This window comes from Salarias fasciatus, chromosome 9 (assembly GCF_902148845.1).
Source record: "Salarias fasciatus chromosome 9, fSalaFa1.1, whole genome shotgun sequence".
Lineage (NCBI taxonomy): Eukaryota > Metazoa > Chordata > Actinopteri > Blenniiformes > Blenniidae > Salarias > Salarias fasciatus.
Genome location: NC_043753.1, coordinates 11728187 through 11872365, shown reverse-complemented (window position 1 = coordinate 11872365; position 144179 = coordinate 11728187). Strand labels below are relative to the sequence as shown.

Here is a 144179-nt window from a genome sequence, read left to right as displayed (position 1 = left end):
CTTTCTGTGCTGCTATAAGTTTTCGAGAATCTGGTAAGGAGAGGAGGGAAAGAGAATAATAAAGAGGGCTCCAAAAGAGTGCAACACATAGCGAGTGAGTTCAGGGTTACAGACAAACTGCTTTCATTATTTCTATTTGTTTTAGTAAAACGGCGTGATCGTGTGACCTTTGCAGCGTCCGACCCAGCTCCATCATTTTTACTCATTATGGAAGAGCCGATAAGATCGGGGCTGACACCTGTCTCCTCAGGGAGCGATTAAACAATGAATGAATCCTCTGAAACTTTGTAAACTTATATCTCTGCTCTGGTAAGTGAAGAGTAAAACTGAGCCACAGAATGGAACAATGACGGCAGCGCTAATAAGGCTTCAGGGCATTTCAAGAACCCATAAAGGCTACCATTAGCCTTAATAGTCAGGGCTTCACTTGAGACTAAAGCAGTCCTGTATGGCTTTAAAAAAACAGTTTGGCATTTACTCGGGCCTTGTCTTTTTAAGTGGGGAACAATAGTGACTGTTATGCATATTATACATAAGGAAGTGTATACAGAAAAATCTGAAAATCATCAGAGCATAACAGTATTACCGCAAATCCGGTGAGTACCGGTAGTTGGTAAATGAGAGCAATGTAAAACTGAAAAAAAAAAAAATAAATAAATAAATAAAGGTTTCCTGGTGTATTGTTCTTTTCGAGTTTGATTCCTGCTATGCCCCTTTAAAGATATTTTCAACCCACTTCATTAATTCAAGCACGACAGTTAATTAGGCAATAGATTTTTTTATTAGAGACTTTCATGTGGCTGCAGTGCGATGCACAAATTTTCTGCTCTCGCTGGTGAATTTCAATCAGCCACGGCGCAGCTGTTATAACACAATTGGCATATTGTCAGGCGGCATTGTACTGCGTGAAATGTACACCGATTTCTCTGAAACAAACCACTTGGCTCCTCCGCACACGGTCTTACAGAGTGATCAGTGGAAGATGTGGACGATAAGAAGGAAAACGCCGGAACATTTGCCTCAGCTGTACGTTGCGGCGTGACGCGTTTGTCTGCGTGTATTCCCACGACTGGCAGTTCATTGCGGTTGATTATGGAAGGAATGCAGGCGTTTTCAATGAGACGCGGCATCGGGGAAACTGGGATATCGATCACTGAAACCTGGCAGGCTGCGGAAGTCACGTGTTGAGCGGTTCGTGGTGTTTTTTTCCCAAAGACGAGCAGCACGAAGGTGACAAGTCCGCCACAGCGAGGAAATGAGTTTTGTCTCGTCGTGTAATGCCAAATGGAGATCGGTTTGAATCTTTCTGTCAACTCCTCTGTTTATAGTATTTGATTATATTTGTGTAAAGGGAGAGTTCAGCGTTCAACAGAAATATGCTTCTGTTTGCTCTCTTGCTCGGAGTTGGATCAGGCAATCTCCTCTCTGTCAACATGACGCCCAGCATGACGAGGATGCAAGTTGAAACAAGTCGCCTGGTTTTGTCCAGCTGCCACAAAATACTTTCGAATAAACTAATTAGCATGCAACTTCTTCTTCAGTGAAAGTGCAAAAAATGTCAATTTATATATATTTTTTTATTGTGATGGCCAAGGGACTCGCGTAAAGAAATGTTTCTGGATGGATTTAATGTAATTTTTTTGTTCTCGTGTCCGAGTGAGCTGGGCTGCTTCCTTTGTTCACAGTCTCTATGCTGCAGTCACTTCGCTGTAACTTCTAGCTTAAAAAAATTCTATTATAATGATAAATATGTCATTACTTTAAAGGCCTGACCTTTCTGTTGAGTTTGCATGTTTTCCCTGTGCATGCCTGGATGTGATGTAGATACCCAAGTTTCCCCCTGCAATCCTAAAACGAGATGAACGGATGTTTTTAAATTAGTGACTAAATGACTTTGAGCCTTTGTTGACCTTTGATGTGACCTGCCTTTGCCAATAATCAGCTCAGATGGGCTTCACCGCCCTCCAAGTTTAATGAAGAGTACAGAAGATGGATGGATGGGTTTATTGGTCTTAAACATTATAGACCGACAGTGATTAAATATTTAGTTTCTTTAAAACCTCCTGCTGTAAACAGACAGTAGGACTATCATGGTTATTACCACATTTTAACTTTAAATGAAAGCCTATAAAATCCTCATTAGAGTCGGTGGCACTGGAAGTGAACACGTCAGTATTTGCTGCAATGTCACATTTCGTTGATTACTGTAAGAGATTGTGAAAAATAGATTTGCTGGTTTTGCCGCCTGCTCCAGAGTGATATCGGGACTCCACACTCTCCTTCACCGCCTTGTCCGGCTCTTTGTTACAGTCAATCAATGTCCTCCGAATGTGGTCTTTGTCTCTTTTGATGGCTCCTTCAAATTAAAACTAAGGAGAGGAAGCGGTGTTCCTGTCTCCTCCAAACGGCCCCATGGAGCTCCCACCCTGTGAGGGGCGCAGGAGGCCACGCCACCGCCCTCCTCCAGGCGCCCGAGCACCAGCTTGAAATACATTACCTTTCACATTAGAGCCTAATAAGATCCAGCGGCAGCAGCTTCTGCACCCTGCCGGTATCTTTCATGTGCCCAATTACTGACAGATCCCAAAATCATATTCACCTTTTACCATCTTTAATTAGTCCTTTATCAGGACTGCCTTTCTTGGATGTCGTCTCGGGGTTGAATACACTCCTGTCAGCATGCTGTGAGACGACTGCATTAATCAGGAGTTGATATATCCCCCAAAGACGCCTAAGCATTTGCGATCAGCCTCTCATACCGGACTCCAGGAGTTTCTGTCACTGTGGGTTACCGACACTCGGCCCTGTTATTGTGGGTAAAGGAGCAGGGGGAACCGTGGAGGGGGATGGAGGAAGGCGCAGCATCTGCAGCGAAAACAAGCAAAATAAAGAACAGTGGAATAACTTAATGTCAAAGTCAGGGGAATATCGTGAGGTGTGCAAAATATTACATTATGTTTACAGAATATACTCAATTGTTTGGCGCTCATAAAGCCAAGACCATCCAAAAATCTACCTTTGCTACATTTTTGACATGTCAGGAAAATGCAGTATTGAGAAAAATATCATTTATAATTCTCCTTGAGTTGTTTACTGCGCATAGCGCAACACTCAGCCAAAGTGGATTTGAAGCAAGTGGGAACAAGAACATGCGATGGGTCTGACATGTTTTTAATTTGACATTAACGTCTTCCTGGTGGAGCCAAACAGGTTTGCCATTAGACATTCATTATATTGATCTCGCGGCAGCGTGGAGTCTCGTAGGAAAATGAGGTTTCTCTCCTTTTTGTCTGTCAGCTAATTATTGAAAACAAGATTTGCTTCTGATTAAGGGCGCAGATCGTTGTCGCAGCAGACACATTGACATGCACAAAACACCTGAGGTTAGTGGAGGAAAGTGGGTGGATGTGGTTAGGGCAAGGTCTTTCCTTCTTAAGCCTATTAAAGAAACAGATGCCAGATCTTACAAGGTTTGCTGCAGCAAGATGGATTAAATGGCACCATATGCCTGGATTGCGTTTTTGCCCATTTTGAGCGCTGAATTTGTGCAAAGATTGATGTAATACTTGCGTTTGTACTCCCAGTTCAAACCCAGTGTCTTTGCTCTCGGGGCTTTTATGGAAGTGATGGGAAAATGGGAAATTCTCTTGTCGTTGATTTTACCAACTGAAAGCCTGATTTAGAACCATAACAACATACAAATAGATGTTGCTTCTGGTTTTTGGACATTTTGTGGGTGATTTGCTGAAAATAACACCATGAGTGTGACAATAAACTAGAGTATTGAAAGGAAGCTTTTTTTTGTACATCGGGGGGTGCAAGAATCAAAATTTCAAATTAACGGATAAATCCTAAAACATGCTTAATGAGTGGATGGATGTGCTCTTCCTGAGTCAGTTCCACGTACGTTTGTTTGACAGTGATGCTACAACATGTGACCTTTTCCTGCTTCCAACAATAACCAATGTCTTTATCGAGGAGGAAGCTCACAAAGACAGAAGACGGAAAGACAACGGAGGGCATACAGGAGCAGCTGTGATCAGAACATCGCTTGACATGACTGGCCGAGATAGCTGGAGTTCATAACAAAGGAATCATTCTTGGACATAAGGAAAACATTAGCTGCCCATGAACTCCTCTGTGTGTTGGTGTGATGGATGTCCGCAGCCTTATAGATTCCCCAATCTCATATCAGCTGATGCCGTGTATGATAAATCAGTAATAGGGGGATTTGATGCTGGTTTGCCCTGTGGAGGTTGTCTTCCCCTTTGACCCTACGCCGTAAACGCGTCTCATCCCCGGAGGAAGAAAGTAATTGCTCATTCTGTAGATACAGCCCCATGTGACCAAGTGACTGCTTAATTATTTACGCGTCTTCTTGGTGGCTCTCCCCGACGAATCACAGAGTTATATTGAAATATGGAAGGCAGCCTGCTAAACTCCCATCTCTCCTCATCTGAAATGTCTTTGAAACTGCTCGGAATTGATTTTCTTTTTTTTTTTCTATTTTAAGGCAGAGAGAGGGTAAAGTGTGCTAAACAAGAATGCATATTTTAGTTACATGTTGCAGTCGGCGGCGGGGCAATCCTGTGTGATGTAGTGATGCTACTTGCCGTAACCGCAGGTAGAATGCCAGGGTGCACAGTGTGGAGCTGTGAAGTAATTGATCTGCATTGCTGTCTATTCTGGGATTCGCTGCAATATTTCTGGATCACACACTATTGTACAAACCCTTGATCAACATGCTGAATCATTACATGTAATTTTCCAGCCGTGTCATAAATCACAACGGGATTGAAGGGGCAGGTAACGTTTTGGTTTTCTCTCTCCTTTTGTTCCCCTGTACTGCGTTCCTTAAATTTAACTCTTCGTCATTTTCTCTCTCATTGTTATTCAAGTGCATCCTGTTAAAAAAAAAAAAAAAATGGGCGGAACAATATTGGCTACATAAGTCAGGCTTTTGACTTGCTACGCATAACTTATTTTAGAAAGCATAAAAAATAGATTTGGGTTACAATATAGTTGCAGACGTGCCCATCCCACCCCCCTAAAAGAGGAGAAAATCAATAAAACTGATAATAAATTGTGTAGGCGAGCTTTGTCTTTCTTTCCCTCTGTGTGTCTCGGTGAGGCACCCTGGCACAGCACTCCTAGATGGCTTTGTGGGAAAAATGAATAATGCATTTTCCATTTACATTCATCCTCATCCTACAGTGTGTTAGGGGCATTAGGAGATGGTGGGATGCACAAATACAGAGGTTAGAAATTAGGTGATTCCAGCAGGACTGCCTTGAAAATGCAGTGTTTTTATCGGCCTATTTTCCTCTTTTGGCACTAATTCAATCTGCGTGAAGGTGGGGATGATTTCAGATACGGGCGAACGTTGTCATGCGGTGCCATTCAGGCAGCTAACGAGCGAGGCAGTGTGAGGTAGAGAGGAGAGGTGAGTGTGAGAGACAATCCTCTCAGTGTTTGTCAAAGTGGCCTAATCAGGTCAGTTACTCATCTCTGACGTCACTTAATCTCACACTTGAGCGTCCCTGCCGCAGACTGATGACACTTTATGGGCCATTTCTCACTGATAATATTTACCCGGGTGCATTGTTAAATGCATTATGTCATCCTGTAATATTAAATCACATCCTGCTTCATCATAAACTAAGTTTGTACCCAAATGTCGGGGGAGATAGGACTCAAAAACAAAGTCTGAAGTGTGAGCCGAGTGTCTGTGCGCATGAATACGATGGACAGATAAGGAAACTGAGTCTAAGCCAGAAGTCGTATTCTTGGGTGTGTCTTTAAAAGCTTGCTTCATTTCATTTTTTTTTTTTTTTTTTATATCCTGGTTGCTGAGCTAAGCTGTTTGACCAAAGCATCGTGGGAACTGTCAGCAGATGAAATCAGGTGGTCATCTCACTGAGAGGGAAGCCGAACCGACCAGAACCCGCTTTAAGCGCCGAAAACTTTTGTTCTCATCAACACAAACGCCTTTAATAATCCCGCGCGTTAACGACTTCATCTTCTTGCAAAAAATAAGACCGTATTTTTTTCTCTCTCACCTTTTTTTTTTTTTTTTTTTTTTTGTGCAGTCGTGGCAGATTTTTTTTCTAAACTGAATTATGTAGCAATTTGCAGTGTCTTTGATGTGATAAATTTGAAGCCCTGCTGAAATACACACAGACTTGAGGGTCTGCGAGCAACCATCAGCACTGTTGTGCGAGGCTGCCCCTTTCCCTTCCCGGAAAAAAAAAAAAAGAAAAAAAAAAAAAACAGAAAGATGAGGCTGTAGCTGTTGGGCTTTTCTGCATAAAACAGCTTCATTCAGAGTCCGGGGGCTTCTTGATTGGGGCCGATTATACCGCTGTGGCTGGAAAAATGATGACTATTCAGGAGGAGAGAAGGATGCTGACTGGTAGTAACCTCAGGAAAAGGACAGTGAAATGAAGGCTGGGAAACTGTGTGCATACACGTGTGTGCTCTGAAGAGGGGGGGGTCAGATCCACTCTAATGAAAGATCTAAATTAAGAACATTTATCTGGAATGATGCTCCCTCTGTGAAACCTGGAATACAAGTCACATGTGCCCTTTTTTCTTTTTTTTTACTTTTAGTGAGCTTGTTCTCCACTATGGCAATCACTTTTTCTCATTTTTGAGCTTTTAGAGAAGTATTGCAAGGATGCTGGTCTGTTGTAATTTATTTTCTCCTCACTTGCTTTCATTCGGCCTGGAAAACGCATAAGGTTCTGTGGTGTTTGTGGATCAATAGTGTTGCTCCATTGGTGAGTTCCTTGGTATGGGCGACACAGCTTCGCAGTTATTTGGAATTGAATTAGGGGGGTTGGGGAGGGAGGCAGAGATGATGAAGAGTATCAATCATTCTGTCTCTTGAGTGAAGTTATTTGTGGGTCGACAGAATCTGCAATAATGAAAGTTCACTTGTTCACCACTGAGGGGTTTGTGGGTAAATTTACTTTCCCCATGACACCAGACCTGGAACAAAGGGAGCAAACCCTCAATAGAGGAAGCAATGTCAATACAATCTCAGTGATTTTTTTTTTATTTATTTTATTTTTTTACTAGTGCTTGTCCTCGCAGCGTTTGTTATGACATAAGCCTTGAGGGGGTTTCCTCTGAGCGACGTTGCTGGGGCCAAACACAGATGGCTGTGTCCATTCAGTTTTATCACCTCTATTAAGAGAACTATAGCCGTTCTCATGGGGTTTTTTTTTCTCATACCAAACGGATGTCCGACACTCTGTGAAGGTATCACTCTGTCCCCCTTTTTACAGCCTGTTCATGCCTACTTTCACAATCCAAACACAAAAATAAAAGGCGCCATTACCTCGCTATTTCCCCTTCATAAACAAATCGTCTGTACCCTCTTCTTTGCCTTTTATTCTGCGGGAGAGTGATCGCCCCAGCCCTACAGGAGACGTTTGATAGCATTACAGTGGAACTGCCCTCTCTGCCGTCTGAGTTTTAGAGTGCGCGGCAGCGATGGAGAATAGTTTAAGTGAGATTGATTGAACCCAGCTGGTCTGGATTCCTAGTGTGTCAGAGTCATTTATGCAGGGATTGGCTCATAACCTGTCAATCAGATGGATGAATGGACAAGGCGGTGTGGCAGAGGGTGGGATTGAGAAAGCAGGGGACGTCAAATACAGGGGAAGTCGACTCGGATGACTGAGGGTTGCTGCGAGTGCAGAATCAGCCTGAGTCTGTGGCAGGAAGCAAGTTGCTCCTGTTTAACCGGTGTGTCGTCCGTGCAGCGTAGGGAACCAAATGTTTGGCGACTTACGCTGATGAACTGCTCAGGCAGAATTATGCGACACGAGAACTGCTTAAACATCTATTTAATACATTTAGCGTGGGCAAACAGATGTGACTCATTTTATGAGCTAAAAAAAAAAGTTTTGAAAAGAAAAGGCAAACTCTGATGTGACTGTCATCGTTCATGTTTCTAAAACTATTAAACTTTAGTGAGTGAAGTAACTTTCTCTCATATACAGTGCATCCGTTTTGTGTCTGAGTTAATGTCTCTTTTGACTTCACCGATTCAGTTTTAGATGGTTATGGAGTTGCGGCACTTCATTATAGTCGTTATATCATCTTTTATGAGTTGTGCATGGTTTTATGTTGAGAGTATTAATCTGTTTCTCCAAACCTGAAAAAAAAAGTGTTCAGTAAATGGCATACAAAACTCAATTTTGGAGGTTTTCGCTTTATTAAACAAGTATTTGCTATATCACTATATGCATTATAGTGTTTTTCGGCAATCTGTCTGGAGTGTGACCGAGTTCTCACCTTGAGTTTACTATAGGCTCCAGCTTCTCAGTATGCTCTTCTGGATAAAGCGGTTAAGAAAATGGATGATGACAACAAAGTCTTTGTGTGGTTTGCTTGAACTTGAGCCAAGTGTATAGAGCCAGTAAGAAAGCATGCAGCAGTCACGATACGTCTCCAGGAGATTAATCGGTCAAACAATGAATCGAAATATTAGTCAGTTTAACCAACACGTAGGTGCTCAGTTTTCCTTTTTTTAGAGGGTGGTCAACCAGTCTTGATTCAGATTTTGGTTCAATGTGAAAGAGAGCCATTTAAAATATACATATACAAGCATTGCCACTTTGAAAGACTTTTAATAGAATTTTTTGCATGAATATGATAATAATATTGATATAAAGGTCATTCATCATGTTTAATGAAGAAAAAATGTTCTACAGAATGTGCAGTGATACTCCTTTTTACATTTTAAGCAGCACAGATGGAGGCTGAAGATGTGTACATTTTTTTGTACATGGAACAATATTTATTCTCTTAAATCCAGTGGTATCTTTGCAGAGCTGCATCGAGCCTGTAAACCATACAGTAATGTCAAAAAAGCACTTTCCGTGATGATGTGCAAATTTCGAAAAACATGAAAGGGTTGACTTATCATTTTTTATACCTTTGAATAAGGTCTGTGTGATAAGACATAAATACAAATAATCAAGGGACAAACGTAGTCTGGCATTCATTCCTCTGCAACAACATTCAAAGCATTTTGAAGAAGGCCAGTGCGGCGAAAATATATTCTGCCAGAAACGTTGTTGTGTGAATTTGTGTCTGCGCCAGTTCAGCCGCAAATTAAAGAGGTTGATTTTCACAGCATACATTATTTCCACACGCATTATTGCCAGTAATTGCACAGCCACCCAACTTCATTATTCCATAGGAAGAGGAATATCAGAAACAACAGCCTGTTCTCGATACTCTCTTTACATAAGAGGTTACAGTAATGACACTATGGGTCTTGTGAACATTTGCATACTGATGGAGAACACCATCCCGACACTCTCCTGGATAACTAATAACATGCTTTATTTGAATATCAAGAGAATTTGGAGTGAGGGATGGGAAATTACACGAAATGATTTCCCAACATCCCTTTGTTTCCATTTGTACTTTCTTCCTTTCCCTTAGCTTCTAAATCATAAAATCAAACATATGGCAGTCCATTACCACAAAGCTATGCATGCGGCACACTTTGATGTGCGAAAGTCTTCAAACCGCTCCGTATCTGTGTTTTCCGTGAAGCATTTAGGAGTCCTGCTCATAGATATGATCCCTCCGTCTCTGTGTTTGTGTTTGTGTGATGCACCTTAATGACTGTCAAGTCTCATTCCCTAATTTGTGCGAGCTGATCAAGTCGGATCGGCACGTCTTCACAGTGAATAACTCGAGTATGAGCCGATAAATGAGGTGTCTGACTGTCCGGGGCTCCGGCGTTATCTGGGAGCTGCTCCGTGCAGCCGACTGCTGTGTAGGTGGTGGAGGCAGGTGACAAGAAGATCGGGAGGAGGGAAAGGAAGGAAGAAGAGGGCTCGGAGGGGAGAGAAGGAGCGACAGAATGACAGACACAAAGGCGGAGGGTGGAGAAAACAAGAGGGGAAAAAAAAGCAGAGGGTAGGGGTGGGAGCTTATGGGTACTTGGTCTGTCAGGCCTGTCATGTGTGTTAGCTGCTTCGTGGTTCTTTTTTTTTTTTTTTTTCCTTCCCCCTCATCAAGGGTGGTGTTGTGTCTGTGATGGTGCCACACCCCTGTCAGAGGGGAGCTCAGCTGGGTTTGGAGCTAATTAGGTGAACTTTGCTCCTCGCTGGTTTGAATCAAAACTACACAAACTCGTGGTGATGGGAGGCGACAGGCAGCATCAGGTGGGTTTCAGGGACGGAGGCACAGGTGAAGTGAGGAGCGGCGAGAAGCAACACCACCAATCACAAGTCATTTAAATGAAAACACCACAGTCTCTTGATGAATAATAAAGAACCATTTGCTGTGACTTGTTATATAGCTGTTCTCCCCCCCCCCCCCCTCTCTCTCTCTCTCTCTGCTATTTTGCAGGATTTTAATAAAGCACAGGACACAAACTGCCGTCTAATGCTTCAGCAATGCAGTTTCATTCGGTATGAAAATATTCTGAGGACCTGGCAGATTTCCAGCGTCGTCTGTGTTACTGTGTAGCTGTCAGATAGATTAGAATTCATGAGCAAGGAGATGTTCCACACTTTGCCTATCCCTTCCTTATCACAGAATAGCATATTAAGAAGAATGAAATTTGCAGGATTCCTGAAAAAAAAAAAAAAAGAAAAGAAAAAGAAATGACCATCTGGCTGACAATTTCAATTATATTTATGACTGACTGGGTTTTACAATCATTCTTCATTTGTTGTGTGCATGACATGGAAAAAAATGGTGCCAGTTTATACTTATTGTGTTTTCAATAATTACAATGTAATTGCATCATTTAGGGTGTGTAGTTCTGTGTGAAATTCAAAAAGAAATTAAGCGACCTCAGTTTCAAAGCATAAACACATGTTGCAAACCAGGCATGTATCAATCATTTAAATTATACTGGAAAAGTTTAGCTGTCCATCTTCTATTCTCATTCATCCAAGTCAGGGTCACCGGGCAAACACAGAGGGGCAGACAGTCATCCAAACTCATATTCACAACTACACTATTTAAAGTCACTGATTAGCTTCAAGTGTATGTGTTTGAACTTTGGGAGAAACCAAACAGGATTAGCAAAACAGAAAGGCCAAACATCTCAACAGAAAAGGTTAAATTCCCCATGATTTGATCAGAATTCAAGAGACACTCTGGGAAATGATTGTTACCAAAACAGCACAATGAGTCAAGTGTTAGTATAACTGTGGCGTGCACATACAGCATTTTAAAGCTTTTCCCGCATCCTTGTTCCATTAATTGGATTATCTTCTTTCATCAGCTCTTAAAACAGTGTGTTTTATTACTTATACATGATAAAAGTTTTACATTCCTCCTCCTAGTCAAAGATCATAAAGTTTCAAAATATTCACCAGATAGTTATGTTGTTAACACTCATCACCGAAACCCACAATTCTTCACTTTTTACTTTTGTTACACTACAACTCAGAACTATAGTTTCAGTTCTTCCTTGAATCTAATTAAGTAAATTTGTTAAACGCACAGGCCTTCTATTTTTGCCAGGATTTTTTTTTTTTTTCCTCCAGTATTCCGGTTTGTAATTTGATATCCTCTGAATCTCATCCATAGCAAAACTTTTCTCTTTCCCTCTTCCGTTGAGGATTAAGTTTCCAACTTCTTTACAAGCTATTTTCCTGCCTGTGCAACACATTTTCCAACGAAGCAATTCCAACAGTTTCTCATCATGACAATCTGACTGTAGTTACGCGCGATCGCCCTTTAAAATGAGTATAAAGACAAATGTGCATCAAAAGTAGTAATATATATATATAAGAGGTCCTGCAGTGCTCCTCGATTTTCTCAAAAAGCCAAGAGTATAAAATAAGGTTTACAGTGGAGGAGCAGCTGGTAAAGAAACACCATCCTTCATGAAGATAAAGCATGTTGTTCTTTCCCGTCTGCAAATCTTTGACCCACGGTTTGGTCCCCTTGTTCACTAATATACTTGTAAACTGACAACCTTAAATTTCCTCTGTGAACTCTGGAGAAAAGCAGAGATGCTGCGGACTGAATGCTCCTCAGCCTGCTAATTGTGAAACTCTTCCTTGGTAAAGAAAACTGAATACTGAAAGGTTCTTTAGAGCACTCAACTGTTGGAATAAATGTGGTTTAAGAAGACTCTTTCGACACAATGCCGCGCTGTATTAATAGCCGCAGCGTGTCACTTTATCATGCGCAAAGAAAGAAATATATGTGGGTAAGTGCAATAGGTTCACGTCATATCTATGATGCATTTCCTTTTTTCATATTTTTACATAGCTAGCTCCCCGAGTGTGCGCCAGATTATGTGACAGATATTAGAGGTGGCGAGAGAGGTGGAAAAATAGAAGAAAAAAAAAAAAGAAAACAGCAAGAAGTAGGGAAAAAAAAGATGCTATTCGAGAAACAGGGAAACATGAATCACGAATGGTTGTTGCTGTAGGTATGAAAGACCTGCTAAAACAAGCAAAATAGTATATTCATACAGGCTAATTAGAAAGGAAAGTAGAGTCGTAAAGGAGAAAAAAAGAAGAGAGGAAACTAGAAGCAGGAGTCTGAGGCTACAGTGTCTTCCCCCAACAGCCCTTGTAGAAGCCAATCACCAGAGAAGCCAATAATCAAATACAGGTAATTGAGTGCAGTGTAAACTAGTCAGCCCTCCTCAAGAGGTTCTTTGTGTTTGAGGAGACCCACTGACCTCCTTCCTCGCTCCCACCTCTCCCGCGAGTGTGCGCCGGCCGTGGCGGCGCGGATGTGTGTGCTTGAAGTGCATCGCTGGGAGGTTGGCAGAGCTTTGAGATACACTCAAGTGGAGAGTGAGCGGGGCGATTCAGGGGCACGCCTGACGCAAGCAGTGGGGCCTGAGTGGCGGGGGTGGGGGAGGGCGCCGAGCTTACAGATGGACTCAGCAGGGAGCGTGTGTGAGTGGAGGGAGAGCCGAGGACTCTGAAGCACGACTTGAGTGAGGCTCAAAAGGTAGGGTACCCACTCGCTGGCTGCAGTGCGAGTAGCCAATGTTGCAAAATAAAGTTTTAGTGAGCAGGCAGTGTGCCACACCAGAGTGTGTTAATGTGTAGGTGTATGTGTTCAAACAGAAAGCGGAATTTAAAATCGACACTTTGTTGTTTTTCAGGGAATTATTAAATTGCTTTGTGAAACAGGTCGAGCATATATAATATAAAAACCCCCTAAACCACAAATTGTTTTGTTTAGTATGGAATTAACAAACAGGACATAATGTGTTAATTAGAGAGTTTCAGATTTGCTGGTAGGCATGCCTGGTTACCTTCGGACTGAGCCAGACTCGCTATTTTTTTATGCAAAGTTAAGCTAACCATCTCCTGGCTGCACCTTTATATGAAGCTGCACTGCAGCACAGCCAAATTGTGATTGGCCCCAATGAAAATACTTGCCCCTCTGCCTTCTGCTCCACAAACAAATGCATGCAACTGTCGGTTTTCCAGACAACTGCAAAAACAAAAAGTTCCCAAATTACCACAGGGGGCAACTCTCATCCTTTAAAGCAGCCTTTTCATTGGCACCATGGACAGCAGCTCCACTTCAGCTGCTGTCCATGGTGCTGATCAAAGAACTGGCTGAAGCACTAAAAAGCATCAACGCCCATCTAACAGTCTACCCTGGACTCAAACCCGCACAAAAAACACTGCCTAGAAATCAACACAAAGCCAGCTGGAAGGTAGTTACTTCTAAGACTGTGTGGAAAAGTGCTGAAGACCCTACACATACTGTACCATGAAAATAATGGAGTTTAAAAAAAAAAAAAATCAATCTCCTGTATAAGTTCAACTTTTTGGCTGTGGTAGCACACATTGTCAGCATGAAAGCATTTTCTTATGAAATTTTTAAAAAGTGAGAGGGGTTCCTCAGTAGAGTAGTGGTAAGCACTCTAGGTTTATAGCGAGGAGATACCTGGTTTGAGTCTCGGGCTTTGGAGTATTTCGGAGCGACTTTAACCGTCAGGAGGTGTGAATGTGGGCTGTATGATTGTCTGTCTCTCTCGGCTTCAGCTCCCCCATGACACTGAGCTGGATAAAGAATTCTTAATGGGCTATACAAAGTATCCTAATTTATAGTGTTTGCAATGTATCAGATTAAAGCTTGATTATATTCCTGAGAAACAAACAAATGCAATGTTTTTGTGAACTGAATTCAATTCAACACAAACATTACAGCACAAGCAAAACGTTAAGTTAGCTGATATCATTTCATGCTCATGTTTATAAACCATTTGTATGCTGTACTGATGCAGATTCAAGGTAGTATTATTATTCTGTCCCATATTTCTTCGGCTGTGTTTATTCCGCTTGGCTTGTGTGCATTGACATATCAACATAACAATTAATTACCAGTACTCACTGGGTAGCATTAGTGTCGAGAAGTGGAAACGTCACGCTCTGACATTGTTATCCCGTTGCCACGCCGTCCATAAACAGGTAAACATGCAAGCAATATTTGCATGTAATGTCAGTGACATCTGTCTGTTTTCCTGCTTGGAAGATACCAATGAATGGCTCGGGGCGAGGTCCTCGTCCTTTCTGCCAGTAATGGTATAAGACAGCAGCAGCACAGCTTGCTCACTGGCTCTAATCTGTAGCAGCCTCTGCAAATAGATGGCAAAAAAAAAAGAAGTGATGTGAGGTTAAAGATGTTTGCACAAAAGCACAGGATCTTTATATTGATCACTAAATGTTATTCGAGCGAGTTAGGAGGTTAATTCGTACACAGATTATTTTGTACTTATTGTTCAGAGTTATTGCGAACCTTTGATGTCTGTGATTTCCATGTTTGGGAGGGTTACATTGAAATTGTAATCTCAACATCAGATCTCAGCAGGCAGGTTACTGACCGGTCAGCAGGCTAATAAAACTTTAGCTTCTCTGTGAATTCAGGTGTGTATCATACCTGTAGATGTTTCTTCAGGTTTGATGATGAGTCCCTGGATCCTGGGAGCATTTTCACAGCTGGGAGGCAGACTTTACATTGTACAGAGAGGTTATGGGCCTCATCTGACTTAAATCCAAAATGATGTCAAAGTTTTCAGCCAAAGAATGAGTTTCTCTCCCTGGAGCAGCCAGGACTCCAGCAGCAGGTGGTAAAGTCCATGGCATTGCAGGTTGTTTCAATCACGGTCAAACATATAACAGTAGAGTGGGAGGCTTCTCCAAGATAGCGTTGATGTGGCATCTATTCGTAATATATATACAGTGTCTATTGTTTATAGATCTACGGTGGTGTTGTGGTTTGTGCCATAAAATGCTGTAAAGTGCCGTAAAAGTGTCACACTGTCTGTATAGGGTGTTTCTGTCTGTTGTAATTCTGGTATATTCCGTCTGATTTTCAAAAGTCATCCCGCCAAGTAATCTGTTTTTATCAGGTATACCTGTAAAGAGATTACATATTTTTTTTATGTAATGTAATGGATTACAGTTACACTTTTTGTATCCTAATTACATAACGCCATTACATGTAATTCGTTACGATTTCATACCCGACCCTCTCAAAAATGGATAAGTTGAGATTTTACTTCAGGAAACATAATGCACCTGTGAAAAAAATCCCAATCAGTAACCGAAAAAGGAAACAAAAAACATTGACCCGAAGCAGTAATGAGAGAGATTCAGGGCATTTGAGAAAGATTTCTCAATTCCTAATCTTATTCTCCCTTCTCACTTGGTTTGAATGCTGCATATTTATCTCATTTTAATTCTGGATATGAATGGGTTGTTGATTAAGGCATAAAAAATGGTTTGAAATTGCAGAGGAACAAAATGAAAATGAGAGGGTATGAGTTGACCAATCCTTGCTTATTTTTATTCTCTCACACTGTTAACACACTCCACCCCTACAGAATCTGTGGAAAGTTTTAATATCACCAAATAGCCTCATGTTTTTAGGCGACAGAAAATCAGCGCACCCAGGGAGAACAACTCTGTTTAAGGGGTCATGACACTACAACACCATATACATGTCCTGATAAAGGTTTGCATAAATAAAAACATATGAAAGCCTGATATTTTGCTCATAGACTGATCTATTAATGTGAATATAAAAAAATTTTGAACATGGAAAATGAGGATTGTATGACAGATTGTGTAAAATACTTGGAGTTCATACTAACTGATTTATGTACAACATAATTTACTGCAGTTGACAGTGTTTTTTTTTTGTTACATCTGCTTTTCTCATATTTGGAAAACAGATGTGCAACAATCAATATTATATTAATTGTCTTTTCCAATGGAATAAAGCCTATTAAATCCCTTCTATTGCTTTACAGGCAAGTTGTTGCATTATTGGCTTTATTACTTTCTGAACGGCCAAAATCATGATGTTCTTGTTTGGTAAACCACTTCAGTCTTCAGCAGAGACGCTGCTTTCATTTCCCCACCTGTCTCCCTACAACTTTTGTTTGTGGGATTTATGGAAAGATTTTTTTCCCAATAAATCCTGACAGATGGTTCTTTTTGTTTAGTTTTATTTTTCTTTTTCTTTTTACCAAATTCAATTCAACTCTAATATGTTTGATAACTTTCTCCACTAACATGTCAATATACACATTTTGATGCTTGTGGAGGCCGAGCGCTCCATACAATCACCGGTGACCACAAACAGATAAACATAGAAGACTTTGCAGACGATCATTCCCACGTAAAAATGGCTTAATGCAGTTGGAAGCTGTTTGCACGTGATATCACTCACATTTTTACGCCTCGTAAATCGCCTGCAAACACACACACCAGCTGAAAGCCCAGTCTATTTGCGTGAGTGTGACATTTAGCACGCTTTATGTGGAATCCCTGCAAAAACAGGCCCACAACTTCTCGACTCAACTCCTCTGCTAAACTTCCATCTCTTCTGCGCAATCCGAACTTACCCAGTTACATGTTTACATGCAGACTGGCTAAAGCGGCGGCTTGTCTCCCTTCCCGGATGATCAAAGCTGAGCTGGCCAGCGTGGCTCTGCCATGATCACCACAGTCAAACAGAGGCAAATGGCAGAGCCAGAGAAGGGAGGGAAGAGCTAATTGAAAGCCAAACACTCCACAGCCCTCTGGGTTCAGGCTTTTTTTCCCCCTTCTTCTTCTTCTTTTTTTTTTTTTTTTTTTTATTTTGTACATGGAGCGTGCCAAGTGCTCTGTATTTATGGGGAAAAATCAGATTCTACAAATGACATGGAGTCCCCTCCAAAAGCACTGGAGCCGCCTCGTGCCGCGCGGCGCGTGGGGTTGAATGCAGCAGGAACAGCTTGGCGGCTCCCCGAGGAACAGACCTGCCGACTATCTGCAGCTGTGCTGAGAATTGTCATTTTTAAATATTCACATATTTAATCAGCTGAAAGGGCTCTCACAAAGCGCGCGCACACACACACACACACACACACACACACACACGTTTTAAGGATGAGCTGTAGGGTTTGCTTGCAAGAAAAAATATTTATCCTGGAATTAGATTTTTATGATCGTGGGATTTATTAGATGTTGAGAACTATTACAAATGCGTTGATCTATATCTGAGAGCAAACAGATGAAAGATGTTTAAATCTGATTAGAGAAACTTGTGAACGCTCGTATTTCTGTCTTGTTCTGTAACCAGTTCCCAGTAATAATTACCCTCGTAGAGCAAATTTGGATCCGTCTCCCTTTGTGGGGTTACCTCAGCAGTTAGTGTGGAATGACCCTGCTGTGTTCATGAATCATTAGCAGGGACCATTTGAATTTCAAATACAACACCCCCGTCCCTCAAGTTGTTAATCTGCGTCCGCACCGTGTTTTTTTTTTTCCCAGGTTTATAAATGAGCGTGCCCTTGAATGGACGCAAAATCGAGATAACAAATGTCGAAATCTCATGAAATTTAAAAAAAAAAAAAAAAAAGAAGTCAAGTCTTGCAAATGGGATCTGACACATTTCAAAAAGGAGCTCGCCTCACCTCAAGCAAAACAAAATATTTGCTGAAGTAGACAGGACAAACCGTGTCAAAAACAAGGGGAAATTAACACATAATACCTGACCCTGTTTTCATTGTTTTAAGGCGGGGTGTTAAATGGAACTGATTGTCTGACAAAAAGTATCATCACCAAGACAAGACTGCAGTTTGCACCCATGAGAATAAATATGCACGCTAATGATGTGAAACTGCCAAATGTTTCTGATACTGCGGTGAGACTCCGAGGCAACATCAATTAGCTGTGTGCATTGCTTTGACCTGTCACCGGGATATCTGAGCACCTTTTATCATCGCGCACAGAGCAGAGTGTGACTGGCATCATCTTTAATCATCTATTGTTGTTGTTGTTTTTGTTGTCGTCTGTTTTTTTTTTTGTTTCGAGTTTTTTTTTTTTTTTTGGGGGGGGGGAGGGTGTTAGGGTAAAAATATGTGCCTACACCATGCAGGGTCCCCAGACAGCCATGTTGTTTACTGCCGATTAACAAAGGGAAAAGGGAAGTCAAGACTGTGACACCAGGCAACGTGAACGAGGTGCCACAATACCACAGCAGGTACACAGGAAGAATTCCAAAACAGCCAGTGTGGAAGACAGAGCGGCGGGGGGAAATACGGAGGGAAAGAGAGGGAGACAGAGACGAAGAGACTGACAGAGCATGCTATCACTTTTCACTGACAAATCCGTCCGAAGTCAGAACAGCAAGCGCCTGCCGTGTACTTCAACATGGAGCAAAATTATCAGGAAGAAAGACGCCAGCCTGCCTCATGTTTTACACATATCTAATAACATATTACTGCTTCGGTTATGTTAGAAATTGACTTTTTCAGGTGTTTTTGCAGAGACTAAGAAATAATTTAATCATCTCTAAAGACAATTTCGATTGCTTTTTACCCGCAGCAACACGAACCACGTCAGTTCTAATCCAAAACGTCAACCGCACCTGTATTTAGTCTTGACAGGGATCTCCTCCCTGAACAATAGTTTCAAACCTTACCACCAAGGCGGGTTTGCACCGTCACGATCAGCACAGATCTTTGCTTGCTGCTGTCAACCAGTCAGAGGGAGGATCTGTTTACATTTACACAGTCCTGGTTTTCCAAAAAAGTTGAAATCCAATTCAGAAATGTACAGCTCCCTGACCTGGCATGAAGGGTCAATTATAGATTACAAGTTAAAAGTTTAATTGTATATCCTGATAGGTTAACAATACTAATGATTCTTTAGGCTAGTTCAGAAAATTTTGACTTCTTCCAAACATGACATATCACCTGTTTCGAATTGTATCTGTTCATGTTCCATCTTCTTTTTCACTTGAAATTCATTCAACAGGTTGATTCATGTTAATCACTTGTTCGTCACAGACGATGATCATTCAACATGGGAAATTCTGACGCTTTACAAATGCATAAATGTCACATTGTTTTCATGACAAGAGCTGGAGGGTGTTTATTCACAGCGAACAGCGCAGTTAACAACGCGGAGAACAGTTCAGCATGACTTACACAGCTGCTGCTGTACTGCTCACTGCTCGCGCCTGTTTCCACGCAGCTCTGCAGATACGAGCAAAGCGAACAGCTTCAGCAGAGAAGATAACGTGTGTGCATTAAGCAGAGTTTAAAAGGTGAAAAACAGAGGGCAGTGTCTTTGTTTTTGCACATTTCTATGAGGAAAACTGACTGATTTCATGGTAGATCATTAAAAAGAAATAGGAACAGGAAGAAGAATAATTTATTAAGTACAGTCTGATCAATATGAGAAAAATGTCATTGTTATGAAACCGAGCTCAAAGTGAGGGTTGACTTTTTTTTTTTTTTTTTGTTTCACACAAATAATTGGCAGTGAGAGTCACTAATTTACCTCAGATGCAACTGAACCTCTTTAATGCTACTTGCAGTGAGCCGCATTGGTGCTTGTGGCCCCCTGCTAAAGGTGTGACTAGAAACATGTTTCACACAAGTAAACAACACAGCTTGACCACGCGAAAGCCTTCCGCTGACCCCGACATATGTGCGGTGACTGTGCAACAATCGGGAGGGACGCTAACGAGAAGCGACGCGACGACTGGCAGAGGAAAGATGACACATCTCGCCGACATTACTGTGGGCAACATCACTTCTACATTTTGTCTAATAACCTAAAAATATACTTTAAACAGGATGGGGGAGTCTGCCAAGGGATCAAACAGGCACAAGTGGCGCGCCAGCTGGTACCGTGGAGAATACCTTGGATTCCTGCGGCACAGAGACTGACGTAGCTCTGCACGGGTCAAAGGATTAGCAAGGTTGGTAGTGACAAAGATGAGTAACGGGAAGTAGAAGGAAGGTGCATTTAGCTGCTTCTTTTCCTTTAAGAAATGAAATATCCTTAGTAAAAGAAAAACCCCGCATTTTCTCTGAGATGAAAAGCATTATGGAGTGAGGATTAGGTGTGTTAAAGGTTATTTTACCATTCAAGGAAAAGTGCACAAGTAGCAAATGTCCATTCTAAGGTTGTCAAAACATATTTTTCTACTTCCCTGGAAATACTTTGTCCTAATTTAGCATTTCTACTGTATAAGCAAATACCATCCTCTTGTCTGAGTCATGACTCAGTGAGCGCACATATAACAACAGCGTGACATTCTACATCTTTTCCCATAATTAGGTTACTATCGCCTGTCCTGGAGGGGCCTCGTGTCAGCCGGATGAATACGGCCTATTATTTCCCTCTCCAGCTCTGCGCTCGCTGGATGTCTCTCGCCACACCTGACCAAATAGGAGCCCGGCTCCGTGCACATCACTCCCCCCAGGAAGCTCTGACACAGAGACACAGTCAGGTGGGTGAGACTTTTCTCCGCTATAAATTAAATCGTGGATGAAATTCATACTGTGTCACCAGAGCTGATCCAAATTAGGCTTCTGGATTAACCAAATTGCCCGAATTATTATTTTTTATTATTTCACAGTGTTCCCATTATTTTTTTTAAATCAAAATTTCCATCTTGAACTTTAATATAAAAAGTTACTGCGCAAAGTTTTCTGAGTTTTTCGTGAGCCAGGATTCTGACATGCAGTCAAGTTTCTCTATTTCGGGGTCTGAATAACACAAAGATTTGCAACCCGCCTCGTGTGTGTGTGTTGCTGAACCTCAGAAAATTACATATACAAATACGTTTTTATTATTATGACTTTTTCTCCCAGCTAAAATGGGCTCATAATTAAGGGTCATAATTAATAAGGATGGACCACTCAAATGTCGGTTGACCAGACTATACGATGACATGATGTGGTTCACCTGCGCCTCAGTGTGTGATCGCAGTCACCTGGCGCTCTGGGTTCATCAGGATCTGCCTGCCTGTGTTCTGTTTGCCAGATCGTCTTGTCTCCATGTCATGTCTGCAGTGTTTTGTGTCTTGTGGTTCATCTTTAGCAATGATCACTCTTAGAATATATGGGACTATTAACACAATTTAAAAACCTGTCATGTCTGACTGGAGCATTTTCCTTTTTTCTCGTGTTTTCATCTAAGGAAAAGACATTTACTGCAGCAGTAATTTTCCACACTTGGTATCATGAGGTCGTGTTTTGATTTGCTGAGTGAAGCAGCAGTGGCAGCGCTTCACCGCAGCGAACAAAGACCCCGTCCTTTGGGTGGAGACTCTTGTTGTGGTCCGAGTGCTGTTGAAGTGTCCCTGAGCAAGACTATGAATCTCTCTGCCAGCACCGCCGTGTCGCTGACCCGGCGTTCTGCCCTGTTGTTGTAAGGAAGCAGGCGAACCACGAGCGGCACGTCCCTGTGGGAGAACCAGAGGAGACCGAGGACGGCTGTAACATTGTCAGTTTGACCAGTCGGGGGAGAGCGGTGGCCGTGTGATCAATATTTTACATGCCTCCTTTCAAGTGGAGCTTGAAGGCAGAAGTTTTATGCCTGTGTGTGCCACAGAGTCCCCCAAAAATAAAAATAAATAAATAAAAAAAAACCTGCAGTGAGATGAAATACATGTGTGATTTTGAAGTAGAGAAAAAGAATGTATTTTTTTGGGATCATGTGGGGACGTTTTACTCTATTTGTCTTTACGTAACTGATGAACATGATTTATACCAGTTTATAGATTTGAAGCCTTTGCTTTCTGTGGGCTTGTGTGCTTTATTCTATTGCATTTTATTTGAATAAAAAGTGTTTGTTGAATAAAATATGACTGATTAATTGAATCAGTTAATTATGCTAAAATGTGCTGTTTGAACATTTGCAATAAGTCTGACTGATTCAGTCTAAGAAGGTACAAATGAACTTTATTAACACATCGACTACACCATGTATTGTGAAAACTAAATGTATTGGGAAAAACAGTTGTTCAAAAGGTCTGCAACAGAGTTGAGGATGTCAACATACGGCAACCTCCCGTTTCTTTTTCCAACACATCAGCTTCGTATAAGGCCACACCTCATCCGACAGAGTGAAAGATTTATTGGACGACTCAGTGAAGGATGTGGGTGAAATTCACAATGTGTGCTGAGTGGATTGGTTGGAAAAGGGAAGGGGGGGATGGGGTAATTGGGGGGGGGGGGCAGCATTGGGTGAAAGGAGATCTAAAAGCACAGAGTTGGCAAGACGTTGGATGGATGAGTGTGTGGACCTTCACCGCGCGCCCCTGTGTCCATCATGCAAGACAAAAGGAGGCGGGAATAAATGGACCCACCCACTTATTGTTGACATTTTTCTGTTGTTTTTTTTTTTTTCTCCTACCTACACTGTAAAAAAATGACTGGAAATTCACAAGAATCGACTCTCTCTTTCAAAGAACTAACATTTTACTGTGGATTTTAATGTCAACATTTCCATAAAAAACCAGAGCATGAGACTTAATTGATCTTTTGACTGTTTAGAAAATCGCTGCGCATTTCCCTAAAACAAAGAGGAAAAACTTTATAATGGTAAAATGAAGTACAGGAAATATTACCTACTGCCTCTGTGTGTGTGTGTGTGTGTGTGTGTGTGTGTGTGTGTGTGTGTGTGTGTGTGTGTGTGCGTGTGTGTGTGCTATATTAATATGACCTCTCCCAGAGATTTCCGGGTGCGTCGTCGCACAGTTGGCAGTGACATAGGTGTTAATTACAAAATCCAATTCATCCATACTCACCACACTGAGCAAATTAATCCAAATTAAGACTGATTACATATTGATTGTCTTTGGAATGTGGAGATTAGCTCTATTACGATACTTTAAAAATACACACACATGCACACACCCATACAGGAAGAACAAGTAAACTCAACACAGGAAGCCTTGAATTAAATTGATTTTTTTTCTTTTCAAAAGAAAAAAAATCCTGCTAATTTCTCTAATGATAACAGGAAGTCTTCAATTCAGTCATTGTTGGTGCACCTCGATCGCATCAAACATCCTTAAATTCTGCAGTTTCATTAAAGACATCTGTGTCCACTGTAACACTGAATCGTCCTCAAATGAATGAAATTAAACATTTTGAGCCAGTTTGGAAAATGGAACCAGCAGAAAGTACAGATATCTGAGTTCCAATGCAAAATAAAAACTTTTCAGAAAACTAAAAGTTCAAACACACATCCCTGGAAAATAACTTGCTTCCTGTGCTAATATTGTTTGTTATACATTTTTGAGAAAGAGAGAAAAAAAAAAAAGAACAATGAAAACACTCTTGTTGAAGTGGCAGGCAAAAGGCACTTTGAAACTCTAAACTTTTGCGAGTCCTTTTATATTTTTGAAAGCTCAATTTGAATAATAACTTGAAAAGTGCCTTTTCATTGTTGGCATTCATGGTTTCCATTCACTGTGATGACGACGGAAAAAGAAACCTCCGGAAAGGTGACGCACCTTCAGTCATTCCTTCTTTGCATGGGTTATATGCTCTGGTTGCAACTGTAATCAAACTTATCTTGAAGACGAGCCCTCAATATTAGAAAATACATAAAAACAGAGGGATAATATAAAGATTCAAGGCTAGACCAAGGAATTTAAGCAGCTTGTCCTCCATTTGCTCTATTTGGCTTCATCTTGCAAGAGATAGTGATCAGCTCAGTGATGTAGGTAGAATTTATTTATTTATTTTCACCTTTTATTTATTTATATGTAGTTTTAAATACCACCCACGTCTGCTCCACATTCCTCTTGTCTCCTCACTCGTTAAGATCCAGGCACTGCAGCGCCGGAGCTGACAGTCTCTTACCTTTGTGATTCATAGATCCAAAAGCCTTACATACTGCATATTTACTCCTCTAAATGTGGGTTTACAGACATTTCAGCACCGGCAGAAGATTTTTTTTTTTTTTTTTTTTTTTTTTTTTGATATAATGTGCATCCTTGCAAGGTGCAAACCATTTCTAAAATGCACCAAAACACATGCACCGACAAGAAATTAGTAACACGAGTTCCAATCCTTTCCAAGTGGGGGATTTGAAATGCAGCTCTTTACCAGGCTTGGCCATCAAAAGGCATTTTCTCTGCATTTTGAACATAATTTTTTGTCCTTTAAAGCATTTTTTTGAGTAATTGAAGAGATAAATGAGATAATGCAATTAGCACAAAACTGTTGGGAACATCCTGTTTCCTTTAAAAAAAAACAAAATCGTATTTAATTGTCAGTCTGCTTGAATTCCTGTGCAGGTAATGAATAATCATGACCACTCATCGTACCTGCAAGATGAATCACTTTCAAGGAGTCTTGGTTGATTTATTTAAACCACAGACGCCGGGAATTATGATTAAACATTTGTGTTGTTGTTTCGCCTTTGTAATGTGTGAATCAGAGTGAAACATCGCCGGTGCTCCCTTGGATCAAATTGTGTTTAGCTGTGCTGAATTACAGGGACCTTGGTAGGGGCTACGGAGGAGATGAGTCTGCACTGCAGCTTCCAAAAGGCTTCCCTCTGCAACACATATTTATTTAGAATATCCCGGCAACGCGGTGGCAAAGCTGTAAGGTCTAACTCCTCAAACAAATCTGCCGATTTCAACACAAATGATAGTTTTGCGAGGAAGAAAAAGAGGAGCAGGAAATGAGGAAGCGGCTCAGTCAGATAAAGACTGTTGTTGTAGGTAAACATGTGATTTTGTGCCTGTAAAATCTCAGGAAAACTGTGATGTTGCTTTCACTTTGTGCTCAGAAACAGATGACTTACTTTAAGAAGAGGGCACAGCAGAATGACTTGCTGAACAAGGACACCTATAGGTCACATCTGATAATACAGACACCATGAAAGGATGCTCCTTTTTTCAGTAGGATGTACAGTATGTTTGTAATAGCAAACTCATCTTTCTGCTGTACTCTGTCTAATTACAGATTATATCTGAAACAAACCAAAGTCACAGAAAAGACATGTTTGGTTTGCATTGTTGCTGATGGGTCACGACCTGCTGTCCCTTCGACTCCGGCCCCCAGCTTGAATGGTCGAAGCGATTTCCACGTCCTTCAGTATAATCTTACATGAAGTGGAGAGGAAAGTGAGGATGGCGAACATTAACCTTACTTAAGCTGCTGTTTTTCTGGAGGGGATTTAGGAGGATTTTTTTTTTTTTTTACTACTTAAAACTGAATGGCACACTTCAGTAGGAGGAGCGGACATGCATGGGCAAAAGCTGCTTAGTCAAAATGACACAGTAAATTGAAAAAATGTTTTTTTTTTGACGTCTCTCATGGAATTAGGTTGTATAAACACAGCACGAGCGTCAAGTGTGCACTTCGTCAAGGGATGCATCACAAAACACTCCTGAATCTGCGGCGAATGTGGGTTTTTTTTCCGTCTCTCCGTGTGTCAGTTTATTTTGTCCTCCACTCCTTTTTACTCGCAAATTGCATCACACGCGCGACAAAGACCACTTGATGTCTCTGAAGACTCTCATTCAAACAGGAAACACTGAGGCGCCCTTTTCAGGAACACTCATTTTCCTCATCACGCTCAATCAGTACTTGTAGTGGTTTTGATTTTGATTGAAGAGGCTGCTTTGACCTTTGAGACCTGAGGGGGAAAAAAAGATGAAGGGCTTCCAAAGATTACAATATTAGAGGCTGCTAAGTATTGACTATCGACTCTGTGCTATTGTGTCCCAGGTATGCAGTCATGTCTTTTGTCAGATTGTATGTTGTACTGCAATTAAAGAGTTCCTGAAAGCCTGAAAATAACACAAAATTAGACGAAAACTGTTTTTTTTTTTTTTTTAATGCAGTTATGCACACAGGTAGCAAATAATGCTTCCTATCAAACCTCACTCGAGGCGTTTTCTTTTCATTGACATTAAACAAACTGCCAAGTCTTTAGAACACTTGACAGTCTGCAAGATGAATAAATAAAGGAACATATTCTTTTATCCGAACACATCCCTGTAGATTTGTCTAATGACAGGCGTGGATATTTAACCTTCTTCCTCAAACAGAATTATTTCAGTTGTGCTTGAGCCTCCTCCCTGAGTTCATCACTATTGCATGGCCCATGGCCACTTTTACTCATCACGACTGCATTACATTATTTACAAACTGCAAACAATTGAAGGAGCGCGGTATTACAGGACTGGGAGACACCCATTAAAAACCTAATCCTGAATTATGAATGAGTACTTCATTTACTGCGCCGTTTTCCATTAAGCGCCTTTATCTTGTGAAGTGGCGTTTAAGGAAGTTGCCCCCTTTCCGACCTGCTGTTTGTTTCTGGAGGAAGGGAAGTCGACAGATTCAGGACAACAATTGTCTTTTTGACTTGTTTCGGGCAGACACTGAGCAAGAACCTACATCGCGGTGAAGGATTGAAGGATTTCAGGCAGTGCGTACATGGCCGCGGGGCTCCCGATGAAGACGAGATGGACAGGCTGACAGAGAGACAGACTCAATAAATGGCCGGCCGGAGACAACGTCAGTAAGATTAGCTGATACAACCACTGAGGAGACTGAGTTAGCCCAATTGAAATGGCCTGCATCACTGGGTAATAGATGGCTCTCCTTCCGCAGAGCTCCAAGATTTATATTGTAAACGGAAACCACATGCTAGCCCTTGGAAAAATTACTGCATAGTTCTCTTGTGGCAGCTGACTGATTAATAACCGAGCACGAGATGTGAATAAACTGAAGGCAGCTGCAGGAATAAACTCTTGCTGTCTATGTGGTGGGGGGGCTCTGTCCAATATTTCTCACAATTCCTTCAGTTTGGATGTAATGTTAAAAGACTTCCCTCCAGGCCCACTTTCAAGCCAGCAACCTCTGTGTGCTGGTTCAGATTTACATCAGTATTAGAGATAGTGCCTATTCCTCTGATCTCCTCCATCAGAGGGGAACGACTGTGTGTACAGAGGTACAGAGGATAAACACTATATTTTTAAGAGTTGCTGCTCTGAAATCACCCCCCCCCCCCAAAAAAGCACATCATTTATCCACTTACTTCCTGTCATACAGACAGTTGATTTTATTCATATATATATATATATATATATATATATATATATATATATATATATATATATATATATATATATGGTCACCACAGTTTTACTGATCCTACTGTGATATGGAGGTATATGGGATTTAAGATGTGGAGATCAGAGTTGACTCAGCTCCTCTGGTTAACCAATCTCGCCCTACTAGCAGGGAATTAAGGACAAAACACTTGGGGGACTGCCAATCTCTGTAGGCTGCATCCACGAGCTGTTAAGTTATGTCACTCCAGATCAGTGCCGTAGACCTTTTGATGAACTAACAGACCGCCCACGCCTTCTCCAGTGTCATGCTGCCAGGAATAGAAGAGAGAAAAAGAGAGAGGAAGCAAGGAAAAAAAAAAAAAAAAAAAAGACCCACAGGATCATATGATATCAAGTTGGGTAAATATTTGAAGCTTTCAAAAAGAAATTAGATGTCCCCCTTTGGAAATGGTTGATGTAAGTTTTTAGAGTCATCTTATGTTTTATAAAGCTGGTGCCAGAGCACCAAGAGTGTCCTGTGGGAAACTGCAAATCACCTGCGATGCTTTAGGAGGGGAGGAAAAAGGAAAAAAAAAAACGAAAAACTTTCCACTTCAATAGATTACAGAACTGAGGAGAAAGCCGAGGCTGCCATAACAAATCAGATTCTCACCTAAATCAGGCATTTACTATTTCCAGAGATCCAGCTTTTAATGTACTCCTCGGTTGTTATGCATGGCACCAGAGATAATGTAATCGAGTTTTAAGGTTAACAAGGTTGTTAAAATGTCAAACCTTTAGGGTTGTAAATGTCAGCGTGATGATGGTGCATCAAAGTGTAATGAATGTAAAAAGTCTGAATTTAAAGTATGTGCGCATAAACAATTAAGAAGCTCATAAACACGTTGAGGCAGTATACAATCCAGAGAGAATGTTTCATTGCTCGGATAACATTAAAAACATGTTTGGAAATCACTGAAAACATCGTTTCAGTTTTTCTGGAAAACAAGTTAATTCTGCTTTCGTTTTTTTCCGTTATAAATATTACTTAGAGATGTTAAACAGCACAATTAGCATATATCTCAGTGATTAGTTCCCATCAGCTGCCTCAAAGCTGTGACTGTGAGGAAGGAATGTTTGAGACAAAATAATGCATCCCAGTTTTCCACCATATCAAAGAGGACAAATTATGACTCTGACTTAATTGTCTGGTAAATTCTATCGAAACAAACGAGCATAATTCCAAAAAAAAAAAAAAAAAAAAATGAGAGGGATTTGTTGGCATGTTTTTAATTCGATTGCGTCATGAGCGAAGCTCGGTTGGAAAGTTACAAAGCAGATGCTGTGTGTACCAGAGGTGTGCTGGACCGAGCTCATTATAACAGCAGAAAGCCCTGAGCGAACTGGAGCCACCACATTAGGATGGGGGGGGGGGGGGGGGGGGGGGGGGGGGGGTGTGAACATTGGGGGGGGGGGGGGGGGTGAACATGGGGGTGGGATGTGAGCGGGAGGAGGCTGCAGAGGAGGGCGGGGTCCCGCTGAGCCAGGCGCGCACGGATGGTGGAGGAGGGTGGGCTGCTAATTGCCGTGCAACATCTCAGCTGAGGGAGCGCGAAGCACTTGTGGGACAGTGGCGGTTCAAAGAGTTTCGGAGTGCGACTGCAATTCAATCAAAGTACAAAACGATGGCCGCCTGGCCCTTGACCAAAAACAGATTGGAGGCAGGTATGTCATTAATTACACATTGTTCAATTTCTTCCAGCAGTGCACTTTTTGTCCTGGGTAAATTTTCCATTCAGCGTGTGCCAAACTAATTTTAAAACCAGCACTGTGCACTCTTAACACGCCGGGCTTCATCTCTAAAGCTCCTCTGTTTCAGATACAGTGTGGATCCCACAGAGACCCGCGAGCAGCGGGGTGGGGGATCCTGTTGTGGAGGCGCGCTCTATACCGCTCGGTTGGCCGCGCTTCCCTACACCTACAGGGGAACTCCATTCCTCGTTAAACGACAAACCGCCACCTGTTCTCATTTCATCTCTCCCGTCCTCGCTGTGCCTCTTGGACCGCTGGTGAAGGGCAGACACCCAGGTACTCCGTGAGGAATGGAGGCAAGTTTCCCATTCAAAACATTCCCCATCCATTTCCTGACGCCTGCCACCTGTTCACACACCCCGCCTGCACCCCAACCCTGAATCCCTCCCCCACCGCCACATGCGCACACCGAGCCCCCCCGCGTGAAGGATGGGCAGATTGTTGGAGGGAATGAAAGTGGATTGTCGGTGTCACAGGGGGGCCAGGGAGGGAAGGAGGTGGGTGGAGGTGGGTAGAGGTGGGTACTCCGTGTTACTCGATGGCCCCCAAGTTCCAGATGTCACTCTTTTTAATGGCATAATTACGGGCCGTCTTATGACTCCCCTTGGCCTTGGCTCTGCACTGAAGATACGCACGCACACACACACTAAGTTCTGCCAGTTATTGTTATTCAATTCTTGTGCGCATACGTTATTTGTAATTATAAAGCTGTCTTTCTGAAGGAAAGTTTGTAGGTAGCTGATTTACATTTCACCTGCCGTCAAATAATATAGCAGAGAACAACAGAAAAATGAGAAATAAGATTATATTTTAATGAAAATGTAAAGCGTGAAGGGCTCTCACAAAACAAATTATTTTCTGGACAGATTATCAATCAAATATCAAAGTGGCCAGATCCTTCTCCGCTGCCACCCCGGAGCTGTGGCCATCTGGAACAGCCATTTTCTGGTCATTAACCACACTCTCTCCTCAAAATCGTCTGAGTTCCCGTTCCTCTGAGCCGAGCCGGTAGCTCAGCGCACGCAGTCCAAACCACTTTTTGCTTGTTAAATTTTCATTTTTGCTTGTTGTGGGGTAAATGTTGCTTTAGGAAATGGACCGCGATGAAAGGCGGTTTTGATCTGGGGGCGCGCGGCACAACGGCGTGAGAGGCACAAGGTGGTCGCTACCAAGCTGAACTTCAACAAACAGGCCCTCCACGAGTACACGGGGAAACTGTGACGAATGATCACAATGAATACCGCGATGAGCAGTTGTTTCTGTGGGGACCTGCTAATGATGAAGGCAGTCCCGTCTCTAACGGGGCTAATTGGGGCTTCAGAGGCATCTAATGTATGATAGATGGGGAAGGAGAGGGTCTCAGTGGTATATGGCTCTGCTGGCATGAGATCACAAGCATTAATAGAGCTGAACCTTTCACTCTGGGCCGAAAGACATCTGTTGCCAGCAGGTAACCTCGGCTTTATCATTACTAGCTAGACCCACCGATGTTTTCCTGGCACGACAATTTAAAGCGATATATATGTTTGCCGGCTAATTCAAGCTGTCAACATCATCCCTGTTTGTAGGTGAAAAATGGCTGCACCACGCAGCGCAGCAGATGGCGGGAATGTATCATCAATCTGAGACAGACGACACGTGATGGATGGATTCTCCAGAGTAAACACTTTCAAACTAAGAACCACACTGAGAAGAAATTTGCTCACAAACGAGCACTTTTTGTGATGACATTATGCGCCGCAGCAAACGCAAACACAGTCAAGTTTTGGGTTTTCAAAAATTCAATTTCCGAAAAAATAAAGTGCAAGAATTCTTTAGGATTGTTTAGCCTTAATGTATTGAGTGTTATATGTGAAAAGACAAAGCTAAAATCGTGTGAAGACGGGATACCTGTCCGGGGTGTTTTCACTGGGATCCACACCAGCACCAGAACAGGATGAGACGGTATAAAAGATGAATGGAAGGATGGACGTTCTGTTAGACTTCCCCCCTGTGAGTATGTCGAATCTGATCTACATTCCAAAGACACGCATGAACTGGCTTTCGATGACCAATGATTAAAGAAAATACGTTTTGACAGAGTCAATCTTTTGATTTCCTCTGCGGGGATAACATCACATTCATTTCTCTTTGAATATTTAAAAGATGGATTTAAAAGCGATCTTAATGCACTTCTCATGTTCAAATGGCGAGACAATCAAAACGACTGCATACATCCGTTTTTGTCACGCTCGGGCTCACAGGGGGGATGGAGCCAATCCCAGCTGGCTGTGGGCGAAGGGACGGCGTGGCTTGGACAGGCTTCCGGTCAGTCACAGGGAAAAACACATTTAAATCAATTTATTCTCACCAATTAACCTCAGAGCGGCTGGAGAAGACCCCTGCATGCACATCAAGAACATGTAAACTGCACAGAAAGGAATCTAACACCTGGACTCAGACTGGAAAATTGAAATAGTGCTAGCCACTACACCTTCATGTTATTAATTATATATCAATGACAATTGATGGGTAGATTCTTTTTAATTCTGTCTGTTGGCTCAGATTACATTATACTAGATAAAACTGCTCATTTCCTGCTATTATTTGAAGGGAAAAAAAAGACATGGTGTGATGGAATATACAGATATTTTCATTATTATGTCAAGATTTTTTTATATATATAATTTAAATGTTTCCTGAGACAGTAACAGATGACAAGTGACAGCCGTCCTTTGGAAGAACCACAGTGCGGCACTCTGGGAAACAGGGAACATCCCGGGCAGAAGATAGCAAGGTGAGTCGTGCGAATATTGCATCTGCAGATAAATCCAAAACTGCGGAGATGCCTTGTCACATCAAGACAAGTCGCACTCTCCAGGCAAAGTATATCCCCCTCCCGCTAGATCCTGCATATAAACATTTCCAAAATCTGCAAATTAAAAAAAAAAAGGAAAAAACTAACAGTAGAAGGCAGACATGTCCTTTTATGATGGAGGCATCTCTATATGACATGCGACCACCAGCGAGTGCCATGAATAAATCATCCTGAACCGGGCAGAGAGGGAGAGTAAACAGTTGTGTATCTTCACCTCAGATGCCTGGAGAGGGCTGTCAGACACAGCAGTTAACAAAGTCTACCTCCTCATCATCATGCGAGCCGTGTTCCTGCAGATCCAAGTCCAAACCTGACACCACCACCACCACCCCCACCTCCCATCTTCTCCCCGCTCCCTCTGCAACGCGCCGTTCCTCCAGAGTAGACATAAAGTAAAGTTAAAGCCGGGCTGGTAGCATGGCTCGCTAATCTCTCCCAAGAGTCTCCCATTCACTCCCTTGTATTTAAAGACCGGCTGGATTGTCTTTGTAAATTAGGCAACCGGAGCTCTGGAGATTAGCCGCCAATTTGTGCCCACTGTGGAAGGAATCTCCCTCTAATCTTTCAACCTATTAACACATTAGCGAGCATGATCCAGCTCTTATCGAGTGCATCTTCTGATCTGAGCTGATTTATTACAAACTAACCGTGCAAGATGCTCAAAGGTCTGCTCCAGTTGTCTTGGAATCCTGAGTTCAGGTATTTGTTTATTTATTTATGCATGCATGCAGGGGTGGGAAACTTTAAATCCACAGGATAGTGATTAAAATCACTTCACCAGGCCTCAGAAAACATTACATTCCTCTTTTTTTTTTAAATTTACACCTGGCTCACAGTAATGCAGTGTTTAATACGGCTGACTTGTAAAAGTCCTTCAATGGGAACCTTCCTATGTGACGTTTGCACATTCTTCCTGTGCATGTGTGAGTTTTCTCCAGGTACTCCAGCTTGCAAACCAAAAAAGAAAATTGCCTGCATTTATACATATTTTCTACATTCTTATCTAATTTTTTTTTCCTGTGTATTGCTCTTTCATCTGATAACCACTCAGGTTGGCATATAACCATTTCAAGGCATTTATTTGTTTTTACCATTTTATCTGATAAGCCAATAAAATAGTTTTTTTTCATGAAGGCAACAATTGTTTTTGAATGCCTGACACTTTAGTATTTCCAAGTGTTGAGACGACAAAAAAAATCTGATTTTGTCTTGATATCAAATGCTTTAATGTTGTTTTTATGGCTTTTGTTGGACCATTAACTCATTCATGATCTAATAAATACAGCTGAACTGAAATTTGACTTTTTTTTAATTCATATTTAAATAATAAAAAAAAAAATGGTTTCTTGAAGAAAAGCTTTCCTGATTCAAAAACGAAGGTTCTTTTCCAAAGACCAGGGAGGTATTTTGTTATTTACCTGACGGTTTCGGCAGCTGTCAGCTGTCCTGATTGTCCAGATCATAACACATTTTAGTTCAGGGGTCACTTACAGCCCAATTACATCTTGAGTGCAACAGATCGGTAAAATAGCGCCATAATAACCTTTAAATTTAAACTTTCTCTATTTTCTTGGTCGTTTTTCAGGCTGAATCTAAACCTCTTGCGGGCCAGTTTTGCTCCACATGCCTTATATTTGACACCCCTGGCCTAGACGGATTGCAGCACTCATGCAATGAGACTTGAGTGTATGAAGACAGTGAACATGTTTTTTTAGAATATAGTTTTATTTATAATTTATAGTTGGCAGATACAAAAAACTCTTGAACTGTATCCAAAATGTGCAATAAATCACTGTTGATTTTTTTTTTTCCAAAAGAAAAATACAAAAAGACCATCTACTTTGGAAAGTTGACAACCAATGTAAACTGGAGTGAACTGGTGACTCTACAGAGGGATTCACTAACTCGCTACGGCTTCTCTTCTTCCAACAGACGACAGCTGTTAACAAATCTGCTCCGCTCTCCCGAGGTGATAACCAAAGTGTTGTTTTTTTATGTGTACATACGTCTACATTGGTGACATTCTATTTCCCCATTGTTCAATACAAGAAAGGCAATCATATCCATAAGCAGCACAAATGTGTAGAAACACATCAAACGAAATATAAACAATTGTACCAAGATGTTCATGTGAGAGAGGGTAAACAAAAAAACAAAAAACAAAAAAAAGGTGGGGTTGGGGGGGGTCATATGTCCAAACAAAATGCTGTAAACAATTACCTTCACTCACCGAGATGCACAAAATAAAACAAAAAAACAAACAAACCCAACAGTTGTAGCTTGTTAAGTGCTGAAGAGCTCTCATTAACCAACAAGCATCAACCTCTGGAATCAGACATTGAAGGCAAGAATGCTTAATAATAATAATAATAAACTAATGTTCAGAGAAATCACAGCAGCATACCAAATGAAACTGGCTCCTGCTTGTCAAAAAATGTGATAATTGCAAATTAAAATGGAAAAACACTTAAAGAACATTGTATTAAAAAAAAAAGAGACTAACATTGTACTTTCACATTTTAACTGAAACACATACACGCACAAAAAGAAAATATTAAATTTACATCCACATTCTTGCAGTGATCCCATTCCTTGATGAGCAATAGCATAGGCTTTGAAATGATGCTGGTGCCTTTACCCTTTGTATCCCACAGATATGACAAAAAGTTCACTTTAACAGTTATATGATCACGTACAGACTAACATGTGACTTTTGTTGGGTTTTTTTTTTTCAAAGGGAGGAAAAAACAAAACAAAACAACACCATCTGAGGGACCACTCTTGGCAGGAGAGGATCCAAGCATGTCAAATGAGAAATGTTCAAGTGCAAATAATGTGACAATGTAGTTTTTGTGTTTCCCATGCTTTCTGAAACTGGTCTGCAGGCGGATTAAAACGGACACCTCAAACAAGCGTACATTCCTTTCTGTACAGTCCTATCCCCCAGATGGCAAATGTCACAAAACGAGAGGGAAGAAACAAAACATAACTCGAGGATTCATAAAAGGAAAAAAAAAAAAAAAAACATTTCTTCTACACAGAATGTCCAGCCAATGTTTGTGACAGAAAAGACATCTCTCTACACAGCCGAACACACAACCTAAATCCTTCATTCCTATACAACTCAAAGCCTTAAAATGCTAAAGTCTTTAAACATGCAAGACCACTCAAAGTTCCTATCTACTTTCTGCTGTGCTAGATTTCATGGTAACTTCCTCAGACACCGACGCTTCCAGCTAACTAAAACTAGAACTACGCGCTAACGACCTACCAGAGTTGTCCGAGAGACCACTTCTCCGAATACTTTTATAAGGACACTGATGTCAAAAAAAAGATGCTCATTCATAATGTGGAAACACGATTCCCTGTCAAGTATCCATATAAAGCACTTGCGTAGCATACTGTGTGCTCTTCCCTTTACTCCGGCACAAACAGCCCAGTAGAGAGATAATCTGTGTGTGTGTGTGTGTGTGAGGGGGGGGGCAGTGTGACGAAGCAAATGGAAACATTTTGTTTTCATTTTCTTATCGTCTTCCTAAAACCCATCGAACACTAATGATGCGGCGCAGCAGTGACTGAACTTCTGTCGCACGCTGAAACCCTGGCATCGCTCCCAACGTGGCAAGAAGGACTTAACCTTGGCTCTCCCAAATCCGTTTACCGGAGCTCGCACCATTTTTGGGATTCCTCTGATCCGAGTCCAGCTCGTTGCTGGCGTTAGGAGACGAAGAAACAGCCATTCCTGCACACAGATTCAGGTCAATTGACTGCAGATCTATTTAGTTTCCTGTTTCAGGGTAACTTGGGGCAATTTTATTTTGCGTGGAACCTACTTTAAGTTAATGTAAGTGTGCATTTAACAACCTTTTTACTCAAGAGTCGTGCTTTAACAACACATCCAGTCTCATCCTCTTAACTGTGACATCTTCTCTCCTTTGGAGTAACTCGACCATCTTAAAGCCTTTTTACTACATGCACATACAAGCGTTACAGATAGTGACAAAGATGTTAGGCCTGAGCTGCGGTGCAGATTTATTTAACATTCCTAATGCAGAAAAATTGACTTTTTTTTTTTATATTAACATTGTTTGAAAAAGGTTTATACATTAACTTGAGGCCATTTCTACAAACAGCACAACATTAAAATCCAGCATTATCAGTACCTTTAGTCTGTAAAATGGCTACATGCAGCCGTAGAATTTAAAGCTACTTCTGTGTCCTAACTGTGTGATTTCTGACAGACTGGCACATCTGGATCCTTCAGTGATTAAACAATGTTATTAATGATGATTTTAAAATGACTGACCTGGGATCTTTTGCTCGCGGTTGGAAAACTGTAGTTTGTTAAAAACATTCATCCTGATGCAGAAAAGTTTCACTACATGTCAACAGAGGAATCTCCTGATTGGTTTAGACACTGCCTCTGTAATTCATTCGATTAAAAAAATCTGCAATTCATGGATCATCAATGCAATGAAGTTATACATTCAATTGTGGGTGCGGAATAAAGTTAGGTGTCCGATCAGGCTGAAAGAAACAAAAAAGAAAAAAAAAAGGATCGAAATGGGCCAGTCTGCAGAGATCCTAAAATCTGACGTAGCAACATCCATCTTCAGATCGTCTGACATGTACAATTAAGTGGATTAAATGCAATGAATTCTCAATATCAGAGAGATAACTTTCCCACAGGCTCAACTTTAATATGAATCTAAATGTAATCCGCTCTAGCTGTATAGCATTTGCAACCACACATCACAAGTGCCGTTTGTCAGCACTCTTAACATCACTTGGCTGTATAGCTTTGAATTCTGGATAAGATTATGTGGCGGTTGATATTTCTGGAAGTAGAGCTCCCTAAAACCAGCGAAACACCCCAGAACAGTGGAATGGAGGACTGAACAGTGACAGGATCACCTGGACACAAACCAAAGAGCCACGTGAACCGACCATCTCAAAACTGTGGTTGTCTGTAAACCTTGTTTAAATCTCTTAACTGAACACAAAAGTGCAAATTGCTACCGCTGTCCTGTCTGTGTCCTCAGTAGTGCTTCTCCTGCAGGTAATCTTTCATTTTGTTGGGTAAGGGCAGTTTTTGGATCAGGTCTATCCTTGTGTATTGCCTAATGACAAAGCGGCAAAGGTACTGCAGGGAGCGCACTTGCATAAACCGAGACACCGGGTTAGTTAGTCTGACAGGGTAGGTTGCAGACCCTGGTAAGCGAGACCTGGAATAGCAAAAAGCTCCATTCTCCGAGTCCTTAATAGAGTGTTCGATTAGGTCGACGATGGACGTGTGTCCCTCCACGTCGGGCTGTTCGTAGAAGCTGAAGCGTCCGTTGGAGTGCTCGATGCGGGTGTGGAGGGTTTTGCCCTGTGACCTGAAACTCAGGCTGAGCAGGTACCTGTCGTCTGAGCTGTCTCTAACCAGAAAGGAGCCGTCGGCCAGGTTGACCAGCTTCTCCTCCGCCTCCCAGCGCGTGATGGGGCCCCAGTACCAGCCCTGCCTCGCCAGCTTCTTCAGCTCCTCGGTCAGGCTGGTCACCACCATGGGCCCGCTGCTCTGGACCGAGTCGTACACCCGACTCACCCCGGGAGCCGAGTTTGGGTCGAAGTTGAGATGGTGCCGGACCCGCTCGGCTACCTGGCTGTCCGCAGAGCTGAAGCCCGAGAAAGTCCTGGGAATACGGCCGCTGCTCGTCGACGGTGGCAGGAGTGGAGAGAGGGGGGGCGGGACCTCCACTCTGGAGCTTTGCAGCATCACGCCAGCAGAACCGAGAAGAATACTACTAACTGAGGTTTCCATAAAGAGATCTGGAGGCAGGCCACTGACCAGTTCGTGATCCTCCTGTCCCTGGTCTGTGTGGAGGGATGCACTGTCGGCCTCCGTCACCACCTCCATAGGAGAGGAGCTGTCCAGGCAGAAGGAGTGAGACCCTTCTGGGTACATTCCCTCATCTAAAGGCATTGTGTACTGGATGTAGTCCTGGGGCGTCAACCCCAGCACCACAGGCACGTCATTATCATCAATATTTAGATGCAGCTCGCCGTTTTGGGGCTGCTGGAGATTTTTTAAGGACTCTGCTTGGTCCTGAAAGAGCCCTTCCATCTGGAAATCGTGAAATTCCTTCCGGACACCGTTTAGGTTCGGACTTGGGCTCGAAGAGTGAACCATGGCTTTAACTTTTACCTCCATCTTGATGCACGCCTCGTCCGAGTTGACTGACCGCAGAGGCCACGGGGAGGGGCTGTAGTGGTGACTCCGTAAGGATGCAGATCGGAGGGGTCTCTGGGCTTTCACCTCATTGAAGCTGATAGGCACCGAAGAGGAGGAGAAGGTGTCGTCGTCATCCACCGAGCCGATGGCCGAGGAGCCGCCTTTCACTTTGGCCTTCTGCTTGTTGGCAGACAGTCTCCTCTTTAGCGATCCCATAATGCCCTCACTTTTTGAACGGCCCTTGTTCTGGTCCCCCTTGTCCTCTTCTCCAGCGAGGTCACAGGCAGAAAGCTCTTTGGTGTAGCAGCCCCCAAAAAGTGACTCGTCCTTAGAAAACTCTGCCGTCACCGAGGGCTGCTGGAGCATGACGAAGTCACCCTCCTCCTTGCCCTTTATGCTGAGGGACTTACGGATGGTCTTAAGGCTTATCTTCTTCATTCTGACAGGCCCTCCGAAGCGGGGGCATGGGATGGCTCTCCTGGTGTCCCAATGAAAGTACTATCCACAATGTCCTCCCATCAGGCCACACAACGCAAGTCATGCAGACAGATGTGACATCAAACCCTGCAAGAAGAAAAACAAAAATATCTTTATGTTGTGTAATGGGAGGGGGGAAAAAAAGCATCACAGTTTAATTCAAAGTGGAAAAAAATGATCATATAGTCAGACATAAACGACATTATGACAAAATATGTGCTTGCAAATATAAAAATGGACTGTATCATTCGCGAGTCTTAGACCAAGTTTACGCCGCGTTTCTTGTGAAAAAAACACTGTTTTTCTGTTTTCACATTTAAACAGCAGTGTTTAAAAAAAATGTTCATTTACACAGAAATGGCATAAATGTTAGTTGTCATATAACCACACACACAAAATGCAATTTTGCATTTTCTCACTTTGTACTATCACGTCTGTGCACATATTCGAAATATTTATTTGCACATTCTCAATTATTCTTTTAAAGCATTTGTGACAAAATCCATGCATATATCTGAGCATTCGTACAATGCAACTCATATATTCCACTCAAAATGCATGTTATGGAGCAATGCAAGATAACAGTAACAGCCTTATTATTTGTCAATAAACCTGCAGAGCAGTCTGGACATCCAGTATCTTGAAACATGTGCTAAATAAAGCAGCCTGATAATCAAGACAGCTGCAATCTGATTACTCACCATTATGTGCAGGGAAATGGTGACTCAGTTGGATGGGTCAAGCTCCACTTCCACCACCTTTCATGTGATGCTACAGAAAAAAAAAACAACAAAGTCAAGTCGTTTTAAAAGAATGACTCACCATGCAATACACAATGCTTATCATAAACTCCTTTAATAGCCTGCAACGATGAGTGTTTGTAAAATCGAAGTTGACCAGCTTTGTCCTGACCTGTAAAGGCCCGCGGACACAACAGCATGCCTTTAGCTTAGCCATTAGCTTTCCACTTCTACAACTTTAACTGCAGCACTTCACAACAAAACACTGCAGTCAACACAGAAATAGTAGATTCGCTTAAAATAACACGCGTAAAAGTCAAGTTACACGCCATTATCACTGTCAAATACAACAGTCAGAGTTGTGTTTGCCCCAGTAAAATGTAGCTAACAGCCAGGTTGCATGTTAGCATTCCTACTTTAAACGCCAATTTTAACGCGTAGCCTTGTATAAATACGCCACAATTATGCCTCTCACCTCGTCACTTCTCTGCTTACTAGTGCCAAAAAACTAAAGCAAAGGCTTATTTTCAGAATGAAAGAGTCGCTCCTGGACGATTGTTGGCTAATGTTAGTTCGGCTAATGCTATCTGTATACCTGAGCCAGCTAGCTTTGTTCTGAGGAAAACATGCCCGTTACCTTCTTGATCGTCCGCCTCGGAGCAAAAAGCCACAGTATGCGGCGCTTCTGTGGCCGCAGGTTGGACTTATTCACACAAGCGGGCTGTAATGACAGAAAAAGGTGACATCTCTGAGTCTGGGCTGGCTAACTGTGTGTAGCTCTCGGCCTCTTCCTTTCTTCCTTTGTTGCCTGTTGAATTGTGGGAGCAGATCGAGACGCAGCGAATCAGGCGCAGCAGCAACTTTCACATCCATAGAGCGGACACGCAAAAACCGGGGAAAATAGGAGAAAAACCAGGGGGAAAAAATGCAGATTATTACAAGAAAGGGAAGAAAATTCATAAAAAGCTGATATGTGTACATATTTAACATGTCTGCCATCCATCCAATGTAAAAAAAAAATAATAATAATAATTTAATTGATAGTTTTTTTTTCTTTATTTTACCACACCTGTTAGGGTTACAATCATCTTTTCAATGATTTGCAATATTTTTAAAACCGTACTACCTAAAAATAAAAAAAGACACGTTCCTCTTTTATTACCCCCACCCCCCAATAAAAAAATTGGTGGTAATATTGGAAAAAACGCAAAATTGGTATTCAAAAGTAGAAAAATGTGGTTGGGCAGCTCCCACAAAATTCATTCAGCTTACATAAGTTGGATTTGAGGGTGCTGCTTCAATTAACAATTCAACACATCATCACGAATGGATAAGACAAATCAGAATTTTAAAAATGTAAAGTTTTACTGAAGCAGTAGAATGAGACCAAATAGAATAACAAAATTAATTCATTTTGAAATAAGTGAATGAAGAATAAAACACAATAAATTAGAACAGAATACAATAGTGGAAAAAAAAACATTCCAAAAGGTGATTTCATTGATCAGGAGTTGAATAAAAACGTTTAAAATGCAGAGTCCACGCTTGTGGAGCCTTTTTGTGTGGATTTTGTTCTTCCGGGATGCCTCTAGCCATCAGCATGACTTCTGCTCCATCCTCATCATCTCTCTGTTCGATAATGTTTCATAAAATTTAGATGGATAGATGGCTGTATGCTTCACCTCATTGTGTACAAATGTCAGTGTGTGTGACTGGAATTGTACAGAAAAACAACACTCTTGAACAAGAAAGGTTTCTGCGCAGATTCCGTCATGGTTTTGAAAATAAACAGGAACATAAACTTTCAGTGCCACATGACATCTCTGAATTATGTATTTAACATCTTTATAAGTGACTGAAGATTACTTTCATAATTGGATGCGTCGCTCTATAAAGCAACAGTTGGAAAATTGACAATGCAAGAATTTATAATAAAAATAAAAACATGGCTTAGGAAGATTTCGCTTTAAATAAATTGCAACCTAATAAGGGTGTTTTATAATTGTCTTACATCACGGTTACATGTCTTACAGTCTTTAATCCAAGTGGTCATGCTTCGATGGTTTCTTGTTGGGAAAAGGTTAATTGACACAATGCTTTGCTTAACTCACTTCTGTGGACTAACAGTGATTGCACCGAGTAAATTTTACTGGAACTGATACAGATTCAAATTCAAAAGTAAGATTAACAAACCAGAGAACACATGCTTGCTTTGGTTTGCTTGTGATTTTCATCATACAGTATATAAAGCTCTATCTGTGTATAAATCAACCCTCTATTCTCCACTACAGAAGTCACATAACAGCAGAAATATCAACCACTATTTCTCCCCCTCTAATGCAGGCTGTGCTTAGCCTTTATGCAGAAAGGTCTTTCTAATTTGTATTCGGGAAACATCAAGTTGGCTTGCAAAGTATTTGCAAGTATTTGATACCGCAGCTAAAACTTGAACTCTGAAATGATACATTGGTTGCCTAATTAGTGTCAGTATTGTTTTAAAGTAGATTGTGTTTACCACTGCCAGGCTAATTTGGTCCATATACTGAACATTAGATTGTGTTTTTTTTTTGTTTTTTTTTTTTTTTTTTTTCCACACTGTCAAGTGTATGGCAGTCCTTCCCCAACCTGCTTAGGGCAGCTGCGTGCAGACAGGCTCTATGCAAAGACGCTAATTACCAGACCCTATTAGGGTTGATCAGGCTGCCTTCACTTGATGTGTTAGCGGAGGCAGGGGGAGGGAGGGAGGGAGGGAGGACTGGCAGTGGGGGAGGAAAGAAAAGGGTGGCAGCACTTAGATATAACACCAAGGACACCGGGAAACGAGGATGCAGTGTTTTCACAAGCTAAATTAGACCTGACAAACAAAGTTTAAGTGTGGTTGAGATTTGTTGCCAGACAGTAAAAACAAGTAAATATTCAGCAGTGGGAATAACCCAGCCTGTTTAGTACAGACAGGGTAAACAGATCAAATAGTTACTAATAGCAGGCTGTTTGGAATTTGCATAAATCTTGCTCTCGTAGCTTGATGGGAGCTGAGTAACTGCACAATGTTATTAAACAAGCATGCAGCACAACATATGAGTGCCTGAGGACCATCCCTCTCCGCTCCCTCTCCATATCAATATTGCCCAAAGAATTTGAATTTATGTAAAAGCACGAATCAAAATATTGAATCACAAGTCAAGCCAGAACATTGTACACATGGCGCCGGCCAGCCACGCCGCTTAATGAGACACCCCCTTCGTGTGGCGCGGGGGGGCCACGCTCCTTGTGTTTCATCTTAATTTCAAATGAACGCTGTATCAGCCATAAATTATTTGCACAACATGTCTGCAACTCGCCTCATTTTGACTCGGGCCTTTTGACTTGACTCCTCTGCCGACGGGGGATTTTGCGGGGCCCCTCAGTGCCCACCTTCATATCCTCAACACTTGCAGCGGAGCGGAAGACGGGTACAGCAGGCATGTCAGACAGAGACAGGGCCAGCGGGACCACTTGAGGTTTTGTTTCAGGAGCGACTGTGGAATAACACAAAACACAATCCGAATTCTAGAGAGAACGATCCCCACTGCAAAGCTTCTGCACTTCTAAATCCATCTATGCGTTCACTTTTTCCCCTTCCTACAAGTTGTATAAGGTCTTGAAAGATTTGCATTAATTACCATTACACCAGCTGTGTCCATATACAATGTAATGACTCAGCTTTAGAGCTCCGTCCAAACAGCTGCCTGCTTAAAACAATGAATAAATTGTCCATGCTTGCACTCGTTCCTTGGGTCTCTTGTACCATCACCCTTCATTTCACATTATTAATTCTGCTTGTAACTCTTTTTATTTTGTTGCCATATGGGGTGGCGAATTCTGGACAATTACAATAATGATATGGTTAATTAGGTGAGCTGACCTTGTATTATGCATGAGAAGCTAACATTTCACACGACTGCGTGCTCCTGTGAAACATTTGACAGCACACACATGGCTTTTAATGCAAAAATATTAGGTGGAGGCCAGAGGGTGAAACAGAGAAAGTGGAGGATTTTTTTTCCTTCTTGCTGAATGAAATTTTTTTCTTCGAGCTTAAAAGTAATTTAAATTTTGTTCAATCTTAAAAAGACATACAATGAATTAAAGGGAAACGTTTGCTTATCTACACAATCCCAGCAGACACTGAGGACAAAACAAAACAAAAACAAGCATTGGAGACATGGGAAGAACATGCAAACTCTTACTCAAAAATGCTAACCGCTGTATTTTTATGTTATGTCTTTTTTGTAAGTTTAACTATTACCTTTAAACAAAGACAGGTTTTGTTTATTTTTTTTTTATAAAGAAATTTAGAATGCTGTAGTGTGTGATCATTTCAGAACAGTGAGAAACTGGAATTTATAGGCTCTGGTGATTATACGCTTCATGTTATTAAGATACTGTATATTTTTTGCATCTAATTAATGCCAAGGTGAAAATATGCTTCCTTTAGGCTATATGCATTACCACGGTTTATCCACACATTGGGATGTATTGTTTTTTAGTGCATCTGCCTTTTAAATTGCCATGATCCTCCCAGAGTTCAGACTAGCGTTCATTAACAGCCCGAGATGGTTTCTTAAAAACAAGAAGCCTGACAAAAAATAAATTACTTATAATGAGCAATCACTCACAATTTATGCTAAAAATCTTTATATTGCTTCAAATCTCATCAGCAAAGTTGAATATTGAAAAAGTCAATGCTTAAAACATGGAGTCAGGACAGCATGGTGGGGCAGGAGTTAACACTCAGCGAGAAAATTTTCAGATTGAGTCCAGCTTTTGGGGTCTTTGAGGAGTTTGCATGTTTTCGCATGTTTTGCATGTTTAGTTATTCTGGCTTTCTATAATGAATCAATTTAGATGAAATGGTGACTCCTGTGTGATGAACTGATAGCTTTGGGTTTACCCCGCTTTCATCCATATCCAGCTGGGATTTGCTCCAGAACCCTGCAGCCCTAACATTTGGACAGAATGGTGTAGAAGATGAATGAATGAATGGACATTTAGAAAATAAAACACACACACATTAGTTTTTGCACTTGAGGGAAAAACACGTTTTTGCGACATTGCAAGAATACACTCTTGAATCACACTCAGCCCATGTTTTCATTTATTTACACTCCACTGCTTGTCCGCAGCTGAAGTTACCAAACAATTCAAGAAACATGCCGGCTGTCAAACAGTGAACTGATTTACTCGTTGTCAGTAAACTGCGTTGCCACTGAAAATCCCTGGTCTGACCCAGGGCGATGCATTTCCCGTTCAGGTAAAGAATACCTCCTCAGCTGTTTGAATGTCTCAACTCTCTCTCTTTCTCTCTCGCTCTGTGTATTTTTGTTGTACAGCTGTAGGATGTCAAAAAAAAAAAAAAAAAAAAAAGCATTCATGGAAACTCAGTCCTGTATACTGTATCAGACACTGAGAGAACTGGAATAAATTTTTAACCTCCACAGGTCAATGGACCCTCTGGCAGGTCCATCAATATGACTCATGTTGAGCGGACAAGCTCTGTTCCAACCCACAAACCTTTATTTGGAATTCTGGTCCAGATGCATAGCTTTCCAAACATAACAAACATGTCCTACAACATCGACAACATGTGGGTAAGAGAAGAGCGCCGCTCTCAAATTAAGGGCAAAATCAATGCAAATGTGATTCAAGCTAGATTGGAATATTGAACTTATCTTGTAATTTATGAGGTGTATTAAACCTCAACAAAAAAAAAAGGGTTCAAGATGTAAATCAAACAGGATACAATTAGTTGCAGAACTGTCAGAATTATATTGACGTAAAAGATAACATTGTTAATGATTTGTTAGTAAAAGTGAGACGTTTAAAAATGGTAATATGCATGGTAATAGGTGCACATTCACACGTCTAAAAAGAGAAGGTTCGATCCATGTTTACTGTGTTTGATTATTTGTGTTTCCTTAAAACTGATTCCTGTAAATGTTTGGGATGTAAGGCGACAAATAGCTGGAGATTTCATGTGTTTTTTGTTTTTAGATTTGCGTTTCATTGCAACCTGTTTTTGTTAGCTTTTTAGATTTCTAATCCTGGAAATCAGGTTGTACATTTCTGTGTGGCTGACACTTACGTGAGCGTGAGGAATAAATTCTGTTCATCTGGGATAAATGAAGGGATGACGTCGATAAGTACCTGACTGATCTTAAAATAAAACAATCATGGATTATGAATTTCCCCGACACACTTAAAGTGTCATGGTGGTAGAAAAACATGTAGAATGATTCTAAATTAATTATGGCCTTAAATCCCCGTGGAGTCCTGAAAAGCTGGTTGATGATATTATTATTATATCAAATTATGATTTGCTAAGTTTGTTAATTATCACCCTGTCGGTGGATCATATCCATGTCACGTCTGAAGTGTGAGATCTCGTGCAAGTGGATTAATTTACACACAGAGGGTGAAAGTTGTGTTGGGAGGCAATGCACATCAACTTTGATTTTTGAAAACATCAATGTTTGAGAAGATTAATCTAATGACAGGATAATGTGGCTGCTGTCAAAACTTTATTCAATATGCCAGCGAGCCAGAAGCCGTCAGTGATTCTGAAACAGGCTTTCAAACCCCGATGACACTTGAGAGAGAAACTGCTTCAGCTTGTTTGCATAACATTTTGAAAGCAGATGAGAGACGTGGGACAATAAATGGCACATCAGCTGAGTCACATGGAGAGAAAAAAAATAGGCAGAGGCTAGATTTCTTGCAAATATTAACTAAAGGTCTGTGGCAAATAGAACTGAAAGGTTTTGAAGGCTATGTCATATGAGGTGAAGATGCAATTTCCTGGTATATCTACTTTGTTTGAAAAGTTTAAATGTTTTTACTTTGTACAATTAGCATTTTAAAGTTTCCTGAGTTAGTTCTGACTTTGATTTCCTTTTGAACAATTTACTTATTCATTTGTGTTTGTCTCTTTTGCATCATTACATTACAGTGATTTCTTATCTGTCCCCATCAGAGCATTTTATGCAAGATGGAAACACAAAGATAGACACTTTAAAAGAGGAAAAAAAAACAACAAGACGGAACAGATAATGAAGCAGAATTTGACCTCAGAAAAAAAGTGCCTGATTAATGTGATATCTGTGACAAGGAGAATTTGAATACAAACCTGATGATATTGTTTGTGTTGTATATAAAAAAGCACTACAGTTCTTAATTGAAATATTGTCAGTGAAAAGCTCAAAATGAACTTTTTTCTTTTTTATTCTGGACATCTTTCTTTCTTTTTTAATTAAAACAAAGGAGCTTGATACATTTTCCAGTAACCAGCTAAACATGAGTGAGAGCAGGCTGCACCTTGGACAAGGTCTCACAGGGCAAAGTACAGAGACAGGCAACCACACACTGACAGTCAAGCAATTTATGGTCACCAACTTACCTCACATGCATGTTTATGGACTGTGGGAGGAGACTGGAATACCTGAAGGAAACCCATGCACACACAGGGAGAACATACAGGGCCTGGGGTTTCACCACAGACTGAATACATGCAGATTGAAATCAAATTTTCAATCTACTGTTTAAAAGGTTTGAATGTGACTGCATTTGTCTGTCAGAATTGGACATCATAAGGCCCAGGAACCATAATTGCATCTAAAATGGACAAATCTTCCATGCTATTGGCCATTATGATTTTATTTGTGTCTTACACCTTGCCTAGCATAAATAACAATCATTATCTTGTAAAACTAATATTTACCACTGAAAAAAAGATAAATGATGAAAATTTGTTTTTATTCGCTTATTTACTGAACTCAAATTGCCAGTTTGGCCAATTTGTCAGGGAATTGTCATGATTTCTTGAAAAGACAGGGACTCTAAGAAAAAGAGATGCATAGCAGCAGTAGCTTATAAAGGCTGTTAAAAACTCTCTTATCCAGAGATAATTATTATTGATCAATCAGTCAACTTATGTCTAACTTTACTCGTTTTTCATGTGACCTCTGGGAACATTAGTTTCCCACAATTGACCTAAACTTAATACACTAAAATTACTAAAAAAAAAAAAAAAAAAAAAGGCTTGGAAGCTGACCCTTTTAAGCTTTAAATTTATGTGTGATAACAATTTAAGTACGCTTCATAGTTTTAACTGAATCATCGTGAGAATGAGCGTTTCCATAGTTTCTATTTCTTTCAGACGCACATGTTTGAAAATTAGTGATCAGTGTCGATCGTTTGGCGATTCAGTTTTCCCACAGTGCTGCTGGCCGTGAACGCACCGTGTCGTGACCTCCACAGGAAGTGCAGTGACGCTCGCGCGGCCATTGAAAACAAACCCGCGCAGACGCTGCTGACATGAAGCGTTCAGGCTCAAAGCACAGACCAGCCGTCTGCTTTTAAAGCTTTTTATTACCTAAACTTCGTACTGCACCACAGCGGATATGGAGTTATCTTCTCTCATAAAGAAAATGAGTAAGCTGAAATGTTAGCTCGGTTGGAAACGGACTTTCCCTCAACTTATGTTGTGGCTGTTTGCATTGTTGTTATGGCTCCTTGTTGAAGTGGTTTCTTTTCTCTGTTGTGAGGTAGCTATAACACTCGGGAGCTGCCTGATCATGAAGCGTACTCGTCAGTTTGATACCCGCAGAGCAGAACTTCTTGAACTGTGCTGTAATGTCAGTGTAAATCTGTTTTGCTCTAACCTCAGGTCACTCTCTGCTGGAGATCAGAGTTCGAGCCTTGAAGAACATCTTAAGTAAATTGGACCATTCCTTGATTTCTGTCCACGATATTGTGCAAGAAAAGATGCTCTTTGTGCATCTTCTGGAGTGGTTCAATTTTCCCGAAGTGCCAATGAAGGAGGAGGTCCTTGAACTGCTCTTCACCCTATCAAAGGTTTGATAATGTTTCACACTTAAAACTACACTCAGTCAGAAAAGCTATTAAGGTTGCTTTGATTATATCAGTTTGGATTATAATATGGACAAGATTGATTTTAAACACTATGTTTGATTAGATTTTCAACAATATGGCTTACAGGCTCTTATATTCCATCCTGTTTCTTGCATAAACTGCAGAAAACGTGCCAATGCTGGTACAAAATTTGTGACCATGGCTTCTTCTAATTATTCATTCTGATACCACGCTCCATATTGTTCGTTATGTGACCATTTGTTTTGTGTGTTTCTATGTCGAAGCATCCGAGTGCAGCCCAGATGCTGAGAGACATTGGAGCGGTGGACTTTCTCATCCAGCTTTCTCCTAATGTGGAGCCCAGACTGCGAGCTGTCATTGATGCTACCCTGGACCAGCTGTTCCAGCTACCTGAGCTGCTCCCCAGTCAGAGAGTCGTCTACTCACATGGACCACCTAGTACCACTCCAACAGGTGCTGCAAGATCAGCCAAATATTTATTTTTTGCTTAATGTCTGCCATTTAGATAATGCTAAATGTTTGCCATATTATGTGGGAGACATTCAGGACGAGGTGATGCATGTTGTCTCGATAATTGTTGAAACTCTGAAAGCAGTCTGAAAAATACTTGCCATATGGGATTGTTATCCTGTGACAAATCTTTGTTGCAGCCCCAGAAGGTGACATACTTGAAGAGGATTTGCGTAAAATGGGTTATTTCCAGAAGAACATGAGGAGTGAAACAGAAGTACCACCTCAGAAGATAGCAGGTGCCCCTTGCTTTGAGATGAGCAATTACATTTAGATTAAAAAAAGTGCTTTTTTTAACTGTTGCTCACATTTTTTGTTGTGCAGTGCATGAGTCTGTGAGATGTCTGAAGTTTTCTGTGTTTCCGTGGCTGACCTTGACGAACACAGATAGGCACATCCTTTCCTCTAATGAGAGGTAAGATTCAACGCTATACCTAATAATATATTAGATGTCTACTTACATAAATAAAACAGAGATATGAATAATGCCAATTAGCTTGATTATCTAATTTATCTTGGTAATCACACAGCATCAATTGTTACAAAGATTTCAGACTTGCAAATAATGAAATTAATACTCCTCACAGGATTATGTCCTTGATGGTCTCTGCATTCAAAACTATGGAAAAGTGCTCTAATTTACCCCTCGCTAAACCTTTGTGGAATTACAAAATGTATCATTTCATTATTTTAAAATGTTTGGTAGTTGTCGAATGTGTGAACTGTTCAATTTGTCTGTGAATCCAGTTCTTTAGGCAACAGCAATCCCAATTTGGTGCGTACAACATGTGAACTCCTGTGCGACGTCATCATGCAAGACTTTCCTGCTGAGATCTTCCTTCAAAGGCCCAATATAGTAAAGGTAGCAATGTCGTAACTGTAAAGATGAAACTTTGAATGTTTTCCATGTGCCTATAGAGGTTCTTTCCATGCACTCCTTCTTCCTCCCAAAATTCTAAGTCATGCTCATCAAATTGATCATTGCTCCTAAATTGCTTGTTGGTTAAAAGTTCAATTTTATTTGTGTTGTCCCCAATGCCACACAGGCATCTCAAGGTACTGTTAAAGAAAAAACCCCAACTATTCCACTTTTTTAAGTGTTATTTCTCAGTGACAACCAGAGATCTGCTGAAGTCAGTGTTAATCATTTTTGAAAGTACAGAGTGTTTTAATGGAGAGCGCTAAATTCTCCATTTTGTGTTACTTCATCAAAATGTGTGGTCGAATTTTCTTCTTTAAGCTCCGCGCAGTTCTATACAACAGCTGACATCCTTATATTCAACACAATTCCCTGCAAATAAAGTGATGCTTGATTCATGCCAGCAGTGCTTGAGAGAGGAGGTTAAAAATGTGACGGCAAAATAGTCAAGAGTTGGAGTATTTTCTACCATTATCTTGTCTATTTACATCAATTAGATGCGATACATTGTTTTGAGCAGCTAGTGTAACCAATTCATAATGGATTTATTGGATGGTCACTGCAGCCGCTGTCAAAATAATAACCTGTCACATGGTGGCCTTGAACAAAACATCAATTTATAATTCTCTGTCCCTGATCTTGCAGGAGGCCTCTGGAGGTTTACTTTGCTTGAGTAGGTATTAAATAGCTGCAAGGATATTGTTTGGTCCTGATGTCCCTCCTGCAGGGCGTGAATGTCCTTGATGGGGCATTTGCGCTTCTTTCCTCTAAGGTCTCCTTCAGTTTGGGAGCTTCTGTCAAACTGGACACAGACGTCCACAGGCTTCGACTTGTCTTGTCAGCTTTTGAGGAATGTCAACAGCTGACGAGTGGGGTCATAGTCCTAAAGTCTGCAATGAGCTCCCACTTTGTACTTTCATCAGACGCACTCCCTCCCTCTCTCTCTCCATCTCTGCAGGCGCTCGCTGCACTTTTTGATGTATCTACCAGCGTCATGTCGGCACCAAAGTGCATGTGTTATCTGAGCTCCTCATTTTCATTGGCATGGACACAGTGTCGGAGGAGACATCGCTTTGCCCCCACAAACCACAGTGAACATTACTATTTTGCTAATAAAGTGGTGCTTTTAATTACTTCGGTCCCAGGATATCATTAGCATACTGTCACCCAGCAGTCTCCTCATCAAAAAGAAATCATTATTGGAAAGTACTTTTCTTCTTGTGGCTTCACTTGCCCCGTCTTTGAGTTACTGGACCTATTAAGCAAAATTAAAAGACTTGAATTTAGAGACCTGACATCATTAGCTACAGAGGGCAGCCTATCTGAACTTGGAACAAATTGCTGCTTCAATAATTCAATTCCACTTGCCCTTTTCATGTAGCAAACTTTATTACGACTTCTCTATCATTGTCAGTGTCTTGTTTACAAGCAGTCTTTGAACACTATTTGTCTCAGTTTGTCTTTATATTGGCCAAAAAACATTATTTGTCCATATACAATCAAATCCCTCAAATATAATATTAGATGTTTTAATCCCAGTCACAGCGATATAAGACCTTAACGTCTCTCTCTCTGCTTTCAGAACCTGCTGTCCCTGTTACGGCTGGGTACAGGTAAAGGTGAGGGGAGCCACTTCCACTTGGCAGCTATTTCGTGCCTGCGGCAGCTTTGTGTGGGGCTGAGGAAGAGACTGCGCTTTCATCAAGATCCAAGCTTCTACTCTGTGAAACAAGGTAGCATGTCTATATGTAGCATTTTTGCAGGTGTTTTTTTTAAGCTTTGTTGGTGATCTTTCTCTTTTTTTTTTTTTTTTTTGCAGTTGCATGTTTTATATATATCTATCTGTTAGTGGGAAGCTATTTAATCCTGTCAAGTTGGATGCTGTATCACCCGTGTATTTGATCTGTTTCATTATATAGCAAGAAGATATGCACATGTATCATACATACAGCTGATATTTAGTGAGTGAACCCGTTCTCGAGCCACTGTGCTGTAAGTGAGGGTTCAGAGCCTTGCTCCAGAAGTCGAAGTACTGAGCTGTTGGCAATTCGAACCCATATGTACCAGTATGTAACAAACATGAAATGATGTCCTTTTCCCCGTCGCTGCGTAGATCCAGTGTCCCAGAACTCGTCTTTCTCTCACACCCAAGAGGTTCGGGGCACCCAGCGTTCACAGGCCTCCTCCCCCGGGGCCGAGGGCTCGCCCCGCCCCTCTGTGGTGGGACGCACAGGCCAGAGAGCCAGGGGAGATGGCCAGGATGGAGATGTGGCTTCGAACAGGTTTGAACACGAAAGGCCTTTTATTTAACAATACATTTTAAATGGAGAAGAAAGTAAGAATCAAGATAATGAATCCGTTCTTGTCATCTGAAGTGCCGTTTCTGTATTGACAGTGAAAGCAGTGATTCACTGAGTTTGGCTTCTGTCACACTACTGAAGCATATTATTTTAGTCTGTCTGTCTTGCTTATTGAAGTAAAAATTTGATGTAAATTCAGCATTGCAGCCAGTTCTGTTCATTGGCTGTTTAAAATGCAGTTTTGTATTTCGTTTTTTTTTTTTTTTTTTTTGGGAGGGTTGAAAATTTGTGCACAGTTGGGTTTTCCTTTGCTTTGATTATGACGAAATTGGTAGTGACACCGGCAGCCCACACAAGAAGATAAGACTGTGTAGAAGAGAAGCTGTGGAGGATTTTCCTTCTTATTCAATGTGAATGACACTCGGAGCCCTCTAGCGGCTGGTCCTTAGTGATTAAAAATCAGTTTTGATTCCCGTGATGGCACACTCAATTCCATGAACCTTCCCTGCTCAGCCGATGACTCATTCCTTGTATCTCAGTCATTTCAGAACGGATCGTGAATTTCATGCTGTTGTTGGTTCCTCTCTCTGATTCATCAGTGGCAGCTCACAGAGGGGTGGAGCAGCAGTCCGGCCCCCCTCACAGACGCCCCATTCACCTGCCGATGTGGCCCACTTGGAGTTCCCTGACCTGGGTGTGGAGGACGTCCTCGAGCTGCAGCTGCAGCAGCTCACCTTGGCTCAGTTCAGTGTTTCCACTATGGAGCATGCCATACCAATGCTTAAGACAGGTATGTTTCTTTGTGGTTTTATTGTTTTGAAAACCATATTCTTAATTCCATATTTCTTTCTGTCTAGTTTTTTATTTCTCTATAAGGAACTTATATATTTTGTACACATGGCCTTACCTGTTTCCCGATATCAACTCGACTCTGTCAGCCGACTGATCTCCTCTGCTCTCCTGCCTCTCAGATGGCTTCCATGTGTTCCGCCGTGTTCTGGAGCTGCTCTGCGACGCTTCCCTCCTGCTCGGGGACAGCGTTTGTGAGCTGGTCTGGGACGACCGCAGCCTGGTGGGGATGGAGCTGGCAAGTCAACACAACTCATGACAGCCTCTTATGTAGATGAATGGATACACTTCACTGAAAGGGGGGACTGGGTTGGCCACCAGACAATTTGCCACAGACACACAGGCATAAGGTACTCAACTGTCAAGGAGAACTGTGGGCAGGCGATTGAGCCGAATGAATTATACGAGGTTACAAAGGCTTTTTTTTTTTTCCTTCCTGTTGGTAACAAAGACCATCTTGCACATGCATGCATGACTCGTCTGCACCTCTGAGCTTATCCAAACAAAATTACCGTGTTAGTGAATGTCTTCATTTATTACGTGTATAAAGTCCACAAAATAGACTTGTTAAGCAGGTGTGTTTTTTTTTTTTTAACCACGTGGAATCATTTGTCATCCTCTCTGGCTGTTTAAAGGGTATGTTCCTCTGCAGGGGGATTTACACACTTGTCAAGTCCGGGCCCCTGTGGCCCTCTGCTGTTTAATACATGCCTAGAGCCTTACAGCCTGAGAACTATTTTGTCATCTTTATGTGGAGAGCAGCTTTTGTGTGCCAGACCTCTAGGTTTTTCCTGTGGGAACTGGCCAAAGTGTTCAAGCCAGCCTCACTGATGCAGAGGACATGTACTGCCCCCTGCTGGAGTTTATCCCCCATTGTTCAGTTTTGTACACGCAGAACAAAGTGGCTGAGAATAGATTGTTCCAATTTATTCATACCGAGATAGGGTGGATTTGTATCTCGTCCCAAAATAACCCTGAAATCTGATTACATTCAATTCCTAACCCCTGGAACGAACAATTTTTCTCCTGGCTCCCAGCCAAAAGCTACATCTGAGTGTGTGAGCATGCACGCCATGCCAGCGCGCGCGCGCACGTGTATTGGTGTGTTTGTGAGGCATGTGTGCTTTTGTCTACATTTCTGTCTCTGTGTTTTTCAGAAGGGGAAGCTACAGCACTGCATGGAACTACTAGGAGATATTCTGAGCTATCACCAGAGCGGTTCAGCAAACACTCCACACATTTCTCAGCTTCACCATCGGATGGCCTACATAGGCTGCTCCATTTTCACCATCAAACTCCTACAGACCATCCTCCCTCCTGAGAAGGTGTGTGTTTCCCCAACTCACGTGATTACATTTCTATATTTTTATTTGAAAGGTAACGTTTCTCTTAACCACACTCAGGCGTGTGGAAATCTCCCAGAAAGCACAGCGACTGCCCTCTTCCACATATGCTTGGACACATCATTGGGGACTTTGATACCCAGCATGCAAGAGACAGCGGTGGCCTACTTAGAGCAGGTGAACTCAGACAGCCATGACATCTACAGGAGAGTGACCCGAGCCTCCCTCTGGATGGAGTCCGCCTGCAACTTTTTCAAAGAAACACGAGCTGAGGTATAACCTGAATGTCGTGTGGGGTCGAGTCGCCAATCGAGGACCTTATTGCATGTTTTTGTAATGCCTTTTTTTTTCTTTCTTTTTTTTTCCATCTTAAGGGGCAAAAGAACTGGTTGGAGTTGCTGGAGTTGGCAGACCAAGCCATAGACGGCCTCCCGTTTCACCAACACCTGCCCATCATCAAAGAATGTGTTCGCATTTGCTCTTACCTGTGAGAGAAAAATGATACTCATTTGTTTTTCTGTCAAATCAGTCACTTGTTGTGCTGCATTTTTGTATAACTTGTTCATTTTTTTTTGCTTATCTGGGTTTGCTTTTCCCCGGTTAGCTGGAAGTTTGATGAGCCCAGTCCCCTCCTCCAAACCGAGAGCCAGAAAGTCCTGCTCAAGCTGCTGGCCCATCCCTTACTGCCTGTCAAGTCGGAAACATATGAGTGCACTTTAAACCTCGTCAAGGTCAGAGCAAGCCGCCTTATAGAAACAGAGTGTGTAGGATGGCTGCTGAACTGCACCAGGCCGATGTAGCCGTAACACGGCCTGCTTTGTGGCGTGTTCGTATGTAAATAGCTGGAATGAAGACGGATGAGCCGCAGCTCCTTGACAGTGTGCTGTAAAAAACCCCACTTGACATTTGAAATCAGTCTTTCTTTTCACTTTACGGCTCCCGGTCTCGAGTGCATTGCTACATTTAAAGTGAAATAAAACTCTCATATTCCAGCACAAGTGAGAGGATAGTGATAATTTATGACGTGCTCTGGTGTGATTATATATACCCCCAGGACTGCATCGGCATCCAGAATGTGTCGCGACGGGAACCAGAAGTGTGTGCTGGAGTCAACTTCCTTCTCCACCACAGGGTACTCTATGAAATAAGCACTTTTGGACTCCAGGACTCTTCAGAAAAGGTGGATGTGCTTACTGTACCTATTAGATATTTGAATAGCAGCCTCCCAGCTTCCATACAGGTGGACTTTTATCAGTGGTGTCTTTGTGGATTCAGCAGTTTACCTGTGATCTATAGGTGAACGTCCCTGCCAGGGATATCCTGCTATTCCTTCTCAAGGGACGATTGATGATGACAGGACCAACCTGGGACACGCTCAACGAGGCACTGTACCCGGTCATACCCATACTACAGGTGCTGTACTCTCTTTAACAGACATGCGGTGTCGGCGCTGCATTTCTTTAAAGTGGCGTCGTGTTTGGAATACTCCATTAAAATGTCTGTAGAGGAGGAAGTTGTATGTTCTCCGCAATCAAAACAACAATAATCAAAAGTGCGATATTAGCACTCTTGGACCACAAATGCTGCATATTGAGCTGCCAGTGAGAAAAATTTAGTTATTCTCTCATTTACATATTCTGTGTTGTATTGCTTTGTTTTTTTAGAGTGGGGGAAAAAAAAAAAAGTTTCATTAATTGTTCGGTTTCAGGCAAGAGGAAAGCCAGGAAAATTGTCATGAATATACATGAGATTTTGACTAGGCTGTCAAGTGTGATTTAATTCAAGGAGGCCATTCAGATATGGGCCCACCATGTCAACAGGAGACGAAATGAAACCACTCCTAATCAAAGCATTGCATATTCTATTTACTGTTGCACTGCTTAGCTGGAATTCCCCATTGTTTGCTCGAATGTCTGCCAAGGCGGTATTAGAATTAAGTGTGTTTGTGTGTATGTGTGCGTGTGTGTCAGGGTTACACCAGCACTGAGGAGCCACTGGGAAACTGCATCCTTCTGATAAGTGACATGTCGGACGCGGCGAGAGACGGCGTGTTTCCGGCTACGGCCAAGCTGAGAGCCGCTCTCCGGCTTCTGTTCACCAGGCAGTCCACGTGAGTCTGGGACGGCGGTCTTTCCACCGCCGCTGTTTGCTGTCGTGCCTCTCTGTGTTTGTTCGAGAATTGCGTATCAGCACAGACGTGTGCTTTCTTGCTTGTGGACGTCTATGAAGTATGTACGTCGGATATTTCTCTTCAACTTTTTGAGTGAAGTTATATGAGTGGTTTACATGTTACTGCTGTATGTTGCGTCACTTCATGTGCTCATACAGTCATTGTGACGGTCTTTGAGGCCTGTTTTAAACAGCCTAACACCCAATCCTGCTGTGTGAATATTGATAAAGCTGGAAAATAACACCCGCAAAGCCTTAGTAAAATCTGGCAGTAGCAATTGATTTGTCTCCAAATACCTGGCATTATTTTGACTGCTAATTGTTGTTTGTGCGTAAAAAAAAAAAATACAACTACATAGCTGGTAACGTTTTTAAGGACGTCAGTGTTTCACTGCAGATAAAAGGTTTATTTTAATTAAATTATTAAAACACAAATCTTGTCATTTCTCGTTATGAACAGGGTGAGAATAGCAGCGGTACAGCAAATCCTGCCTCACTTAGCTGGGAATGACACTGTCGGCGAAGCCAGGCCAGAGCTCGATCCAGCAGTCGTTTCTCTGCTTCCCAATATCTACTGCCTCCGGGATCCTCCAGACATCGCACTCGACACCAGCAACAAGTCTGTCTTGAAGGTACAAACCTACCGACATGAATAAAAAAAAAAAGAATGCGCTCAGAAATAAGTGTTTACTCAGTGTGTCTCACGCCAGGTGGAGTCGGTGGAGAAGCTGTTTTCCATCCTGCGCTCACACACTGTTGACATCTCACTGAGAAGATCAGCGGCCGAACAGCTGTCTGTTGTGCTGCAGGGTGAGTTAACTCCATCGGACCGTAATGACGCTACTTGGGATGGTGAAATATTTGCTTTAGCACAGTGATTTCTTGGATCCCCTCTAGACTGCCTAGGAGAAAGACTGCAGACACCTTTTCTGATCTCTGATTTACCAAAAACCTTTGGACAGGCCCACTCCACAGTCTCTGTCTACAGGTTTTTTCTTCATCTGAGCATACTGTATACTGACTTAGGTCATCATTTAGTGTTTTTCCACTAAATGTCTTTACTTTTAGATGTACTTTGCCCACCATCAACCCGAGATTGCTAAGATGCCACTGAAAAATGTAAAAGCACAATTTAATTGCTAATTATTTGCATCTGTGTAATTGCTGATTATGTATCTCACTTGTCCCAGTTGACAGATGTATATTAAATTGTATGCACTTACTGCAGTTTAAGAGAAAAAAAAGAAACTTTTGAAAGTTTTGTGTGGATACACGAGAGCTTTCCCTTTATGAGAAGCACAATTTTCCAGCCAGTGCAGCAGTGTTTCTGTCCTCCCACTACCATATGTTTTAAGCTAAAAAGGAAACGAAAATAGTCAACGATTATGCAAATGTTTATTCTCGTATATTAAATTGCTCTCTCGCTCTTTTTTTTTTTTTTTTTTTCTTCAGACACAACAATGCACCCAGTGCTAAAGAGTCTTGGAATAACAGATGAAGTTATCGCCTTCATTATGGAAAGTGTAAATGGTGACAAGGTAAAAAAAAACAAAAAACAAAAACAAAACAAACAGCCTGACCAAAGTAGATGCTTCTGAATGAACTGCAGCTGAAATCAAATTAAAGAAACTCCTCGACGCTGCCGTGTTTCCTCCCGTTTGTGTACATGTCCTTGTTTCTGTGTGCTAATGTGTGAGTACATGTGTTGCCAGCGGATCTGGAGGAAACCCACTGAGGCGTGGATGATGGAAGGATGAAATAGCGTGTATTAATAGAGTCCGACAGGCCCTGGTCAGCAGTGATATTTGCCCTCCAGTTAACAGCGGTCTGCTGATCATTCGCAGGCCTTGAATCACAAAATACCCAGAGTAATGTTACAACATGGCTACATACACTGAGGTGAAGGAACATGGGTGCGCTGAAAGACCACCCTGAGCCAATAAGTATGTAATGAGGTGTCTGCAGGATGTGTTTGTCCCCATTTACCGCTCCCTGCACACACAGAATTTCAGTTTGGCTTATTCGCATTGACAGCATAAAGAAATCTATTGCATTAAAACGGGATATACGGAGCAGGAGTAGTCGGAAAGAAATGTTATGTTCCTGTTTTTCCCTGCAATTAAACACAGACGGAATGTTGGTGTTCTCCCCAGAGCTCGGATTGTCTGCTGGAGCCTTGTGCCTGCATCCTGAGAAAGCTGGTGTATGCTGATCCGTCTCTGAGGCGCAGGCTGGCACGGCACAACCTCCTGCTCCTGACACTGCTCAGGGGTACGTTCGCAAGACAACTCATTAAGTAACAGCTAAACGCAGCGTGTCGTGCAGCCCGGGGGCACATTGCCAAGTCATCCTCTTGATGCATAGCTTTTAACCCTGTTGTCACACTGTAGTAAGTGGCGTATTAGTATGATGCAACTTGTTGCACTGGTACAGTGTTCATCCGTTTACCTCACAGCAACCCGCATATTCTCAGCTAAATTGTCTGTCACCCTCTTTAAGTTAGGGGATTCTTCATTTAAATGTAGTCACTTTCACGGCTGTCTCTTGTATTTTTGCATAATATAATTAGTTTGATTTAGATTAGAAAATAGAGTTATGGGTAAATCACTCGCAAAATATACAAAATGTCTCGATGCATGACAAATGTAAGCTCTCCTATCTTCAGTTCTAAAATGAGGCTTTAAGTGGAAATTCACAATTACAATCCATATAAATTATTCACGACCCTGAGCGATAGACTTTAGAGTGGAGTTATAATGAAAATTGTTTCTGTTCTGTCTTCATTATAGCGTCCTTGATATTAAAGGAAAATAAAAGTAATGGAAGTGAGATTGCAGTCCTGATGAGTTTACTGCTATTTGATGAAATTGCGCACATTGAGACGTGGTGAGTGTATTTCCGTTTTTTTTTTTTTTTTTTTATCTTTCAGCATTCATTTCCTCGAATATCAGTCCAAATCCATTTAATATCACCTGTTTTCAGGTCAGAGAAGTCAAATACAGACCTGACGATGGCTCCATTCACCTTACCGCTGACAGTCATACACAGGTAACTCGAGTGCTTATGGTCAAATGTCACCAGTGGAAAGTTAAACTTTGTTTTTTATTTAATCTGTATATTATTTTTCTTTTAAGGTTCAACATTCCCTTCCAGGCAGCAGCTCACCACGCTGTCAGCCCATACTGCTGCATCTTGGCTCCTTCTTCCGACCTCCAGAGCTTCCGTCCTGCCCGCCACGCCCTCCAGGTGGCCTGGAACACGGCGTGGTACTCTGGGATCGATAACCTCCTGGAGCAGCTGAGGGAACCGAAAAGTGATGTTGCAGAGTGAGATTTTGTATTTATTTCTTTTTTTTTTAAGCATGTCATGAGCCCCAAACCCCAAGTTTCTCCCAATAGAGATGAGCAACTCTGCCATTTGTGTTTTAATTTAAAATGACAGCGCAAAATGTTTTAAATTGACCAAAGTTGTTGAAATATTCCATATAAGCGGAGTCTGTTTAACTCAGGGGTGTGAAGGTCGTTTCAGTTCAGGGGTCACATACTGAACAGTCTGTTCTCAGTGTGGAGCAGATAAACAGCACGTTTACAGATGAATAACGACAAGTCCACATTTTTTCTTTTAGTTTTATTGCAAGGTTTTATAAGGACACTAAAAATATTCAAAATGTTCCAAATCCTCTTTTTTTTTTTTCGTCTGTTGGCCAAAACTTGTCGATTCTTTGGCCTTCAGCAGAAATATTTTTCAGAAATATCAAACTACTGATCTAACTAACTTTTCTTACTATTTTGCATCGCAACAAGGTCCTTTGCTTTGAGTCTCAGTGATTAAGCTATAGCAGCAATTACTGTTGAAAAGTTCTAGTTAATTTCTTAATTTTTAGTTTGTAAAGTCATCCTTTGGGCTAATTTGGACTCTGGGAGACTGATTGTGGTTTAAAAACCCTTAATCTAAAAAGGTGAAGTTGAATAAAAATCTAAATTCTCAGAAGGTAAAAGAACAACAGCTGTAGATATCCACTCACAATTCCACTGATTTTACATCATATTTCAGTGATGATGAAATGAACTGGCTTCTGAAGGAGGACAGGGCGCTGTCTCGAGTACACCTCTTTCTTTTTTCTTTTTTTTTTCACCTGCAGATCCCCTCTTGATCTCTGATTACCCAAACTATGACAGTGAAGTCAAAAGCTGGTGGACACACCAGCCAAGGATCAAACAGGACCTTTGAAATAAAGAAACGCAGTTTCCAAGATCTGTTCAGAAATATTACACTTTTTGACTTGACGTGGGAATCTTAATTGGGATGAGCTCAGGAGAGGCAAGGCTTTGTGCCCCCCCTAAAGAGGGTCCCAAACCTCATGTTTCGAACCAGGGTTCTAGAACGCTAATCATACCGGTGTATAAATGTTGCTCGTCGCTCAGACGTCTCAGCATTTTGTAACGTTCTCTCCGGTGAGGAGTTACACTGAAGAATTAGATTCAGGCGTCTTGTGTTTCATCTGTCTTCATTTGCTCCTAATGCAACCTAATTCAAACAAATGAGAATGTCTCTCACAGTTTTAACCGGCTTGATTACAGCAAAGACGTTTGAAACACACAATGGATTGATCAATCCATCTAAAGCAAAATTTAGTACAGTGCTTTGATTGGGAGACGAGTACTTGCTTAAGACAGATTACTTAATGAAAACTGAGCGGGATCTTCATTTGTACTTGGTGTTTGTGTGTGGAATGTCTCAATTTCAAATGCTGTTTTTTTCCACTACAAAGGCAAAAATCTCTTTTTTGATGTTGTTACCAGTCGTGTTTATTCTTCTGGCATTGATTCTGGCTTGTATGGCCACCGCTGCCTCTGCTTAACTCGCTTACAAGAAATCCTCAGCAAGCGTTTCTCTTCTGATGACTCATAAATGTCTCATCCCTCTGGATTGGTGATCAAATATGTTTGTTAATGCGGCCATTAGTATGCATCTGAGGGCGCTGCTTATCTAACACACTTGTCAGCACATCAATAGTCATGCAATCTGAGTTTGAATATATATATGTATATTTTTAAGCGTTTTCATTTTTTGCTCCCCGCAGATTTCACCCTGATTTAACGCTCTCGGAAGCACAGGTCCTGTCCCTGCAGGCGGTGCACCTCCCCACTGCGCTGCATGACTGCATCCAGGCCATCGTCACAGCGGCAGGACACCGCTCCGTGGCCTCTGCCCTCTCCAGGCTCAGCTTCTACTTGCTGATTGACAGAATGGCTCTCCCCCACACTCCCACTCACGGCTGCAGAGGCACCCTCTGCTCTCTCAGTTGGCAGGCAGCGATAACCAGGTACGCTGTGCACGCTTTAAATGAGGATTCATCAACTGCTGGTTTCAGGCAAATCAATAAATGCATCTTGTTAAGTTTCATTAATTAAGAAAAGTGTTTTACTGTATCCTCGGCACTCAATATACGGCTAGTTATTGATATTACCTCAAGTCAGTGGTTTTCAGTGTGTGCGGCAGGCCTCCCCCTGGGGAAATATGCGAATGGATTGCCTTTGCGTAGCATAATGTTGTGTAATTAAGATAAATAAATATTATAAGCTCAAGTGCAAATCCGTGATAGACTATATGTAAATATTTGAAAAATAATTAGAACAAGAAATATCTAAATAGCAGGAGAAAGGTTTTGCTGTTTATTCTGTTTGGTTCCCAAACATTTTTAAGCATCATCATATGAAATCAGGAAGTCTGGCATTCAGCCTCATCCTGCTGTTTGGCATGGAACAGAGAACGAGAGAAATCCCTCTATTTGTCATCAGCACACAGCGGTACAGTCGGTGAGACTCTTCCTCTGCGTTTGACACGTCACGACAACGCAGTGAACAGCAACCGTGTAGCAACCGTGGAGTGTTTCAGGTCACAGCTTTCACTTTCCACATTGAAATCTGTTCAACCTGCAACTTTGCTGTTAATTCACTCACCTTTCCACTGCTGCCGCCCCATGTGGACAGTCATGTAATGACGAGTATATATACACAAAGCTGTATTCCTCTGCTTTCTGGCTGTCTTTGAATTTTCTAGAAGTCACGCCCAATCAAAAAGATGAATATTATGTATAGTAAATTATACAGATTGGAACAACAGGTTGAAACTGATCTGATTGAATTGCTTCCCACATTCATCCCTTTCGAGGTTTCTATAGCTGGCAGCGCTAGTCTTTAAGTTACCATCAGTTTAGATAAAAATTTCACTGTGTAGTGTAAACAGTATGGAGGGAATCTGTCACCATAAAATGTGGCTTCTTAGAATATATTTCTCTTCTTTCAGCCGCGTTCTGCTCTTGCTGTCACGGTCTCTGTCTCTTCCTCCCCGTAGGTTTCTCCAGGTGCGTCCAGCCTGTGTCGAGGATGAAAAGTTGCTGGTGGGCATTGTTGCATTTTTGAATGCGTACTTCAAACAGATGCACACAGAGTTTGTGTCTGACCCAGAGGACAAGGACCTCCGCTGGATACTGGAGCTGCTTCTCAACCAGGTGCACATCATTTACACTTCCCGGACAAACCTCGCTGCCTCAGTGCAACATTTCTTTTCAAGGGTTGGACTCTAAGGGATGATTTATATAGCTTTTTGGGAAGCAAAGATTCATAAATCTTTGGATTATGATCAGGGTTGTCCCAGTCCAACAGTAGTCATCTTTTCCATGTGTGTACAATTGTCGGATGCCTTTGATGTGTGTGTGTTTGCCAGGAAATACGTAAGTATTCCTCACCATCAGCCTTGTAATGTTGTTATGCTCCCCAACGCACAGGGTTATATACCTCCAATCAAAGCATGAATACATCACATCATCCTGTCAAACAAGCCAAGCATATTGTTTTCTCATCTCGGCAGAAAAGCGCTATCATCGCTCTCCACCTCAGATTATTTCCTGAGCTCTTTTTTTTTTTTTTTTTTTTTTTTTTTTTAAAGAAGTTTGAATTATATTTTAACCGGAGGACAAAAACCCGCCTCACAGGGAGATCAACTTTTAGGATTTAATCAGTCTCACCTAGGCTTTCTCATTAATGTGTGTGTAAACAATAAGTCCTCCCCTGGCAGCTAAAGCAGACTCAGACTGAATGCCTGGTAGGGGTGAGCAGCGCTACTCTGCGCCGACTTTTCTGTAATTACTGAGCTGTTTCAGGAACATCTGTCGCTTCAGACTCCTGCATTAACTACCGAGTCAGTGTGTGTGTGTGTGTGTGGCTCAGTGTGTGTTTTTGTGGGGGGAAAAGAGGAGGTGCCTGCTGATCTTTGCTGCCTACAACTTTATATATCTCATGAACCCAGCGGTAATGTTTGAAACAAAGGGCAAAATTAATTAAAAAGACAGGTACTAACAATGAATACAGAATAATTGAAGATAATGGCATACAGAAGTCCAATCTTTCTTCCTTTTCATCTCCCTGCCACTGCTCTTCCAGGAGAACATGTCTCTTCTTGACTTGCTGCTTGGAGTGGAGACCCAGACCCCGACTCAGAGCCTCGGGGAGTCCGACGAGCTTAAGAACCATGTCAGCCAGAGACTGCAGAGAGAACTGACCAGCTTCTTCAACACCCTGCTGCTCCATCTCACACACACTACTGACAGGTTGTCTGATTTTATACACGTACTTGTAGAAAATATAGAGAGAAAAAAAAGGGATATTTATTATCATTACTTTAAATTGATTAAATTCTTGGTCTTTTTGCCTCATATTTGCTCATGACTTGCTCTCTCCTCTCCTGTTTGCCCAGGCTCTGCTTGGCGTTAGCAGGGCCCTTCAAGAGCCAGCTGGCAGTCCGTTTGCTTCAGAGCCTGCGGGTGTCCGACGCCCCGCGCTTCTACGGCCTTCCCAGCCTGGAGAGGACCCTGCAGGGCATGGTTTGCCTGACTGCCCAGCCTGGCTGGAGCTCCCACTGCCCTGACCTGGAGCCCAGCTCCCTCTGCTCCAAGTATCTCAGCGGGCTATTAGAGGTGTGTGTGTGTGTGTGTGTGTGTGTGTGTGTGTGTGAGTGAAGTTGGGTCTAAACACTCCACGTGCGTATGTTCGTGTGTTTTATGGACATGTGCAAACCTCCTCCTACCAGCTCAACGGATGAAGAACGCTTACATAAATAAATAAATGGAGTAACATGGTACTTTCTGAGGAATTAATTAAAAAAAAAAACAAAATGTGGTTACGGAACATGAATTGTAAGTGGTTAAAAAAAAAAAAAAAAAAAATCTCATTGATTAGATATGCCACACTGTGAAGATGCTGATGAGATTAATCAGCCTTGCCTTTTCCATCTGTTCAGCCGTTCAGCAGTCCATAAAACAATAGCGGAACAGTGTAGACCAGCTTGCACAGCAGTGCTCTGCACAGAGGTGTCCAAACTGTTATTTTTTGCGTGGAAATGAAGGCCCCTGAAGACTAGGCGGTCCTGTTTACGCAGCCCATATCAATATCTCACAGTGCAGTTTCTATCATCGTCACAATAAAAGATCTGAGGTTTTCAGCTCAGGATTTATGGCGTTCTCCTCCGTGCATTTGGAGACGGTGGCGTTCTCACCTCTTTCGCGTTAGCCTTTCGTACCCTCTGACTCACGTCCCGGCTCGTACTCCTGGCAGTGGAGGACCCTAAAGCTCAGCAGGCCTTGAGCTTCTTCTTTGAGTGCTCCCATGTGCTGTCTCACACCTTGATGGCGTGACAAAAACAAAATAATTAGCCTCTGATGTATTTGACTCTGATTTGAATGCTATATGCTGAATGATAAACATGCGGTGAGCTCTTAATCAGAAACAATGATTCTTCATTTCGTCAGTAGACTCGTTCATTACCGAAACATTCACCACTAAAGTCAGAAGACGTCATCTTAAAGTCTTGCCTTTGTATGAGAAAATTCTTTCCCACGTATTGATACAGTTATTTCATTTGCACAGGTGATCTCCTCTTTTTATGTTGAGTGGGGCGGAAACTCTCTGTCCTTTATGGGGAAAGGTGTCACCAAGAACGCCATCATCTGCTTGCTCCACCTGTCGCATGAGATGATGGCCCAAAACAAGGACAAGGCAAGTGGAAACATGCTTGATCAGACTTGTTGGATAACTTCGGTCTGGTTTTAAAGTCTTTTTTATGTCAAATCAAAATCGTTTTCTTCTGAATTTGTTTTCCCCTTCAGAACTTAATTTCCCAGTGGTCTCTGGGGAACGAGACTGCTGCTGAGGATGCTAATCCCTCTCAGTTGGGTTTGGCCTGGCTCGTCCCGTTATGGGTGGACAGGGATCAGGAGGTAAGGAAAACCACTTGCTTTCTACTGCCGTGAATCCATTTCTAATGCATGAAGGTGTGCACTTGTACTTTATACACACGGAGTATATCACAAGTTATTTCTTTATTCTGCAGCTTCACTTCCTCAATTCCTCCTGTCATAAAGTGAAGTTTTAGATGTTTGGCTTTTGGGACACAATAAAACCTGTAACTGTTGTGCATGAACTCACTGACAAAGAGAAGTACATGACAGCGAGTTGTACCACATTCTCTCTCCGTCTCCAGGAATACGTTCCTACACAAGTCAGTCTAAGTGGCTCCCTTGACAGCGGAGGCTCCGTCTTTGCCATCATCAATTCCGATGCTCGTCGAGTATTATGAACAACCACTGCGGCCAAATTAATCTTTAGCGTCCCTATAAATTTCTGTCTGGTGGCATCAGCGTTTTCTTTGAAATCCGTCACTTTAATCTACGGCTGCATGTTTCACATCTCGAGGCTTTATTGCCAATATGATTTTTTTTCTTTTTTTTTTACTAAAAACATCCACCCAAATCTGTGTGCTCCATCTCATGTCAGGTAAGGGTTGCCAGTTTGGGTTTGGGTGCAGCTCTGTCCTCGATGCCCAGCGGCTGCCAGGCTCTGTGCGCCAGCTGTCAGAACATCAGCGGAGGTCTGTGGGGCACGTTGCTCAACATCCTCCTGGATCGGCAGGAGAGCAGCATGGTTCGGAGAGAGGTATTCCAAAAGACTGGAACTAAGGATGTTTACACACAAGCTAGACACATTTCTTATTATTACGTTTTTTGGCTTTTTTGTTGTTGTTTTTTTAAATATTGTACAACTTGTTCTGAGGAGTGCAAGATCTAACATTTTCCACTTGTTAAAATTAGAGGGATGAATAACAAATGCTCAAATATCTGTCGATGAATGTCAGAACTTATGATCTACTGCTGTTTTTCTGTTCCAAAATGAATTTCAGGATTTGACACTGATTCACCAAATATTAAATCGTGAAAGCAAAAGCACATTTCGTTTTCATCTGATCAATGGTCAGAAAACGAGGAAGGACTTCTTTGTATTACTCGCCAAATACAGGCAGATGGCACTGTTGCTGATGCAGTGTAAGTTGACTGTGTGTATGTGTGTGTATGTGTGTCTGTGTGTGTGTCTAGGCTGCATTTATCCTGCAGAACTTGCTGGTGATGCCAATGCCTGCCAACACAGAGGAGGCCAAGGACTCCCACTGGCAGGTCAGCAGATCTGCCAGCCAGTTAAAAAGCTTTTATAGACCATGAACCGCTTTCTCTCTCTCTCCCCCCCCCATCTTTCTGTTTATATCCCCTCTCTGTCCCTCTTTTCCATTCCGATCCCTCCTCTCCTCTCTCGTCGAGCCCTGCAGGGTTCAGGCCAGGGCTGCTGGTGAAAATCGAAACTGCACTGAAGTGTAGGCATGTAGCGCTCTCATTTAAAATAAACAGGTTTACACCTGCAAACGGAGCGACATGTCAAAAGCAGAAATGCTTTTCCGTCTAACTGAAGGCTTGTGATTTTGTAAACCTGATGTAGATAAAAGGTGCAAAACAGGCAGTGTGGAAAGAGATCATCAAAACATGTAAACTTTAAGACTCTGCAGGGCCTGTTTAAAAGTAAATCAAAACTAGGACACAAAATGTCATCCTGTACGTATCAAGTCACATTTGTGAAATGAATAATGTTTTATATAACTACCACAACGTCTTCTCTCTTCATCTGTAAGATTCCCTTCATATTAACTGTGATTTTCATTTCCCTCTGCTTCTGCTTTACGTCCACCGTCTTCTCTTCCAGCACCCGTGCGTCCATGATGAGGTGTCTGGTGTGTCTTTGGTGGGCCTCCCAGCTCTGCAGGCTCTGCTCTACCACTATCATTATTTCCAGCATGTGGCTCAGTCCGCCTCCAGCTGTTACCGTGGCAGATATGCCTTCCACCTCCAGCCCGGTGCTGGCGCTAGCAGCGGCCCCAGTCCACAGGAGAGCTCCTCAGCGGGTAAGCTCTGACTCACATGTCTGCTTAATTACATCTCCGTGATAGATTACAACACAGTAAAATGCATAAACATTTTTCTGTTACATTGTGTCACATCGGATAGCTTCTGAGGACTCTCTGCAGTTTTGGAGATGCGACCCACCGGCGCCTGTTGTTAACTCCAGCAGATCCTCCAGCTCCTTCTCTACCTCCATTACCGTGGTCAGCAACAGTATCGTACGTTTCTGTTTATGCGCAACAGCTGCATTAAGTCAAACGTGTCCTCACATCTCCATGTTGTTCATTAAAGATAAGAGGTTCAGGGCCACACAGCCCGAAGGCTCCCTCGCCAGCAAGCATCGTGGAAAACACTCCTACCAGCAGGCTGATGGCTCAAGGTAAAACGAGAGAGAGCCGTCTGTGTGTACGACTGTGTGCACATGTGCGTTCACAGCCTCGCTAATCCTGTTTGTTCAGTCCTTCACGCCACATAAATCTTCATATTGTTTTCCAGTGGAAACCTCAGTGTGGTCAAGACAATTATAAACTAAAGCCGTTCCCAACATTAGTGTACTTTTTGGTTCCTTGAATATATAGTCTGCAAAGAAAACCACTGTTCTCTGGTGTTTTAACTGGGTTTGGCGCTGTGTGTGTGTGTGAACCGCTGGTCAGATTTCTCCGTTAGAAGTCTCATTGATGTGTGTCCCAGGCCAGAGCGATACAGACACCAGCAGCTCGGTCACCTCGCAGGACTCCCGGCAGGGCGAGCCCTCAGCCGTGGAACATGTTGTCATAGTAACTCCAGACCTCCTGACTGCCCACTGCGGACTGCTGACCAACCTGCTGGCGATCCTGCCAGATTTCACCCTCAGCGCCATCCGACATAACCAGCTCCTCCAGGCCTTGGCCAGGTAGGACGCCACGTGCTCCGTGTGCTTATGATTACCTCGCCACTTCTCCTGCTTGTGGCATAAAATCATCTACTTCAGTCTCCCCTCAGATTAGTCGGATGAATTAAATTTAATCTCTGGGAAAGCATATTTCACTCTAATTTAAAAGTCCTCTAAATGAGTTTATCATACATAAAAGTATGTTTTACTAAAGTACACTAGACTCAGCTCCACTAACTGGGAATAGAAGAAGCTTAGGTGAATGATCCTGGTTTTATGAGAAATATTAAAAATACCCAACACTTCTCTTTTATTTACCATTGAAAGAGATGGACGAAGTGACCAAATATGGGCTTTTCCATGAATAAGGGTTAAAGAATAGAGAATGATTCAGAATTGTGAGGACGAATGATCTGTTTTTAGAATATAAATATGGAATGATTATTGATGTAAAGTTTAGATATTTTGTTCAATAGAGAATTATTCCTGACATATCTCCTGCAGCTCAACACTGATAAAGAGACACGTTTTCCCATCCTGTCTGTTTCCCTCCTCAGTCTGGTGGATGTGCGGCTCTTTGAGAGATGTCTGACTGAACTGAAGACCCCCACGGTCCTTCCTGGAGAAAGAGAGGACATCAGGAGTCAGGTGAGGAACATGAGGATGTTTTTTTTTTTTTTTTTTTTTTTTAAGTGTTGTTCTTATGACTTACCACAGAAGGTTTGGGCTCGAACAGTTCAGCGCCGTCGAGGGGATCTGAGCTCACCTCCAGACATGTTCGGAATCCTCAACAAGCTCATCCTCAAAGTTCTCTGATGTTTTTGTTGTTTATTTTACTGCATTTTTTCATCACGTTCACCTTCTCTGTACATGCTTGCTCGAATGTATTCCAGTCCAGTCACTGTCTTTGTGGTTCTCTTGTAGTTTGTCACCTTGCTCCGGTTCCTGTCCAGCTTCTGCAAACTGTTGCAGTCATGTGCGACTGCGAGTGAGGACCTGATTGGCCAGATGGACTCCTTCAAACAGCTGTTGTCCACTCTGGTGGCTGCGCTCATGCTGGATGTCACAGGATTAGGTCAGAACTTTATGAAAGAAGTCCAGTTGGCAGCCTGTCTAGGGGGAGTTTGCACATGATCTCTATGCACACATGAGCCTTAAATGAGATAACGTGGTATATAAGATCGATGAATTGATAGAAATGGTCTCAGAATTGCTTTGAAAACCTCTCGCATGCAGCCGCTGTGCTTCATCACGTTGCGATCTGAGTGTGGCTTCTTGGCCGTCTCGTGCCGTGACTCACTCTCTCCCTCCTCAGACGCAGGTACCCGGGACGTGGTCTGTGTGTGCTGGGCAGACGTGTTTACGCTCCTGGCTACTGTGGTGAAGAGGGACGGCTCAGCAGCGCACCCATCTGTCTCTGCTGCGCTGGGGAAGCGCTGGCGGACATTTGCAGGTACACAGAATCTCTGCTCCGCCAGTGTGTAAAAGTGACAAAAGTAATTATTTTGGTTTGGACTGAAGAATTAGTTGCGTAATCCTGGGTTACGGATCAATTTTCCCACCATGCAGTCGTAAATCATTGTCATTTTTCTGACATTTCTGAATTTCATTAAGTTCAATACACAAGATTTGTTGTTGATGAAATGAAGCCTAACATTATAAAATACTGATAACCATGATGGAGGTAATTATACTGATTGCGGTAAGTGGCAGAATAATCAGGATTAGCATTTTCCGTATAATTGTGCAGTATTAAGTAAAGTCTGAACAAATCCTATCATCTTCACATGCTCCGTGCATCATTGTTGTTTGTATTAAGTTTACTGAACAGATGCTAGCATAGGATAATTGCCTCCTGTCCTCATTCTACCTCCACTCCTCCCACTCATCTTCCTCTGTGATTAATGACGCAGCAGGGGGAGTCTGATGAGTCCAGTAAAAGATGAATGCTGAACCTTTGTGCGTGGATTTTTTTTGTTTGCGAGCACATGCTTGTGGTATCTGGGTGTCTGCATGCACATTCAGATGATTAGTGTGTTCCCCGCCAGCGCCTACTCCCTCAGTCATGAACGAACCCCCAGCTGTCACTAGGTTCCAGCTATGGATTTGCCATTTTGTCTCACTGTGATTCAGTGCGCCTTTCAGTGTCATCCATTTAAAGAAAGCTATTTTGCTCCAATCTCACTCTTTCATTGTTTTTTTTGTTTTTGTTTTTTTTTCCCTACAGGAACATTATCAGTGTGCGTGAACGAGAGGCTTACAGACCCTCGTCTGCAAACAGCGGCGCTGCAGTTCCTCTGCACGATTTTCACAGAGGAGACTAAGAATCGAAGTCCGGAGGCCGGAACCTCAGACTGTAAAGCGGCCACCTCTCACCTGTCAGACATCCTAAATGGCTCCCCAGCCGGCGGACTCTGTGAGCTGCTGCTGCAGGTAGGCGGGCGGACAGAAGTCCCGTTGGAGAATATTATTGTTATTAGACAATACAATAAAAATGCTACAGCTGTAAAACATAAAATCAAATCCCTGCTAAATGCAGATACATGCAGTGTTTATATTATAATTCTCCATTAGATTTATGGATTGTATGCCTGTGTTGATTGATCACAGAGTTTTGAGAGGAGGACGCTTCAGGACCCTCTGAAGAAGCACACGGCCAGAGCTCTGATGACGCTGTTAGCCTGCAGTCAGCCAGCTCAGAACTACGCAGCCAAAGGTGAGTTCTGTGGTTTACAGCAGTGCTTTACACAGGGTGAGGCCAGTGTCCTTTGAGATAATTTACAACTTGTGGCAGTGTAAACAGAAACAGCAAGGTCAAGATTTGCTAGTAAAACTATGTTATTCACCTTATTGGGAAATGAAATTGGTTGAACGACACCATAATGTTTGGTTGATTCATTTTCAAACTTTTGTCTTTTCGATTAGCCAATAAATCCTGAAGTAACCGAATTAAATCTGTTTCACTTCGGCTGTAAATCTGTTCTTTTCTCGTCTTCTAGCTGGTTTGATTGACAGCTGCGTGGAGCAAATGAAGCAAACCTATTCCCAGCTCCAACTGGAGTCAGTTCGACCCGGCAAAGCTTCTCACCGCAAAAAGGTGAGCGGAGACTTGCTGGAACTTTCCAGTCCCGGGCACCTCTGAAGAGAAAAACAAACCAAATTCAATGTGTTCATGGATAAATCTTCTGGATGTGCAGTGCTCGGCTCGACATGCTCTCCTTGTTTTTTGTCAAGTGTTTGATGAGAGCAGTTCAGTGCGTTTTTAACCTGGAACTGTTCAATATGTCGGTCGTGGTTTTGTTTTTCATGTCATCAGGAAGAGGGCCATCTAAAGGAAGTCAAGCTGACCGCGGAGATCCTGCGGAGTGCTCTCTACCTCAACGATGAATGCAAAGTGAGCCTCGGCGTCTGCCTTTTGATTTCCCACTGCTATTTGGTTTTTAATGGAGCCTCGGCGTCACAGCGCTGCGCCTGTAAATGAGAATCGCCCGAATGTGCGCCGCCCTGCTAACATCCCAGCAAGCTTCGCATCTTAAACCCTGTAATGTCATTACTCACGGAACATACTGGCTAGCTTTCATTTTCTAAGTGGCCTTTCAGTCACTGGTGGTTTACTTTGGACTAAAAACCCAGCAAGGCTCCACACCCGCGTTTACCCTGCCATTACACGATTCCACACTAAGCACAACATTGAGACATTTTATGTCCATTCCTGCCATCTGTGTGGGTGTTGGTGGATAACTCAAGTAATCTCTAATGTATGTTATTACCACATGTGCATCTATTATCCCGCGCATGCCTGTATGTGGGCTTGGAAGTGTTGCCTGCGTGTATAACCAATTTGTGTGTGTGTGTGTGTGTAGGTGGTAGCCACAGATGCCCGCCTAACACTGGCACTCTATGCTCTCTGGCCCTGGCTCCTGCTGGACGACCCCACGATGGAGGCGGTGCTGGAGCTGCTGTGTGTCTATACGGCCAACTGCACAACGGGTCTGTATACGTGTGTGCGTGTGTGTGTGTGTGTGTGTGTGCTTTGTCAGTCTGTATGTTTGTATGTTTGCACAGGCATTGTGCCTGGCCCGTGCCGGCCCATCGCATCTGTCTGCAGTTAGCATTCGGACTGAGTCATACACACTCCGCACTAAGAGTCCCATTGTGCGCGCCAATGACCACTGAACAACATTGTTTCTCACTGTATAAGGCCGGCGCCCGCTCGCCTGTCACTCACAATGGGCACAGTGTCAGCGGTGGGAGATCAGGCGGCGTGGCTGTCTCTCTGTATGTATGGCAACCGGTTTCAGACCAGTGGGAGATTATTTAGGAGGAACAGCGCGACTCTTGTGTTGCCCGGGATATTTGTATTCCAAGTAGCAAGTGTGTATGTGGGACACTAAAAACAACTTTTTTTTTTTTTTTTTGGAGTAGAGAGAAGGCGAGATTCATGAGGAGGAAACAGAAGGGGAGTGTGACTTTGATAAACAGCTCATGGTTCCCTTTGATCTGTTTGTTTGTTTGTGTGCGTGCACGTGTTACTGGCTGGGTTGTGCAATGCAAATCCGTTTCATCAAGTTTTTTTGCGCAACAGTCATGAAGATCTCTGAGATAGTGTGCGCGTGTGTGTGTGAGAGAGAGAGACAGTGCCAGTGTTTCTATATCTGAAATCCATTTGATTGGCAGGGGTTCCTGGGTAGGTGCGTGCGCACACTCTGATCTAAACTCACTGGCGTTAAACCCCGCTATAAGCTCGCGCGGCAAGGCGCCAGAAATCAGTGAAGTCGGGCACAGCATTTCCCTAAAGGTTAACCGAACAGCAGGTTGTGTTCAGGCTGCATGCAGCCGGGCTTAGTATTACACCACACACCCTCCGGCTACCGCTGGCTCTCCCGAGACCGCCACGTTTCTCCTGAATCTTTCATCTCCAGTCTACCACCTTCATCCAAAGCTTTGTTAGCGCTGCTGGTTCAAGTCAGATTGTTGTTTTCATCTATGCCACACAGATTCTCCACAGATATTTTTGTAGCAGCTCCAGAACCTTTCCTCCCACAGACGCACTGAAACTAAAACAAATGAAGTAGTTTTATTTTTTTCTCCCACACTTAATGTGGGATGATTTGTCCTGTATGTTGCACGCTTGTAAAGTAATTGATCGGAGAGATTTTTCTTTTTCCCCCATGCGTCAAAGAAATAGATACATTATGAAGGAGGCCTCCTCATCAAGTTCTAAATCCAGCGGCTTTCTTGACAGGTATTGAGATAACCTCAGGCTAACGGCAGCATTCGCCTCTTGCTGAATGTTCTCATTTCTGGATTAGTGTAACCAACAAGCTGTCGTGTTGTCCAATGAGCAGCATCAATCAGCGCCCGACTATGTCTTGCCGGCGCTGTCTGACTTAAGCTTGTTAATTTCTGTGTTTGGTATGTAATCTGCGGCCGCGGCAATTAGTCATGTCAGTTATCCTGACGTTAATGCGGCGCCGGCGCAGATATTTCATCTGCATGCGGATATCTATTAGGGTTTACATTTCTGAGCGGCCTTGTAGTGGAATAAATTGTAGCCATAGCCTAAGGCGAGATCATTTCCCTCCCTTCCCGAGTCAGGAGAGCACGGCTGTCATCATTCTTCACACTCCTTTTTTTTTTTTTCCATCCCAAATGAAGATTAAAAGCCGGTGAGAAGATGAAACACTGTCTTAGATGTTTGAAAGTTGTCCTATTCGTCACGCCGCTCTTCCTGCTCCTTGATTATTGTTTTCCAGCCTAGCTCTGGTTTGCTTATTCCTCCATTATTGTCCTCTGTAAAGTCATTATACTCCTCCTTTGTGGAGGAGTTCCATCTCTCCCCTCCAAATAAGCTCGCCGTGCAGAAGATGTTTTGGTTTAGTGGGCAGACAGCCGTGCAGTCCGACGGCCCGTTCTTTATTTTTGTGGTCACTGGCGCTGCTGGCCGGCGAGCCTCAAGATAAACAGTGAGCAGCGAGCAGCTTCAGCAGCCCGAGAAATGATGTTTCACTGTCTTTGATATGTGAACCGTTTTAAGAACACTACAGCGCTCACCGAAACTAAGGGCCGATTTTACTGTGGATAATAGCAGCTGTAAGTTACACTGGATTGAACTTTTGGATGCGCTATATATAATGCAGCTGTTTTATTGACTCACACATGTTATCAAAGTCACGAATCCATATTTTTTTCCCCCCTCGTTTTGTTGTCTCCAGCATGCAGCTCTCTGTGTGGCGCCGGTCCTGCTGTCGTCCCCGGATCCAAAGGCTCGCTCAGCAGCTCTCTGATGCACTGCGTCTTGAAGCTGAGCTCGGGACTTGCTCCAGACAGCAGCCCCATCCAGAGTCTCTCCTTTTCTCTCCTGGCCAACCTGGCCATGTCCCGGGAGTGTCGATGCCTCCTGCAAAGGGTACGTTTCACATGTTTTTCAACGAATACAATATTTTCTAGTCCCGTTTTATTGTGATACACTCGTTTTTTTTGTCCCCTATGATCTCTTTTTGGGATATTTTCAGAATAACTTCCTGCAGGCCTTCCTGTCAGTCCCGGTCCCGAAGGCGGCTGCCGCGAAGTCGTCCTCCGCCGCAGGCGGCGGGAGCCTCCTGAGCCTGTGGCTGAAGCTGCTGGTCAGCCTCTCCTCGGCGGAGGACGGCCAGCAGAGCATCCTGAGGGTGACCGGAGCCCTGGAGCTGCTGGCGGTCTTGGCACCGCACCGGCGGCACGCACTGCTCGCCCTTCACAACCTCTGCTTCGGCCCTGCCAACAAGTCACACATCGTTGCCAACGGTAGGCAAGGGAAGCCGCCGGGGTTGAATTTACTCCCGTCGCTCAGGGACGTGAAAGTGTCAGAGTCCAAAAAAAAAACCAAAACAAAGGGAAGTAAAAACAATGCAAATTCGCCAGTGTTTTTCGGATCCACTGAATAATCCTTTTGCACAGCTAAAGCTTCTCCCCAAATCTTTTTGTTTTGCTTCTGGAAAATCCACAGACCACAAGGGCACGGTGCGTGCCGCGTGTGGCGGCGTTCCTGCTGAAAGTTAAGACTGATTAGTTGCATCGGCAACCAGCTTCATGTCGCTTATCTACGATAGAGGGGAAGAAAACACGTATCTCTGCAGCAATTAAAGCTGCAGTACAGAATGTCTGCTTCCATTCTAGCCATAAAACTGAAGAAATCTGCCAGTGATGATGATGTTCTTCCAGCTGATCCCTTCCAGGGTTGCCCTGAAGATATCCACCGATGCGTCAAGCTAACCATCAAACAGTCCAACAGAAACTTGGCCGTGTTGCCAGAGGGTTGCCAGTAAACCATTTGAACATGAGCAGCCAGACTTCTGGCTTTTAACCGCTTTCAGTCCGTTTTAATGAGTCCAGATAGTTCAGTTCGCGAGCACGTAGTTCAGGCAAGTAGTAGAAGCAAATACAGATGGAGAAACTTGAACATTTCACAGGTTTACGCTGTAAGAACTGATCCAGATGACTTAACCAGGATCACATTTTACGTACATGTTGTCTACAGCAGATACTTAGAGACTTTGAGAAGATGAGTGTTTCTAAAACGGGCTGAAAGAGGAACTTGAAGACCACAAGAGACAGATCGGGTCCCTGCTTCAGAGACATCAGGCCCTCGCTTCATGTGAAGCATTCTGAGTTTCCTGTGGAAAGATCACACTTCTTTGCACATGCAGTGGATACTATAAGATCTCGATCCACAGATGTACAGGAAATGAAAAAAATGTTGGCGTCTGATCACATTTCAACTGTAACAGTCTGAAACAGAGAATACAGTCATTTTATCAGGAAACCCACGGTTTTGTGACCTTTTCAAGTGTCGTAAAGTGAATCGATCAAAGTGAAATTTAGAAACAGTCTCCAAACAACGCCGCTGCTCAACATGTTCATCAGTTGCTCTACATTCGCATATCACAGTCATTTGACTCGATCTGGAGCAATTCTGCAGGTTTCCGGTTAACCTGTGACTCCAGAGTTCAGAACTTTGGCGCATTAAATGTCTCATGGTCCCGATCAAGACACAAGTCTCGGATCAGAGGAACGGTTGATTGAAACCAGTTTGTTTTCCTCTCCAGGTAAAGCCATGAAGGCACTACTGGGCTGTCTGGAAAGTAAAGAGACGGAAACCCGCTGCATGGGAGCTTCAGCACTCTGGGCTTTGCTCCATAACAACCAGAGGGTACACACACACACACACACACACACACACACACATACGCGCACACACACTTCACTAAAGCGTCTGCCATAACCTAACCCTGGATGTTACAATAGGCCTTTTAGCGAAAAATGATGTATTTGATTGTATAGAAATATATAATTATCGTGTTTTTAAGCTATTGATTAATCCATCATATATTTATTGACCCAACCTGAACCAAAGCCTGACTTGAAAACATGTTTTTACCAGAAAATGCATTGATTGTTCTCCGTCATTCCCACCATCAGCACATCTGTTTTTGTTCTCCCCGTGGAGGCCGGTTTATTGTTAGTGTGCAGTCAGATTTCGGTCCCCACTAGAGTAGAAAAAACTGGGTTGTCTACTTTCTGCTCCAGTTTGGGATTCTAGGACAGGTCGGTGTTTCTTCATCACTTCATAAAACTCACCTCTGCTTTCCCTCTCGAAAGGCCAAGACGACATTAAAGTGTCCTTCTGTTCGACTGAGGATTGAAGAAGCACATGCCATCTCTAAAAGAGGTATCTGCTTCCTCACTTGAAAACACAGCAGGATGTTTCCTGCTTCTGTTGCTGAACACAAAGGTTATTTTTCTTCTTCTTGTGTAACAACTGTTTCGTTCTTCTCTGCTCTGCAGATGCAGAAAAGCAGGAACCTACAATCAGCTACCTCCTGAAGTGCCTTGAAAACCTTTCCCAGCTCCTTAATTCCTGAACCTGACTTTATTTATGCTTGTTTATTATCTCTTTTTTTTATATATATGTATCAAATAATAGTGATTTTATGTGAAAAATAAAGTATTTTAGATGCATTGGATGTGAGTGTTGTTGTAGTTATTCCTGTAAAACACCAGCGCGGGTTTGAACACAGCTTTTTGTGACCTTTTATTTTAAGTTAGGTGTAAAATCTTACATCAGCGTTGTGTCGTCGTCCTGCCCTCCTCCACCCTACCCCTTCTGCCCCCTGCGATAAAATGCCCCCTCTGTGTGGATGCAGCTCGCTGTGAGCCACCATGAAGTGTCGCCCCAGTAGCTTAAGTGTTCCTCTGTAGCCGGAGAGCGAGCAGGAAGTGCAGCTCATGCGCCTCTCCACTCGTCTCATCAATGCAGCTTTCATTCTGCCTCAGTGGGGCAAGATGGAAGCTGTACAAAAGGAATACTGGTACTTCGTGGTACTCATCTTTCTTCCTCTTCTTAAAGGTAGGATCTACACTCTTTTCTAAGTTTTTCCTACTTCTTGAAATGTCATTTGGCAATCCGGATGTTGTGCTCTGCAGGCATAAAAACAAATATTTTAATTAGTTTGTGATCTTTAGTAAAAGCTCGGGAACTAAAATCCTGATTTTAGTCTTGCTAGATGGTACAACCTTTTTTTTTAAAAAAAAAAGGGTGTTTTGTGAGGCGTTATTATTCCAAACCTGCCGGAGCTCTCCCAAGAGCTTCTCTAGACTGGAAATGAGTTGTCATTCAGCTCAGATAAAAAGCCTTTGAAAACTTGGAAGCTTGATCATCTGCTATTGTCAGCTGTGTTTATGTGTACCGGCTCAAATTAGCCTAATTCCCTTTACCCCCAGGGACAGCCTTAAAACCGTGAATGGATGTAGTCTTCAAGTGGGAGAGATTCAGGAGAAAAACATGTTGGTTTTTTTTTTTTGAGTAATCATTCTGAGATCATTTATAAAAACGCTAAAAAATGGATGTAGTTAGTGGTGTTTTTCCTGTTCAGCTGATAGCTGCTGTGTGTGTGTGTGTGTGTGTGTGCGTGTGTGTAGTGGCTGTCCAGGATAAAGAAGTGGCCACGGTGCGGCTGGAGGAGGGGATGGTGTTGGACTGCTTGTGTCCCTGGAAGGGGAACCTCAGCATGGTGTCCTGGACCAAAGAGCCTGACAGGAATCCCATGGCCGTTTACCACCCCGAGTACGGAGTCAACTTCCCCCACCTGTACCGGGACCGGGTGGAGTTCCTGAAGAGCACGGCGATGGACGGGAGCATTTCCATGAGGAACGTCACCCACCGGGACATCGGGGTGTACCACTGCTCTGTGCAGACCTTCCCTCAGGGACCCTGGACCAGGACGGTCCAGGTGGAGGATTTAGGTAAAGACCCTCAGAGGAGCAGCTGAGACGTCTCAGGATGTTGTTCAGTGTGTTTGACCAGCTCTGTCCTGCGTCCGCAGACGAACCTCCGGTAGATGACGACGAAAACGAAAATCCTGACGACGACCTCACCGAGTCGCCGCCCGACCCCGAGGTGACCGTGGCCGACACGGAGCTGCGGGCGGAGCAGGGCGCCAACCTGACCGTCAACTGCAACCACCGGCACAACGGCAGCGTGTCCCAGGTGGTCCTGGAGAGGAGGCTGGCCGGCCGGCCGTGGGACATCATCGGGGTGTGCAAGAAGGTGGACGGCGGCCTGGTGAGCGAGGACTACAGCGACAGCGACAGGGGCAGGGTGCAGTGCGCCGACAGCCTGGACATCAGCCTGCAGCTGAGCGACGTGTCCCGGGACGACGCCGGCTTCTACCGCTGCACCTTCAACACCGACACCGGGGTGCAGATCAACACGGTGCAGCTCACCGTCACGGCTGCAGGTACAAACCCACAGGAAGGCGAACTGTTTGTCAAGCATGGAGAGATTCATGGAAAGGAAATGTGATCTACGGTCCATAATACAATCGTAAGAAGAGAAGAGCATTGAGGTTTCATTGTCATGTAGACGTGACAAAACTGTTAAAACCACAAAGCTCTGTGGCTTGTTTCTGACTGCGAGGGCGTATGTGGGTGTTTTTGTGCTGCACGCTTTAAGACGACTACGATGTGACGCAGGTTAAAAAAATTCTTCAACACAAATATAATCACAGCGTTCTGTTGGTTTCCAATCCCGTCGTTCTCTCTCCAGATGGGTTCAGCCTGTCGTTATACATGATGTATATTTACATCGGGGCGGGAGCCGCTGGACTCCTGCTTCTCACCGTCATTCTCATACTAGCAGTGAGACGCAGGTAACCCTCTGTTTTCTCTCCTTCAAATTCACTGTTTTAATCCTTGGCACCTACCCAACCTCCTTTTATTTAGTTTTCTTTTCTGAATGTTTTGTGACTTACCCTAAAAATGGTTATCAAGTAAAATATCACAATGAAGAAGACTTTTTTGCACTCTAATGTGTCTCTGTAAACGTTGTTATTGAAGCATTCACCTGCTTTGTTTTGCTGTGACAGAAAGAAGAACAGGAGGGAGGAGTACAGAGTCAAACTGCACCCGTCCCAGAGACAGGTAGGCATTGCTTTATTCCTGGTCTCCACTCTGGTTTTCACCCTGGACTCTTTTAAGGCGCTCCCTTACCTGCTGATCAGACACGCACTCCATTACAAAGCTGTGAGACTTGACTATTAATCTTGCTTGGTCCAGCAGTCCTCTTCACCAGGTAACCCCACTCCTTGGAATTTATGCTCACCAGACTAAGGCTGCTCCAAATTAACCAGATAGTTACTAATCAGATAGTTTAGATTTGTTAGATAGTTTTGAGATTGTGGTCATTTCAAGGTTGTTATTTCACGATTTGTCAGGCTGCCGATGCATCTCATACATTAACGCCCTAACAGCCACTAACGCCTGCCGCCTTCCTCACAGCCGAACCCCTATGAGAACATGCCGAGGTACCCCGAGGTCGCACCCAAGTCCAGGCAGAGGGAAGAGTGTCCCATCTACGCCAACCTGCCGAGCGTGCGATCGGCCAAACCCAAACGCCACCACAAGAGAACGTACAAAACGTAACGTCACCTGTCCTCAGAGCAGATTCCAGATCGGTTCTCTTGTCTGAAGTCGACAGATTTGTCGGGGTCCTTCCGTGTTCCCACTCACTGAATGCAGTTCGTGCCGAGGAAACATTTGTTTTGTCACATCATTTGACAGTAAGATCCTCGCGGAGGAGCAAGACAAAAAGCCCGTCTAATCATGCCTTTCACTCCCATAACCCCTCCCAAGTTAAAACCACTGACAAAAGCCTGTGTAATTGCCCCTCTTTTTCACTTTCATCCTCCCTGGTCTCCATTCAGAGCCTGACAATGGCGTCTAATCATCTAACAGGGATGAAAAGCAGCCGCTCAGTGGCGCCGCGCCCCTCGAGACTGGAGCCTCTCCCCCCGGTGGGCTCCCAGTCTGAGCCCGCTCCTCTTAGAACGAACTCCAGATAGATAATCCTCATGCTTTGTGTGTTTATGAGTTTGTTGTTGTTGTTGTTTTTCACCCCCTTCTTTAAATATGAAAGTCATCTGTATGTAAACTTCAGCAAACTTCCTTTTTTTTTTTTTTTTTTCCTGTGCAGCTGTTTGCTCTGTAATCTCCTTCGTTTATCTCCATAGAAATGGAGGCAGTGGCAGAGGCAGTAATGGATAAGCGGCCTGTTCCGCTAGGAAACAAGACAAATGCGGACAAGCTAGGCACGTGCGGCATAAAGGGACAATTTAGTTTGGAGTCGCAAGTTTTTGCCGCGGTTTTCTCGTCCTGCTGCTGCCGGACAGACCCTGGAAGCCACAGCGGCGACGGCTGCGATGCTGCGTCTGCGAGCTGCAAGAATGAAACCGACGTCAGCGGCTGTTGACGGAATCTGTGTGGTGAAAATAAAACAGGCTCATAGCCCCCCTGATGTCTGCGTTTCCTGTTGTGTGAGAGTTCAGGTTCAAAACTTTGGGGAAATCAAACAACTTACCGTAAAATGAAAGTGTTCAGGACTGTAACTTTTACAGCAGGGCGGTGGGCTCAGTTGACTGACACACACACACACACACACACACACACACACCACTAAAATGACAACGAGAAGGGTACATTGAAAGTGTTTTTTCAAAACCTAAAAAAACATTTTTGATATCTTCAAAGAATAATCAGAACAGTTTCATGTGAAATTGTATAGAAAATGTATAGATTTTTCAAACTACACAAAACCTTCACATTTATTTATTTATTTATTTTTAGTGTTGCTACATTCACTTCTCTCCTATTGGCAAGTTATAACAGTTTCGCTTTTTCTGCATTGAAAATGGCCAAAATGACGTTGTTGGTAGGCGTCAGGTTGTTGGTCGCTGCACTCTATTTGGCATTTCTATGGGAAGATCTGAAAAAAGTGTTTTAGGAAACAGTTGCCAAAGTCCAGCCTAATCCAGGCGTGACACATCTAGTTTTTATTACTGTTATATTTCCTCAGTTTCTCCTAAATATTGCCATTGCTGTAACTGCGGGTATACGTAATTATTGCCTGATTGTAACTTGTTTGTATTGTCTGTCAAGAAAACACAAAGTATGTTGCAGCTAAAAATTGAATAATGGTCAAATTTTCGTGCCAATAACAGACCAAGGCTATGAAAAAGTAACTTCCTTTTTATCTATCATATGCTGTTATTACATTTTCAAGTTTTTTTTTTTTTTTTTTTAATGATACTTCAAATAAATAATAACTAGCATCAGTGTAACTTATTAAATAATTGGTAATGTTATGTCATTGGCCTTTTGACTTTGAATTTAAACTAATATATATCTAAACTATTTTAACCTGAATCTGACTTTATTAAGTGAAATATCAGTCTTCTAAAGCTCCAGCAAGACCGTATTTTACTTTAACTGCATTAAATAAGCATGTCTGTGTAAAGAAAATGCAGGTATGTGATAGAACATTCAATTTATTATTATTGTCTGTTTTTTGTAATCATCAAAAAACATTACATATGTACATTTAGTGAAAACTGCAGTCCTACACTCGTGTACTCAAAGTGCTATGAACATAAAAGTCTAACAGAACACAAACCGTGGTGGACAGAACAGGAACCTCTGTCATCAGTAAATGTGATGTGGGATATTATTAATAACATTTATTAACCACATCTGGGCTAAAACTGGAGACAGCTGAGGTGGAAATGAGGGCAGACGTGTCAGACAGACTCACCGACGAGACTCCAGTTAATAAACGGGTCGACGACTTCTTCAATAAATACTAAACAAAGTGACAGCTGCGAAAATCTACGTCAAACACAAAGAGTTGAGTGCTTCTCTGTGGAAGTCTACTGTATTTCTAGACATAAACAAAGAGACGCATTAAAACAAGAGACTGAAAGTGATTGTCGTTGGAGAACCTTTCATTTTGCTGCCGTCGCGTCTCGATTTGAAAATTATACATTTTCCAAAAATCCGACGCGTCAAACTGCCTTTTCGCGCACGTTTAAGAGCCGGATGGGAGTCTGGTGACAGTCACAAGAGCTGCGCTCGGTATTTGGAGAAACATTTTTACAGCCGGGATCTGCAACATCACAGGAGAGACTTCTCAAAAGCTGCTTGGAAGTGAGGAGTAAAGTAAACTTAAAGCCCAGAGTGGAGGCTTTGAGCTCACACTCTGGAGGTCTGTGTCGGAAGGCACTTCTTACTGGAGGACGACGGGGAGCGGGGTGGGTGGGGGGGGGGAATCACAGAGGTCACGTGTACACTGAAACATTTGACTCATGTTCACAGAACGGATGGAAGGAATGAGTTCTCATTAGAACGTGAGGAGGGCCTCGGTTGATTTACTTCTTCTCACCATTATTGTGAAGTGAGACTCCACGAAATCTCTACAAATACAATCATCATCGTGCACATGCTGTCTCCTATCCTGCCTGTGGAGTTTGCATGTTCTTCCTGTGTGTGTGCGTGAGGTCTGTCTCGGTTCTACATCCTAATAACTGAAATTATTTTGGGGAACACTCCGCTTTGTCACGTTAAAAGTTAAGATCATAATTTAGTAAAATAAAAAACAAGTGTGCCTCTTCGAACAATTCCAAACAATGAAATTAGCACGTTGTGGCTTTACAGGTGCCGATTCACATATATTTACGCAGAGATTAGTGAGCTTTTACCATAAATATACAGGAGAGGGTTTCCGGTTTGTCATCCAGCTCGCAGCAAGATTGCAAATGAGTGTATTTCTTAAAATGTCAAGCTCGTCTCCTAATGACTTTTTCCTGTCTCTGTTTTAATAGATTCCCAGAATTGAATTCGGTATTGGCTTGATAAGAGAAAAACAGCCTGATATGTTATTGCCACGGTGCCAGATTTGCCTCTTGTTTTGCATATCTGGCTCCATCGGGTCACTCTCTTGGCGCCTTTCGCTAATGAAGCCGTTATCAGATCGGAGCAGTGTGTGAGGCTCCAGGAAGCTATTAAACCCAAATCGCTCCAGTGAAAAGGGAAGGGTTGGCAGTTTAAAAGCAGAGGCTGCAGGAAGGTTGCATTTTATCATTTCTGACATGACGTCCACTCCGATATCCTCCGAAGCACATTTCTGAATGACTTTTTTTCCTTCCCTTTTGTAACGATTAAGGGCTTTTTGCTGATTCACCACCGCCCCGCACGCCACGCTGTTTTCGTGTAAGGCATCGATCAACTTCAGTCTTGAGAGAGAGCAGTAGGTGTGGGAGGATTGTGTGTCAAAACTGGGGGAAGTTTCCCTTGAATGGGCTGCTGAGGCTGCACATTGTGGGAACCTGATGTGATTTCATCAAAAAAAATCTTCTTTAAACATTGATTTTATGGGGGAACTGGGCGCGTAACTACCTTTTCTACGGTGTAGTGCAGCGGCTTGAAAGAAAAACGGGGGAACTCATGCCGGCTTTAAGAGGATAATGACAACATAAAACACTTGAAAACTACACTCAAAGGATTTTTGGTGCAATCTTGGAAGCTACTTCTGCTGACACACGTCGTACGAGGAAAAATAAAACGGTAGCACTCGCTCTACAGTTGACACTATTCGGGAAATCATATATTACACATGTGACTATACATATTTCTACATCCTCTCTACAGTGGTGGGTAAAGTGTCCAGTGTTGCTCCAGCAATCCTCTGTCATTGAAGGGGTCTCCGGCTGCAACCCGAGGCACGGCCACTAGAGGGCGATGGTGCTTCTTCCTGGTGCTGGCTGCCGCCCTCGTGCTCAGGCTCATCAGACAGGAAGCTGGGGAAAGTCTGTGCTCGGGGGATGAAGCTCATGGTCAGGCCACTTCCTGCAGAGAGAAGAAGAAGAAAGACTTTCTGTCTCTTTCTCTTCACATGTGTTACTTTTTGACCAGATGAATGTAATTTCTCCATCACCAGAGAGTCTGAATGACGGATCACATCGCTCCTGGGAAATCTAGAATAGACTTTTACGTCTTTTACTGTCAGACAAAAGGCTTTCTACAACCAGACGCCATCATATCTTAGAGCAATATGACAAAAAAATGGAAGCATGTCAGGCTAAAGAGAAACATGAATGTGTCAAAAAGAAAAAAAATCTCTTTGTTTTCAGACTGTTGCAAACTAGAACTTCCCGTAGTTTCTACTGAAACTGACCATTACATAGAAACAGTGTCAATGTTGACAAAATACCGATTGTTCAGCTGTTGCTTAGCTACTGCCTTTGTGTTAAAATAACTGTGGTCCGCTTCAATTAGGTAAAACAATCTTTCATAGCTTTCTGGTGTGGGCGGTTCTCAGATAGCATAAATATAATAACCATAAACTGTACGAAGGCAACTAAAGCGATGTAAAAGCTTTGTCTCGTCTCAGGTAAACGGCTTCATTTCATCGTCTCGTTGTCTTAGAGTGTCCGCTGTCGTCTCTCCCTCCTGCGCACTCTCCAGCGTAATTTAAATTAATTGGACCAATTTGTTCTGCAGTTCATATTGGTTAAACGCACCGAGAGGGAGTAATGGATACTTGTGGGTGGAGAACTGTTCTTGTGCAGCTCTGAGACCATTAATAATATATCAGGATGCTGTTTGGAGACGTGCACATAGAGGTGGGTCGAGGATAAAGTGGCTGGAAGGCTGCTGATCATGCACCAAACAAGGAGGACAGGGCCACTGATCAATATTTCAGGAAGTGCAAAAAAACAAAAACCCCAACACTGTAATCAACTTCAACCCACAGCACACGTGGAACCTGCTAACATTGCTTTGCAGGAGAAGTTGCTGCGTATTGATATAGTTCAGGCGTTTCCGATCGATCCCTCTGCAGAGGTTAATTGAAATTTGATTAAGAAATAAAAATGTGATTGTTCTCTTCCAGGGCCGTGCTTGCAAAATTGGAAAAGAAATCATCTTTGATACTGTCGTTTGTGCTGAAATGCTTATCAGTAAATAGGATGGTAAGCAGTTTAATCATAGGATATTGAGCAATGATCTTACACACACACACACACACAGTCGGCTGTGTGTAGCCAGCAGCTCCAGTCAGGATGCCACAGAAGGGATTCTCTGCACTGCCAAGTCGCCACGACTCGGAATATAAACCATGCCCCAGCCAATCAATGTCAAATGTCTGTGTGAGAGCGCGTCTCAGCCACAGAAAGAAAGAAAAAAAAAATGGGGGAGGGAGAAAAGATGATACATTAGTGAAGGAAGAAACAAAAAAAAAGGCATTTTCCTGTGTGAGCGAGGAGAACAGCTTGCGGGAGGAAACACTGAGGGGCCGGTGTGGGTGTGTGAGGATGAGACCAAAACAGTACCAGCCATAACAGGTGAGTCATACATACACACCTCTGTCTGCAAGGCTTCCCTTTTCACCACGATTCCCCCCCGGAAAAAAAAGGTTTTAACTGCAGCTCACTTCATGAGAGGGAGAAAAAGTACTGCAGGTGAGAAAAAAGAAAAGAAAAGAGGAAACTTTCTCTTCCCTTCATATTGTACTTAATAGATTGCTGAAACGACTGGTGCGCACCCAGCCATATCTGTTTTTTACATCTTTGCCAAGACAATCCTTCTCCTCAACCAAGGCCAATTTAAGGAGGAAAAAAGAAAAGGAGAGAAAGCAGAAGCAGGCAGGGAGCCCGGCGCAGACTGAACGAGCGGAGTTTGTCATGTGGAGCCAGGCCTCATGACGAGAGCCACGCTTCTGGACGGAACCGCGCCAGCATCCACGCAACGAAATAATAAAGACAGACGCAGAGCCAGAGTGTGCCGTCGGCCCTCCCTCCCTCCCTCGCTGCTGGCCCCGTGTGAAGCGGACTGTGATTTGTCAGTGCCTTTTCATTACCAGGGAAGGTCATGTCATCCTATCTGGCCCCGGGGTGGCAGCTGCTGGGCCGGAGCAGACAGGACCGGCCAGTCGGGGCGCTCACACACACCCAGAGACAACAAGAGGATCCAGGTACACAACACACACACACACACACACACACACACACACCTGTGTGTACCTTCTCTCCTCCACGGTGCGGCAACACAGAAGACATCTGTAGCAGCTGTAACCCGAGAAACAGACTGAATCTCCCAGAAACTCCTGATAAAGTTGTGCTTAGAAACAAGAAAAAAATGCTGTAAAGTCATAAACTATACATGAATTTTGAGGTCAAATAACGGTGACCTCTGAAAACTTTCCCTGCCGGCTTCGCCTGGCTGTAATACATTTTTCATCGGACTGACTTTTTGCATCTCTCGGTGTTGCCTGTTGCAGATAAGATGGCGTTATCGGCCTGTTCCTCTGTCATGCTGTCTCTGAGCCATTGATACGAGCTGCCTCTCGCTTTAAAAAACACTCTCCGTATCACTCCCGGCCGATCAAAACCAAGAAGAGCGCTCCATCTCATTAGAATTGCTAATGCTACGACACTAAACTGTGCAGCACAATGAAACGCGGAGTGAGGGAGGGTGAAGAGAGTGGGGGACAAAAAAAATCACACGAAGACGAGAACAGGGGGAAAAAAAATACAAGTCTTCTCGTCTCTTTTTTCCATTTCAATATTAGAGCTGGTAATTGAAGCATTTCCGACAGGCGTGGCGCCTTGCTTTCGCAAGTCCGAAACTTGAAAGTGCACTTTATTTGAAGGCATCAGCAAACCCGGAGAACACAGCAGCTTCGATGAAATGCAAAAGACTGAATAGCATTAAGAACAGCGGTGGAAGATTCATTGTTTTAATATAAACTGTATTTTCTGTAGATTAGAACATCTATCTTGGGTTTCTTTCCTTCTCTTAAAGGTTAAATATTCATACAAGGGAAGATATTTGTTTCTTCCAGAAGACGGAGCAACGCGGTGGTGCAGTGGTTTGCACTGTGAGGAAGCCCCCAGTTTGTGTCCCAGTCAGGCTTGGTGGCTTCTTTCCCTTCGATTCAAAACACTTATTTATCCCTGAGAGTTTGAGAATTAGGAAGAGAAGTTGCTCCCGTGGTGTTGCATCCTCAGGCTTTCTCTGAAAACTGCAGTTTTCATGTGTTTGAGGCTAATCGGCGGCTCGCTGTTCCCTCTAGGTAAGAAAGTGAATTTATGTCTCTCTGCTCTGCCCCCTCCAAACCCGAGCTGGATGTTACACAAGCTGGATTCCAAACTGATAAAACACCAAATCTCCCACTTTATCATAAACAAACCATATTGACAATTACTATTTTCAATTAAGGCAAACACGACTTCTGGGAAGTGCTTCCTGAGAAATTTCCGACTAAGTAAAAAAGCAGATGTGAAATCATTTAAAACGGAGTAGTTACTTCACTTCACGGGTAGGTCCCCTGTTAACTGAGGCAAAATAAACAAATAGGTGAGCAAACCTCAGCAGGGAGCGAAAACTATGTTCCTTAATTATTCCCCGGGACCCGCAGGGTATTTGAAAGCAACCCGAGCATGACTCAGCAAATTGACTGTGCTGATTGGATATTCATCATGCACACAGCGATCCAGCCAGGGAGCAAACACAGCCAGCCAGCATGGACCGAAAACCTGCTTTCTCACCTCTATTCGACTCAGCCAGAAGATTTGTTCCAGCTACTAATGATAATTAAATGACATCAAATGATTTTAGAAGCAGTTTGTGTTGAAAAAGTGGACACTTTGAACTATAAATGGTTACAATTAATGGTTAAATGGCTTCACTACCATTATCTTTAATGCATATTTGATCAAATTGACCAATCATTGAACAGACTTGCATTTGCATGCATTCTGCTACATTAAGTTAAGATATTTCGGTATCTCCTGAGTAGCTGGCGGTGCTAATGTATGATTATATCATTCTGCATCTGCAGGAAGTAGACGGTAGTACGACTTGGCGGCATGAGATGCTACAGAGGATGGGCAACGCTGATCACCGGCAGAGCCAGAAAAAAATGCAATCTCCAAATTTTAACGGAGCACTTCTACCGCCAGGATATATCTGAGTGAATTATAGCTTCTTGTTTTATGAAAATTTTAATTTTGTACAGTAATGACAGTGCATTTATAATTGAAATGAGATTCAAATGTGGTTGCGATGACTTCCCTTTTATCATAACCTGTTAGGAGAATAATGTATTCAATTTTAGAAAATTGCCTCTCGGGCCATGAAGGATGAGGACGATGGCCGCTTCCGGTCCTCGGGCCATCAGTTGAAAATCCCTGCACTAGATTTTGTGCATGTGTACCACATGCTGCATTCAAGAGAGATCAGTGTGATATAAGACTGTATTGTATAGTTGTAGGTTTTAAATAGAGCTTCATTCATTAGGATGTAGATAGTAACACAAGCTCTCTCATCTCATGCTGATTCACTTCTATTTGTTGGAAGTGGAGAGCTTCCTGGCCTTCTGCTGCACTGTGCGCTCCTCCAGCTGTACAGTGGAGAACAGGAAGGATCTGCAGCAGGTGGCGAGGGCGGAGGAACAAAAAAAGGATGATCTGTTCCCCTCTTTAAAACCCCTGCCCGTCCTCTAACGGTGGCCCAACAACCAGAAAGAGCCCGTCATTAACCTTACAGTTACTTTAATCAAGCAAATCTACACCATGTCGGGTGATGAAAGGGTATTTTGAGGATCGATCCCAGAGGAAAGGGGCCCGCATAAGATGCAAACGACCTCCAACAAGGTGGAGACCGTCTCCCGGGGAAGAATCAATGCCGTATGGCTGAGTCCATCTAAAAATGGCTCGCAGGCATGTTAAAGGCAGCAGCGGTCCCCGGTGTGTGCCCAGCTCCTCCGACATGCCTTTCACAGTCCAAACATCTCGTGTCACAACAAGACTTAAACTCCCGTCGCTCCCCAGAATCACCTTGTCCTCCTCCTTGTCTGACGAGACCTATCGCCGCATCCTCCAACACACTGATGCATTCAATTTATTCATGGGAAAGGAAGGGAGATAATGACAGCGCTGAATGTGTATGAGCAGGAAGAAGGTGGAGGGCCGTTCCCAAACGGACAGACGCACGGAGAGAGTGTGGGAGGACCGGTGGAGATGCCAAGGTGATGGATGAGAGAGAAGCTCCCCTGCTCACCAGAGTTTAGAGAGAAAGAGTTTAAAAAGGAGACTTTACAGAGGGTGGGCTTAGAAATAATGACCCCCGCGAGTAGAAGTTTCTCTGTTTCATGTATAGAAGTTTAGAAAAAAAAACAAAAAAAAAACATGTTGATGTTTGGAAAAGAAGACATGCATTTTGCTTTTATGCTTATCAGCCCACAATTAAATGATAATAATAATAATAAAAAAAAAAACTGCTTTCAGCTTCTCAAAAGAAAATGATGACGTCAGAAAGACTTTCATCTCTGCTCGGCTTTCTGTTTCGCTCTATCAGTGAAAGCCAAAAGGCCCGTAATCCTCAGATAAGTCTACTAATCAACTAATACCATGGACAGGGCGTAATCGCATCAGCTCACTAATCACCTTTCTGCCTCTGGTCCACATCGAGACATAAATGCACGCACACGCACACACACACACACACACACACACACACACACACACACACACACACACACACACACACACACACACACACACACACACACAGCTTACTCCTTAAATATACCTGTACATAGAGGGTGCTTTCACACACAAAGAACACACAGAGCTGAGTTTTTATTTGTGGGGTGGGGGGGGGAAATGCATTTTTTGGAGACTCACACACCAGTGCATTCTTCCATTTCAAAACAAACCGTAATTCTGACAGTTCTTTTTTTTAACGTCACTTTTATTCGTTGCCTCAGAAAAAAATCGTGTGTATTCCATCCAAAAAAATCTTGATGCTGTTGAGGTAATATTAAGGGAAGTGTATTCTGTCTTGACTCTTGCTGGGCTGCACACAAGGCTGACTATCTCTCTGTTAGCCGTCGCCTAGATTTAACTCTGATGTTTGTGGTCCTGCTTCAACAACCAGTCTTAAGCCTCAACTGGGCAGCCGCCCAAACGCAAACCTTATCCTATAAAGAAAAGTAGGTGGCATGTGCTTCAGGAGTGTCTTAGCGTTTGAATGTACACAACAGCAATAATAGTAATATAATAATAGTCATGCACAAAACCTCTGAATTAAATTGAATCTAATGTAATGTAATCTAATCCGATGCTCTGATCAGTCAATCACTAAATAAAAAAGTAGCAAATTGAGAATATTCCCTGTGAAAACACAGTAATCGTGAGCTGTTTAGCAAACATACAGTAAGGCAGCTTCAAACTGTGATGCTCCCTCCGCCATGCTTCACTGCTTGATTGATATTTTCGTGTTGTTTGGAGCTCTTCAGATTCCAATTAGCAGCTAAAGAATTGGACGATTAAAACTAATTATCTCTTTGACATCTGTTAGTGGTAAATTAGACAGCAAGTAAACAATTTCTCCTCAGTGTTGGTGCCTTTCAAACAGGAAAACTTGGCAAGCTTAAAAACTGGGGGGAGTTTGACAAGGACTTAAACTCTGATGGTTAAGCAAGAGGGTCAGAACATCTCAAAAACTGTGTTCAGTGTAAAGTGGTCCAAGGAAGGGAAAATGCCAAACCAGAAACCAGGGTATGTGCGGCCAAAAATAATCCCCGGTTTCTCTTGAAGAAAGGTTTCTCTTTGATACATGTGGGGAGTTAAAGATTCTCCAGTGTGGTTCGTACCGACAGACCGGCTGCTGAGATTCCTGCTGGTTCAGACAGAAAGGTGTCTGCATGCTTCATTCATGCAGTGAAAAATCTCCAATAGTACATTCCTACTCTTGATGTTACCAGCTCCACAGGCTGCTTTAAACTTTTATCTGTTTCACCGGGTTTCTTTGTTGCCTCGCTGAGCAGTCTGCAGTTTGGAGCTTATTTCCAGGGGGAGAACCAGAAAACGAAATTGTTCCCATTTATACTCGATTTGTTTGCGGACTGATGAATATCTAGACTCTTGAAGATAACTTTGCAACACTTTCTAGCCTCATGCAAATCAACCATTCTGGATCATAAGTCTCTAATGGTCCAATTAGCTTTTGTTGATATCATTAGCCTGGGTGGGTTACAGAGCAAATTTCCCAATAATGTACTATGAACAATGCAATGAATAGTGAGTCTGATGAAAAATAGATTGCATTTGCTTCTAATTGTTAGTTGGTTTAAGACCTGACCATATTTCATTTGTGCATTCATTAGATTATTTCAACAGATTCACTTTTTTTTTTTGTTGCCACGATAACATTAAACTAAATAACAATCTGCTCTCACTTGTTGGGGGAGTCGAGACTTGAGAGGTAAACACACCTTTCCTCCATCACTCTTCAGGAGAAAAGAGGATGTGATGTTTAAATGATCTGAGTTTAAGCGCATAAATAACATTTTCAAGTGAAAACAGATTTTCTGGCCCAAGATGAAAACTTCATTGTTTTCTGCCATTTCCAAGTGAATTGTTTACAGAAAATAAGAGAGAAAGACATTTTTACACAATGAGATTTATCTTCTAAATTTAAAGCCATCCTGAAGGAACTGTGGGTTTAGGGGTTTTGCTAAATGGACCAATGACCAGTTCAGGGAATCAAACCAGCAACCTTCAGCTCATTTTGTTAACCTCTAAACCACCTCACTGTGTAGAAAATGTCAGCTACGAATAGAAAAATTTTTTTTCCGAGTGTTGGAATATATTGGCAACTTTTGCAAATATCTTTAAAAAAAAAAAAAAAAAACCTATTAACAGTGTATAATTTTATTTACACAACTTTGTTTTCTGGTTTGTTCACTCCTTTTTTTTTTTTTTCCACAGGCAAAAAAAAAAAAAAAACCGACAATGAACATATGACAATTAGCAAGTTCTTGTTTGTACCTTGGTAACTGTAGAGATCCCCCACGCTGGTCTGACGCGTGATGTGCTGCCAGTAGGCGCTGCGCGGCAGGGAGATGGACTTGGTTAACGTCTCTCTGGAGTGGATCTGAAACAGGCAGAGGAAGCGTGTCGCGTCTTTCACTTTCCTGTCACTCGCGCTTCGCTTACAACAGGGGAAATTGCTTAGCGTATGTCAGTAAACAAAGAGTTGCGAGGCGCCCGCCGTATCGTGGGTTGAATGGCGTCTCTCCACTCTGAATGGCTGTTTGATGGGAGAGATGAGGAGTCACTCGGGATTTTGTTTTGCCACTGGATGATGTGTTTCGGATTTTTTTTTTTTTTCTAACTTGGAAACTAAAAGCTCAGCGTGAGGGCCGGGGAAACAGCTTGAAATATACGAAACGCATTAATGGACTTTAAAAAAAAAAGAAAAAAAAAAGCTCTCTCAGATGGTAAACAAGCTATTCCGCCCATTCTGCGAGATGAGCGGTCAATTTTGTTTAGCTATTCGTACGATTTATAGAGCTGAGCAGGATTTGGATATGTTCCCAAATGGTGGGGTCCAGGAGCACGGCCATATGGTCAAGGCTCATCAAACACTAGGCAGGCCTACATAAATAAAGAATACAGATGATAGCAGGGAGGAGGAGAGGCAGGAAGGAAGGGATGGATGGCTGTTGTGATGGAAGGAGGGAACACAGGCCAAGACCATAGGAGGGGGTATCAGAGGGCTCCGAGGCCAAAACAGCCCTTTAACGGAAGAGAGCAGGCAGCTAACCTAGGGGAATATATGAATTCTGTTTGTGTGTGTGTGAATCATGATTTATTGCCTTTGCTTTCCATGGTTTCTAAAAATAATTCTGTGAACAGCCTCAATGAAATGCTTGTTTGATCAACCTAAATCAAACAGGCGGCGAAGGCACCAGTGAAATACGAGGGAAATCAAGACAAAAATTACACTTGCTAAAGCGTGTGTTTAAAGATGCCTTTTGTTGCCGACTCCAAGATCTTCTGGCATTAGCTGCAACAGGATATTTTTAGGGTGCATGCAAATGGCGCACAGTAAGAAAGTACTGAATAATTATTCGTGAGACAATGCTGTGCTGACACTTGCAATCATTATTCGGCGTAATGCTGCCAGTACAGGAATACCATCGTTGGCCTGATCACGTGCAGCTGTGGATATGAGATAAAACTTCCAAGAAAAAAAATGTTCAAATGTACCTGGGAGCTCTTCTCCATCTCCTCCATCATCCTCTCATGCTGCTGGGCAATGGCCAGCGTGGCCGAGTGGACCCGCTGGTAGATCATCTCCCCCTCCCGCGTCTGGAACGTGAACAAACCCTCTCCTGTGTCACACATCCTGCGCCAGGAACACACACACAGAGACACACTTTGATCATGCTCACTCTCGGATAGCTGATTTACAAATACGAACGGTTGAATGTTCGGTTACAAAAAAAAAAAAAAAAAAAAGGGGGGGGAAAGAAAAGAAAAGAGAAATGAACGTTGCTGTGATAGTCCACTGAAGTCAAGCACACACATGCGTGAGAAGATGCACTGCGCAACAACACACACTCACAGAGACACCAGTCACATCATCGCCTGAAGGGCTCTGCGGCAAATGCTGATATCCTGGGATGTTTTTGAATATCCAGAACTGCTTTGTAAAGTTTTTATAACATTTCCAAAACTAACTTTTTTACCCCCCCCCCCCCCCGTCTCCTACAGCTGACATTTCAATCACACACACACACACACACACCTTCCGGATTCGAAGGTGAACCAGGTGGAGTCTCGCCCGTATCTGCGCAGGGAGCTGAGGGGCCACATGACGAGCTTGAGGCGGGCGTTGTGGATGTCCCACAGGTAGATGTTTTCGTGGGTGATCTGCATGGTGCACTCGCCGTAGATGTCCAGGTTCGGCGTGGGCATCAGGTAGACGTTGAAGCGCTCTGGGGGGATTCACGGCACACGGCTCAGCTCGCAGTTCATTTAATTTATAAAGAACAAATTCCTCAGTGACCTCTAGAGGTACTAAGCCATGCAGATAGTTTTGGAAGTTCCAAATGAAATTTATGGCAAGTTATTACATTTCACTGGAACCACAGTTTCGGCCGGAGGTATCATTCATCGGAGAGCCGTAAATTGTGCCTTCAGTCATATTTCTAGAACAGCAACAAGGTTGATGAAAAGTTAGCCACATACAGTGAATATATGAGAGTGCAGCTGCATATTAAACAGAAGGAGTTACTGCACGCCTACATGATTTCTTAAAAAGTCAATCTTTTTTTTTTCTGCTCTGCGAGTCCATAATATCGACTGTCTGGGATGCAGAAGTTGGACTTTACTTACTTTCTGAGGTTATAAAACAAACCATCATATTTCAGAAAAAATGCAAGCAATTCAAGAAATGGAGCTTGTCTTGTCGATTAGTTATGTGTGCAGCCCTGTACAGCAGAGACGCTTATCCTCACTATCAGAGGACCAAATCAAACTGTGGCAGCTCACAGAATGAAAAGGACAAACTGGACATCTCTACACAGGTACATATTTGATATTTTCTACATTCAAATGAAACAGTCATTTCAATAATACCAGTTTCAAGTCCAGTTTCCTGTAAAGAAAACAACAGACATCGACTGTCACATTGTTACGAGGAAAAGGCAAGATTCCTCTAAACCATGACTCTCTTATTTATCCAGAGAACTTTTCATAGACCAAATTTCAAAGTGTGTGGTTGATATAGATCTCGGCATTTGATTAATCCATTTGCTTTGTGCTGAAGTTTCCCATATTTTATCATGGGTAGTCTATTCTCTCAATGCTCTTTGTGGGAAAGCGTTCAGCGTTCCCTCCAATCAACAGAGCCTTGTTTTTAAAGAAGCTGTGAGGATTAGTGCAACACATGGACAACAAATAGCTTTCAGGAGAGACAAAAGATAAAATCAGACCTGCTGCTGCTGCAAAAAAAAACATCAAATAACAAGAAAGTGGACTTTAAGAACAGTGACGGGGATATGCAGGCTGAAATAGATGAGTTCTCAAGTTGTGGAGCTTCAAATGTAGTGGTAAAGTGTTCCAAAGAAACAGCATTTCAGGGGATTAAGTGATAGTAAAACTAAAAAAATTAGGTCCAATAAAAAGTGTTCTTCTCAAAAGGTTTTGTTAAATTCTTTGTTTTTCATTCCAGGCTTTTGAAATGTTGCATTCAAGGATTTGAGAACATTTTATGGTTAAAAACTGAGTCTTTCCTGAGTCATATTAATTGTTTGGCTCTGAATTTAACTATTATAAAGTGACTTTTGTTTAAAGAAATAGGGAATTTAACTAAAAGAAACACTTTCCACTTTCTCCTCTCTCTTTTTTTAATCACTGAGTGTTGTACTGTCAAACTGTCCTAGAAAACCTTGTTAAGCCAAATTAACCCCTAAAGAGGGCACTCATTTACAGTGTTGCAGATGGAAGATTGAAATGCTGTGAAAAAAAGTATAAAAAAAATACAAAAAAATCTGTTGGAAAGAGTGAAATCTCCCACAATTACTCTGTTTTTTAATTTGTTGTTGAAAAAAAATCTCTGAATGTGCTAAAATGTCCACTTGAAGTCTTGAAAACGCTTTTACAATCCTGCCGTCTCATCCCAATGGTCACAAGTGTCCTACAAATTAGGAATTTTATCCGCAAAGAGACATGTTCTGTAATTGTTATTTACTTTAATGAAAAGAAAAAGTTTGAATTGACCATATAATGCGAGTTGTTGCACCATAAAAGTCTAAGTAGCTGCTGCTCTGCTAAACATGGCGTTTATGCTTATATAAATCTTTCAAAAACACATTAGACTATTACCATTGATAGGAGAAACCGTATCAACTCACAACATGTTAGCTAGCTGGCAAACAACATACATTTCTTTGATTATATTAGAAATGATTATATGTAGCAATGATCCCAAGTGGTTTTCTGTTTATTACAGATACAATATAAACATACTTCAGCTGCAGTGGTTCAAACTAGACTGAAATAAAGGATCAATGAGCTGAATCTGCCCATTCACATCAAACTGTCTTGGGGGGGGGGGGGGGGGGGGGGGTGTTTATCCATAATCTAAATTAGTTCTCTAATTACGCTTAATGATTCAAAATAACCCTTGTATCTGCAGTGGATAGAAAATAGCAATGTCATGGTGTGGCGTATTTTTAGGGACAGTGAAAATGAACTCTGATCTAATTATCAGACTGTGCTGTTCGGGGAGGGCTCCTAATTGAAATTGCACGCCGAAGCCTTTTGTTATATCCACTCACAGAGGCGGCAGCCAGGTATGAGTTCAGTCTGTCTCCAAACCTTTGGACACACACACTGCACAGTTAGATTTAGAAAACACAAAAGGGAGAGAGAGTGTTTGTACTGTTACAGTTCAATTGGTTCACTCCAGCACAGACCAAATCAAAAAGTGTGTGTATTGATATCTAATATAAATGAAGCCGAGTTATGTTGAGGAGTACGATTTCGCTCTGCGGCTGCAGTGAAATGAAATGGGTTGAAAAGATGGCAGATTCTTTTCAATTACTCGCCCTTTTACAACTTTAAACTGGTCCTTTGCCTGTTGCCTTTTCGATTTCCTGCGCCAGCTTACAAATTACACAGAGAATGAGCTTCGGTGTGATAGCAGAGCCCTGTTGTCTCCTCTCCGTTTCCATTTCCATTTCCTGTGAGTGGAATATGTGGAGGCACATTTATTTCACATGGCTTTCGGAGCCATAATCTCATCCATCTCTATGACAAGCTTCATTATGAGGGAAGCCAGTGATGCACAGCACTGCTCATTAGGCCTGGAACAGAGCCCCAGCCACAGTCTGTGACCTGTGCTCACACACAGGTTTCCTGCAACACACACATCCAAACATACCTCTGAAGTCTGAGCGTGAACCATCCTGAGCCAAAAGTAGCTAAAGACTGTAACGGGGGACTCAGACTCCGATATTGACAAAAAAAAAAAAGGCCCTTATTAGCCAGGCCTAATTGGACAGTGGTGGTTCCACTCCCCTAACCCTCTGAGGTTTCAGTTGCTTTAACGCATACAGACCCGGACTGCAGCGGCTAACTGCTTGGTGGCGAGCTGAGTGAGAGAGATTGACCCTGAATGGCTGTCCGTGTTAACAGGGACTAATTGGGCACTCACCGTTCTGCTCCCGCTGCACACCCGCTGCTAACAGGTCTGGCTCTCCCAGGCTGATGTCGTTGAGACGGCTGCCCAGGCACTCCACGCACAGCAGCTTACACCATTCCTCTGCGTCTAGCTCTGCACACACACACGCAGCAGAGCAGTGTTATGGCATGTGCAACACCCACCTCCTCTTCCTCCTCCTCCTCCTCCTTCATCACAACTGCATACATAATAAAACACAATGTCCAGTTTATACTGCACGACTGGTAAAGTGTTTACACACACACACACACACATAAATTACCCGAGGAATTTCTGAATAAAACGTTACATGCACAGGACACGAGTCCCGGCTAACAGTAACCAACAGCGAGAGAAATCAATCTGATCGATTTGGTGCAGATTAAAAGAGGCAGAGGGTTCAGGGAACAGCCGGCGGCAGGAGTGAGCTGGGCTTCTCCTCCTCCTTCTGCCAATACTGAGTTCAAAGGCCACACAGTATAAGTGGATCTGCCAATCGGGCTAACGTCACGTCTGAAACCAGTAACCGTCTATTCACTGGCCTTTCTACTCTGACAATGATAGAAAAAAGAAGAAAAAAAAAACAGAATATTTAATTTCTATAGCATAATTTTTAAGCCAATTCACACAAAAAAGAAACAAAATGGAAAAGCAGAAATATCATACAGTGACATTGTTTCATGTAAACAAACCTTCAAGACTTTGGATGCTTTCATGACTTATTCACCTGTCTGTAATGATAAGATTCTTTGGAAAAAAAATAGAATTTATGTCCAATATAATGGAATAAAAACAACAGCAAGAGGAAAATCTCATTGTTTAATGAAAGAAGGCTTACTGAAAGGAAAAGAAAGACTTCAACAACTTTGAAATTCTGCATTCGGTTGATTTAGTTGTGTTATTCCAGTAAGATGTTACTCTCTCTGCTCATATCTTGAACACCAGTGTTTGGATCACAGCGTTCACACTTGTTCAAATCCATACACGTCTGACAAGACTGATCCCAAAGAGGTCCATTACACAAGTGTATAAAGCAAGCATGAAATGATTTCACAATAAAAGTTATTGCTGTTTCTTCTTTTTTTGGTGGGAACTGTATCGATATAATAGGAGTGAAGGACATCACACTGCACCTCAAGACTTGAGCTGAAAGATCAGTAAATGTTCACTTCCTTATTGCTCACTAAGTAGCTTTAGCAGCTATAAGCCAGACAAAATGATGGTGGATTTGAGAAAACATACATGCAAATGCTTGCAGAGATCAGTGCCCTGAAAGTAGCGAGCATTAGTCTGAAGAGAAACACCACAATGAATCTGATGCTAAATTGCAGCAGATTTTACAGTAAACTGCAAAATCAAGCCATATGTTTTATTTTTGGATTACATGACGTTCCAAGAGGGAAAAAACGAAGAAGCCACAATTGAAGGATTATTGGATTTTGCACCAGGAGGCACATGTGAAAGTGGTATTATGTTGAAATTGCACTTTAGTCTTTTTGTTTATTGGTAAAAGCTATGACATTTAATCTAATGCATACATTTCCATTGCACATATTCAAAGGAAAGCATTTGCTGTTCTTAACATTTTGGCACATGCCATCATTATACTGGGATCAATTCAGTTTGTTGCCCTTGAACTCAAATTATAGTGAAACATAATATAGTCATAAAAAATCAACACATTTTTAGGACCCATTTTACTGTTGTATTCATTTATTTATTGATTTATAGCATGATAGTAAATAGCTGAATGTAAATATACATTGGTATGATGCAGTAAGATTTTTTTTATCACAATAGACAGAAAAACAAGATACATTACACAATGTAGGCACAATATTTTCTGATGGAAATAAAACCAAGGGATTGGTGACAGAGCACATAGATTATGTTGTGAAAATTTTAACACGGTGACCAACACTGCTGAAACCCTGGAAACAAAGCCTGTTCTTCTGAACGCTCCTCCTCCTGTCGGTTAACTTCCGGTGTGGCCTTTGCCTTTGCATTTCGGCTGGTCTGTCAAACTGGCTGTGAGCTGTCTCCGCCTCCTTTTTTCACCATCTTTAATGAGGAGACCAGGTGGAACTAATCTCCTGTTTAAAGTTCCCCACGGCTCAGTGTACTGACACTCACCTGTATCACTGCTGGCGGTGTGCATGGAGTCAATGATGGCGTTTACCCTGCAGCCTCAACAAAGCAAAGAAGTTGGTGCGGCGTCCAAAGTTCTTCGCCATTTCGGCCAGAAAGCTGGTAAGCGCCTGGGAATGCAGCCGTGTTTATTTATCTCAACTTGCTTTGTGGTTAAAATGTTTGGTGCATTCAAGAGCAACACCGATACATGGTCATTTTTAGGATTCATGTGATTTTGTCTCTGAAAGTGAGTTGCAAGGTCAAATTATTAATTATCTTATTCAGAAGCTTGATGCTTATCTGAGGAAGTTCTTTAAAATTTTACAAAAACTTCTAAAAAACACTTCCTGATTTAATGCCACAATATAATTATTTTTGTTTCCTTATGAATCAAACTTCGGTAAAGCATTTCAGGGCTTTGTTTTCTTCTTGTTTTCTTGCTTTCAGGTTTTTCACCTAAACAAACCTAGAGGTGTACAATCTGCTAACGAAACCCAAAATATGCACAAATCACCTGTGATTTCAATAAAAAAAACGTACAATTTGTTCTTTGAGTGGAGCCCAGTTTAAACACCCTGTAAAAAGATCTTTTCTAGTCAAGAAGAATGCGAGTATTACAAAGGATTTGACAGAGGCTTTTTTTGCTGTTTGATTGTGGCTTTATTTCTGTTGTGTTGTGGCTTTTATGCTCTTGTGTTGTGGCGTTGACCCTTCTGGGCCACTGTAGTTTAAAGATCTGCCCACAGAAATCTGAACAAAAATGTCAGACTTCTGCTTTCCAAAGACTGTTTGAAAAAAAAAAAAAAAGTTACTGCAGCCTTTGATTTCTGCCGCTCTAATACCGAGATGTGTTAACTGAATCCAAACACAAACCAACGTGAAAAAAACACATTTTTCCTAACTGGCTTAAGTATTTTCTTGAAATTATATAATCGGCTAAGCGGAGAGTATTCTTGTTAGCAAGAAAGTGATTCACTGAAAGAGCAATTTTCAGGAAATCAGAGGAAAATTAAGGTGATTACCATCTCCGTATAGAAATGTGGGAAGTAATGTCTGCAATGCACTTGAAGAAAAGACGGCACTCATTATGAGACGGGTTCTTTTAATAGGAGGCTAAGTTGAGACAAACGATTCCATGAATCAAATTTGGGAGTCTGTATGCGCTCTGTTTTTTGTGAATGCCAATTTTCCTCCCTGTTAAGTCGGGGGAAAAAAACTGTGTTTACAATGTAGAAGATTTTCCAATTGTCTTATGTGAGCTTTTGGTGAAAGTCACCGAAGTGCGAAATGAGGCAAGCGACACAGTTGTTTATCTTTTGTGAAGCTTCCCAGCTCTGGGTAAATGTGGGAATATGTAACTACGACACATGTGGAAGGGTGGGAAGACTACCGTGTTTCTGTTAATCAAAAACTATCGGCTTTCGTAATACGTGTGTGAAGAGGTGTTCTCACCTCATTCGCTGCGGACTATCTTGTGTAATCGGCGGCGTAGTAGGGAAAAGCTGTTTGTCAGATCAGCTCTGACAAACACAGTGGATGGGGCAGATCTACACTTCTCTTTGCAGGGTTGAAGGAAAGGTCTGCTGCTGCCTGAAGCGCTTCATTCACACACGAGGATTCAGAAATTCACACACACTTACAGGCAGCATCAGCTCTGCACTTTAGCTCTTTCCCAAAACCACCTCTCATTCAGAGTTACTACAGCCTTAAAGTTCCTCTAAACTCCCACACTTTTTTTCTTTTTTTTTTTTTTTTTTAATGCCACCGAGTGGAAAATCGCCTAAACAAACAGTTCATCAGCACAGAGGCAGTGGAGTTGCTCCATGTGCCGTGCATGACAAGATATGTCAGGGGGGCCGTGCGGAGGTAGAGGTGTGCGTGGAGGAGAAAAAAGGTCGGCGCAGCGTTTTGCGTGAAGGGAGAAAAACACAAGGTGACGCTGGAGTGAAAATGGAGTCAGGAGACAGGCGGCTTACTTTGCTTCTCCGGTTTCAGCAAGAGGTGTCATGATATAAACAAAAAAACAAAAAAAATGTGTTGTATATGCTGATGTATTTATATTTCTCAGACCTGATTCAGTCCTGAAATTGCAGCATTTGGCACACTTGATGTTATCCATGTCATTAACTGTCACCCTGTTATCCTGCCTCGTCTCCATAGCCGTCATATGTAGCCCGAACTACAATAAGCTTCCTTTAGTGTCTTGGCACTTTCTGTATGAATGCATAAAAAGATAAACAATAAAATGCAAGGTGAATTTCATGAGGTCTAATTGCAATATTTTTAATGTTATTTTAGAGAAGCCAGTCAAGCACTAATTCTTTTGGCATGAGTGTGTAATGTATTCAAATAAGCTTTGGTTCATATTTGGTTTTTAAATCCAGACTCTCACTGTCATAGAGAGATAGCGTGACAAAAAAGGGTCTAAAACAGACGGGCTCTCATGCAACAGTTCTGTAATACATATTCAGGAAACATTGGCTTCATGAACAGAAAGGGACACATTTTTCACCCTTTAGAGAGGCGGATTTTATGCCGATGTGGGCAATTATTTTTTTTCCCCGAGGGCCACATGGAGAAACTCTGTGAACCATAAGTTGACTCCAGCTCTGCACAATATGAATATATCTCTGATTAGCAGTTTGTAACATGGTTTTGATGAGCTACTGTTTACGCTCTGCTTTTAGTTTTTAAGTTTCTCGGTTTGTTCTTTCTAGTGCCTTTGAGTTTAGTTGACATTTACATGTCAATCGATAAAAATTGCATTTTGCATGATCCTTGCTTTTTCATTGCATTTTTACAGAGTAACAACTTGCAAGCTGCACAAACCCAAGTGGCTCAGATCCTACTTTATGCACTAAAACAATAAATGAGACACCTTCAGAAGCAAAGATGTTGTATTGCATGCATTTTATACAATATTTCTCATTGATCTCCTGAGGGCCGTTCGGGATGAACCACAGAGACGAACACTGCTCAGGTATAATCTTATATCTGGTGCAGTGCGGCAAACGGCACAAGTGTTTTGACTGGTACCAGACTGTGGCAACACCAACACCCATGTAGCGTTAAGGGTGTTGTGACTGGAAACAATACCTCTGGGTTTGTTTAGATTGTATGGCTGTAAAGATATACCATCAGTGTGTTTTTGCTCAAAGAGTATCCTTTTTCTGAGCCTTTAGCTTTTCTTTTTGAGTCTTATAAATTTCCATTAGTCGGCAAGAGAAATTAGTTGCTAGGATCATCCCTTGTCTTGATGGGAGAGTCATGAAAAGGTCCTCTGTCAGCGGTGACAGGACAGGAATGTAGTGATTAGTGCTGCTTTGATTTCTTTACAAAGCAAGAAATGAGTGTGCTTCAGAAAAATAAAAACTGAATTTAAAGGTGCAGTTGCTGGGGAGTTAAAGGTTTGCGTTAAAAGTATGGGAAGTCGGTGGACACGGTGAATAAACCGCATATTGTGGTGTGAGAGGAATGAAATAAGAGAAAGGTGATGGTAGGAAACGGTAAAAATAAGGAGTTCAAGTATTGATGTCCAATAAACCTCCACGTCTCCATCTCTTGTGCGCACACAGAGACCTGCAAGGCCGGACATAACTGAGATGTTCATCCCTGTCTGTTCGCAGTAGTAAATTGAGGCTCGCCTTGCTCTCGGGTCAAAGTCTTGTTTTGCACTGAGAGACGGCTCCGTCTTCACTGAGCATGTGCAGACGATCGCGTGCCTCATTGGTTTCCAGTTCACGTTTTCCCGGCAGTCTCTATTGTTACAGTCCACAATTAGGCTGATACACACAGCAAATTATGCCCAGTATTGGTTTTCATACCTGCACAGTGAAAATCAATATCTCGGAACAGACCCTCCCCCTTTTTAATATAGCGTCAAATGAGCAGCTGTTGGCAAAAGTCCAGTCCTTCACTGATTCCCTCACATCTCTCTGTTTTTCTCATTCAGCCTCTCACTCTCCAGTCCTCCTCCACTTGTTAATCTTTTTTTTGTTGTTGTTGTTGTTCCAAAACACCATGTCAACTTCATCCACCGCAGACATAGAGGCATGTCCTCAGAATTTGAACAAAAATGCAAACTCATGTAATCAGTGCCTGTAACCATCTTGTTTCCACTTTAGTTGGAGCTGGCTGATCTGAACTTTGCACAGAGTGGGAAAAAAAGTTGCTCACCTGATTCACACGCGAATGTCTTGGACGTGTCGTCGCAGAAGATGATGGCCACGGCGTGCTTCTTTGTCTCCCGCGGTATCCGGGTGATGTTTCTGACGTTATGGAGCTCGGTGATCTGAGGAGGAAGGAGAGAGTGGCAGCGGCACATTACCTTCAGTGAACACGGCCGCCAGCCGCAGCATCCAGCCTTAATTGCCATCTCTCGCAGCATCGCTAAAAATGCAATAGCAGTTACAAGCTGAGCAAATAAAGGGTAAACTAAAAGCGAGACTCAAACAGGAGGGATCTTAAAGGATGAATAAATAGCAGGAGTTATTACGATGATCGCAAAAAAGGCAGTTTCGCACAGTGAGGCAGCCAATGTCAGCTTGTTGCAGTTTGATGCCTGCTGCAGAGTAATGTAGAACACAAAAAAAAACGTGCTATTTTCTTCCAACGGTATTCTTATAAATAAATGTTTTCTGATGCTCACGCTGTGCACGCAGTGCATCCATCCTTCTAGTGCATCTGTTTTCCTACTACTCCAGAGAGGAGTGCCATCACAAGCATCTAAATCATTTTACCAAGAGATTGATCGTGAATGAAGGGGGGGGGGGGGGGGGGGGGGAGAGAGAGAAGATTACATTTAATTGAATATCATCCGCATTTACAGGCCATTTTGTTCAACAGTCCTCTCTCTGTTCACTCGGCCTAGTAGATAAGGCCCATTACATTATTGTAGTCCATTGTGTGCAAACTGCGGGCCCTTTGCCAGACTGTGGAGAATGAATTAGCTGGGCTCGGTGCCCATATAGTAAAGCCTGACAGTTAAAGGTTAAAAGACCAGACCTAATAACATACAGAGCATATGTGGACCACAGATTTTTGTGTTCGATAACGTTACATGCACTAAATCTTCCCCCTCCACTGCTAGATATCCTCTGCTCAACATCCGAGTGTTTCAATAACAAATCACGGACATTTGAAAAGGAGAAAAACTCAAACTGTTGCTGAAATAATAAGATGGCAGATGTTTTTCATTTATTTCTTATCCCTCACAGATGATATCTAATTATTTATATGAGACACGGTGTGTATTTGTCCTCAGGCAGGCAATTCATACAAACAAGTGACACAATATAAAGCATCAACAGTGGGAATTTTTGAGCCGTGAATTCCTCTTTCCTCTTTAATCATTCCCTGGTTGTGTTTAGTTCAGCTGATGGAGGCTGACTATGGGCAAAGGCAGGATGCATCGTGGACCTTTCACCAGAAAATCACAGGGCAAAAACACATTTACCCATATTTACACATAAAGGCAACTTCAGAGTCAACAGTAGGTCTCATATCAGTTGAATGCAACCAGGGTACCTGGGGCTAAACAACTCGGCAGGAAAAACATGCAAACTCCACACACACAAAAAAAAAAAAAGCTGCTGTAAAGGTACAAAATGTCAGGCGAACATGAGACGTGGTAATCTGGTTGAGTACCATAACTATATGACTCATAAGTAAATACAAATAATTAAGGAGATGTTGATGTATTTGCGCAGGAATTGGATGCAGTGAAGTGTTTGTCTTATTGGTCAAAAATGTTGGCATGCTGTGCACGGAAAGATACTTATTGCAGTTCAGTTGGTCTTTGGTAATTTGCACTTTTCTAATTTTTCTATCGCAATTGTAAATTTTCCAATCTACAAAAGTACAATTTTCACTTTCGGCGTTGAAATACAGCACCATTGTTCCATGTAAGCTGCCTCTGTCACGAGCTCAGGAGAGAGCTGGAGGTATGTTGTGCACACAAACAACCGACTTTTCAGGTTGCTAAAAATATGCAGTGACTGTGTTACTGTGTGGACCAGAGCTGCTCACATGCTGCACAAGCAGAAAGAGAGCGAGGAACTGGAGAGAGGAAGAATAAAACTGGAAAAGAAAAAAAAAAAAAAGAAAAAACCCAATCCCCTTTTGTGTTGATTGTGTAAATCAGCCACCAGTGCAGCCTATTTCCCCCCAAAAGCACTGCAGCATTGAATGGAGCCCTCAGACGGGACCTTTCTTGATCTTTGTGGCGATGCATTACCAGGTGCACTGGTGCATGTGTGCTCTCATCGCTCACTCCAGCGCTGGTTGTATGATATGCCTCTGGGTTGGAGGGTGGGGGGGGGGGAGACGGGCGCTTACAACCACACAGAATGCCCCGTTTGACAGCATGATGTAGTAGGCAGAGAGACGCTTCATTCACAATACATGGCTGATACTGTAGGGGAAGCTAACAAAGTGGATCAAAACATCTACCCGGCTTGGGCGTGCGAGCATTCGGGGAAACTGAGGGGAACTACAAAAAAAAAAGTATTAAATTGCCGCCCCAAAAAAAAAATGACAACTTCCCAACCTGACTCACAATCACAGAGAAGTACAAAGAGTGCTGAATTGTCTCTCAAACAACAGCCATGAAAGGAACCTAATGTCAGGGTGTGCTATTATCTGCTGTTATCTCCTCTCATTATGATAAAACATTGTTCACGGTGCAACTCCTTTAACATCTTCTCCACTCACCACGATAATAAGCCATAATTGGAGTTTTCAAAAGGCTTAAGAGGTGGGAAGTAAGATATTATACTCTGGATTATTACTTTCAACGGAGGAGAAGCCCCCAGAGGACAAGATAAAGTTGCAAAATGTGTCTTAATAGATTCTTAACGCCATCATCTGTGGCCAGTGGACAGGGATTTTATATGGAAATGAACACAAAGTACTTATCTTGTGTTTAAAACGGCTTGCTGCTGCTCGATGATATTTCTTATTCCTTAGGTTTAATATTCTTTTTCATTGCAGAATGTAAAAATATTCCTCCTGTTAGTAACTGGATCTCAAACATTAAGAAGTAGATGTGATGAAATCTTATTAGGAAGTGAAAAAGCTGAACTCCAAGGAAAGTTTCTGTGTTTCTGAAGGGAAGACATCTGAAAGCCAAAATGAAATTCCTGGCTTCGCGTTTTTTTTTAGTGGGCGACCACTGGCGTCAGGTTTTATCAGCGGAAGCTAATTAATTCCACCAGTTGGCCAAATTGCAAAATGAAAACTCTTGGCGGTTGCCTGGCAATTGTGCTCTGCATGTCGATGACGGTAGCATTTCGACTCGGCCAGAGACTGCTCCCCGAGGAGCGTCGCCAGGTTTAGTCTGCTCTTGGTATTCAAGAAGACCCAGTGTGGTGAGTCGAACTTCCCAAATGGAGTCCTCTAAGAAAGAAGCATAGGAACAAGATTTTTTATACTGTGTATGAAGCGTCTTTATCAGGTTTCTATTGAGCTTTACGGCAACACGGCCTTTGGTTTCAGGTGTGCCGAAAGACAGAGACTCCAAAGACAAGCATGGCTTAAGAATCATACCTTTAATTAATTTATTTTCTAATTTTGTGGCAATTTCTTCACAAAAAGCTGCATAATCCTGATCAAATATTGAACGACTTAAAGCTCACAGCATCCAATAAAAATGTGATTTAAACACTTGGCTCGCTAAGGCATGGCTGTTAAAACACAACTAAAATATCAATACAAAGACATTTAGCTAACAATGTAATACTTGTGCTTTTACTGTAAAGAACTGTTTCTAACATGTCAGACGATATTTAAAATAACTTGTACGACATCCTCAAGCTCTAGGAAATGTTATGGGAATCGGTTTCAGTGTTGGCAGATCTCGATAGCTAACAGATGCTCTGAACAATCACAGAAGAGAAGCAAAAGCTAAAAATATGTTCAGGTAATTTTCTTTTAAGCTAAACAGTTGACAGCTCAATGAAATAAATGATTAGTGATTTTAATATGTTTGAAAATAGAGTAAACATGAAATGAAAACGGTGAAATTAGGATGCGCTTGAGTCATTTGTTTACCTTGTGGAAGCTCCTGAAGTAGGCTGCCTTTTCATCAGGGTACTTCTCTAGCCGCCGGGGCCCTTTACTGGAGGCCTTCTTGAACACCAGCCAACACCTCCGGAAGATCTGACAACGGAGAAAGATGGCATCCCCGTTATAGAAAGACAACTCCTCTGGAGTGGAGAAATACATTACAGTAACTGTAGCTATAAACTATGGAAACAGGAAAAAAAAAAAACTGTCCAAAGAGGCGAACCCAAGTCAACACACAATAAACCAACTCGGAAGAGATCAACTGGAAAATTCAGCTCCTCTTCCACAAAAAAACAAATCAAGTTACCATCCTAGACCATAGCATATTAGAAACTTGAAAGTATAGTTCACACATTGTGCATTACAGGTGATCTCTCCATGCCAATGTTGACCGGAATTTCATGCGACATGTACACAATGTTGCAACAGCAGCTCATCAGATGGGTTCAGCTTTCCTGTCTGAAGCCAAATCCTGTGCCTCAACCAAACCAACACAATGAAGGGTAAAAGGTGCACACTTTCAGACGCCTGCTGAGTGGCGGACGATGCAAACCACTGAACAGTTTTGCTTACCTCCCGTGTAGACTTTTCTATCGGAAAAACACTGATTAGCCTCAGAACTCCTTCATGTAGTTGAGTAATGAAAAGCATAGACATAAAGAAGATAATACTGAATCATAAAATTAAAGTACCGAAAATAAAAGGTGATTTCTATGGATTGAAATGTAATTGGAGTGAGAACAGGTTAAACAGAAGACGGAAATACAACCATGGCACCATGTGAAATAGAAGCCTCTGTAAATATGCTTCATTGAATAATTCATTCCTCATATGTCTGTTCTAACTGATGAGAATAGCTGGAACTTTCATTTTGATCCGGGGCAACTTCAATTACTCTCCCGCTGATTGAATGCGTGGGATTTGAGATGCAAACGTTTTATCTGCTCAGAGGACATTCAGACACCTGCCACATTAAAGAAAGAACAGGTTTTTTTCTAAGCCTTTTAATAACTGAAGAAGTGACAAGAAGCAGTGCAAAAAACATCAGACGGCGTGCTTATTCTAAAATTATGATTTCTTATGTAAGAGTCTTTTTTTTTTTTTTTTTTACAAGTATGTGAACATTTTTGAATGGTTTGTGTTAAATTAAACTAAGTGAGTTTGGAAGGTGTTGGTGTCATTGGGAAATACACTAAACTCCGCACTGCTTTCAAAGCACTCTGCATGGCGCTCCCCTTCGTTACTGTGTCCATTAATAGGTAAATAATTCATGGCGCTCTTTCTCCAAAACTCCAGCCCCTCTGCTGACTTGCTTCGTCAGGACGAAGGTGTGATTTTTCTCTCAGATTTAATTGATGCTGATTGACGGCGGGAAGACCGCAACCTCTCCGCAGCTGTCATCAGATCCAGATTAACATGTTTCTAAATCCTGATGGGTGCGCAGATGCGACATAACCATTTCCCCGGCTGAACCCGGGCCTCTTCGTGACGGGGGATTAAAGCACGTGTAAAAAACAGCGCAGGCGGGGAGCTTTCATGTGAAATAAGCAAAGCGCTTCTAACTTTAGAAGCGGATTGAGAAAATATGTTTGGAGGTACTTTAAATGGTTCCCTGATGCTTCAACTGCGACATGATGATTAAGTCTTCAGCATTCACCTTTCATTAGTGATGGTGGCTGTGGGCTGGAGCTGCAATTCAGGCTGTTCGAATTTGACGGTGGAGGGGACAAATATATTCCTCGCATGTGAGATGGGCCGACATGGAGCATTGAGCAATCTTCAGGCTTTAATCTGAACTTAAACAAATCGGGAGACTCTCTCCACCTTTTACTCGCATCGTCATATGGACGTGTAATTGGGTAATAATTTGGGTTGATCCCTGAAAGCATTTATAAATGGCAGACTCTTTACGAGCAGTTTGTGTCCTGAATCTTAACATCTTCCCGCTTTCCCCACTCAGAACTGCCTCACAGAACATGCTGGGGGAAATATGAGATGCGAAAAATGTTTTCCTCAACAGGGAATCTGGTTCCCAAAATTCAGTAGTTTATATATTCAATTCTACTTATAATTTATAATTCAATTAAGATGAAAATATCTCTTTTTAGTGGCATGGGACACGTTTTATTTATTTAATACCATTAAGGTAAATATGCCCTGAAACTGCCAACTTGGAAACAGCAATAAAGTCTCTTAGGCGATGTGCATGCACAAATATTGTTCAAGAACTGGGGGGAAAAAATTCACAAATCAACAGATAAGTTGTGTCCCTAAGAGCTTCAGACAAGGTACAAGCTGCTGTACAAGCAAAACAACTTTTTAACTCACTATAAAAGTTGGATAACACGGTTAAGATGCTGCACTGAGGCACAAAAAACAACTTGCGAATGTACATACCTATACAATCCTGACTTTTAAAAGGATGCAGTGATTTGCATGTTAAATAAGCCCCAAAAGAGATTGACAGAAATGAAACAACTTTTTTGAGATTTTTAGTGGAAATGCAATTAAAATAATCTTTTTCAAACATGAATGATTAAAATGTTTTGTATATTGTCTATTATATGTAAAATATGTGTTTATACAATTGGCAAATAATTGCATTTAGTTTGTATAAATACTTCAGTCACCATCCAAATCATTTTAAATGTTAATAATTCCAATATTGGGATTGTTTCTTGTCTCCCTTTGAGATTCAGATTAATTATCTGGCTCGTGCAAAGGAACAGGCGATGATACAAATTCATGGTGCTGGACAAAACCATTCATTCATTTATTAGAGCCACTTTTCAAATACCAGAATTGCAGCAGGGGGCTGGAACCTACTGAAGCAAACGAGGCAAAAAGCAGGGTCAACTCTGAGCAGCAACATGAAAAAAACCACAAAGCCACAAAGAAAGCCCACTCAACCGCCAACTACTGGACAAGATCCAACTACTATGAGAAATCCTTTTACTGAAATTCCATTTTAGCTTCTTGTAATATGCATGCATGCACATGTGCAATTGTCTGGAAAATTTGTAATTGAGTTAAATCCACAAATGTAACCTGTGTAACTGCCCAAAAGGGTGAAATCTTTCACTCTATTTTTATAGAAAGATGTTTTGTTTGGACCACCTCATTACTTCTTCGTCATCAACCCTCTTAAAATCCTTGCAAAGTCTTTGAAGCAGCTTGTGTAACTGATGCAGATGGTTCCCTTGGCAACACCAGCTGTTAATTCTCATGGATCCCAGTCTCTATGTGGTTTCCAAAATATGAGGCAGCACTGTCTTAGGTAAAGCCACAGAGCTGTGTGGGAATGGCTGCCTTTTCCCAGCATGGTTTTATCATCTTAATTTTTTGGAAGAAATCATAAGACACAGTGGTGGAGGGTGATGTTTAAATTTTCTGTGTGAAAGAATAAAATAAAGTCAGGGAGAAGGCTTTCGTGAAAACAGAGATGGCGTTCAACAGTCACAGACTTTTTACAATGGATGCCCTTCCTGCTGCAAATGGAACTCAAACCCTTTAAATCTCAAGATGAAGACTCAACTCGATTCACCACTGATTGGTACAATATTATAATTTCAAACATCTTAGAGAGTCTGGCATTCAACCATTCAAGCTGGCATTCTCCGACACTTTGAAACCATCTGCCTGAGATAATTTTGTAGTGTCTTTACCATTCTGTTAATCACAGAGAGTAATTTTATGAAATTTTGTGGCGAGTTAATTAATTGGTCACCAATGCCCTGTTATATTCATGATTTGGAGTCAGAAGTTTGTGAAACAGCTGGAAGAATGAGGAGAAATTGGTGCCCAAAATTAGACTGTTACGACATCCTACAACCAATCTGCAAGGCAAACATGGTAAAAAAAAAGAAAAGGGGTATGTTCACCTGTGGTGTAATAAAGTATCTGGTTCGTTATTGTGACGAGCTTTAAGTTGCTTCTTCGATTATCAAAGGGAGAAGACTTTTTTTCCAAGACAAATGTAACAACAGCAACAATTCCTAAAGCTAACATCCTATTTATGAAGCCGGTGTCAGGAAGTGCTGAGAGAAATGGCAGATGAGAGGCAGAATAAGTGTGATGGCTCAGAGCCAATGCATCCTATGTGGTTGCCTATCTTTAATAGTTGGACCCCTCTATTTCCTGGTGGAGACAGTGGCTATCACTCTGTCTGATGTATGATTGCCCTGGGCCGCATGGTTGTGTTGGGGAACCATGGCTGTACGATTAATTTGTTTACTCAGCTGGTGTACTTCATAAAAGGCCCACTGAGTTGAACTTGGCACTTTGCAGTAATTGACTAGAGTGGATCCCTAGGTCCTTATCGGTCTGCCTTGATGGGTCTCTATTCTAGTTAAGTGATGCACAGGCCCATTATAAACAGCAAACAACGGAAAAATAGAGCACAGCACACTCTCTGATGCGCTGTGGATCATTTCCTACGCCCTCCGTAAAATGCTGTTAAAGGAGTAAAGAAACAAAAAGATGATAAAATCGTACTCTGAATTTACAAGCTGCTTTTATTTTCATAATGGCGCTTTTAAAAAAAAAAATACAGCAAAAACCGCCGCTTTGACAGAAACACGCATGCAGATGTAAATCGATTTTGACAATGGCCATTCCTACATTTTGGAGCTTTAAAACAGTCAAATTAAAGCAAGCTTCAGTTCTCCTTTGAGCGCTTGAGTCAAAGCAATGCTGCCTGCTTGCTGCACACAAAGTAATTCACCCTAGGAGTGTTCAGATTAAGTAATTACACCAGCACAAAAGCAAGCTCAGTGAGATAGCTTCTGCATAATAACAACTGGGGGTATGAATGAAGAGGGCTTAATTTTGCCTGTTCCACAGTTGTCAACGCTTTGTCACGGCAGTCCCGTTCTCGGGCTGCTGGTGGGTCTTATTCAGAGACACTCTCACACTGATTGTAATTACACAAATGTGAATAAGAAACTCTGCTGATTTGGTGCAACTCCTCTTGACGCTATTGTAGTAAAGAATAGAGTTTGGCATTAGAAATCAAATTGCTGCTTCCAGAGAAAAACACAAAAACGAACACCTATGAGGCAAACATTTCAGATGAAAACAAATAATACAGTTAAAGCTGTGGTTACTCCCACAAAGCAGGCAAAAAATTTCACCACACGCTTTTTTTTTTTTCCTTTACAAAAAAAAAAAAGTCACTTTCAACTGCGATCACAGCTGCTGCTGGTCTGCTAACCTCGTTTCCACAGCTTCAGTTATTCTGCTTCAGAAAACCAACCGGTAATGTCATGTGGCTGACTTTTGTTTTTGTTTTTTGGATAAAAGTTCACATCTCGCATATTTTGCAACAGTTCAGTCCATGTAGAAATATTTCTGATATATCAAATAACAGATTTTCGAGTCAGAAAAAGATGGGTACATGGATGGATGGATTACAGTTTCCAATCATAATTAGAAGGCAGCATATCGATAAAATAGTACCAAAAAAAATAGGCACAGTAAACTTTAGATGTACAACAGGAAACTGGCTCTAAAATGATATTCCAACAATACTCATGGTTTTTACTGAATTTGTTATTCACAAAAAAGTAAACATTATTTCTTATCTGTACCTTATTACTTGCCCAGATTTGGCAGGTCCTGGTCTTAAATTCAGGTTAAATTCAGAGTGAGAGGGACATCATTAAAAGTCAGTTTAAGAAGACTTTTACAAAAAGCAAACATAGAATCACCAGATACAACCACGGTATTTAACTCTATTAAAGACATCCATTCCTTATATGTATGAGTCAATGGTCAAAATGATACTTTCAGTAAAAAATAAAATCCAACAAGGCTTCTAAGGTTAAAAAAAAGAGACTTACATGAAGATTTAAAGTCATTATACCGTGTATTCATTAAAATTCTGGGACGTGGGATGAACCCACAGGGCCACTGGAATCCAGACGAAATTGGGTCATTAAAATTTAACACTTCATTAACACAATCTTAGAATGATTTATTTAGTACAAATTATTTTTTCTAACAAGTTTCCTGCTGTTTTACGCGTGTGTATGTGTGTGCTTGTTTTCTTCACGAATAAGTTCGTATATTAAAAAACAGAAATTAAAGTGAACCCAACAAGCAAAGATACGTTGCTTTTTAGACAAACATGTTTTTTTACATGTTTAGGTATTTACATCTGGAAGAAGTGACCATTGGACACTGGTTACCGTATTTACTCCACTCATAGTAGACGTTTGCTGCTTATATATGAGTGTATATATCACTTTAAAACCAAAACAGGATAAAAGAGAACAATTGGATCATTTTGAGCCACTAACCCAAGACAACAAGCAAAAATGAGCAGGGCATATTATATCTAAGCTTGCTGTAGAATAACATGACAACAGGGAGCAGAAATGGCAAATTTCAGAGCCAAAAAAGTCATGTGACGGATTGTTGAAGCAACATCATTTTGAGGTTGAATAAACAAGCAGAATGCAAGAAGAAAAAAAAAAATGAAAACAAAAAAAACTAAGCTCCTAATCCATGCATTCTTTCTTCCATGAAGAGCAGGGGTGGCAACATCAATTGTATCTTTTCTCTCTTTGAGGACACAGGGAAGAATAAATAGAATCGTTTTAAGCAATCTGCTGATCAGAATGTGCTTCACAACGGAGTAATGAATCTTCAACAGCCTCATAATTGGACTGATTCACCTGTAAACAGTTTAACAGCATGATGCAAGCGTGTGCTTGAGTGTGAATGGAAAAAGGGACGGACTGGAAAAAGAGGTCAAGACTTCACTTGAGCTGAATCTGAATGTTTAGAATTGCAAATTCTGACCAACAGCGCTGGTCTGTAATTTGCTGTGATTGTGCCGAGTTACAGCTTCGATGCAGAATAAACCAATTTCTACACTTATGGTTTAAATTGCCTGTGCAAGGAGACAGTGCTGTTATATATCATAACTGGAGATTCATTTCTGAATGCCTCTAAAAAGATCTACAGTGAAACGGTGAATGTACTTTTTTTTTTTGTAATGATAGCCTTCTCCCATTAGGCAGGAGGTGGCAGTGTACGAATCAATTCACATACATTTCTGCCAGAGAAGACAGGGAGTCGAATCAAGACAACAACAAAAATAACTGTGCTGGAGAAGCATTGTTGACTTTTTCAAATGTTAACAACATTCATTCAGTCTGAATAACTGTGAGTGTACGTCGTCAATGTGATGCACAGTGTCAACAAAGAACATTTCTCTATTCAACCTAGACAACAGGAGTTAAAATACTAATCTGAACATAAGACACCAGTTCAGTCCTCCCATGTTTTGCTGTAAAAACAATGACTGCATCCCTACGTACAACAAAGCAGTATAGAGAAAAAGAAAATAGACGGCAATAAAAGCAACAAGCTGGGGCGAATGTTTCAAGGACAATCCCTTCACCGATCAGGAGGTCTGCCTATGGCAAGAAAAAACATTTCAGGAGGTACTTGGCACGATGCGACGAGTTCAGCAGCGGCAGCCTGAGTACTACAACAGCCGCTGATGTACAAGAGGACCATGAGGGGGATCACAGCCAAAATATCATCACCAAGATGGAAATGGGCTGTTCAATGGACCCCTTTGGAAAATAAAACTTCAAAAGGAATCCGAGAACAGATCTGTCTACTCGTAAAATAGATTTGATTTATGATGTAGTGAGATTTAATGGAACAATAAATATCTTTAAGTTCAACATATGTGCCCATCAGTAGTAGATAAAACGGCGACAGAGAGATTTGGGGGAAATTTAGGAGCGCAGACACTTCGTGGAATGGAATTATGAGACCTCTTTGAAGTCACAGTCATTTTCTGTAAGTGGCCTCAAACACAAAGTCCATTCACTTCACAGCACATTATCAAACTTCTGGCATTATTGAGGAACTGTCTCGCCTCTCAATAAAATATGGGCCCTATTCCCCCCACAGGCAAAATCACTCGTCATTTGGATGAACTGAGGAACTGTCTAAAGACATGAAAATGATTTCCAATGACAGCTCGCTTCAGCTAAATGACTAATCACACGGCAGAATAAAAATAGCTGTCTGCTAGATTGGGTGAACTGGTGAATATTGAAACACAATTGTAATACCGCTGAGGCGCAAATGCATTTCTTATTCCTCAGATAGGCTGTTTGATAAAAGCAGGGACAAATGTGGGACGGCTTTGTAACCTCTCGATGATTCACATCCTACAAGCCGTGATTTAAAGATGATTGCTGCTGTACTTACAGGCAATACAAGACATGAGAGCACTTCAATCAAGGTAGTCTTGCAATACTCCAGCGTCGTGGTAAGAGACCAGATTTAGCTTTATATTTAGCTATTTTCAATATTATTTAAAACAGACAGAAAATCTCAACATCAAAATGAAATAAACATGCACAAGTACCAAAAAAACACTGAAAAAGAGGACTTTTTCTGAGTTGTGTTCTTTAGAATTCTTTGCAACGGAGTGGATGAAGCCTTCCTCCCCGTTCAGCTCTGCATAAGGTTTAGTGTTCCCCTGGTGATAATGACGCCTGATGGACTATGACAGACCAGACCCCGCAATATCAGCTCCTGGTGCTAGCAATCAATTTCAGACAGCGGCGGGGTCTGTGCTGGGGTGTCCATCTTTATAATTTGATTTGTTATCCCGTTGGACAGTTGTTACAGCAATCATCGCAACGATCACTCCTCCAACCACGACCCCGGCCTGCGGCTCCCATCCCCAAAAACCTCCCAAGACTATTCCCCCTATTTCAACAATCCTCTGCCAAATGCTAGCACAAAAAAAAGGGAAAGAAAAGTTTGTCTTAATTTCAGCGCTGCTCCCTCTGTCACTCTCATCCCTAGCCGGCAGCTCTCACCTTCGACTTGAAAACATAACTCCCCCGGCACACGCCTTTCCCGTGCGAAAATAAATTTCTCGCTGCATCTCAAATCTTTGGACATCCCATAATTTTGTAATTCGCCCCTGACTACAGCTGTTGGCAGGGTGGCAAGCCAGCCGCGCCCCAGTTAATCATAGATTACTTTATCTGGGCCATTCCAAATCCTCATGTGTAATGCAGTGCTACCTCAGCAGCAATAATCACCCCCCACTCTGTACCAAACACACACACACACACACACACACAGTCTTGTATTTCTATCCTTGTGGGGACCTTCCATTGACACCCATTCATGTCTAGCCCCTAACCCTGACCCTTACCCTAACCCTAACCCACACCACAAAAAAGCCTAACCCTAAAGAAATGTTTTTGCACTTTTACTTTTTTCAGTAACAACAACATGGTCAAGAAAACACTGTTTCTCCTACTTAGGACCGGAAAAAGGTCCCCACAAGGCACGTCGTTCCACGTTTTGCTATCCTTGTGGGGACCTTTGGCCCCGACAAGGATAGAAATACAAGAACACACACACACACACACACACACACACACACACACACACACACACACAATCCCCCTCCTCACTCTCTCCCTGAGCCTGATTTGCCTCTTGCCCTCTCAGTCTTCTAAATTTCTCCTCTCCCATTCCTCATCTCTTTCTTCTGTCTATGCATGATTGGACATTCTCATCAAACATTCATGAGCCAAAATGCCCCCCTCAAATGTAATATCATAGTATTAGCAACCCTTATTTCATTTGTTAAGGGCTTGGCTGTGGCCGTGCGGCATCGCACACAACGTTCATGGGAGGGTTTTCATTGCGGAAAACCGGTTTATAGTCACAATGTGGCATGAAATATGATGGACAACGGGCTCCAGCTGGTTCCTCGCCAAGAGCGAAGGGTCCCTCTGGCCAATATGACGAGAAAAAGCAAGGGCAGGCGGTATTAAAAGACCATGTAATAGACAGTATTATGAGAGGGGGCAAAGGAAAGGGAAGGCTAAGAAAACAAGAAAAAGAATAAAAACAATAATAGGCTCAGAGCTGAAAGAAAGTTTGTTTCAAGGAAGTTTTGCAGAGGTGTAAATGATGATGAGGTGGCGAGAGCAGCAGCTGAACAGACTGGAGCCTCGGAGGCAACTTCCTGCAGGCATTCATTAGGCTTCATGATAAATCATGCTCTTTAAGAGAACCTGTGGTCAAAGCTCTGATGACAGATTGTGCTGATTACCACTTGCTCTTTGCTCCAAAGGAATCTCCAAATTTTGCGCATAAGAAATTGCACTCCAGCGTTTTTTTGTTTTTCTAAACCCTGGAAAGCAACCTCACGAAACCTTTCAATTCTCATGCAAATAGCATTGTTGGCCGCATGGAAAGTGTTTCTACTGTTTCTTATTACTGCAGGGAGACAAGGGAGATGCTTGACCCATACTGGGCAGCACAGCCTTGAGCAGAATAACATTAGTTAAAATGTCACACACAGTGTGGATCTAGCCATCACGGCCACGGTAGCTGGGCATTTTTTAAGAACAGCACAAAAATAGCAGCCAAATTATTCTGAAGGAGATGTGGGTCAATACTGATGTTACTCTCTCTGGCATTGGAAGGTCTTTTTTTATGGTGCGAAGCAGTTTTACAGTATGGTTTTCACTCTGGTGCTCTGGATATGACCAAGAGGGGAGAGTTGTATTACACGGGAAAACAGGACAAAGGATTAAAATGTAATCATAATCCCACAATCTACAGTTTTACATTGTTGTGAACTCCACTGTGGTGAGTCATTTCATTAGATATTTTAACCACTATTGATTCTTGTGACAATGGGGTTGGCAGGCATGGTTGGCTCTGAGAGGATGGCGAGCTTGCATGTGTGAAACATTTTTACTGCCAGGCAGTCTTGCTTTAAGTCATCATTATGACAATTGCCTGCTCTTTAAACCATCCTGCATTCAAACCTCTTTATGCATTACAGCTTTAGTCAGCAATCCTCCTCACACACACACACATCCATACACACACAGAGCAATTTCCATTTAATCCACGTACAAGGCTGAGGCTTTCACAGACAATAACACACAGACAAAGAAGAATTTGACTATGGCAGAATGCCCTCCTCAACAAGCACACTGAGACCACCGCAGACAGAGAGGGCAACAATAAGGTGCAGTGTTATTTTCTTGTATGAGACGAGAATGACTTGTTCACCGCCGTCTCCTCCAGCCAGGCTGAATGTTAAACTGAACTTAAATCCACAAATGAAGGAAAGTATAGTCTGAATGCACAAAACCCTACTCGGGTCCTGCTGTAATGCAGGCAAAAGCTTGATTTTCCACTTTAGTATGTTGGTGCTGGCATAGACGCCAGGCTACAGACTAGAAAAATTAGAATCGGGGCCAACAGGTGAGGGCTTGCTTCATGGAAACTAAATCCAGCGCTTCAGAAGTGACCGACAAGCCTCTGTGGGAAAAGAATATAAAGTAAGAGGATGAAAGGAAGCTTTTACACACAACTATGATGCAACTCCATCAATTGACGGGCTTAATTACCATTAGCTGACCACTTGATTATCATATCAATAAGGACTGTGAAATCGAATGAGACACAGACCACTGTGCAGCGTTCCAGCAAATATTTGCATGTTTAGCAGGATATTACGAAACATTGAGTGTTTTCCAGGACACTTTGTGCAAGCGTTTGTTATTTGAATTTCATCAGAAGCCCTAAAAGCAGTAATCCTCATGCATTGGTGCAGTCATTCCCCCTGAGGATTAATTCTAAAGAGGTACTCGCTCACTGATGTTCGGGCTGCTTCTCTGATACGGTTAGCTGGGAAAGCAGCGGGCTCTGTGTCTGCAGCAACCATTCCCTCACAAGCAGAGAGCAGAGATTTGTGCTCGCTGGAACTAACTTGACTCAGCCACATTCAGTCTGCAAATCAAAGAGGACGCTGGGGGAATAAACACGTATACGTATGTGTGAGGGTGGGAAAACGAGGAAGTGCACTTATTCTGTCAAAGAACAGAGTCCAATGGAGTTTGTCATATTGTTTTTGTCTCATTTCCTCCCAAAGAACACACTACCTTTGAAAAAGTGGGCTGTGATGCAGTGTCACTCTGTGTCCCAGCATGAAATCTTTGAGGAATGCAATTATCACTTCGCCCAACAGACATTTCTCTGAAATGACAGCGAACAATTGGGAACATAGGAGAACGAGAGAGAATGGAACTATGTGTGTGAGTAGGAATGAGAGGTATCACCATTAAGAGCTGACCCTGCTGCCTGCATTGAACTTCAGACTTTTTTTTGTCAAATTAGCTAAGTCTTAATCTGCTGGCAAATTTTTGATATAGTACTCAGGGTCAGAAGTTTCCCAAATTAACTTCTCTTCCTTCTATTTTATGTCACTTTCAGACTTTGTCCAATAACCTCATGTTTTCAATTGTTTTATGACTCTTTAGAGCCATTATTTTCTCTAACATGACCTTTAAATGATCTACTCAAAGTTCCACCTGCCAAGGCTACTACTATTGTGCGCCATTTCCCTTGGCAGATCTTATCCAGAATTCATTCCCTGAACAATAATTCTTAAGGAAATATTAAAAGCTGTTTAATAGAAAGGATCAGATTGCCTTGGCCTACACATGAGGTCATTTCAGCTCATTAGAATGGAGAGCAGGGCTTTAAAAGTAGTCAGCTCTTGTGGGGAACATGACTGACTCAGTTGTAGTGTGTGTGTGTGTGTTTTTTATTTAGCTGGACAGGTACCAAACTGTCACGCCAGTGCTCAGCAAGAAGTAAACTGTCACCTCCCTACTATTAAAAGAACTCCCGTGAGAAACAAAGAGGGAGGGAAGAGCAGAGTGGAGTGTACGAAAGTCAACCTCAAACAAACAGAAACAAACAGAGCGCACACGCTGATGGCTGACGCCAACTGATTTCCACTTTTCCCACAAACAAAAGGCTCTCAGGTCAAGACTTTTTTTTTTTTTTATTAACAACACATTAATAATAGAGCACCGAGCAATTAGTGTCACACAGAAATAAGATCTGGTCGGTCGACAGATGGGCAAATTTACATTATTCAACAAGGCTATTTGCCTGCATCTAAAGCAGACTGTGTGTACTAATTAATTGTTGAGCAACATCATAATAATGTTTACCTATGCACCACGTTGGTTAAATTAAAAACACAGACACAGAGACGAGCCCCTTAACACACACACATACACACACACACGGCCCAGGCTATCTTTGGCTGCACACTGAACTGAATGTGCTTGGCAAGTAGGCTGATGAAAGGTAACCGCAGGAGAAGAACTCATTATAGATCACAATTCAAACATAAAAGGTAGGAGGGACTTTTTTCTCCAAGAATAACTTCATCTGGCTTCCTTTTGAAAATCCTCTAACAAATGTGATTTCTAGGTATGCCAGCTCACCTCGGAGGATTTGAATTGATACAGGTTTTCATTATCACACAGCAAATAAATGAATTTGGGATTACTTTGAGGCAGATCACCGATTTGATAATATAATATCTAAGAGGGAATTCATTCCTTAACTATTGTCATGTGCTTATGTTGGCTTTGGCAAAAAGTAAACTCTTTGGAAATGATTCATGAAGATCCTGCATAAAGTGTGCTAATTTACAGACTCGTGCAAATAGATTGCACTTTCAGGTTGCGTGCCTTTCGCGGGTGATTAACTAAGAACACCGTGAGTCGCTTCACACGTAAACAGGAGCATTCAAACGCCAGTATCGCTTTCATGTTTGTTTGCTTGCGTTCACAAGCATGAAATGAAATGTGATACCGTGCAGTTACACGTGTTTGTAGAGGATGTCATTGAACATATCGGGGCATGCAGGAAATAAATATTTGAACTCGGCAATAAAAGAAAAAAGAAAAACAAAATGTGGGAAATGATCAGCCACAAAGTCAAAGTCTGAGGTGCAACACAGAAAAGAAACCTTATAATAAAGTTAGACACAAAAGTCATGGGGAGTCAGCTGAGGAAATGCCTCTCAGACACAGACAGAATATTTCCAATTCCCAGCAGTTAAAGTCAAGCTGTGGCCTCGTCTGACCTGTGTACTTACAACACCAGAGCAAAGATAAACTGCTTCCAGTATTCCGTATGATCTGGACCACACACTCAATATTCCATGGTCATGAAGGCAAGTGTGTTAAATAAATAGTGTTTGCTACTTTGTTATTCTATCAGAAGCAATCCTCAGAGGGTCCTTCAGTAGATCAGCTTTGACAGATTTGTCACATTTGCATCCGTTTTTTTGTACATATTTTTATAAACGGCAGATCTGGCCCATAGGCTGCAACTGATACAAAATGCTGCAGTGAGAGTCCTTATACTAACTTAGAATGAGAAACAGCTTAGGCCTTGAGAAGGCACTCATTTAAATACTTGGAAAACATTTCCATCCCACAGTGTAGTTTGGGTTATTTCAATTGTAGAAATCTGACACATTCTACAATGTACCCAGCTTAATACTGTCACACATTCTGGAACTCACACAAATAAGGACCCTCATGCATTCTAAAATCTGGTACTTGACACATACTAGAGCTCTAAAACATTGCAAAATGTGCACACATTCTACAACTCAAGATTCCTACAATACCTGAATTGTGACATATTCTACAACTGACAGATTCAACACCAGTTTTAAAGGAATTGCACAGGCTCCCTGTGTCTTTTGGGTTTGATTTTTTTAGACTTTTTAAATGTTTTTTAAAGGTTCTGATGGTCTTGCACCTTCTTATCTTACTGATTTAATTTTATCTGGTGAACTATCGCAAACCCCCAGGTCCTCTGGCACAGGTCTTTTAATTAATACAAGAACCTGCAGTGGGGCTGCTTTCCAGCATTACATCTCACATTCATGGAACAAACTGCCGGAGAACCTGAGGGCTGCAGAGATGTTCATGTTTTTAAAAGCAGGTTCAAGACCTTCCTTTTTAATAAGACTTTAAACTAATGTCCCCTTTTGATGTTGTAAGATTTTAGAAATTTTACTTATTCACTACTTATTTATGATGTATTTATACAATAGCAGGGGTTGAGTGGGTGAGTTGGGGGTATTACTGTCTTCCTTTTTTTTTTTTTTTTTTTTTTTACCCTGCAAAGCACTTTGTACTAAAAGTGCTATATAAAAAAAGCCCAATTTGATAAGAACCCTTACGAATTGTAGAACTCGAATACATTCAAAAACTCTGACATATTCTAGACATTTTTCAAATATCGGCATTCCAGAAGCACAGTCCTCAATGTTTTACACACCTATTCCATCATAAATTCTCTGATTGTATTTAACACACCGTGAGTCTTGGAGACACAAATGCGTAACTAAATATAGTTATTTGCCAAATAAAGGATTAAGTTACTCTTATTGATGCTGTAACGAAAACTATTTCACAGCATTTGAATGTTTAGATCAGGTTAGAGGGTTGCTCCACATGTTTTGATAAAGGTGGGGAAAAGCAGTGGCTTTCATTTCTCTCCACCGAGCCTGAATTAGAACCAGCGACGTTTCCTGTCACACGATCAATTCTACAACCGCCACCACCACTGCGATGACAGTACTCAAGTTTTAGTATCTCTTCAGTGACTGCCTGTAGTTTTTTACTGTTTTTTGAGGCACTACATGGTCGAACACCCTCACACTGACTTTATGTCTGATTATTAGGAGTGTAACGGTATGTGTATTCGTCCCGTACCGTCACGGTACGGGGGTCACGGTTCGGCACACACAATCACACGACGAATACACCAGTGAGTAAAAAAAAAAAAAAATTCCAACCTTAGATGGCGGTAATGAGCCTAAAAGCTGCCGGCAACCACCATTATCACAGAAGAAGAAGAAGTAGAACAAGCAGGTCCAAACATGAACAAACAAAGAAGAAAGTACAAGCGGAATGAGAGCTGCAGCGTGTGGGGGAGCGGATTAAACGGGAGAGTATTTGTTCCGCGTGCGTTCCCTCATACGGAGTGACGTGTGACGTGCCAGTAAACGGGAAGCAGCACAGTCAAAAAACCAGCAGAGAACGCCACGGTGGTGGAAAAACACTTTTTTAATACAAAACCCCGACATAAAAAACATTGGAGAGGCGAGATGGAACCAAATCGCGTGACAGCGAGTGGTATAAAGAGCTCCATAGCAGAATACGAGCGATCGCCGGCAGGTGTTATGGATTAACTGGTTCCCGTGTTAACGAATGACAGCGGAGGTCTGTGTAAACACATGCTGGTTACAGCAGTTGTTAAAGTAAGACTCACAATAGACTTTAAACGTATACACTCACTGTAACTGTCGATAACCGACGTTCGCCAGAACGACTAGATGTTTCAGTCATTATTGGTCACAAGTTAACACGGGCACCAGTTAATTCGAAACATCGGCATGCGGCGCAGAGCTCACACCAAGACGTGCTGCTCCGCACGGCAGTGCTGCGGTCAGGGGAGCAGCCGCTCCTTCAGCAGCATATCATGCAGATTTTGGGACATTATTTGAGCAGATATCAGCAGATAAAAACTCTCTGCTTGGCGCTGAGGACTGCTGCTGCAGAGAGGAAGACCTACAAGTTCCTCGTGAGACTTTGTGCGCATGTCACAGGGTCCTTGTAAACGAGGATTCATCGTGGATGCTTTGTATGCTGTACATGAATACACTCGCGTTTAATACTATTGTTTACAATCGGATTGAAAAAACACCATGTAAACTGGGCCGATAATGTGTCGCATGGGAAAGCTTGGGAAAAATGTTCTGGTACATTTGTGAGCTTTTTTTACTTTTTCCCCACTGTACCGAAAAACATACCGAACCGTGACCCTTACACCGAGGTACATACCGTACCGTGGCTTTTGTGTACCGTTACACCCCTACTGATTATGGTCCAGGTCATACAAGTGCTGGTCTGTTAAACAGGTTTTGATGAAATACAGGAAATAAGTCCTGCCAACCAATGCTAGTAAAGCATGGGACAGTAAGCAGAGATAGCCAAATATTTATGTATGCACTAAAGGTAAAATACACAAAGTACAGTGAGGCAACATTTATTTTTATGGCTTGAATCAACTGCCAGCTTCCTTAGATAGTTTTAAGACACCATTTAAGATGTATTTATTTATATCTATTTCCGCCTTTGCCCATCCTGATTTTGATATCCTCCATTAATCTTGATTTGTATTTATTGTGATTTAATTTCAAGTTTAAAATCATTTTTTGTATAATTTACTTGTTATAACAATGAATTCTGTCAAAATTTAGGTCTGAGAAATGACCAAAGCATAAATGAAATCCACTCTGCATATATACACATGCAAGTGTTTCAAAAAAAATTTTAACCTATGGGCACACATACAGACACACCAACTGAGGGCAAGCTTAGCTGCAGAGTCGAGCCTCTAGGGCTGGTCGGTTGATTAATGAGGGGAAGAAGGCAAGGAGAGGAGGATGAAGCAGAAGTGTTAATGGAGCTATGATAGATTCCTCTAGGCCTGTTGTTTTATAGGTGAGTCTCCGGTGCATCTATATAGCAATATAATACCACAGAGAACTGTAAAGCCTCCGCCAGGCAGGGGAGGTGAAATATGACGATCAGAGAGTCTTGGCTATGAAGCGAAATAACACTCTCACCTCTCACAATCACACAACAAACATTATCGACTCAATTAATTTAACTGTGAGTGCCACTATTACAGTACAAAGACTCAACCTGATAACAGGACTCATTTCATTCTTTTTTCAAACATTCAAAACTAGATTTTCTTGTAAAACAGTACAGAGAACTATACCCTTGGCTACCTGACTTTATGATAACAGTGACAGCACTCAGAGTGATTCTGCAGGAACATCCAATTTGTTCATGACTGGAGGCCAGCGCAGCAAATCTCAGTGATGTGGGATGGCGGTATTAAAATAGTCTCAGAGACAAATTGTCTTTTGCTTAAAGCACTCACAGGTTTAAATAAAATAATGTTAATCCTGAAATTAGCATATTTTTGGTATAATAGATGATCTGAGAGGAGAAGATGGAACTACTGATGTTGGATGAGTTAAAGTCAGTGCTGTGGTCTTTTCAGCTTTTTTTTGTGTGTGAATTTTGCTCCATCATTATGACTTTGCAATCTTTTTCGATGAAGCTTTAATGAGTAATCACTGATGAAAAGATGTAATGGCTACAAAACCAGAAGCAGAAAATAAATAAATTAAAAAATGATAAACAGCTATAACAGGCTCAAGATCTAGAATTTAAAACTAAGAAAACACAACATTTATGCCATATCACTATCGGTAAACTCTACTCTCATGCCATAATACAGATTTATTGCCCAATTCCAAATAGGAAAAAAAAAAAAAAACATGGAGATTGATGTAATATTTCACCCAAAGCCACAAATATGAATCTCATGGTGACACTAAATGATAAACAGAGGCTCGCCACAAATTCTAAACCCATCCTTTGTGGCCTATGAATGTCAAATGTAGAAATATTCATGAAAATTTATACAGCGATAGAGCTAAATAAAGACATATTTCAGTCTGGACCAAAGGGATGAAGAGTTTGTCCATCAAATTCTCTTCCGTTCCCAACAAGAGCCACAGTGTGTTGACACTATGTGACACCACTACTGACAAACCATTTTAAGCTGTATCACTTAATCAGCTTATACACTACACTACCATACACTACTAACAACTAATACCAACATCTGTCGCTGTGGACGACAAAAAAGCTTTCTTGATAATTAGGTACAACGGGAATCAATGACGCAAAATGTACAAGTGAGATCCAGGCAGAGATTTATTTATAAAAGTGACTATATAATAGAGGGACATTTTTCACAGTGAATAATGACTGTTGGGCTGTTGTTCCCATATCCTGCTCGAGATGCAATTCATCAGGGCCAATAAGAGCTGGCGATTTGTCTCCAGGTCTTTGTCTGATGGAGGAAGCTGATGAAAAACCAGAGGAAATGACCACAATGTATGGCACTGCATGTGTGCGTGTGAATTAATGCACATAGTCCAAAAACATTCATCTCAAAGGGAGGAGCTAAAAGTAGGCTGCTTGCACAAACACTGCACCAATAAAATCACAAACAAAGCTAGTCTGATTAAAAAAACAAAAAAAAAATCAAGCTTCAGTTTCACTATTTGAGAATCGCAGTGATGCAGTGCAGAATGCAGTTCATTCTAGCCACTACAAGTAAAAGGAAAAAAAAAATCTATATGATTGATTTAATCTGATTATCCTCCACAGCCTCAGTTACATTTATCCACCTTGTTTGGAAGTCTCCGCTGCTAAAAGTCTCGCACAGCCAAGTGTGTATTTTCCACGCTCTACTGACATGTACAGTCCCTGGGATGAAAAATCTCCTGACATCCACCATTCTGGACAGCCTGTCATTGTTAATAGTGAGTGCATGGAAGTGGCAAGATCCCATCTTAAATGGCTGTGCCATCTTGGACAATAGACACATTGTTCCGCACTCCTTTTGCCTCTGCTTTGGTGGGTGCTTGGGAACATACCCACACACCATCACAATGCATGCTGTCCACATAAAGGCCACCGGCTGCTGGACACAAACACCCACTTGTGAGTGCAAAACAGCTGAGAGAGACAAAAGAGGGTTAAAACTGTTGATGACCGCTAATGGGGAGTGTTTCTGTACATAGATGGGAGCGAGGGAAGAGAGCCGCACTTGATCCAGAAAAGTACTTAAGGAGTAATAACTCTTGACTTTGTCTCGATGCTTAATGAGGGGAAGGACAAAAATCTGCTTTATTTGAGGTGTTAATGCCTCCATCGCTCAGCAATGTGGACTGCAAGCAAAGTATCACAGTCTGGTTTGAAAGGCCTTTGCAGTTTTGCATTTTCAGTGGTTATTCACTCTTTCTGAAAATGCTGTGATAAAGTATTTATGTGTGTGTGTGTTTGTGTGTTAGATTATGCTGGAAATGTGTTAAACTACATGGGGAAGATTTCAAATTACCTTTTCACAGAAACATTTGATTGCAGACCAAGTGTGATTAATTAATTTTCTGAGTGTTGCTCAAATATTCAATTTTTATGTGAAACTGTTTCCAAAAAATCATATGATACCTTTCCGGAGAATGACAATGTCTTGAGATTGCTTGGATTCATCTGATCACGCATCAGAAAAACCTGATTTTCTATGTAATTAAATAAGGAAAGCACAAAAAGCAGATAATATTTTACATGTCAGAAGCTGAAACTCTGAAGCATTTAACCTGTTAACATGAGTCACATTGTTATTTTTAGTTGGATGAATTATCAATTAAGTAACTAATTGCTTCACCTCTGAAATAAATTGTTCTTCAGGAGTATTAGCATTTACAACCTCGATTTCTTCTGCAGTAAAGCAACAACAGAAATGTCTTACAGTTACCAAGAAATTAGTGTTTAATCATTGAACAAAGCGAAGCAAAGCATAAGTCCGTGTGACGTGATCCGTTACAATAACAAATGATTCCTTTTGCATTTATTTTTCTCAAAGTTCTGCATGGAAATCTGGTATTTTTTTCTCTTAAATACCCTCAATGGTTTCCCGGCATGAGTGAAGCGGCTCAACCTAAAACACCGAGAACATCAGTAGCTGTTTTGATAGTCCTTAAATTGTAAAAGTCTATTTGCAACAAAACAAATAGTGGACTGTGAAATGGTTCTCACTAGAAAAAAAAAAAGTAATTGTAAGACCCCAAATAACTTCTGCACATCTTTAAGCAGGACTATACTCATCTTTTTGCAAATGATATACTTGTGCTACAATGATAAATCACTTAAACTCTCCGTCTGCAGCGCCGATTATTGGTTTTACAGATTATTTGTTTACATCCAGAGTTTGGGGATGATTGTATTTTCACTGTTCCTCATTCTGGACCAGGCATAATGCATTTTTAATGTGTTTTCTGTTTTGACATTTAATGTTTGGGTTTGACCAAGGCACTTGCAAAAAATGCAGTTAGACGGCAGTAGAAAAGCCCTTTCCAGTTTTATTCTCGCCATTATGAGCATCTCCACAGCAGTGTGTCATACGCTTATTTCTTTTTACGCTTTTATAACCTAAGTTTGTCTGTTGGAGTTTACTTTATTTGTCCCTCCATTTAAAAAAAAAAAAAACTCAAACAAAACAAAACATTGGACCAGTTTCAAGCAAAATTAAAATGAGATTTTTTTTTTTAGCTCCGAGCGCCTCTCAATCTCAGGAATTTATTCCAGTGCACTGATGTTTTGCAAAATCAACACACTTGACAAAAAAATAAACCATGGCATCGAATAGGAATTTGAGGATTTGCTCGTGTCTGGCACAAGAAAAAGCAAAGGGCAGCAGAGGACAAAAGCAGAGGTGCAAAAAAGGCTTTTGATCGTTATCCTAAAGCAAATATCATTATTTTGTATATGACCGATATTCGTGTAAACACTTGAAAATAGAACAATATTATCTTGGGGCGTTTCAGTGTATTTCAATATATTGAACGATGCTGAAATTGGAACTGTTACAAATTCTACACCTTTTACAAATACTATTTTCCCCTGTGGTCTGTGACTCTTAGTAAATGTCACTAATGTCAGTAAATGTTTAAAAGAAATGTGGGAGTTAGCAAATGTGATTACCTCCTCAATGAAGGGTGAAACGAGGGCATGAGCTACTAAAATGGGCACAAACTTGATATTGCCAGCACACACAAGTGGAAGCTGATCTTCTTCCATGATGCACTGAGGTTTATATCTGAATAACAAGTAAAACAACATATTATGAGGCGTGTTTACCTTTGTCTATGCACATTCTCATTTGTGCAGGCAGGAGCCAACTCAAAGCAAATTTAATCAGGGCAAAATGGTCATATGCCTTGAAGAATTTTTTTTTTGCCCTCATCCAATTGTCTCCATCGGTCGATGCTGATCAATGGACTGAGATGGCCAGTCCAACTAACCCTGATGCACACTGGATGCGGTCCGGCTGTGGAACGGCTGCGGAACGGACACCGCAGCTAACCCGTAGTCATTAAAGTCAATGCTGTGATTCACACCGGCCGCGGTCCGATGATTGTGTTTATAACGTGTTTTTTTATTATACAAATACAGTTTTAACGAGCATTTTCAACCGAGATGGCGGTTTGGGCTGCTTTCTATTGAGTTAAATGGGTTTCATATTGTTTATGGGGGAGAGCAACAGATCTGGCAACCTCCTCCAGCGGTTTGCAGAAGCTCCGCAACCGGTGTGAATCGCAGCGCTGCGGTATACCGGACCGCAGCCGGACCGCATCCAGTGTGCATGAGGGGTAAAGTGTTTGAAATCGAGCTGTAGAGATCCTGTTGTTCTTGTGGTGAAAGGCATTTCCTCACCTGGCTTGCCACAACTTTTATTTACAGATCATTAAATATTTCCTGTGTTGTACCCCATCTTAGGTCTCATACTGTTTTCTGAATCTGATCTGTTATGCTTATTTTTCTGTTTTGATCTGTTTGGTTCAATATGTCTGATCGTTTTGTCTAACTATTATCAGAATCCACGTTGTTTGTGGGGGCTCAGCACTTCTTCCAAACAGCCTAGCATGCGAGACCTTTGTTTAAATGCTTCCGTCAGGGTGTGCTGTTAGTCATGTCATTGTTTTAGCTGATCACCCACAAAGTGTATGCAAAGTGCAATCTAATTGTCTAATTTAGCATGCCTTATACATTAGTAAATTAGGCACTATGTTCAATGAGCAAAATATAATTTTAAGTCCTGGAGGGAAACAGTCGTGCATGTTTCATCACACCTGATTGTAATGAGCAGTTCATTATCAGCCTTTCTTCAGAGTTACATGATGACATACTCATTAGTTTTAGATGTGTTGCAGCAGTGAAAACCTGAAAACATACAGGGCTGCAACCTCCAGGAGTGCACACCTCTGCCATAGAGACTGTAGCTCTCAGCTCTTGTCTCCTTTATAGTCATTACATTGGCATGACAACTAAAAATTAAAATCACTGCATCAGTCTTATTAACTGAAATCGAAGCTTTCAAAGTGTCACTAATACCCAGTTAATGCAACTAAAAGTCAGGTGGTTGGACTGAAACAGGATGAGGTGATCTGTGCACAAGCTGTAGCATCTTGAAATGAAGTTGAACAGCATATAAAAAGTTAAACAGGAAGTCTGGAGTTCCTTTTTTTTTTTTTTTGACTGATCCATGTTGCTAATTTACCAGCTGACCATTGATCATGGCTGTGGTCTGTGATGCTGTAGGGCAACAGGAAATAGCCCATTGTCTATGAGCTGAAAGAGTGCATATCACCGCCTATTGTTATGGTGGCAACATGATGTCAATAATAAATTGATCACACTCCAGTGCGTCTATACTGGGACAAAGACAATAGTCCAATTAGATGGCTCAGTCGAACTATGGTTGAAGGTCGACTCAGCAGCATATAGAAACACGCTGACCATCTTTCAGCTCTGTGTCTTTCTTTTATACTTCGTCCATACAGTCATCCAACTTCCATATCAGGGTCATGGGGTCCTGATCTCCTATCAGGACAGATTGCCATTCTGTCACAGGCAAAGAGATACAACCACGTGAACTCACTTTCATACTTCAGACAATATACAATTACAAATTAACCTCAAACACGTGTTTTTTTTGACTGTTTGAGGAAAACTAGGAGAAAACTCATGTGGGCACAGAAAGCGCATCCAGACAGAAAGACGCATAAGCCTGGATTCAAACCAGAGAAATTCTCACTGCGAGGCCACGAGCTTTGTCTCTGAGCATGATTTAGGTCAGAACAAACAAAGTGTTTCCAGAATGTTTGATGAAAATTGAAATGCACTGTTTTATTAGTGACCTTACAATTTATCGAACATGAGACATATTGATAATGAACAGAGCTTACAGTGGTAAACAAGAAAGGTTCTGTCAACTGACTGCATGGATTGGGAAATATTTTCTTATTTTTGTGAGAAATAGTATATTATCAGGAGTGCAAAGTCTCTGGATTGCTACCTGTCCTCTCAAAATATTACATGCCTACCTGGGAGCCGGTATCTGATCCACATCTCCTTTGAAGTGTCAAAACATGTTTGTGAATGGAGAGAATAGCAGACAAACTCACCCACAGCAAACTTAAATTGACCATTTTTGTTAAGGCTCCGAGAAAAGTTGGATGGATGGGGAGAAAATATTCAACAGCTGACCTTTTCTGTTTACCGCCGTCATCCTAAGCCTTCGAAACATGTACCTGGACTGAGACTGACACACGAATTACTCAAAGGTCATGTTATTCAGCCTTTCAAAAGGAGTCCATCGCTCTGATAGCATTGGCTGTTTTTTTTGCTGAAAGCTAACAAAGAACCCGCGCTGATGACGGCAATATCACTGCTGCTGTTTGTTAGACCCGGCCAGCATTGCCTCCTCTTTGCACAGAGGTATTTGACTTGTTTTTGGCTCTTCTGAGCATTTAGTTTGTCTTCATGTAGTCAAAACGAAAAAAAAGAAAAACTGTATGGTACAAAGCCACGGGATTAAAATTAATTGAGAATCCACACACTGTTCTCTGGCAGCAGATTGTTTACTTGTTTGTCGATTGCATGTGTGCCAATTCTTTAGTGTTGAAGCAAGCCAGTTTCTGTGTGCGTGTGTGTGTGCGCCGTTACACTGTGTCAGGGGGAATAGCCTATTGGGGTTATGGAGGGTGCTGCGTGGGGTGATGAATAGGATGCTTTTGTGCTCTGTCCCGCTGCTGTCTACTAACCAGTGAAGGAGAGAAAGGTGAGAGAGAACGGGGGATGAGGGAGATAGCCTGATAAAGGAGAAGAAAAGAGGAAGAGAGATAAAGAGAGAAAGAAAGGGAGGGAGTGGGGGAGGAGATGAGAGCCACACTGATACGTGTGGGGAGTACAGGTGAGATGCAGGGGAACGAGAGGTGAGAGAACGGGTTTCGAGGTGAGGGAGAGGAGGGGAAACGTGAGAAAGGAGCGGGAAAGAGGACTACTTGTGCATTCAGGAACACTGCACCGTTGTCTCCTCAGTCCACAAAGATACAAAGAAGTTGGCTAATGTAGAAAATTGTTGACATTCATGTCAAAACACAGAGAAAAAAATGGGTGAAAAAGTGCCTCAGTAGGTAATTTTGATCACTCTGCAGAAAACAGAGATGACCTCATGGCCTCAACCTTCACACATGACGGGGTTTGGAAATGAGCCAATCATAGTGAGTGATGCTGATGAGTTCAGCCAAAGCTGCCGGTGTTGCCGTGGCCAGTTTAATACATATCACATAAGGAGAGCCATTCCACTGTACTACTTTCTAATAAAAAATAATGTAGGATACATTTTAAATGGCACAGCATTACAGTAGAGACTGATATGAGCGAGTCAGAAGGTCAACTGTGATGCAAACTCTTGATATGTGATATTTGAGGGACCTTTAAAGCGCTGGGAAAAAAAAAAGCATTAAATATCCATCACATGAGAAGGAAAACACCAAGGACCTTTCTGGCCTGAAAGTCCTGCTGTGCAGAGACAGTTGACACAGAAATGAGCTGCTGCAACAGGCGGAGCTGTACATCAAACCTCAATACGCTCTGAAGAAGAGAGGAGCATCAAACATGATCTTACCCTGGGATCACACATCTGTCACGTTTTATGATCTAATCTCATTTATATTTGATCATACAGTGGTGATCAAACTCCCGTCATCAGATTTAGATTTCAGCAAAGTTTCCAGAATGGTTACTTGTTTACAACTTTGACAGTGAAAATGCATGTCTGATTAGACGTATGGTTAATGGGCATAAATGAATGAATTTTAAAGGAGATAAAAGATGGACGGGTGACAAAAAAAATCCATCAAAAACCCTAAAAGGTCAAAACTGCTTGAATCCCAATTGTCTGACATGAGGAAAATGCCAATTTGCTTTGTCTAAAATGACAGTGGTATATTTTTTGAATTGCTTGTTGGAGCTTTATACATGAACCCCGATTCGACTGACATCATGGGTGACTTCACTATAAAAATACCAAGTCCCAGGAGAATATGGACTTTGATTCATGCCACTCCGGAGGCAGCCATTGATGTTACTGTGTATATGTGCAGAAGAACTATTTACTACAGCCGTGGGGAGCTTGCAATGTAGCAATGATTCTGAAAAGTTCCACCTTGGCATTTTCAAAAAGTTGTTTTCAGTGGTTCCAACAGCCGTTCTCATGTAAAAGCACATCCATCTGTCCTCACTTGAAAATGCTGTTGCGTGAATGGAGCCTGACTCTGTAAACCTGCTCTGGGGAGTTTAAAGCTTATTTTTTATTTGGATTTCGAAACAGATTCGAAAATGACTAAAGCTTTGCAAGGAAGAATTTGAAGGAGGAATTGATTTTTTTTCCAAATGAAATCGGAAGTTTAATATTGCTTCAGTATGAAAAAAAGAAGTTGCATCAGATAGTCATAACAAACCAGTGGTAGGATGGACCGCTGCACAGACATCCATTATACATTTCTCTATGAATTTCTATGGGGAAGGACCTTAAGAAAAAGTGAGTGCATCTCCTTTGCTTATGTTACAGAAGCTAATCATATTTTGTTTGCTTTATGGTTCAATTTTCTGAATGAAAAGTAAATAGTTCAAGATCCACAGCCTAAACCACTAGTGAGCAACTGACTCATCAATTAAAAAATAAACAATGAAAAAGCTGGTGAATGTGACATTTGGGCTCATGTTGCAAATTGATTGAAAAAGCAAGTTGTTTTTTTTTTTTTTTTTTTTTGTATTCTGTCCAACTATGAATCATTCCCCTCCACCCAGATCTGTATCTCTTCAGTCAGCCCACACGTGTGTGTACCTGTCACACTTTTGGATTTCCATCTCTCCAAAACTGCATGAAATAAAACCCTTGGCACCATGCTGTTTAGCACTGATGATGATGATGATGATGATGATTCCTCTAACCAAAAAAGATTGATAATCATAGAAATGTAACAGCACCTGTTGATTGCTTCAATTTGCTTCGTGGTTTTTTTTTTCCCTCTTTTTTTCTCGCTCTGTTTGATTCTGTCCTGGAATAACGAACCGTAGCATGGACAGATAAATGCTATTTGTCTACCCACACTGGGGTTCTCTGAGGCTATCGCAGCATGACTTTTCAATGATGAAACAGCAGCAAGCGGTGGAAAGCTAAGGGAGTGGGCGATCGGGACACAAACTGCCTTTTTTTTTTTTCCTCCATAAACAGCAGGATGAGATGCAGAGCTGGCAGCGATATAGCATCCATACCTCAAGCACAGCCAGCACAGCATGCACCCTTACTTGCTTTGCAAAATCGGGGGCTACAGCCACATTTTCTGGACGCATCAAGCCAACAGCATATGCAAGGAATAAATCAAGCCCGAAAGTCAGCTGTGTCGCTAATTTGCATGTAAACAACGAGACAGATTTCGAGGTTTCTTTCGCTTTAATCAGACTTGAAAAGTTCAGCTCCCTTTACAGTGAAAGAGTGGTCCCAGATATCTTCAACAGCAGCAAACAATAGCAGAATAGTGTTGATGAAGCCAGGTGATGATGTGAGGAGGCAGATATCATTAGCCCCCATCATCACACTTCATCAGAGGAGAGGGAGTGTGCCCGCTCTCTTAGCGTAATGAGCTGGAAGTATGAACAAAAGCAGATGGCTTTATGCGTCAGACAATAAGGCGGTCATAATTGAATATATATCATTCATTTCACTTTAAGCAGCCAAGCCTTTTTTTCCCCCCCTTCCTTCTTGCTGTATGTCAATGGAAATCCATTATGAGGGCATTGAGGAACTGCCGCCACACTGAATCAGCTGGACTTGAATGAGATTTTTCATTTCCAGGATTCAGTCATCAGGGCTGATGCAGAGTTTAACTACAGTAAGGCTGAACTGACTGATTGTCCCTCTAATGGCATCGATGACATTCACAGTACTTCCATTGTGAGGTCCATGTTACAGTCTGTACAATTTGCATCTCATATAAGTAAGATGGTTTTATCCAGTATTACCACACCAGCGTTTTTTGGTGCTTGGTGTCCAATGCTTCTATATTTTTCTCAGTATAGTTCATTTTAATTTAGTTCTTTATGGTATATGTCGGCTTTATTAGTATGCAAAATAGAGTTTTAAGATTTTTTGGTTTGTGTTCTCATCTTATAAGGCCCCTGTGTCAAACCCAAGTTGGATTTTTCTACATGGAATTTGCATGTTACACTAAGTACTCATTAATTCATTCCAGTTTTATTTCATTCTTGTGCTCATAATACAATTTTTCAATTACTGGTCAATATCAAACAATATCCAGTTTCCTCTGAATATCCAAAACACACAAATTTGCAGTTAGTTGTTGATTCCAATTAACCAGTCGGTGTAAATGTGAGTGTGTATGACTGTTATCCTCTGTCCAGTGATGGACTGGTGACATGTGCAACCTGTCATTTCCAATATTCAGCTGATCAGCTCCTCAATTACATAAAGCAGTGTAGAAAAGGTGTAGCTATTTGTAAATACACCTATGCCTATTTTCATTTTCTCATCCGATTGTTGTAAGAGTGGCTGAGATAAGATAAGCATTTATCTATCCATTAGCAGCCAAGCATGTCAATCAAAAGTGAGACGGCACATTTATATGCACCAATATACAAACTTTACACATTTTTATTTAATCAAACAGCATCATAAAAGTTGCTACTGTAATTCCTTTCCATGAAGAAAATAATTTACCAGTTTGGAGAAAGTGAAAGAACAACAAAGAGGGTTTTGCTTCCTGACGGCAGCTGTCAGTCATGCGGACTTTACCAACATCTCAGTGTGTGCTCAAGTCTTCGTGCTCGAACTTGGCCGCAGCCCGTGCTGCTCTAATCTGTTTTTCCTCTTGAAGAGCTCGCAGCAGGACGGCCGCCTATGGAGCAATTAAAGCCTCTTTCTTAATCCAGCTGCCCTCGACTGAGAACAACTGGAACTCCCCCTTCCTCCTCCGTCCTCCTTCCTCCTCCTCCGACAGCAAGTGCAACAGTACTCACCCCCAGTTTCTTACTCCGTATCCTCACGTATCCCTGCTTCACTATGTCGTTGAAGTTAGAAGCCATGGTGAGGAGGAGGAGGAGGGGGAGCGCGCGAGCTCCCTGTCCGAAAGAGGGAGGAAGAATATAAAAATTAAAAAGCAAAAGTGGCTGAATTCTGGAGCGGTTAAAAAAAAAAACCCTCTGAGGGTCCGTCACGCATCCGACGAGGAGGAGGAGGAGGAAGAGGAGGAGGAGAAGAGCGCGCGGCGCGGCGGGGCGACCTGCTCCGGTGTGGGCTCGCGCTCAGGCTGGCCGGCTTCAGCGGCGCGATCCATCCGCGAGCGCAGGGAGAGGAGGGAGATACCATTCATCAGCTGATTCACCGGAGAGGAGCGGCGCTTCCTGGACCACACCATCACCCCGACAGAGGGGAGGCTTTTATTCATTCATACATTTATTCATGTTTCGTCTACAGATTTTGAAACTTCCCAAACTCAGCTTCCTTTCTCTCCTCATATTTACTATTACGCACCATGCTGCTGCTGCATTGACTCAATGCAAACTGTAACAAGAGAGCGATGGATTAAATGGTATTAGTCACGTTGGAAACTGATATTTTTAACTCTATTAGTCATTTATTTTCTGACCGAGCTCTATAATAATAACCTATTGTGTTTGTGTTGCTGTACTCACATGCAATAATAATCAAGTATTCTTGGGTACTTGCACTTTCTTGAATGTTTTTTTTTTTTATTTTTTTTTTTTTTATTTTTTGCTTCTTTTGTTTTACTCAGTTTAGGTTGTATTGTGTGGATTTCACATCTTCTCCCCTTGTCCGCTTGGGTTTTCTTCTCAGTTATTTCTACACTCTCAAATTATGAAGCATTTTGAAGCTTTTTATTTTTAAAGTGTGATAACGATGGCCTTTATTTGGGAAAAAAAAAAATCGATGCCATGAAATATGCTAATACACTGTGATATGCTCAGCATGGTGGTGTAGTGGTTAACACTTTAAACTCACTGACAGTCGGGGTCATTTCTGTGTGGAGTTGTGATCAGCTTGGACTCTTTCCAGGACTCTGCAATCCTAAAGTGGAATAGAAGTTGGATTGATAATGATGTACTCTATTTTTGATATTCAGTTATAAACTAAAATGTGTGTCTGGAGAGATCTGTGATAAAAGTATTTCAGCTATTTTGAAGGGGGTGGTCTACAGGTTGTGCAGCAGACAATGGCACTCACCAGAAGACAGGAGGAGGAACTGAATGAGAACAACACCTGGTTTGGTTTGGTGTTGTATGTGTGTGGGAGAGATGATAGTTCTGTACTAAAAATAATGAGGATGGAGCTGCGAGAGAAAAAGCCCAGAAGAAAAGTATTTTATATAGTTCAAGTACATGGGTGTTTTAACGGTTTTTCATTCATTGGAATTATTGGAAAATACAATTTTTCCATTATATTCTAGTTATTTGAGATCACCTGTATTAATATCAAGTCACTATTGAGTAAACCGGCAATATGAATTAATATTTAAATCAACTGATCTGGACAGTCATAAACCAGTCAGTTCAGGAATTAACACAATTTAATGTTTGTATAGAAAACTAAACATTGTATTTAGCTTTTTTTCCCAGTTGAAATAAACCTTTTGAAAAGCAATTAATGGTTATTGTTGTATCCAACAACTTAATCTGTAAGTTTTCTTCTTCATATTGCTTGCCAACCAAATTGCCATAATATAATTTCTGGGTACTTCATTGTATTCATCTGAGAAATGTGCTTTGAATGTAGATTTTCTCTTTTTCGCTTCAACACCAAAGGGAGATGAGATAACAAAAGGCTATATCATCATATTTTCCATCATCATGTATATGTTTTATGTTTTTTTTTTTATTATCCAGATTAAGACATTGTTAATCTTTTAATCTGTTTAAATGTGTTTTTCTAGTTTCTCAGTTAGGATTTGCGGCTTATCATTGTCTTATATAATATTCACAACAATTATTAATATTTTTGGATTTTTGAACAAAATCTTTGAAGAATGAATGTAGTATTGCATTGATTATTGTCCTAAGAACATTGAACTAATCCTGTGAACTTTGTGTTTTCAAGATACTGTTTTTGTTTAGTTTTTTGCTGTAGTTGCATCTCAAGACCGACCTTTATGTTACATTATCTTTTAGGTTGAGCTTCCCTGTTGTGAACCAATAAATCCCACACATGTTGTTTGGTTACAACGTTCAGGGGCCCAGACTCCTTAGTTTGGCCCAGTTTATGCATTCTCCATTCATCATTTTGATAACTAAATTTCTACATCGGCTAGTGCAGGTTCAAGATCAAGGCGCTCCCCTTGATCTTTTCTAACGCTCATTGTTCTTAATCAGACTGCTCGTTTAGTGAATTTCGAGGCAACTTCAGAAACCTGAAACATCTATTCAAATTCGGCCCTCCACTTCTCCTCCCCTCAACAGTATGTTCAAAGAAAATATGCAAATATTCAGCAGAGCTTCGGCCCGGTGTTCAGACTAATTTGCAACACACTTTGTACTTTGCCTTTTGGTTATTACCTGTCTGAGCGTGAATATCATTTCCATATTTTTCACCAGACAATCCACTAATAAGGAAACACTGTTTTGAGATTGTCAGTGCGCGAGCACAGCGTTTTGTCATTATTAGGAGCCTCTGAATGGATGTTGTTTGATTTGCTGAATAATAAAACCAGATAGCCCCGTGTCCTATTGAAGGATCAAATGAATTGTAAGCAAACCAGACACCACTCAGCGTACGGCCACTCCCCGCAGCTTGTGTGTAGTGGAGACAATGCAGCAGATTGGTAATCAAAACGCGGGGAAAATAAAAAGCGCACAAGCAAATTTTGATCCCTGCCAAACCTGTAATCCCGATCAGGATGTTGTGGGAGGCGTAGTTCAGGTTGTGCAACCACAGAAAATGAAATCCTTGGTATTAGACAGCAGATGGCAAATACATTGATGCGGTGGGGGGGTGGGGGGGTGGGGGGGGGGTGGGGGGCTGCGCTGCCAATGCTTGTTTTGTTTAAAATGCAAAGAAGAAAAGTGTTTTATATTATAGGGTTATATAAACTTCATGTATTAGTGATTTTGAAAGTGTCAAATGCCAGACAGTTTCTGAAGGGTGACAGTGGTCTCACATCTTAATATATTATGAATATACTAGAGGTGAATTACAATCATAAAACATAACAGCTGGGGAGGTTCCAAAACCTATATAAAGTATAAAGAGTTCAGATAATTCAAATTAACAGAATATTTCTTGTGCATATAGAACAATGTTTTTAGTCTGTTAGCAATCATATTTTTACAGTGTGAATTGCATCATGAAATCATGCAATCAGTGAAAAATTACTCCTATCATGAGCTTAAACTTGAGAATAGGGGGATATAAAGCTGTCGCATTCACCTACACTTTGATAATCCCAATTATATTTGATTATTTACCAACTAAATGCATTTTAGTTGAATAATATCTCGTCAGACTTCATTAGTTGGCACTTTTCAGTCTATCATGTGTGACAATAAGAAGGCAGGGGATAGATTTCATCTCATAAATGAGGAAACAAATGTTCCAATCCAGCCAGTGATTTGTATCTCAACACCAACTATTATTCCTCATGCTAATTTATTTATTCTTCGTGTTTTGTTGAAATAATAAATAAAAAAAAGAAAACCTCCACCGGGGGAAAGCTTTGTTCAGCACGCCATTGATGGCTGCCACTTTGAGAAGTGCCGCTCTGTCAAGTGTCAGCGCCTGAGTCCAGAGCTGAAGCTCAGCGTCTGTATTCTCCGTCGTGTTCGTCACCACTCGCAAGGGCACGCGCGACGGCAAGCTGCCACCCCTCCGACAAACAGCTTGACTTTGATAGTCTTCATATCTCCCTGGATGTGTCCTCAAATTTCAGACTTGTCAAAGTTGTTTTGTCTTCATAATCCTCTTTGTACAACATGGCCCCGTTCCATTCCCGCTGCCTTGTCATCCGCTCTCTAAGAAAACAATGCTGACAGCCACATTTTCTTTTCATGGTCCTAAATATTGTGCTGCGGTGGCTGTCATCACCAGGAACTGTCCCAGTTTTGAGGGGGAAGTAATTGCATGTCGCGATACAGGACCAACAACCGGGCCGACCTCGTGTTGGTCTCAGGTAGAGAGGCTGCGCGCTCAGCGTGTCGGCCGCCACACAGCACAACATATGGCCCTGACATACATGAGCGGCTGCCAGCGGGGTCAGATGTGTTGAGACTCACTCGAGAGCGGAGGGAGACTTTCACCAAGGTCAGTAGGAAAGCAGCCAATATCTGCTGAGCTGGAGAAAACAACTCTCGTCCAATATGGCAATTTATCAGGTATTGACCTCATAATCATCGCCATTTTTCATGCACTTTTTTTTGCATCATGCATCCAAGTCCCTTGACGCCTCTGATGATTAATATAAGGAAGACCAAACTTCTTGAAGCATCCATTAAAGCACTAAGTATCCTTAAAACTGCACTGAATTGTTTATTCAGTCATTACTGAGGCAAAAAGCGACGTCTGGATGGGCTTGATGGTCTGGTGAAATATTAAAACAGCCATTGCATTAAATGCTTAAATGCTTAGTTTGTCTCTGCGCTATTTGGCAAACATTCACAAGCACAAACAGCTAAATAATTAACACGTTCTAAAAAGATAAGCAGGGGTGAATGAGTAGGAGAAGAGGAGAGCGGGAGAGAGAAAAGCTTCTTCGTGCTCTGTTGTTTGCCAGGTAAGCATTTTTGCGTGTAGGCGGAGGAGAGAAAATAGAGATCACACAGGCAGAGTTATGGTAATGTTCTGCTCCGGGTTCCTGTACTCAAGCTTTTTACAGCAACTCGTATCAGCCTGATATGTTAATAGGCACAATGGGATTTGGGTTTGATTAAATGTCAATGCCTGGAGGAGAAAAGCTAGCGTGGAAAGAGCGGTGGAGAGGAAAAAAAGCCAATTTCTCAGAGTAAGAGACGTGGGTTGTTCTTAGCTCAGCGGGTCCTTGGCCATGCAAGGAGGACGTTGGTTAGTCATACCAGTATAGGACAGCAAAAAGGTTGTGTGTAGTCCCAGAGGACCGGGCCGAGACATGTTTGTGATTTACTCCCTAACAGTTTGAGGTAGAAGTGGTTGGAGGGCCCGTCTGTCCTTCTGGAGAAGGTGAATCATGTGTGTGGGCAAATCAAGAGGGTCTTTTGCTTCAGTCACACAGGAGAGTATGAGAAGGGTGAGTAAGCCCCATTCTAAAACTAAGCAAAATGCGGATTACAAGGGCTCAAGATAAGGTTACAGAAGCGTAACTGCTTCGGAGAATACAAGAGCTTTTAACACAAACACACATTCTGTACATATTTTGGCATTTTGCCGTTGTTATTATTATTATGGGATCAGGGGGAGAGACGGAAATAAGCATTGGAATGACATTCGGTGAAGGTCTAACTTGCCAGGAATCGAACTGGGGACACACTGCTGATGGCATTTACACCCATGCGGTAAGTCCCCCTGACCACTCGAGAGGAGTGTGTCTCCTGTCTTTCAGATGTCAGGTCACAGTGACTTTACCACGCACCGCAGGTCAACTAAACCAGACATTTGCAACTGCCAGGCTGCTGGCCAAATACGGCCTCATGTCCTGATACTCTGTCGCCCAATAACCAGTTTTAAGAGGAAAAAAATTCAATTATTAGTTTTGCAGCCTATTTCAACACATTTGAACAAGGCTGCATTACTTAGTTCAGCATCAGACATTAGTTCTTTACATTGAATGAATATAGTGGAGACTTTCTCATTTGGCCACATGGAGGTGCAGTGGTTAGCACTCTTTCCTTACAGCAGGATTATTCCTGGTTCAAGTTCAAGCTTTGGGACTGTGTTGAGTTTGTAAGTCCTCCTCCTGCCTTCTGTGTTTATTGGTGGGTAACGCTCTCAAAAGAGCACTCAATAGTTAAGAAAACCTGTGAAAACCGGGATAATTTATGCACTCAATACTTGGATGGACCTCTTTTACATAAATGATTGCACCAGTGACATGGGAGCCAATAAGCCAGCGTGCTGCTGAGGAGTTATGGAAGTCCACGGTGGCTCGATAGACGCTTTCTGAGTATTTGAATTGTTGACTCTGGCTTTTCCACAGTCTCCATCAGGTTCAGGTCAGGGCCGTTATCATTGCAATCAAACACAGTAACACCAAACTCGAAATCTTTTGGTATACAGCTGCACTGACTTTGGCTTGTGGATAAAACACGGCATGCCAATAACAGCAGATATCAGAGCAGGTGGCGTCATCTCTGACTCTGGACACTGGACTCGAAGTAGATTGAATTCTTCTGAACTGGAGAGTTTGGATCACTGAGCAATGGTGCAGTTCTTTTTCTCCTTATCCCAGATAAAAGTCTTCTGACACTGAAAGGACATTGTTTATCCCTTTCACTGCTACCTTTTTGATTTGAGGTAACAGCTAATGAATTTGCTTTGATTCAGCCCCTTATGAACACCCCTGGTTACATATGCAAATATCTCTTTGGTTGTGGTTGAGTAGAGATCCTAACTGAGAGACTTGTGCTCATAGTAGATTGCCTGTGATTCCAGTTTAACTTGTAAGTCATGAGTTTAACCATCTGCTACACCACTTTGTCCAAATTAGACTTTTGTGTGGTGGAACTGATCCAAGTTTATGGTGAGAAAAAGGCCGAGGATATCTTGAACCGGCCACCGGGTCATTAAAGAGACAGAATATCACAAGCACTCTCATTCATATGCTGAATAGACTACAATTTAATTAACATGAATGAATGTGGTAGGAAATTAATGTACCTATAGAAGAAATCTATGCACACACCAGGAAAACACAAAACCGCACAGAGAAGTAAGCGGGTAATCAAAACCTGATATCTCACCATTCAACCACAGAGTATGGGTTCAAGATTATAAAAAATAAGATCAAGAAATTGACACTGTTACAATATAGTTTGGATGTAATTGTGCTAAATTATACAAAATCAACACCAAAAAAAAAAAACT

The 144179-nt window shown here is 42.0% G+C and overlaps 4 protein-coding genes across 10 annotated transcripts; 2 read left to right on the top strand and 2 right to left on the bottom strand.

Moving 5' to 3' along the window:
- Window positions 1-33772: 33772 nt before the first annotated feature.
- On the bottom strand, window positions 33773-40246 carry socs6a (suppressor of cytokine signaling 6a). Of its 2 annotated transcripts, none has more exons than XM_030099743.1 (3): window positions 40041-40246; window positions 39407-39476; window positions 33773-38792 (listed from the first exon to the last, which is right to left on the bottom strand). In XM_030099743.1, exon 3 carries the CDS (start codon window positions 38664-38666, stop codon window positions 37053-37055), a length of 1614 nt encoding a protein of 537 aa, XP_029955603.1. In that variant the 5' UTR covers window positions 38667-38792; window positions 39407-39476; window positions 40041-40246; the 3' UTR covers window positions 33773-37052. The 2 variants fall into 2 exon arrangements, with proteins under 2 accessions (XP_029955603.1, XP_029955602.1); XM_030099742.1 differs by having other exon boundaries at window positions 40083-40246.
- A 7551-nt stretch (window positions 40247-47797) lies between these two features.
- rttn (rotatin) lies at window positions 47798-77566 on the top strand. 2 transcript variants are annotated; one of them, XM_030099173.1, is made up of 49 exons: window positions 47798-47914; window positions 48150-48337; window positions 48640-48829; window positions 49027-49125; window positions 49211-49301; window positions 49634-49748; window positions 51388-51538; window positions 51919-52087; window positions 52705-52895; window positions 53077-53192; window positions 54112-54279; window positions 54358-54570; window positions 54672-54784; window positions 54902-55028; window positions 55352-55477; window positions 55594-55710; window positions 56268-56407; window positions 56927-57098; window positions 57177-57276; window positions 57919-58004; window positions 58620-58737; window positions 59256-59352; window positions 59449-59514; window positions 59601-59792; window positions 61550-61792; window positions 62824-62980; window positions 63912-64078; window positions 64225-64444; window positions 65394-65522; window positions 65633-65743; window positions 66300-66458; window positions 66896-66973; window positions 67551-67749; window positions 67853-67950; window positions 68039-68126; window positions 68438-68639; window positions 69176-69266; window positions 69543-69693; window positions 69934-70071; window positions 70846-71051; window positions 71229-71334; window positions 71618-71715; window positions 71935-72012; window positions 72482-72608; window positions 74834-75027; window positions 75134-75404; window positions 76706-76809; window positions 77259-77328; window positions 77445-77566. In XM_030099173.1, exons 1-49 carry the CDS (start codon window positions 47884-47886, stop codon window positions 77519-77521), a joined length of 6738 nt encoding a protein of 2245 aa, XP_029955033.1. In that variant the 5' UTR covers window positions 47798-47883; the 3' UTR covers window positions 77522-77566. The 2 variants fall into 2 exon arrangements, with proteins under 2 accessions (XP_029955033.1, XP_029955032.1); XM_030099172.1 differs by having other exon boundaries at window positions 67853-67965.
- A 271-nt stretch (window positions 77567-77837) lies between these two features.
- Window positions 77838-81443, top strand: cd226 (CD226 molecule). Of its 3 annotated transcripts, XM_030099174.1 has the most exons (7): window positions 77838-78006; window positions 78579-78902; window positions 78983-79396; window positions 79705-79807; window positions 80024-80078; window positions 80217-80229; window positions 81167-81443. In XM_030099174.1, the coding sequence occupies exons 1-7, from the start codon at window positions 77886-77888 to the stop codon at window positions 81403-81405; spliced, it is 1269 nt and encodes a 422-aa protein (XP_029955034.1). In that variant the 5' UTR covers window positions 77838-77885; the 3' UTR covers window positions 81406-81443. The 3 variants fall into 3 exon arrangements, with proteins under 3 accessions (XP_029955034.1, XP_029955036.1, XP_029955035.1); XM_030099176.1 differs by lacking the exon at window positions 80217-80229 and having other exon boundaries at window positions 81167-81224; XM_030099175.1 differs by lacking the exon at window positions 80217-80229 and having other exon boundaries at window positions 80436-81220.
- A 2946-nt stretch (window positions 81444-84389) lies between these two features.
- On the bottom strand, window positions 84390-137374 carry dok6 (docking protein 6). Of its 3 annotated transcripts, none has more exons than XM_030099178.1 (9): window positions 137345-137374; window positions 137138-137221; window positions 108186-108293; window positions 104313-104427; window positions 98001-98120; window positions 94587-94776; window positions 94046-94184; window positions 92822-92927; window positions 84390-84833 (listed from the first exon to the last, which is right to left on the bottom strand). In XM_030099178.1, exons 2-9 carry the CDS (start codon window positions 137201-137203, stop codon window positions 84676-84678), a joined length of 1002 nt encoding a protein of 333 aa, XP_029955038.1. In that variant the 5' UTR covers window positions 137204-137221; window positions 137345-137374; the 3' UTR covers window positions 84390-84675. The 3 variants fall into 3 exon arrangements, with proteins under 3 accessions (XP_029955038.1, XP_029955039.1, XP_029955037.1); XM_030099179.1 differs by having other exon boundaries at window positions 137138-137235; window positions 137345-137359; XM_030099177.1 differs by lacking the exon at window positions 137345-137374 and having other exon boundaries at window positions 137138-137280.
- Between the last annotated feature and the right edge of the window lie 6805 nt (window positions 137375-144179).

Coding starts and splice junctions, on each gene's coding strand:
- socs6a (XM_030099743.1), bottom strand. CDS start 38,666: ATGAAGAAGATAAGCCTTAAGACCATCCGTAAGTCCCTCAGCATAAAG.
- rttn (XM_030099172.1), top strand. CDS start 47,884: ATGGAGTTATCTTCTCTCATAAAGAAAATGA. Junction 52,896..53,076: donor CATACCAATGCTTAAGACAG/GTATGTTTCTTT, acceptor CCTGCCTCTCAG/ATGGCTTCCATGTGTTCCGC. Junction 54,785..54,901: donor GTTCGCATTTGCTCTTACCT/GTGAGAGAAAAA, acceptor TTCCCCGGTTAG/CTGGAAGTTTGATGAGCCCA.
- cd226 (XM_030099174.1), top strand. CDS start 77,886: ATGCGCCTCTCCACTCGTCTCATCAATGCAGCTTTCATTCTGCCTCAG. Junction 78,903..78,982: donor GGTCCAGGTGGAGGATTTAG/GTAAAGACCCTC, acceptor CTGCGTCCGCAG/ACGAACCTCCGGTAGATGAC. Junction 79,808..80,023: donor ATACTAGCAGTGAGACGCAG/GTAACCCTCTGT, acceptor TTGCTGTGACAG/AAAGAAGAACAGGAGGGAGG.
- dok6 (XM_030099178.1), bottom strand. CDS start 137,203: ATGGCTTCTAACTTCAACGACATAGTGAAGCAGGGATACGTGAGGATA. Junction 104,428..108,185: donor ACTTCAGGAGCTTCCACAAG/GTAAACAAATGA, acceptor CTTCCTCCTCAG/ATCACCGAGCTCCATAACGT. Junction 84,834..92,821: donor GGATCTCTACAGTTACCAAG/GTACAAACAAGA, acceptor TTCTCTCTGCAG/GAAGTGGCCTGACCATGAGC.